Genomic DNA, 108,807 nt, shown 5'->3' on the forward strand with positions numbered 1-108,807 from the left:
ATATGTCTACTTGCTATGTTGGGGGGGGTGCAGTTATGACATGCGCCACTAGGTGGCGCTCCGGATAATACACCGCAGTCAGACACCTGCAGCCCGCCAAGCATCACATTCACCTGCCACGGAGCTGCCTGCAGGCGACATGCCACCCGTCCCCCCCACCACCCCGCTCGCTACAGCCTGGCCCGGGACTACACTTCCCACAAGCCACCGGGCTGGCGTAGGTGGTGCCGGCACCATGACTAGGCCAGATCAAAGGTCGCTGAGCAGGGACACCGAAAGTTAAAACAAAAAAAACAGGTTTACGTTCAATATCAACCAGGGTTACACATTCCAGCGACGCGCAGGCACTGCGGCCCCGGCACACGTGGCTCTACCCGCCCCCTTCACCCGATTCCCCAAATGAAAAGATTCGGAAAAAAATGAAATTCATTTCAGTAACTTTTAACAAAAACCCGAGAACCTGCCGGCAGATCGGCCCCATTCGGCCCCCGTCTAGTCGCCCGTTTCTCCTGCTGTAAAGACTCAAACCTTAATCAGTCGTCGGTCTCGTCTTAGATTCAGGAGCCGTATGTCTATCCCATGCATGCTTAATACCCTCACAGTATTACCCTCTACCACCTCTGCTGGGAGGCTGTTCCACTTATCTACCACCCTCTCAGTAAAGTAGAATGTATTGGTTTATTGTCTTGTATAAATTTATTAACGTAAAGATGTTGCACATAGATTACCTCTTGAATTGGTTTGAAGGTACGCTGCGGAAATTGTTGGCGCTCTAGAAATAAAAGATCTCGTTAGCTGATGAGGCATCCAGTCAGAATGTTACGTGCGTGTGTAAAGATATGCACATGCGTGTGCAAAGACACGCACGCGCACGCACAGAGTTCATTGCCTTGTCACCTTGAATCTACATTGGTTTCCTCCGTGAAAAAAAAGAGTGTGCGTGTGTAGATGGTTTATAAACAGTTTGGAATGTGTGCACATGGACAGTTTATACACCGCTTAGAGTGTGCCCAGGTTGACGCTAAACCGTTTATATACCATTTAGAACGTGTGAGTAGAAAGTGTATATACTGTTTAGAATGTGTGTGTAGCTTATATACTGTTCTCAATGTGTGCATGTAGACAGGTCATACACCGTTTAGAATATGCGTGTAGACAGGTCATACACCGTTTAGAATGTGCATGTAGACAGGTCATATACCGTTTAGAACGCACGTGTAGACAGGTCATACACCATTTAGAACGCGCATGTAGACAGGTCATACACTGTTTAGAATGTGAGTGTAGACAGGTCATATACCGTTTAGAATGTGCGTGTAGACAGGTCATACACCGTTTAGAATGTGCATGTAGACAGGTCATACACCGTTTAGAATGTGCATGTAGACAGGTCATACACCGTTTAGAATGTGCGTGTAGACAGGTCATACACCGTTTAGAACGCACGTGTAGACAGGTCATACACCGTTTAGAACGCACGTGTAGACAGGTCATACACCGTTTAGAATGTGCATGTAGACAGGTCATACACCGTTTAGAATGTGCGTGTAGACAGGTCATACACCGTTTAGAATGTGCGTGTAGACAGGTCATACACCGTTTAGAACGCACGTGTAGACAGGTCATACACCCTTTAGAATGTGCGTGTAGACAGTTTAAATACCTTTACAGGTGTAAAGTGAGTCAGAATAATATATATATGTTAATGTCACCGATACATATATACGGTATATATACATGCACACAATGACGCTTTTGTCACGGTCCCAGGGGACTGAACAGTGCAGCCTGCTGGCCATAGGCTGCAATTGCCTCCATGAACCATAAAATACTACAACTCCCAGCATGCACCGGGGCAGAGGCAGGGAGGTGTGTGTAGGGGGGGGGTGCTGTGTATCTGGTTTGCCTGGAACAGCTGACAGCTTGCTTAAGGTGAATGGACACCATTACTCCAGGGGTAAGGGGCTTGTCACCAAGGGGTTAAGGCTGTGGCTGGGCAGGTGATGCGTGGGGTTACCCCATGGGAGGGGAGGTGGCCAGAGGTAGTGATGGAGGGGCAGACTGAGCAGGCTGGGGGCAGGATGATGGAAGCCGGGGTGTTTTCTCAATGCTCAGGCTGCCTGGGTGCATGCGGACTGCATCTGCTGGGACGGGAGCTGTGATGCTGGAGGTGGGTGCTGCATCCGACCGCTGCCAGGGGAGGTAAGTGCCTCTTGTGGGGGTATAATGTGTCTGCGGGCAGAGGGGAGGCAGGCGATGGGAGGGGAAGGGACCAATGGTCTGCTGAGTGCACCTGTTCACATAGGAGCCATCTTTTAATCCTGAGCTGTATGTATACAATGTGTACGGCGGGAAAACCGTGGGGAATTCTGATACACAGAACCCACTCCGCCCCTCAACCTGTCCTGATAACGCGGTCACATCCCCTACATTACATACAGACCCGCCGCTGTCTGACCAGTCCTGATAACGCGGTCACATCCCCTACATTACATACAGACCCGCCGCTGTCTGACCAGTCCTGATAACACGGTCACATCCCCTACATTACATACAGACCCGCCGCTGTCTGACCAGTCCTGATAACGCGGTCACATCCCCTACATTACATACAGACCCGCCGCTGTCTGACCAGTCCTGATAACGCGGTCACATCCCCTACATTACATACAGACCCGCCGCTGTCTGACCAGTCCTGATAACGCGGTCATATCCCCTACATTACATACAGACCCGCCGCTGTCTGACCAGTCCTGATAACGCGGTCATATCCCCTACATTACATACAGACCCGCCGCTGTCTGACCAGTCCCGATAACGCGGTCACATCCCCTACATTACATACAGACCCGCCGCTGTCTGACCAGTCCCGATAACGCGGTCACATCCCCTACATTACATACAGACCCGCCGCTGTCTGACCAGTCCCGATAACGCGGTCGCATCCCCTACATTACATACAGGCCCGCCGCTGTCTGACCAGTCCCGATAACGCGGTCACATCCCCTACATTACATACAGGCCCGCCGCTGTCTGACCAGTCCTGATATCATTGGCAATCTCCAGGTTTCACAGAGCTTGTCACTAATCCCTTTGCACCGAAACCGTGTGACAGACAGACGGACACTAGTGTCACATGCAGGAGTCGGATTTCTCTGAAGGCACATTCTTAACCCTTTCTTATACGTAGTTTGCTCATCGAATGTTGTGATCTCTCCTTATGCGTTATTTCTGAGAACTGATCCGTGATTATTCATTTATATTTCTGCTTAAAATATTCTATCTGTCTGTCCATCGCTCTGTATGTGTAAGATGGACAGGTGGACAGATATTACACGCACGCAGATCGCTGGATGCTTTCTGATCGTTACCGATGTCATTTCAGGGTTTATTGGGTTGTTTATTTCAGGAGTCATTTTGAAACATTGTTGCAATAATAACAATAAACAAACAACAATTAAAACTCTCGGGAGACGTAAAAGGGACTTCCGGGTAAATGAGCCGGACCGGTTTGATGCATTTTTGGAATCTTTTATTGGGCCGACACAGCAGAAGATACAGGGTTACCAATGCTTTCCAGACCTCATAGGTCTCTTTACACGGAACCCACTTGAAGAAGAGGCCTCTGAGGTCTTATAAATCGACCCGCTGACGAGGTATCACCTTAGATACAATTCTAGCCGGATGCATTTTCTTTACGTTTTTATTTTTGTAACATTTACTCTTTTTTTTGTAGTTCTGATGGATTTGGATGTCTGGACAGTGAGAAGATGACACTTGAAGGCACCGCTCACCCATCAGGATCCCGGGGGAACATGCGCGTCTTACTATAACTTTAGCCATAGATGAATGTTCTCAGTATCCGCGAGGTTCTACTTGACCAAGTCCGAGTTGGCTTTGAGTAATGGGGTCGTTTCTTGGACGGATCGAGGCCAACTCAAGTCGTAGGAGGTCTCGGACGTACCCTAATGCTTTGCTCATGGCAGGATATTCCCTATGCCCCCCGGCCTTCCTGATTAATGCGTGGTGAAGCCCCCCGTTCCCCCTGCTGCGTGAAGCCTCGAGTTCCGGGAATGGAGGGTGTGCAGAAACCCAAAGCCTTCTGGCCGAAGTCAAAAGACATGAAGGAGAACGGGGTGCGGGGCAACGAGCAGGGCTACGGGGCATCTAACCCGCTGTGGACTGCGGTGTTTGATTACGAAGCTACCGCCGAAGAGGAGCTGACCCTGAGGAGAGGAGACCTGGTGGAGGTTCTCTCCAAGGACTCGACGGTCTCCGGGGACGAGGGTTGGTGGACGGGGAAAATCAGGGACAAAGTAGGGATTTTTCCAAGCAATTATGTGGTCAGCGACCTCAAGTACCCCATCTTAAAGGGCGCCCCCAAGGAATACCCGCTCCCGCTGGAGATTGCGTTCGAGGAGCTGACGTTGGAGGAGATTATTGGGGTTGGAGGGTTTGGGAAGGTCTACAGGGGGGGTTGGAGACGCGAGGAGGTGGCGGTGAAGGCGGTGCGCCACGACCCCGACGACGACATCAACGTGACGGCCGAGAACGTCCGACAGGAGGCCAAGCTCTTCTGCATGTTGAATCACCCCAATATCATCGCCCTAAAGGGGGTCTGCCTGAGGCCCCCTCATCTCTGCCTGGTGATGGAGTATGCCCGGGGGGGGCCGTTACACCGGGCACTGGCAGGAAAGAAGGTGCCGGCTCACGTGCTGGTGAACTGGGCAGTGCAAATCGCCAGCGGTATGAAGTATCTTCACAGCGATACCATCGTTCCCATCATCCACCGGGACCTGAAATCCAGTAACAGTGAGTGCTGTACCTGCGCGGTGTATACCTGTCCCGGTGTAGTAGTGTCCGGGGTGGGGGTTGTTGCTGTCAGCGCTGTACCTGCGCGGTGTATACCTGTCCCGGTGTAGTAGTGTACGGGGTGGGGGTTGCTGCTGTCAGCGCTGTACCTGCACGGTGTAGTAGTGTGCGGGGGGGTGGCTCTGGCTGTACCTGCGCGGTGTATACCTGTCACGGTGTAGTAGTACCGGGGGGGGGGGGGGCTCTGGCTGTACCTGTTTGTAGTATCCGTACATGCGCGACCTTTCGCACAGTCACAGTCTCCTCTCTCCCGAAACCAGTTTCCCTACAAACGGAAGTAAAATCCAGTCTCGGTTTGGATTAACCCCTTCCCTGCCGCGGCCCCGCTGACCTCCGGCCGCTGCTGTAAAAATGCAGATTAATTTGGCCCCAATTTGGTTAAAATACAGGAGGTACTTTTGGGGGGGGAGGGGCGTCTAAACTAACAAGCGGAATATAAATATAAATGGTGAGAAATGTATTTATTTATTTATTTTTTTTTTTTACAAACGCAATGGAAGGCGTAGAATAACCCTCTGGGGTATATAGCATATTAACCCTTTATTAACCATCCACACACATTTTAGTATCACTATCACTGATATTCGCAGCCAGCAACCGTCCTTAAGAAGAAAAGATATTCAAAATTATTATATTTTTCCATCAGAATAAGAGACGCACCAAAAATTTCAAGTTAAAAATTTGAGAAAAATCAAATAGTTTTTTAATATTTTATTTAAGTTTCGTAACACTTTCAAAGAATCTTTTACTTATTTAAAAAAATATATTTATAGTGATACTTAGACCTCCCCCAGGGATCGTGATGTCATAGTGATATAACTAAGAAATTAGATTTTTTTTAAATTATTATTATTATTGTATTTTGTATCTTTTTTTTTTTTCTTTCTCTCTGATTTACCTGCCTGGTGATCGTAGAGTGATCAGGAGCAGGTGTTTGTAGCCCTGCTTTTCTGATCACACTGTATGGAATCAACTTGCCGGGGGGGGGGGGGTTGGTGGTCATCGGAGACCCTGCTGGATCTCTGTGACCCGGTGGGGTCCCTCTAGTCCTGACGCAGCGACAGATAAATGCCCAAACAGCAGTTTAGGTGTTCTGACCTCTTCCAATGTAGCAGCGCTTGGTGCAAACTCTATTATTTTACCAGATCCAGAGATACAAGAGCTTACAATCCAAACTATCAGTCAAGGTAGAGGGGGGGGAGGAGTGCAGTTTGGGCACCAGGACCCCCCCCCCCTCGGAAGCTTGGCTTGTACTGTTTGCGCCCCCCGTATCCTGCCCTGGATATAGAAGGGAGAAAAACATCAGAGGAGTGGCCCCCCTGAGATTCTGCCCCTTCACCCTGAGACTGGGGTAATAAAACCCTCATTATTCTGACCCATTCACCCCATGATTGAGTATCCTGAGACTCGGAGGCAAACCCTCCGGCCGGCCGACAGAACGGATCCTGCGCGGCGCGGGCTGCAGGGAACGCGATCCCACGTCACTTATAAATAATAAATGAGGGGAGTTCTGCAGAGTATCAACTGCAGCCCATCGCCCCCTCCTGTCTGTCGCCCCGCAGTGGGAGGGGCCGTCTCCGCGTCCCATCGCTCCCTTCTGTCTGTGTCGCACCGCAGTGGGAGGGGCCGTCTCCGCGTCCCATCGCTCCCTTCTGTCTGTGTCGCCCCACAGTGGGAGGGGCCGTCTCCGCGTCCCATCGCCCCCTCCTGTCTGTCGCCCCGCAGTGGGAGGGGCCGTCTCCGCGTCCTGTCGCCCCGCAGTGGGAGGGGCCGTCTCCGCGTCCCATCGCTCCCTTCTGTCTGTGTCGCCCCGCAGTGGGAGGGGCCGTCTCCGCGTCCCATCACTCCCTTCTGTCTGTCGCCCCGCAGTGGGAGGGGCCGTCTCCGCGTCCCATCGCTCCCTTCTGTCTGTGTCGCCCCGCAGTGGGAGGGGCCGTCTCCGCGTCCCATCACTCCCTTCTGTCTGTCGCCCCGCAGTGGGAGGGGCCGTCTCCGCGTCCCAGCGCTCCCTTCTGTCTGTCGCCCCGCAGTGGGAGGGGCCGTCTCCGCGTCCCAGCGCTCCCTTCTGTCTGTCGCCCTGCAGTGGGAGGGGCCGTCTCCGCGGTTATGTATTAAGATGTCTGTTTTCTCTCCGTCTAGTTCTGATTCTGGAGAAGATCGAGAACGATGATTTATTTCACAAGACGCTGAAGATCACGGATTTCGGGTTGGCCAGGGAGTGGCAGAAGACGACCAAGATGAGCGCGGCGGGGACCTACGCCTGGATGGCCCCCGAAGTCATCAGACTGTCTCTCTTCTCAAAGAGCAGCGATGTGTGGAGGTAACCGGCGGCCGGCGGGGGCTTCCCTGCCCCCTCTTCCCCCCCCGGAGCTTATTCCTCCCCGTGACGTGTTGGGTTTACCGTGCCGTTCACACCCGGTATCGCTCTGTTTCGCAGTTTCGGGGTTCTCCTGTGGGAGCTGCTCACCGGCGAGGTTCCGTACCGGGAAATAGACGCTCTTGCCGTGGCGTATGGCGTTGCCATGAACAAGCTCACGCTCCCCATCCCGTCCACCTGCCCCGAGCCCTTTGTCCGGATCCTGGAAGGTAACCCGGGCTTTCGCCTCTCTGTGATCCAGAACATGAAACATCTAGAACGATGTATACTGACCCCAAAATATTTACCCTTCCTAAGGTGGGGGCTATTATTTGGGTAACCATCACCTGGGGGTTGGTGTTCCTGTGGTGGGGGGGGTCTGACAGCCCCCAAAGTTTTATATTTTCACATTAAGGTAATTTTCATTCAAAGGGGCTCCGCCACCTAAACGCTGCTTACAGTACAGTGAGTGTAGTATCCTCTTATATGTACTAAGCATGTTTAGGGCTGGTCCGTGTAACACGTGTGTTATGTTTGGGTTTAGCCTGCTGGAACCCCGATGCTCACAGTCGGCCGTCTTTTGACTGCATTCTGGAGCAGCTGGTCTCCATCGAGCAGTCCTCCATGTTCCAGATGCCCCTGGAGTCCTTCCATTCTCTGCAGGAGGACTGGAGAGTGGAGATCCAGCAGATGTTTGATGAGCTGAGGACCAAAGAGAAGGTACGATAAAAAAACCCACTGGTGTGCAGAGGGCGGTACGTCTCCGCTGGGAGGAGGATTTATCCAGTCCTGCGTTTTACTGTATGAAGTCCGGTCACTAAAAACTGTCACCACAAACTGCTTTTGCACTCTGGGCCGGTGCGGCTCTCCCGTGTCTGCCCAGGGACTGATCTAAAAGTCACCAGGAGGTTGGGGTGACTACTTAAACCTTATTCAGTCCTTTCTTTAATCTTAGAGTCAAGATAACCACGTGCCTATCCCAAATCCCTTACTGTATTACCCTCTACCACTTCTGCTGGGAGGCTGTTCCATTAATCTACCACCCTCTCAGTAAAGTAAAACTTCCTTCCATCTCAGCCTCTGACCCTCTAGCGTTAGCTTCTGGCCTCTTGTTTTAACATTTATTTCTGTAACGTCACCTGCTCATCTCTTCCTTCCCTGGACTTGCTGTCACAAATTGTAAGCTCCTGGGAGCAGGGGCCTCTTCTCCTTCTCTCTTTTTGTGTTACCGGGTGTTTATTTTATTGTCGGTTTTATTGTTGTTAATTCTCACTGTTCCTATTGTAGCGACGCTACTGACTCTGCCGGCGCCATATAAATAAATGGTATTTAACGTAGATTGCGGTTTCTGCTCTGCTGCCACCTTGTGGCCATTTTTGAGTTATTTTGATTTTTCAAATTCTGGCCTGTCATCATAAATAAATGTTAATAATAATAAGTTTGTATATTATTATTATCATTATTATTATTGTGAATTGTATTATAATTATATCACTAATAATATTCACAATATTATTATTTTTAATAGTAATAATAAAAACAAATATTTTTATTATAATATTATTTGTTTTTTATTACTATTAAAAATAATAATATTGTTAATATTATTAGTGATATAATTATAATTATTGATACAATTCACAATAACAATAATATTGCGAATATTATTAATTGTATAATTATTATTAATAGTAATTTTTGTTATAATGAATTTAGCCTTCAGTTACTTCCCTCTCTCCTTAATATTAAAAATAATTCATAATAATATTACTGTGAATGTTAATATCAGTGTTATTATTTTGATTGATGTGAATATTACTCCCAATTTTGTTGTTAATACCAATAATAATTTTGTTATTAATAATAAATTAATTTTAGTTACCTCCCTCCCTCTCTCTGGCAGGAACTGCGCAGCCGTGAAGAAGAGCTGGTCCGCGCCGCGGAGGAACAGAGGAACCTGGAGGAGATGCTGCGGAGGAGAGAGCAGGAGCTGGCCGAGAGGGAGATCGACATCGTGGAGCGAGAGCTCAATATCATCATGTATCAGATGTACCAGGAGAAGCCCAAAGTGAAGAAGCGGAAGGGCAACTTCAAGAAAAGCCGCCTGAAACACAAGGACGGGAACCGCATCAGCTTACCCTCAGGTACCAGGGGAACGGGGCGGAAAAACAAGATCCTGAGATTTACAGCCGGGAAGTTAGTCGTTTTTTTTTGGCAGGGGTCATATAATAAAAGGACCCTTTAAATTCCCTTTGGGGGCAGATGGTGTGTGAGGTCCGGGATAAATGTTTGGGAGTTCGTTGCTTTACTCGCTTTCTCAACCGCAGGTTTTGAACACAAGATCACGGTACAGGCGTCTCCCACGCTGGACAAGTGCAAGGGGCAAGGAGCGAGCAACTGTAGCCCCCCTGGGAGCCCTCTGATAATCCCACGACTTCGAGCCATCCGATGTGAGTTACCCCCCCCCCCTTACACCATTAGCGCTTCCCGCCGGTGGTACCCGTTCAGCCCGGATCGGGGGCAGACACTTTGAGGTCCATCAGGAGCTGCTGAACGACAGTTTCCATGAACCATAGAGACGGCCTTATGTCTGGCTGAGGATCATGGGAGCTGCAGATCCTCAACAGACCATCCTTGGGTTCAGTAGGGGTCTCGTGGAGGGCAAAAGCGCGGGGTGTTTAATTTAATTTTTTCCTTGCAGTGACGCCGGTGGACGGCAGTAAGACGTGGGGGCGCAGCTCTGTCCTAAAAAAAGAAGAGGTGACGTCTAACAAAAAGAAAGGCAGGACGTGGGGACCGAGCTCTACCCAGCCCAAGGAACGCGTCGGCGGGGAGGAGAAGTAAGAACGTCGCGGGGTCTTCACCTTCCCCTGATTATTTTCTGTGGCCGGTTCTGTCCGGCCCTGGGGGGGGTTAGGGGGCCGTCTACATTTCCTTTCTATTCTGGAGACCTTCAGAAAAATTTGTTCAACGACCCAAAAATCGAGAAGCGGTTTATAATTGTGGAAGGGTCCCTGCGTTCCGAGCCCCGTCGGGAGCGTTACTTTGTATCTTGTGTCGTTTCGCAGGTTGAAGTCCTTGGCGGAGGGAAGCAAGCAGTGGTCCAACAGCGCGCCCAACCTGGGAAAGTCGCCCAAACCGGCCCCCATCAGCGGGGGGTTCGCCAGCCTCACCGAGATGGGTAAGGTTCTAAAAAAAAGGCAAAAGCCCATGGGTCGGAAGGGGTAAATAAGCTGCGCTGCCGGATTCTCGCAATGGGAAGATCTCAAAGTAAGAACCGGACCTTTGGGAATCGGACCTGAGGGGACAACCTGGGGGGTGGGCTGTCCGCTTCCAGGAGGAAGAAGATCACGTTTTGGGGGCTTACCCAAGAGTGGAGCCGGCGAGGGGGGCCTCGGTAACGCCATCTTACTTTGGGGAGTAAGATCATTTGTAATAGGTTGGTGGTTTGTTGGGGTTGGTGGGATTGGTGGATTGGTGGGTTTGGTGGGATTGGTGGGTTGGTGGGTTTGGTGGGTTGGTGGGTTTGGTGGGATTGGTGGGTTGGTGGGTTGGTGGGTTTGGTGGGATTGGTGGGTTTGTCTCCACGGAGAGTCAGCGTTTGTCGGCTTTATTGCGTTTTTTTGCCTTTTTTCAGAGGAATACGTGGATTCGGATGACTCCGTTCCCCAATCCCCATATTCTACTCAATCCTACCTCACGCTGCCTCTCCAGTCGGACGCCCGGCGTCCCGCGGAGGACAGCCTGGCCTCTGCGGCCTCCTCCTCGGACAGCCCTAAGCGCGGCTCCCAGGCGCGCAGGAAGAGCGAGCTGGTTCTCCTGGGCTGCGCCTCCCTCCTGGCCGCCGTGGCGCTGGGGAGCGACTTGGTGGAAATGGTGCCTCAAGAGGAGAAGAGGAAAGGACTCTTCCAGTGGGGAGGAAAAGGTCAAAGAAAGGGGTCCGGTTCCCCCAGCCGCTCCCTGTCCCGGGGAGAAGACCCCGTCATTCCTCCCACCTCGGTGACGCTCATCTCGTTGTCTTCCATCTCTGACTGTAACTCCACGAGGTCTCTGATCCGCTCGGACAGCGACGACATGGGTTTGGGGAGCGAGACCACCTCCAGCTATTACGGGGACGAATCGGGCAAAGAGGATCAGGGGGTCTCCGGCCTCAATCCGCTGGTGGACTATAAATTAGAAAGCTTCAAGAAAGACCCCCGGCAATCTCTGACTCCCACCCACGTCACGGTAGCCAAGGCTGGAGCCACCGCATCCAGGGGCCACCGGAGGACCCCATCCGACGGGGCGATACGGCAGGTGACACAAGGTCACAGAAGGTCTCCTTCGGATGGTAACAGCCCTCAGACATGTGACACGGGTGAGTCTTTCATGTTTTATTTTTTTTTAGTATAGAGTGACATCATGATGTATTAGTGACATCACTGTCACACTTTAATTTTTTTACCTTTTAAAAGTGTCACAGTACGTATATTGGGTTTATTTCCCCGTTAAATTTATAAAGCCGTTTCCTGCGGTTTCTATACACATTATCGGGGCTTTTAGGGCAGTAGAATCCTGCGATCCCCTCATACCCAGCAAACATTCTGACCTCCTAGAGAAGAGGGGTATCGGGGGAGGAAAAAGGGACACCAGGGGAGAAACGTGGGGCACAGGGACTGGACAGACAGGGTCACTCTTTTTGTAAACTTGATTTTGCCCCATAAAGTAATCCACTATTGCCCTGGGTGCCACTGCCCGGGGCTCTGGATGAAATACACTCTTTAAGTAGCTGCCCGTTTAACGCTGTTTTCATTTTAACCCCTCAGGTTCCAGGGATCTCTCCGGCTTCCCGCGCCTCCCCGATCCTCATTTTGTTTTCCCGCCGCCAGCCCGGCGTAAACCTCCCGATAAAGACCCCGCCGTGGAGCGGCCGACCAGCCTCCAGTTCGCCCCCCGGCCTCGGCCCTCCGCCAGCCGCCCCCGCCTGGACCCCTGGAAATTCGTCTCTCTCTCCCGGAGCTCGTCCACCCCCAGCAGCGCGGGCGACGAGCCCACCAGCGGCTCTACGGAGGGGGTCCGCTCGGAGGGAGCGGGGGAGACCCTGCTGGACATGGAGGTGGAGGGGCAGAGGCTGGACAGCACGGTCCCCCTGTGCGAGGCGGGGGTCCGGCCGGAGACCGACCCTTCTTATAATATGGGGACGGACGTGTCCTAACAGAGGCTGCGTCACCGGGGCCCCCCGTTTCTCGAGGGGGAGGACGGTCTATTATGAATGTATTTTGTGGTTTCCATGACGACGGGTAAAAGATTCAAAAAGCTATATGGCCGAAAACAGCTGCAAACGCCCCTGTTGTTGGACAAGTCCTTGTTTAGCCCCCCGAATAGCTAAGGGGTCGTGCGTATTGGAATCCAGCAACAGGGGGAGACGGCTCGTACGCGGCCGAGGTCCTGGGGCCCGATGCCGCCATCTTTGCTTTGTGGTGGTCTTCTTAGTTTAACTTGGTGTCAGTGTTTTTATAGAGAGGGACTGGATCTCTCCCGTGGCTTCCAGCAGCCAAAGGGTTACAAGAGGGGCACGGAAGGGCCTGCGGTGGGCCGAACCGATGTGAAGGATCTTGCTGGGCAGTGTTACCCCTAAATCTGTGTATATTAAATAAAATCTATAATAATTACCTGCTGCGGATCTGGGCTTCAAACAACCGGAACCTCATGGTGGTCAAATCCCCAACATTACATACAGAGTCGGGGCTGGCTGAGCCTGCTGGGAGTTATTACTGTATACAGCTCCAGGGGGGGTTATATTACTGTATACAGTGCTGGGGGGTTATATTACTGTGTACAGGGTTGGTTATATTACTGTATACAGCGCTGGGGGGTTATTACTGTATACAGCGCTGGGGGGTTATTACTGTATACAGCTCCAGGGGGGGTTATATTACTGTATACAGTGCTGGGGGGTTATTACTGTATACAGCTCCAGGGGGGGTTATATTACTGTATACAGTGCTGGGGGGTTATATTACTGTGTACAGGGTTGGTTATATTACTGTATACAGCGCTGGGGGGTTATATTACTGTATACAGTGCTGGGGGTTATTACTGTATACAGAGCTGGGGTTATATCACTGTATACAGCACTGGGGGGTTATATTACTGTATACAGCGCTGTGGGGGTTATATTATTGTATACAGCACTGTGGGGTTATATTACTGTATACAGTGCTGGGGGGTTATATTGCTGTATACAGCGCTGGGGGTTATATTGCTGTATACAGCGCTGGGGGTTATATTGCTGTATACAGCGCTGGGGGGGGCTCTATTCCTGTATACAGCGCCGGGGGGGGGTATTGCAGACACTTTGTAGCTGAAGCCAGGACTGTGTTGGAAAAGCAGCAGGGCCGGCGACTGCTGTGACGCGCGGCAGAGGTGGTACGTATATATTAAAGGTGAAGAAAGTAGCATTTAAAATGAGGAAGATTAAATTCACAGAATGTTATTAAAAGCGCATCGGTCTCCGATCTGCTGAAACCACGAAGAGAATGATTTCATCCGTCGCTGATGGCAGGACTAGGTCCAGGAGACCGGTAGAGTTGGCAGCTGTGGCATAACTTGACAAAAAAGACAGCAGGGATCACTCGGGACCGGCGAGTCTTACATCAGGAGACGGGAATTACCCCTCAACATTTCAGGTGTGTGCGTGGGGCATATGTGTATATAACACGCGAAACACTAAACACGTATGTACCGATACACGGGATCAGAATCCCCGGCGCCGTAATAAAAACACCGATATCTCTCACCCCGTAAAAGGAATCACGCGGACGGCGCGTTATAAGACTTTATTTACAAAACCAATAGTAACCAAAGAAAATACATTTTATTCCGGGGAATCCCGCGGCGGCCAACGTCTGCTAAATGGCGCTTCTGCCAGAGCCGCGGCACCGACGGGGAAAACAACGGGAAATGGGGGGAGGGTTTTGGAAAACAAACAAACAAAAAAAAAGCATTGACTTAAAATACATTTTATTAACCAATCGAAACACAGCGGAAGTCGTGAGGCCGCAGGAATTAAAGGGGGGCGGCCACCATTTTTATTTCCCGTATGTTTATAGTGTCAGGAATGATGACACGTTACAGAATGTTTATTAATGTGACATCATCGAGGGCCGCGTTCCGACCTCCGGGGGGGTTCCCAGAAGGGTCACGGGGGGGTGACATATATGAAAGTGATAAAAAGTTACTATTTCTAGGATTATCAGTGAAAATATTACGTATCGCTTACACTTATTGCTCAATTAAAAACTAGATCAAAATACGGTGGGTTCCCCTCTAAGGAAGGAAATCCGAAACCCGGCTCAGTCCTGAGTCCTGCACCGGTGCGGCAGATATCGTGTTAGACGGCCCCTCGCCCTCCCTTCTAAGCTATTGGCTACAATGTATCCATTTCAAGTGATGAGGTCACTTTAAGAAATTCGATTATATTTCTGCTTTAAATCTATTTTTTTCCCACATAAATCCATCATATAATTTATCTTTAAATCACAAACTATTCACATTTAATAAAAATGATTTTTCGACCACATATATATATTTTTTTTTTTCTGAATAGCGGAATTTGTAGAAATAAATAATGGACTCGCTTATATTACCTCTGCGGGGGTTCTATATATATATATATATATACAGCAAAAAATAAACATCAATTAAAAAACCCACCCAGTCCACATTTTTAGTGACGGAGAAAAAATCTGGCTCTCTTTTTTTTTTTATGGCGTCTTCTCCGGTAATTCGGAAAACGGGAAGCAAATTGTGGATTTTTTCTTGCGCTTTTTTTTTTTATGTCAAGAACGGGGTAAAAAGCTGATTTGGGACAAAAAAGAAACTAGCTGTGCAGAGTAATACTGAGTACTGCTTTCCAGAAAGGTTTAGCGCAGGAAATTTCGCTTTACTTAATGTGACTCTTACGGAAAAAAAACACCAAAAATGACACCTGCTGGCTGTCGGCTGGGAGTCAGGGGGCAGAAGTCACAGGTTTTGCCCCCCACAATGAGCTGCTGTTGTAGCATTATTCTCCTAACTCTCCCCCCCCCCCCCCGCATAGATTTTTCAGCTGCAAATGGTTCTGCATCTGCCCCGATGTGTCACCAAATCTCGATGCTGGGGTTTTTGGAATCTTTAACCCCTTAATGACCAATGACATGCCAGGTACGTCATGGAAAAAACATGCAGTTAAGGACCATTGACGCGTCAGGCACTTCATGGGATTAAAAACGTGGACAAATAGAGATGTTTGCGGGGTGCAGGGGGTAGTACTCAGTATTATCATTTGCCGGGTACAGGTGGTAGTACTCAGTATTATCATGCACTGTAGGTGTTTAGCGGTGTGGAGGGTCAGCACCTTAATTCCTCCGCCTACGGACGCCAAATACCCCTCCGAAAAAATTCCCAGTTATCCGATGAGCCCTTTCCTCTCCCGCTGGGTACTCCTCTGCACCTTCATCTCTGTCAGCTGGATGTACCGGAGCACATTGGTGTCTAGAAGGAGGAAGGAGACCGTTATAAGGAGCGGGGTAACATAGGGGGGCCGGGCAGGTATCTGTGCCCCACCAGATTATCCACAGGGTCAGGTACTGTAATAAATGTAATCTTTAAAACCCTGTCTGGTCCTGCAGGGGTGGTAGATAGGCGGAGCAGCCTCCCAGGAGAAGTAGTAGAGGGTAATAGAGTGAGGGAATTTAAACATGCATGCATGGGATAGGCAGGTTTGGGAATCATGACAGTGAGAAGCTATTGCTGGATGACAATACCCATCACGCTCAGCCGGCCACAATGATATCAGCATACGTTGTATCAGAGCAGTGATGACCGCATACCCAGCAGATATTCGGAGCTCCTCGCAAGCAGGGGCATCGGGGGAGGAGACGGAGATTTGGGGCAAACTATTAAGGGTAAAATGGGATTCCAAAAATCGATTTGTTTGCTCGGAGAGAGACGGCCTCTGGGTGTCTGGGATGATTTGGGGAGTTTCATGTGTTTTGGGGTGTTCAGGATGTTTGAGATGTCTGGGATGTTTTGGGGTATTTGGGATGTTTTTGGGGTGTTTGTCATGAGTGTTTGATTCGGGGGGTGTATCAGAAATCCCCTCCTATCCGCACCCTCCTGCCCGTTAACCCGTTGCATGCCAGCGGGGCCGTACCTGTGGGCTCCCGGCTGCGGGCCTCTTTCAGGTACCGCAGGGCGCTGCCGTAGTCCCCCAGGTGGTAGAAGGCGATGCCGGCTCGGTACGTGGCCTTGAAGTTGCTTTTCTGCCTCTCGAGAACCTTCAGGCAATATTCCTTCACCCGCTCGTAATTCACCAGCTCCGACTGCAGCAAGCAGGCTGCGGCACACAGAGAGAGGGCGACAGGGTGACATGGGGTCTGCCCCTCCCACTGCGGGGCGACAAACACAGAGGGGCGCTACGGGTCACAGAGTCTGCCCCTCCCCCTGCAGGGCGACACACACACAGAAGGGCGCTATAGATCAATGGGACGGCCCCTGCATTTGGACGCCGTGAGCCGTCATAGGGTAATGGAGAGGGTCCAGCTCTTGCTGTCGGGGTCGCTGCCGGAGGGCAGAGTATGAAGGATTTGGGGGTCTCTCTATCCCACCGAGAGATAGGTAGCTGCGGCCCCCTCACTGCTGCCCCTGCAGTTGGGTGTTGCGCCTTTTCCACCCCTGGACCCTCCCACTGCAGGGTGACCCCGGGCGTGCTGTGTATGTTATGCGGGCAACCGACGGGCCAAATCCTCACCCTGATGATAAATGACCCCCATAGCCCCCCAATCACCAGGGCAGTTTGTAGGGTTAATGCATTTTACTTTCTGTGAATTCCAACCCCCAGCACCCTCAGCCATTCCCCCACCTACCGGTCAGGCTGTCGTAACACTCTATCTCGGTGGCCTCGACGCGCACCTTCTGCGCCTCGGTCAGCGCGGCCCCCTCGCTCTCCTCGTGGACCCCCTTGAGCACCAGCAGGGCCCGGTGGTACTTGCCGATGGCATCTCGGAATTTCTTGTCCTTGTAACAATGGTTCCCTTCCGTTTTAAACTCCACCGCTTTCTGGATCCGGCCCTCCATGTCCGGCTCGGGGCCCTGCGGGAGCCTCCCTCCCACCACGCCGGCCTTCTGCTCTCCGGGGGTCCTCGCGGACGGGCCGTGCGGGGAATACCCCCGAGCCTGCTGGATGAAGGCGCTGCTGTGCATCGGGGATAACGGCGGCGGATGCTGAGGATGGAGGGGGGGAGGGGAGATTCAGCATCAGTGCATTCTGGGTACCACAGCTGGGCTCTCCTCTCTCCGCTCTCTCCCCCTCCCTCCACCGCTTTCCCTCGCTCTCATTTAACCCATAACATCGTGACACTGACGATAATCTTATCATGGCCCCACTGTACAGCGCTGCGGAGTATGACGGCGATATATAAATAATAATAACACACATTGTACAGCGCTGCGGAGTATGACGGCGATATATAAATAATAATAACACATTGTACAGCGCTGCGGAGTATGACGGCGATATATAAATAATAATAACACATTGTACAGCGCTGCGGAGTATGACGGCGATATATAAATAATATAATAACACACATTGTACAGCGCTGCGGAGTATGACGGCGATATATAAATAATAATAACACACATTGTACAGCGCTGCGGAGTATGACGGCGATATGTAAATAATAATAACACATTGTACAGCGCGGCGGAGTATGACGGCGATATAAAAATAATAACACATTGTACAGCGCTGCGGCGTATGACGGCGATATATAAATAACAACACACATTGTACAGCGCTGCGGAGTATGACGGCGATATCTAAATAACACACATTGTACAGCGCTGCAGAGTATGACGGCGATATATAAATAACGGGTTCTCCAGAACTTTATACTCTAGGGTATGCGTTACCTTCACGTCCTCTGAAATAATTACCCCCGAGCCCCTCTCCTCCGCTGTCACTGACGGCACAGAGACCCCCAGAGACCCCGAGGCTCTATTCTTACATCCCAAGTACGTTATTTTACATTTATCAACATTAAATGGAAGCTGCCCCTCCACCATTCTTCTAATTTACATAAATCACTAATTTGCTCCCCCAGGATTGGCCGCCCTGCTGCCGCCCCTTTGTTATATGACCAATAAAAATATTACAAAGTCCGGGCCCCAGAACCGACCCCTGAGGGCCCTCGAATATACCCCAATAACCCCAACCTTCTGCCTCCTGTCACTCAACTATTTACCTTCCAAACCCAAAGACTCCGCGGGGGCCGGCGTCAGATGCCTCACTGCCCCCCAGAGACCCGCCCTCTATTGCCCCTCCCCGGGGTATTCTTTTATAGTCACCCGAGCCAGTGATCCCTGCTGCTTCACATCACAGCTGCCAACTCTACCGGGCTCCTGGAACCAGTCCTGCCAGCGACGGGTCGAATCATTCCCCTTCTACCAGCGCCTGGCAGCCTGTGGGTCCCGCTAACACCTTAAACACGAATATATTATACCCTGAATAAATGAGAGACAACCGAGGGGGTTTTGAAAGGCCGCAGCTTTATTTATTATCAAAGCACTGACACGTAAAAAAACTTTATTTAAAAACTTCAAACATACATTACGTTGTAACTCTGTAACCTCCATGACTTAGGGTCACCCCGACTAAAATGCTTCGCCCCACGGAGGTTACTACCCCCACCCCGTACGGCTAAACCGAAATCCCCTCCGTCCGGGGTCCGTCCGTCACCCAACGGAGGCCACGCCCCCTAACTTTCCTTATTAAGCCAGCCGGCCCCCTGATTGGTTTAATACGCTCCATAGGTGAAGCCCCACCCTCACAGTAATCAGGACCGGACCACGCGGCCCCTCCGGTTATTTTTTGTGTATCCTTCGGATTCTGAGGGACCTCCGGGGAGGAAAAAGGGACGCGGCTTCCAATCCCAAAGAAAGAAACGATATTTATATTTCTAAAATATATCACTTTATTAACAGGTCTGCTGCTTATTTTTTTATTATTATTTCATTTTTACAACTCGTACCATATTTTAGATATTTCTATATAGAGACACAGAGAGAGAGAGACACAGAGAGAGAGAGAGACAGAGAGAGAGAGACACAGAGAGAGAGAGAGACAGAGAGAGAGAGAGACAGAGAGAGAGAGACACAGAGAGAGAGAGAGACAGAGAGAGAGAGAGACAGAGAGAGAGAGAGACAGAGAGAGAGAGACACAGAGAGAGAGACACAGAGAGACAGCGAGGGACATTTAAAAAAAAAAACAAATGAGAACATTTAAAACATTTTTCTTTTAAAAATAAGTACATTTTTTAACCCAAAGCGGTATTGCTGCGTGACGAGCGACAGAGACAGCGGTGGGTCCCCCCCGGGGCACACAAACAGTTAATAGGACATGTTACATATGTGTAGGGCGTGCATGTGTGTGCATGGAAGCGTTTTAGTCAGCGGTTCGGATTAACCCTTTCAGCGTTCAGAGAAAGGGTTAAAAAGCAAAATCCCCGCGACTATAAAGAACATTTCTGTCAAATATTTTTTTTCGGGAAATATATATATTCTAAAGGGTTAATTAATTGTATCCGGATCCCTTTAAATGTCCGTAGAGAAAGGCGATTGCATCATAGATTTTAAAGCATGATGTCATAATTCAACTAAATTATAACTATGCCCGAAAACACATTGAGAATCTACACGCGACACGCATGCTACACGGAAGAGGTCCGGGGGGGGGGGGGCAGGTGTCGATACATAAAAAAAAAAAACCGTTAATACGGGCGGATTTAACCCTTTACACACACACGGACCGGAGCACCTGAATATATAGTGTATCGTGCTCCGGGGGTCCGTCTCCACCCCGGCGGGTCATGTGACCCCCGCCACGGATTCCAGTCTCTGTTGTTGTATTAGAATATTTGGCGCCGTTCTAAATGTTTCGGTCACCAGCGTTCTTCCGCGGGTCCGGTGGCGACGTCTCCCAAACGCGCTGGGTGGGCCTCCTGGGGTGAAGACCACCTCTGCAAAGTCCTGGATCTCAGGGGGGTTTTAGAGGCGGGTGGACAGAGCCCCGATGTGGCGGATGAGGTTCTTCGGGGTCAGCGACGGCCCGGCGCTCACTTCCAGCTTCTGCGGTCGGGAATACTTCTGCCACGACGATTTGAGATCGGCCCTGAGGGCCGACCGGGCCATGAGCTGCTGGCAGCCGGACCAGCTGAGCCTCGCTGAGAAGGAAGAGACAGACAGACAAAGACGTGTATCAGAATTCTGCTCTCAGCGCGATAACACAGAACCTGCCGGCACATCGGCCCCATCCGGCCCCCGTCTAGTTGCCCGTCTCTCCTGATCAGTCATTGGTCTCATCTTAGATTCAGGAGCCGTATGTCTATCCCATGCATGCTTAATACCCTCACTGTATTACCCTCTACCACTTCTGCTGGAGGCTGTTCCACTTATCTACCACCCTCTCTGTACTAGGATGTCATGCTTTAAAGAAACTTAGTTTAAAAGGGACATTATGGAAGCCGGGGATGTATGAAGAGAAAGGGGTGTGAAGTCCGACCTGTAGGAGTAGAGAGGGGAGACTCCGTCGGGCATCGGGGGCCCGGGTTCCGGGGATACCGTCAGCGCCAGGCGAAGGGCCCCGGAGGCCAGAAGGGCCGCTTCGATCGTCAGGCCTTCCGCCTCGAGGAGCGTCAGTTCCATGAAATACATGGCGAGGTACAGAACCTGCGGGGCCCGAGACACGAACATGCGCGGTCAGAGAGAGATGCGCACTAATGACATCTTTAAGGCTCCTCCCCCCCGGAGCAGGGAGACTTACCTTCTCAGGGCAGTTGGCAGCTATGGCGAGGAGGCGCAGGAAATGCAGCGGCTGCGAGTACTGCAGCTGAAACCTCAGCCGGTGCAGGAACCTTCTTCTCCATCGTCAGCAGCTCCTTCTTGGTGAAGGCGTCTTCCATCATGAAGCAGAGCTCGGCCGGCTGCGGGGCAGAAAGGGGGACAACGTCACAGCAACGGGGCAGAAACCCCCGCTACGGGAACCCAACCGAGAGCCTTCACTGGATTAGCCTCTACCACCTCTGCTGGGAGGCTGTTCCACTTATCTGTCCCCACGCCCCTCTTCCCCCCTGGGTAATAAAAATTAAAGTGTCTAATTCCTTATTTTTACTCTCCTTATTGTACAGCGCTGCGGAATATGATGGCGCTATATATATAAAAATAGTAATAATTAATAACAATAATAACGTTATTAATAGCAGTAATAACAATAAATTATAATTAATAATAATAATAATAATAATAATGTGATACAAACACAGGTGGCTGCTTTGTTTCCGAACAATCTAATTTAACCCCTTAAGGACCAGGGCTATTTCACACTACAGATCCGCAGCATGTTTTGTGCGTTTTGCTGTCTTTTTCCCCGTTCGCGTTTTAATGAATCAAATGATATAAAAAAAATTTAGGCTCATAAAAGACAAAAACGGCCACTCTTAGCCCCCTTCTGAGAATAATCACTCAAGATGTTCGGATTCATTTAAAGTTCTTAAACAATTTATTAATACTTCACGCAATTAAATAAAAAATAAATAAATAAGATATTTGAGACCTCGATTGAAGACCACCGACCGGCCGATCCACGCGCGAATTTAACTATTTTACGGCTACTTTATGATCTATAGATTTATTTTATCAGCGCTGGGTCAGAGAAATGCTCTTTTTTACTGTTTTATATTGGGGGGGGGTTATATGCACTTTTAAGAGCTTCTCCCCATAGCAGCTTATTAATTATTATTATTATTATTAATATTATCGGTTATCTCATATCTGTTATTTTAAGCACAGCCTTTTTTGACCTCTTTTTGATCTGAAAATCATTCTTTGCCCGTTAGATTGCTAGCTCTTCGGCCGAGCAGCCTCCTCTAGGGCTTTTATTTTACGGATCGTATCGCTGGCGCTCGAGCTGACCTCCGGAATCAGAGGCTCCTCCATCTTGCAGGCGATGTAGAGGCAGCTGGAGGCGAGAAGCTGCAGCTTGTTGGTCTGGATCTTGTGGACTTTCAGGTAGGAATTCATCAGATATACGGCGAGGTAGAGAGTCTCCTCCTCCAGCGCCAGGTACTCCTGCACGGGACACAAAGAGCAAAAAAAGACAGTAGAGGCATGGAAAGGACTGCAGGCAGAGGTGGCAGGATAATTAAGCCAAGTGAAAAAAATCAGTAAAATCTCAGGAGACACGCAGAAAGTAGCGCCATTAAGCGGACCAATGTTTAGAGCCCCTTTTCCCAACATCTGAAGGATGGACCGCCGAGGTCCCGGTAGTAGTACTTACATGCACCTGGACCAGCCAGTCCACCAGGACGGTCCGCATCTCCGGGGTCACCGATTTGGGGATGTCGAAGGATCTAAAGATGCTGCCAGACTGGCCCTTCTGGGAAGACACGGGAGCACATTAGACGGCGATTAACCCCTTAGATACCCACAAGGGGGTCCCGGCCCCCCTCACCATCATCCACGTGAAGATGTCCACGGCGTACTCCTGCTCGATTTCCATATCCATCCGGAGCATGCTGCGCGCCAGCTGCCCTTCCCACCGCTCCGAGAAACAGGGGCCGGCGGGGGCCGCGGCAGATTCAGGATCTGGGGGGGGGGAGGGGATTTATTGACTCCGAGACCCAACATTTTTCACGGATTTACAGAAAACACGAAAAACTTAACATTTTATTCGATTTCCCCTTTTCTCAGTGCTTTTTTTTAGGTGTCGCTTGTGAGACTGTTGCCATAGCAGCAGGAAAAAAACCAACCCGTCCATGTAGTTTTTCTGCCGAGGAAACCCCTTCATCTCCGGAACGTTCTTAACGAGAACCCCTGAGACGATTAAACTATTAACCCCTGAATAGCCCATCGTGAAGATTCTTGGCTCTAATACCCGTCGCCAAGGAAACCTTTGCTTGTCATTGTTTAAAGATACATTTAATGGAGTCACCTGCATTCAAGCAGGGAGATCACCCATAACCTACTGGGGCAAAAGCACCGACTGGGAGTCTTATATAATCCCAGCGGGGGGGTAGGACGGAGTCAGATCCAGACTGTGAGACCCCCAGAATCTGCCCCTTCACCCCGAGACCCCCGGGCAGAGACCCCCCCCCCCCCCGAGAGCTCTCAGACCCCATCCAATGACGAAGGGCGTAAGAAGAACGGCCTCTCACCTCTTTTCTCTGCCGGATTAACCCCCGCAGCAGCCTTGTCAGCGACGACTCCCCGAGAACTTAGAGCTGCGGATTTCTTCTGGAGACGAAAGAAAAAGACTCAGAAACGGGGGAACTTAACCCTTTAACCCCCGCGGATCATAGAGCGCCGAGCCTTTAACTTAACCCTTTAACCCCCGCGGATCATAGAGCGCCAAGCCTTTCCGTGCATTCTATAGATATATATATATATATATATATATATATATATATATACACACACAGTATATACACGATCAGCGATGAGGACTCGGCGGCCTCTGATCTCCTTCATTATGACTTCATTCTTCTTCGCTCACAGATAGTGCCCCCCTTTACGAGATACATACTAGCCAAGTGTCCCCATTCAGTTAAACCAATCCCTCTCTGGAACTGAGATTGTCCGTCTAACAGACCCCCCCACACACACACCCGACGGCTACCGGCTTTCTGTTTCAGTTTCTCAAATTTTAGACATTTTGTGTCCAATTTATGATAATCCACCCAAAATAGGGACTAGTAAATGTATTTTATTATTACGGCTTCTGCCCGGAGGTAGAAAATGTGAATAAACGACCTTTTAACCGATTCCTCGTCTTCTGATCCTCCGTTTATCTGACCGAACGAGCCCCTCGGAGCCGATCTCACCTTTTTCTCCCCGGTTTCTCGCACGATCTGGTTGCTGTCTTTGGTCTTAAAGGGTTCGCGCTTTATATCCATCGACGGTCAGCGAATTATCAGCCGATGACGCCGCTATAGCAGGAGAGATGTACATTATACAATAATCAATTTACCCCCCACCGGGTTATGCGCCGGGGTAACAGCGCCAGAAAATATTCAAGGACGTCCCATCCCCTTCTCCCAATAGACGTTTTAACCCCCCTATTACTCCAAGTACCCCCCCTGTTACCCCTATAACCCCAAGTACCCCCCCCCGTTACCCCTATTGCTCCCCCTAAGTACCCCCCGTGTTCCTGTAAGGTTTATATACATTCCCTTTAAGCGCTTGGTAAGCACAGCTGAGTTTAATACCCCGGGGGAGGGGGCGGCAAATTAAACGAATCACTGGGATTATGATGTGTAAAGGGGGGGCCACTTTATTATGTTTTACTTATATAGCGCCAGCAGTTCCCGCAGCTCATCTTACAGTCCCTACATTTAAAGGGTCTGAGAAAACTAGAAGGGTAAGAGGGCTCGACTTGTGAGCTTACAATCTATATAAATGCAGGTTTTTACTGATTTCCCCTTTATTTGCTGAAATGCTGGAAAATGCTTAGTTTGGGCCAAAGCCCAAGATAATCCTAAAAATACCAAAAAGATGCATTTTTTTCACCATTTTTTCCACCCCATTAATTCAGCTTCATACACAGAAATCAGACATTGGGGCGCGTGATTAACCCCCCTCTCACGGCGCGCCTCAGGTATCCTCGCTCCAATAAAACGCATGAATAACGGTTTCTAGAGATTTGCCCCAAACGCAGAGTCTCTCACCTGAGCCGGAGCCAAACGCTTTGTTCACCGGGTTCCACGCATCGGGGATTGTGGGTAATCACCGGCTCCGGGTAAAACGAGGAGCGGATCGCGGATCCTATCACGCCCTATAGCCCCTCCCATTACTCCCTATAGCCCCTCCTACTACTCCATATACCCCTCCCTATAACCCCTCCTATTACGGCCCAATAATGTGTATAGAAACTGCAGGAAATGGCTTATTTAATTAAATTGGGTTAAAAAAAAAACATTCTTCTTCTTCTAACACAAATACCCCTGCCCCAGCCACACCTCTAACAACACCCCCAAAAACAAGAGAATCCAATCAGAATTCAGCTTTTATTACATAGCGTATACATTAAACCTACAGATACCCCAAGTGTTGTCGATTTGATTTGTATATTTCTTGTTCACATGTAGGTGGCGCCAGCATACCGGCAAGTACCCCTCCCATAACATACCAGCCCTGTATAATGTATAGATAAATCAGTGACCGGCCCCCTGTATAATGTATAGATAAATCAGCGAGCCGGACCCCTGTATAATGTATAGATAAATCAGCGAGCTGGCCCCTGTATAATGTATAGATAAATCAGTGACCGGCCCCCTGTAGAATGTATAGATAAATCAGTGACCGGCCCCTGTATAATGTATAGATAAATCAGTGACCAGCCCCTGTATAATGTATAGATAAATCAGTGACCGGCCCCCTGTATAATGTATAGATAAATCAGTGACCGGCCCCCTGTATAATGTATAGATAAATCAGTGACCGGCCCCCTGTATAATGTATAGTTAATCAGTGAGCCGGCCCCCCTGTTGGTTTATGTCCTTGTTACCCCCGACCTCCCCCCGCTGCAGGTCACTCCAGGAAGAGGCCGTTTGATGTAAAGTCGCCTCGCTTGGTTTTTCTTTCCCAAATGCAGAATTTGACATTTTTCTATGTTGATCTCAGCGGCCGCCTCAGCTCCGGATATAAATCAATTACCATACGAAATATTTATTGCCGGACTTTTGGGGCCGGAGAAATCAGAGGAGCCGGGAATTTTACTCCTTTTTCTGCCTCCTGCAGTCTTTCTTCCTTCTGTTTTATTCTCTCACTTTTCATCTTCTCGCTTATCTTCTGCTGCCCACATATATTTATACACCCATACCCCACACCCCCAGCACTGTATACTATATAACCCCCAGCGCTGTATACAGTAATATAAACCCCCCCCCCCCGGGACTGTATACAGTAATATAACCCCCAGCGCTGTATACAGTAATATAACCCCCCCAGCGCTGTATACAGTAATACAACCCCCAGCGCTGTATACAGTAATATAACCCCCCAGCGCTGTATACAGTAATATAACCCCCCAGCGCTGTATACAGTAATATAAACCCCCCGGCGCTGTATACAGTAATATAAACCCCCCGGCGCTGTATACAGTAATATAACCCCAGCGCTGTATACAGTAATATAACCCCCCAGCGCTGTATACAGTAATATAACCACCCAGCGCTGTATACAGTAATATAACCACCCAGCGCTGTATACAGTAATATAACCCCCAGCGCTGTATACGGTAATATAACCCCAAGCGCTGTATACAGTAATATAACCCCCCAGCGCTGTATACGGTAATATAACCCCCAGCACTGTACACAGTAATATAACCCCCAGCGCTGTATACGGTAATATAACCACCCAGCGCTGTATACAGTAATATAACCCCCAGCGCTGTATACGGTAATATAACCCCAAGCGCTGTATACAGTAATATAACCCCCCAGCGCTGTATACGGTAATATAACCCCCAGCACTGTACACAGTAATATAACCCCCAGCGCTGTATACGGTAATATAACCCCCAGTGCTGTATACGGTAATATAACCCCCCAGCGCTGTATACAGTAATATAACCCCCCAGCGCTGTATACGGTAATATAACCCCCCAGCGCTGTATACTGTAATATAACCCCCCCCCGGGACTGTATACAGTAATATAACCCCCAGCGCTGTATACAGTAATATAACCCCAGCACTGTATACAGTAATATAACCACCCAGCGCTGTATACAGTAATATAACCCCCCAGCGCTGTATACAGTAATATAACCCCCCAGCGCTGTATACAGTAATATAACCCCCCAGCGCTGTATACAGTAATATAACCCCAGCACTGTATACAGTAATATAACCCCCCAGCGCTGTATACAGTAATATAACCCCCCAGCGCTGTATACAGTAATATAACCCCCCAGCGCTGTATACAGTAATATAACCCCCCCAGCGCTGTATACAGTAATATAACCCCCCAGCACTGTATACAGTAATATAACCCCCCAGCGCTGTATACAGTAATATAACCCCCCCAGCGCTGTATACAGTAATATAACCCCCCAGCACTGTATACAGTAATATAACCCCCGGGGCTGTATACAGTAATATAACCCCCAGCGCTGTATACGGTAATATAACCCCAAGCGCTGTATACGGTAATATAACCCCCCAGCGCTGTATACAGTAATATAACCCCCAGCACTGTATACAGTAATATAACCCCCAGCGCTGTATACAGTAATATAACCCCCAGCGCTGTATACAGTAATAACCCCCCAGCACTGTATAGAGTAATATAACCCCCAGCGCTGTACACAGTAATATAACCCCCCAGTGCTGTATACGGTAATATAACCCCCCAGCGCTGTACACAGTAATATAACCCCCAGCGCTGTATACAGTAATATAACCCCCCAGTGCTGTATACAGTAATATAACCCCCCCCCGGGACTGTATACAGTAATATAACCCCCCCTCAGGGCTGTATACAGTAATATAACCCCAGCACTGTATACAGTAATATAACCCCAGCACTGTATACAGTAATATAACCCCCAGCGCTGTATACAGTAATATAACCCCCAGCACTGTATACAGTAATATAACCCCCTGGAGCCGCCGTTGCTGTCAGTCATGTGATATTTTGGGTGACTTTCCCGGCTCAAACACCACACTGAGCTGATGCTTTATGGCGATGCTAATGAATTCCGTTCCTCCATAGACTTCCATTAGTCAGAGAGTCTGGCTGGGTGATTAAGACTGAGCCGTTCTATTGTTTCCCACAGGAAGTATGATATATGGGGGGGGGGGGTTTTGTCTAGTAATTCGGGATCAGATAACAGAGCGAGAATCATACAAATAGCTGATATGCAGCTGCCTCAAAATATATTATGGGGCAAAAAACAAAAAAACTGGGGTGTAAGCCGGTGGATTGGATGATAAAGGGCTCCGGTTAGTAGAGGGGTTATAGTTCTGGGGCGGAGTGCTGGGGATTTTAAATTTTTTTTTTTTTAATTAACAAATCTATTGCTTCGTCACTCACATCAATCACAGCACGAGGAACCTATATCATAGCAAACGTCAAAACAAGGCAATTCTTAAAATATTGTTTGTTTTTTTTATATCCACAAAGACAGAGTAGTGAGGAAAAGCCGTGTATTCATTCAAAACATTTACAAAAAAGAGAATTTCTGACAAAAGAGCGAAGTTCGCCCACTTAATAGCGCCGGGCATTGTTTAAAGGGCCAGTCCCGTTACAATAATAGCTGTTTTTTTATATATATTTTTTTCCCTGTACAATCAGAAGCAGTTTTTTCGTGTTTTTGGTTATAAGACTATGTCAGTCTATCCAGGCACAGGTTAAAGAGTGTTTTTTTTCTTCCCTTTCATATTTGAACGTTAACTACGAATCTGGAGTACATGATATGCTGAAATTAAGCAAAAAAAAAAAAGGGTTAAAGGAGAAATTTAAAAAAAATAATAATTAAATAACAAAAACAAGTTATTTTCAGGAGAGAACACACCTAAGCATATACTAAAAACATAGGTATATATTTCGACCCACTATAGTGGGACTGCCCCTTTAAACACGAACGTCTACATAAAAAGCTGAAACTCCTAGAAATCCCTTAAATTGAAAAATATATATATATTGCTTAAGAAGTAGTTGAGTTGCGCTACGGCCGCCCAGCATGTTTAAAACGATACCGAACCCCCCAGCGCTGTATACGGTAATATAACCCCCAGCGCTGTATACGGTAATATAACCCCAAGCGCTGTATACAGTAATATAACCCCCCAGCGCTGTATACGGTAATATAACCCCCAGCACTGTACACAGTAATATAACCCCCAGCGCTGTATACGGTAATATAACCACCCAGCGCTGTATACAGTAATATAACCCCCAGCGCTGTATACGGTAATATAACCCCAAGCGCTGTATACAGTAATATAACCCCCCAGCGCTGTATACGGTAATATAACCCCCAGCACTGTACACAGTAATATAACCCCCAGCGCTGTATACGGTAATATAACCCCCAGTGCTGTATACGGTAATATAACCCCCCAGCGCTGTATACGGTAATATAACCCCCCAGCGCTGTATACGGTAATATAACCCCCCAGCGCTGTATACTGTAATATAACCCCCCCCCGGGACTGTATACAGTAATATAACCCCCAGCGCTGTATACAGTAATATAACCCCAGCACTGTATACAGTAATATAACCACCCAGCGCTGTATACAGTAATATAACCCCCCAGCGCTGTATACAGTAATATAACCCCCCAGCGCTGTATACAGTAATATAACCCCCCAGCGCTGTATACAGTAATATAACCCCAGCACTGTATACAGTAATATAACCCCCCAGCGCTGTATACAGTAATATAACCCCCCAGCGCTGTATACAGTAATATAACCCCCCAGCGCTGTATACAGTAATATAACCCCCCCAGCGCTGTATACAGTAATATAACCCCCCAGCACTGTATACAGTAATATAACCCCCCAGCGCTGTATACAGTAATATAACCCCCCCAGCGCTGTATACAGTAATATAACCCCCCAGCACTGTATACAGTAATATAACCCCCGGGGCTGTATACAGTAATATAACCCCCAGCGCTGTATACGGTAATATAACCCCAAGCGCTGTATACGGTAATATAACCCCCCAGCGCTGTATACAGTAATATAACCCCCAGCACTGTATACAGTAATATAACCCCCAGCGCTGTATACGGTAATATAACCCCCAGCACTGTATAGAGTAATATAACCCCCAGCGCTGTACACAGTAATATAACCCCCCAGTGCTGTATACGGTAATATAACCCCCCAGCGCTGTACACAGTAATATAACCCCCAGCGCTGTATACAGTAATATAACCCCCCAGTGCTGTATACAGTAATATAACCCCCCCCCGGGACTGTATACAGTAATATAACCCCCCCTCAGGGCTGTATACAGTAATATAACCCCAGCACTGTATACAGTAATATAACCCCAGCACTGTATACAGTAATATAACCCCCAGCGCTGTATACAGTAATATAACCCCCAGCACTGTATACAGTAATATAACCCCCTGGAGCCGCCGTTGCTGTCAGTCATGTGATATTTTGGGTGACTTTCCCGGCTCAAACACCACACTGAGCTGATGCTTTATGGCGATGCTAATGAATTCCGTTCCTCCATAGACTTCCATTAGTCAGAGAGTCTGGCTGGGTGATTAAGACTGAGCCGTTCTATTGTTTCCCACAGGAAGTATGATATATGGGGGGGGGGGTTTTGTCTAGTAATTCGGGATCAGATAACAGAGCGAGAATCATACAAATAGCTGATATGCAGCTGCCTCAAAATATATTATGGGGCAAAAACAAAAAAACTGGGGTGTAAGCCGGTGGATTGGATGATAAAGGGCTCCGGTTAGTAGAGGGGTTATAGTTCTGGGGCGGAGTGCTGGGGATTTTAAATTTTTTTTTTTTTAATTAACAAATCTATTGCTTCGTCACTCACATCAATCACAGCACGAGGAACCTATATCATAGCAAACGTCAAAACAAGGCAATTCTTAAAATATTGTTTGTTTTTTTTATATCCACAAAGACAGAGTAGTGAGGAAAAGCCGTGTATTCATTCAAAACATTTACAAAAAAGAGAATTTCTGACAAAAGAGCGAAGTTCGCCCACTTAATAGCGCCGGGCATTGTTTAAAGGGCCAGTCCCGTTACAATAATAGCTGTTTTTTTATATATATTTTTTTCCCTGTACAATCAGAAGCAGTTTTTTCGTGTTTTTGGTTATAAGACTATGTCAGTCTATCCAGGCACAGGTTAAAGAGTGTTTTTTTTCTTCCCTTTCATATTTGAACGTTAACTACGAATCTGGAGTACATGATATGCTGAAATTAAGCAAAAAAAAAAAGGGTTAAAGGAGAAATTTAAAAAAAATAATAATTAAATAACAAAAACAAGTTATTTTCAGGAGAGAACACACCTAAGCATATACTAAAAACATAGGTATATATTTCGACCCACTATAGTGGGACTGCCCCTTTAAACACGAACGTCTACATAAAAAGCTGAAACTCCTAGAAATCCCTTAAATTGAAAAATATATATATATTGCTTAAGAAGTAGTTGAGTTGCGCTACGGCCGCCCAGCATGTTTAAAACGATACCGAACGCGAAGAATGAGCATTACCGGGTAATACACTAACACATCCCCCCCCCCCCAACCAGTCAATGGTATGATCCACAGACAACTACGACTGGTTGGCGGGGCGTTATATATCGAGCCACAGCCAATCAGAATACTTTATTTCTTAAAGTCACAGGCCGAGCTAACCCACCGAGCGACGAGTCGGAGTCCTCTAACCGCAGAATTCATTCTGATTGGTTTAACTAAAACACCCCAGGCTGGGGACTCAAAAAAGGGGGGGGGGGCAGGGGCAATAGATAATAGAATGAAAGAAAGGAAAAAAAAAATTGCCTTTTTAATTCCAAAAATCCGGCGTGGGGTCAAAGTTGAATAGATTCCATCATTTTCATACCCAAGATCCTGTGGGTGGGGGGCGGATTTTCCGGTTGCACCGCTGTAGTAAAGGAACCATAGAGCTTTATATTATAGCACGGCACTGCAAATAGTACGGGACGCTTTAATTCTCAAACGGGGGCAAAAAAAGGGGAGAAAAAAAGAATTCATTGTTGCCGTGATGTACCAACCGTGGCAGTATTTTTACTGTACTTCCTCCCCAGTCAGCGAGCGGAGAATCGTTACCCTCCCCGGGGTATCTCAGTACCGTTACAGTCTCTGGCGAGACGGCCCGGGGGAAAGAGAGGCAGACGTTGCAGAGGATTGTGGGATGGCTGGCGCTGCTCGCCCTCCACTGCTATGGCTTACGATCCCGATGACTGCACCAGCAGTAAGAAGGCAAAGAGAAAAGATGTTTATCCGGCCCGAGGGGACGCGCTGAGGGCCCGGGGCCCCACGGCAAACAGTCAGAGACCGGCGCAGGATTTCCCCCGCCGGAGAAAAAACGTTTCTATCCCACGGGGGGAGCGACTCTTTCAGCGGAAAGTCTGTGACGTCCCCTCCGGCTTCTCTTCAGATGGGAAGTTATTCCCGTATGCTGGCCGAGTACGAGAACTGCGGGAAGTGAGCGCGCTGCTCCGAGTCCAACGCGTCCATTTCATCATCTGCCGGGGAAAGGACCGGGGTGAGACGGAAACCGATACATGCACGGATTAACAGCGAGGCGTTTAATGGGTTAAAGAGACAGTCCGGTGTAATGTGACCTAATGACAGCCCCGTGTTTAATGGGTTAAAGAGACAGTCCCGTGTAATGTGACCTAATGACAGCGACGTGTTTAATGGGTTAAAGAGACAGTCCGTGTAAAGTGACCCAATGACAGCGCCGTGTTTAATGGGTTAAAGAGACAGTCCCGTGTAAAGTGATCTAATGACAGCGCCGTGTTTAATGGGTTAAAGAGACAGTCCGTGTAAAGTGACCCAATGACAGCGCCGTGTTTAATGGGTTAAAGAGACAGTCCCGTGTAAAGTGACCTAATGACAGCGACGTGTTTAATGGGTTAAAGAGACAGTCCCGTGCAAAGTGACCTAATGACAGCGACGTGTTTAATGGGTTAAAGAGACAGTCCCGTGTAAAGTGATCTAATGACAGCGCCGTGTTTAATGGGTTAAAGAGACAGTCCCGTGTTTAGCGGTTATTACTCACATCGGTCCGGCGGGGTAACGGTTATCGTTTGAGCCGTGAACTCATCGTCGAAGTATCTCGTGTCGATCTCCGAGGTGACTTGAGGTTTGAAGGGCGGCGTTAGCTGCGAGAAGTCGGAGAGAAGGGGATTTTAATGAGCGAAACAAACGGCCCACGGAGGGGCCGGAGCCCGGTGACAGACAGGGAAGGGTCCGGGGTCCGCCGGCTTGTGACTCGATTCAAGGACACGTTTAGAAAGTAAAGATTCTCTCTCATCCCGATTGGCCGGATCTTGTGTTTTTTTATATTTTGTTTATCGACGTTAGGGGTAGTTTTTATTTTATGATTTTTTTAGTAGTAGTGGTAGGGCTAAGGGGCACTTAAATATATATATATTTTTTAAATTTGCCTTTTTTTATTGTTTTTGCACGGTTGGCAGTGTGGCTCGAGACCCCCCGAGGATCTCTCAGATTTTTTGATGCCAGTGATCTCAGTGTGCAGATTCCTCATTCTGGTTATTCAGTGATGTCATGGTGACATCACTGGCCCCCTGATAAACTTCACTTTTTTTAAATATTTAATTTATCGGGATTTTTTTTCTCCCTCTCGCTGATCACAGTGATCTCTATAGCTCTGCGATCCGCGTGGTCAGCACCGTCGTCAGGAATTTAAACGCCGTCGATAAATCCGCGGCTCAAGGATCAACACGAATGGAAAAGGCGAGGAGGATACTCGAGCCAAAAGATACCCCCCAGACACGGAAATACATGACAGGTAAAGACGTCTGCATCCCCCCCCCCCCCCCCGAGGGCAAAACCCCAGACCACCGAACGTTCGTTACCTTTCTCTGAATGACGTCTTGCCAGTTGACAGAACTAAAAAACCGGTGGGCCATCACTTCCTCGGCATCGCTGGGACCCCCTCCTAGCCTGCAAAATCCACAAGAAAAGGTTTAGTTAAGAAGCGTCCTAACGATCCATATACCGTATAATGCTCTGAAAAATACCCCTCGTCTTATAATCGGGGTCGTCTTATAATCAGACCTCAAATAGGTCCGACTATGAGACGACTAAGATCCAGATCCTCCGCAGCTGCAGGGGACCTGGATCCACCGGTGCGGCACCGGCGCGGGGAACTCTGATCTGTGACAGTCGGGGAAGGTCTGCGCGATGGACGCAGACAACCCCCGCTGCTAGCCACGCCTCCTTCTGGCTGCAGCATAAGTGCGTGGGGTCTACACGCTGCCCCGGCTACATGACAGGGAAGTCAGAAGCACTGGTAAGTGGGGGGGGGGGGAGGGGGGGGGGGGAGTGTTAAATGGGGGGCATAAGGCATTTCTGGAGGCAGAGTGCTCTGTGAAATGCCTTTTAACCCCCTTAATGCCACTCTGCCTCCTGAATGCCTGAAACCTCCCTATATGCCACTCTTCCCCATAATATGCCTTTTAACCCTCTAAATGCCAGAGTGGCATATAGGGGTATTAGGCATTTCTGGAGGCAGAGTGGCACATAGGGGGTTAAAAGGCATATCATGGGGCACAGTGGCATATAGGGGGTATAAGGCATTTCTGGGGCAGATGTGCATAACTGGGGGGCAGGTTGGAAAATAGAAGGAAATAAAACCAAAATATTTTTCTCAATCATAGCTTTTATTTAAAAAAAAAAAAAATAGTTTAGAGGAATTAACATTTACTGGTAAAACTTTTTTCCTATAGGGTCGTCTTATATTCAAGGCTTTTTCTTTTTTTTTCCTAAATTAATATTCAGATTTGGGGGGTGGTCTTATAATCGAGCAAATACGGTATATAACGCAATACAAAGCCACAACCTGCAGGCAGATCGGCCCCCGTCCGGCCCGTCTGTCTGTCTGTTTCTCCTGCTGTAAAGACCCCAACCTTAATCAGTCGTTGGTCTCGTCTTAGATTCAGGAGCCGTATGTCTATCCCATGCATGTTTAATACCCTCGCTGTATTACCCTCTACCACCTCTGATGGGAGGCTGTTCCGCTTATCTACCACGCCACAATCCATCGAGGAGAGCGGCTGTCACAATGTAACCAGAAGCGATCCACCGGGGAGAGCGGCTGCCCACCGACCACCTACCTCTGCTTGGGATCCTTTTTCAAGAGGCCGGCGAGGAGAGACTTGGCTTCGGGAGACAGAGTCCGCGGGAAGCGGATCTCTTCCATCAGGATGAGTTCAAACAGCCTCTCGTGATCCTGATTGTAGAAGGGGAGCCTCCCGCACATCATCTCATACATGACGACCCCGAGCCCCCACCAGTCCACCGCCCGGCCGTAGTCATTGTCTTCCAACACCTGGAAGGGACAGGAAGGATCTTTACCTATCGCTCAATAGAAACCGGTCGGTTCCAATGAGATCCCGACACACAGAGGCGCTCGCCGGTTACCTCCGGGGCCAGGTACTCCGGGGTGCCGCAGAAAGTATTCATGGTGGCGCCAGCCGTGACGCCCTCCTTGCACAGACCGAAATCGGTAATCTTCACGTGACCGTCTTTATCCAGCATGAGATTTTCCAGCTGAGAAGGGAATGAAAAACCTGGATTACCCCAGAGCCTGCCGGGCGATCCCCCCCCCCCCCCGTATAACCAGTAAGAACAGCGAGTGCGGACATAGCGGGGAGACCCCTGCAACGGACATAGCGGGAAGACCCCCGCAACGTTACAACCTCCGATTCCATCAATAATATCTAAATTATAAAAGATCCCCCGAACATTGGATCTCATTAAAAGGAAAAAAAAAAGAGCCTGAATATAAGATGTCCCTATGGGGATAAATGTTTATGTAGAGTAGGGGGGGAAGGGGTAGGACTGGGGGGTCCCCCATGGCTCGGGGAGACGAGCAGCACATCTTTAGGAACCCGGCCCATGATGGTCAGTCTACCTTAACGCAGCCCGAGGATCATGGGAAATGTAGCCCAGCTCCTGTATACAAGTGCTATATCTGAGAATCGGGGGTCTGCATAAAAGATGACCTCGATTATAAGGCTAAGTGCTTTTTTTTTTTAGAAAATATCCTAGTCTTATATTGAGGCAAATACTAGATTATTATTTATATATTTGCAGCCAGCAGATGTAAGGAAGCTTCCGGTGCGACTAGGATCACGGAGCCGGATTCATCCGGGAACCGAAGGAAATGGAAGTTATTTTGTTTTTTTAATAATTTTTGGTGAATCTGAAAATTGTTACGTTGGAAAGATAAAGCGCAATACTTTATATATATATTATATACATTATACACATTATATACACATTATATACACCCGCGTACCTTAATATCCCGGTATACCACGTTTCGAGAATGGAGGTACTCCAGAGCGGACACAATCTCGGCGCCGTAAAAGCGCGCCCTGTCCTCGGTGAAGACGCGCTCCCGGGACAGGTGGAAGAAGAGCTGGAAGGTAAAGGGGGGGGGGTTAATCGAACGGAGGAGCTGGCAGCGGCCCCCCGAATAATACGGAGACGAGCGCAGAGGAGAAAAGGTGGTTTTCTGAAGCTCACCTCTCCGCCATTGGCGTATTCCATGACAAAGCACAGCCGGTCGCTGGTCTGAAACGCGTATTTCAGCGCCTGAATGGGGAGGAATAAGTCAATATTAAAGAAAGAAAAGCGATTAAAATGATTCTTAAATCTCATTAAAGATAAGCTCAGAGAAACAGTCAGAGGTGTAAAAATAACTACTTTAAATTATTATTGGTGGCAGCCTGTGGCACACTCAGCATTTTCTGATCAATTTCCTGCTATGAAGTTCTCCCCCTTTCTGCTCCCTCAGGTGGATATAAGGGGGTTCCTTACACATCCATGTAATGTACGGGGAATCTGCCCGCTTTACGTAGTGCGTTCTGTTTTAATATAAGCGTTATACAGGTTCTGGGATGAGTGACAGATCCTGTATAGCAGGGGAGGAATAAGAGCGCGGGTACCGTCAGGAAAGGGTGTCGGGTGTTCTGCAGGACTCTGCTTTCTGTAACCGTGTGAGCCACTTCATCCTGAAATCAAACAGAAAGTCAATGAGGTGGGATTCACAGACCGGACCCCAAGCAGCTGCTCGCGGGAAAGGGATGGAGAACGCAGTCGTATGTATGAGAGAGAGAGAGAGCGCGAGCGAGCGTGTATGTATGAGAGAGCGTGTATGTATGAGAGAGAGAGAGAGAGAGAGCGAGAGAGAGAGCGTGTATGTGTGTGAGAGAGAGAGAGCGTGTATGTGTGTGAGAGAGCGAGAGAGAGAGCGTGTATGTGTGTGAGAGAGAGAGAGAGAGCGAGAGAGAGAGCGTGTATGTGTGTGAGAGAGAGAGAGCGTGTATGTATGAGAGAGAGAGAGAGAGCGAGTATGTGTGTGAGAGAGAGAGAGCGTGTATGTGTGTGTGAGAGAGAGAGAGCGTGTATGTGTGTGTGAGAGAGAGAGAGCGTGTATGTGTGTGAGAGAGAGAGAGAGCGTGTATGAGAGAGAGAGAGCGTGTATGAGAGAGAGAGAGAGAGAGAGAGAGAGAGAGAGAGCGTGTATGTGTGAGAGAGAGAGAGAGAGAGAGCGTGTATGTGTGAGAGAGAGAGAGAGAGAGAGTGTATGAGAGAGAGAGAGAGAGAGAGAGAGAGAGAGAGTGTATGAGAGAGAGAGAGAGAGAGAGCGCGAGCATGTATGTATGAGAGAGCGAGCGAGAGAGAGAGCGTGTATGTGTGTGTGAGAGAGAGAGAGCGTGTATGTGTGTGAGAGAGAGAGAGAGCGTGTATGTGTGTGAGAGAGAGAGAGCGTGTATGTGTGAGAGAGAGAGAGAGCGTGTATGTGAGAGAGAGAGAGAGAGCGTGTATGTGAGAGAGAGAGAGAGAGAGCGTGTATGTGTGAGAGAGAGAGAGAGAGCGTGTATGTGTGAGAGAGAGAGAGAGAGTGTATGAGAGAGAGAGAGAGAGCGTGTATGTGAGAGAGCGGAGAGCGAGAGCGAGAGCATGAAGTGCATCCTCTTGCCTTATCGATGATGACTTTCTTGCGCAGGATCTTCATGGCGTAGTAGCGACCGGACGCTTTCTCCCGGACCAGGATCACCTTCCCGAACGTCCCCTTCCCCAGCAGCTTCAGATAGTCGAAATCATTCATTGTCTGCAGAGAGAGAGAGAGAGACTCAGACCCGAAGTGACAGCCTGCGCAGGATAGAGAGCAAGACCCTTTGGGCCACACGCCAGGCCGGTAAAATACCCACCACTTTGGGGCGTCCTTTGGACACGGCCACATCCATGTCCGCGGTACTGGGGGCGTCACTGGGAGAGACGCAGTTAAAGTCCATCGTCTCCTCTTCCTCGGCCTCCTGATTCTTCAGGCTGTTGGCCACGGTTTGGATGGCTATCATCCACTCCTCCCTACAACAAAGATGGAGGAACGGGAGGACCGTTACACGGAAACGCCACCTTGTGATCTTGGAGTATTTCCGCCACGACCAACATGGCCACCCGGCGACGTGCAGAGATACGGAGAATGATAACGTCGCAGCCACGTCTCCTGGGACCCGGACGAACCCATCCATCCATCCCATAATATCTGAGCGACCAGCAGAAAGCGGCACGGCTCGGGAACGCACAAAATGCTGCAGCGGCCATGTTTAAAATGGGCGCAATACCTTTCCTCCGGGGTATCCACGTGAAACGTCCGCTCGATAACCGTCGTCCATTGCAGGCATCGGATCACAAACGTGTTCGGCCGAGGGCGCTCCGTCTTCATGAGCTGGCATTCTGGGGGCGAGAGAACCAAATGACACAAGATGACCCCAAAATATCCGCACCCCTGGCAGAGGAAAGACCCCCCCCCCCCCGAGGACCAGCTCCTCCGACGGCCGCTGGCCATAACCACGCGAGCCAAGCTTGCCACTCACCTCCTACGGAGAAGTTATTGAGGGGGGGCAGGGTAGGGCTGTGCTCGGAGGTCTCCGGCTTCTCTTTGTACCCGATGAACGAGCCGTCGCTCTTCAGAAGAAAGTATCGAGGCCTCCATGTTTTTATGTATTCCCCTACAAGAAGAAAGAGAGACTCAACCCCAAAGTAAAGGAGACCCCAATGTCGCTGTCATTAGTAGCCGGGGGCCCTAGGAGGGGCCGGCCCTTGAACATGTCCCTGTCATTAGTACCCGGTGGCCCTATTTGGACGCGGTTTCAGGAGCCAGCAGCTCGCTAGCTGTCCGGGGGGCCCGGGGACCGGCCGGTGTAACGAGCGACCCGATTAGTTGCTATCTTGGGAAAGCCGTGTCCGGTTACAGGAGTTGGTCGGCCGCGTGGAAGGTACCAGCAACGGTGGCATTAACCCTTTCTGTGCTTACGATCGGGGCGACATGTCTTATTTAAATTAGGCAGCCATTCCGAGCCTCTACGGGGAAAGTGGACTTAACCCCCGCACCGCCGGCTTCAACAGTTGAATCGGGGAACCCTCCGACCCAGGAAGGAGAATAATATTATTATTATTATCGCGACGGACGCGTTCTCTGTCACACGGGAGAAGCTCGTGCCGTGAAATCGGAGCCTCCGCGACGAGGTGCGCTTGGAATCCGGCTCTGGTATTTCAGGAATCCGAGATCGAGATACAAAATATCAGGGGGCCCTGAAGCACAAAAACATCCGAGCCCTCTGATTGGAGCAAATGGGGACGATTCTTATTGGTTAGGGCGACATCCGACCGACTTACTCAGCCAATAGAGGCTTTGCTCGCACCCGTGGTCCTTCCGACCCCTCCCACCGATGCCCTAATATCACAGCGCCCCCTTTAGTCTCCCGTATGGAAGGTTTTCTGCCGTCCGACAGCCTGAAGCCGAGAGCTAAAATTCCCTCACTGGACTTGCCTCTACCGCCTCTAATGGAAGGCTGTTCCGCATATCTACAACCTTCCCAGTAATTGTTGAGAGGGAGGAAAAATTGTACATTTAGTGCCAAACCCTCTCGGTCGGAGAGACGCTACCTCTTTTGCGCCCCCCGCACTGCCATGCTTTTTGCCCCCCCCCCCCCACCTACTTCACACTCACCTCTTTTGTGAAGCCATCCTTCCTTAACCACCATCACCTCGTTCATGGTGACGCCGAGAGGAAAGCAATCAATGCGGAAACCGGGGCTTGGAAACGCGGCGACGGCTCTGGGGAGGAAAAAGGAAAAAAAAGTCAGGAGAGAACATTTATGAAACAGAGATCAGCAGCGCGCAGTTTAGATTCCCCTTTAAACTCCCCCCTGCTGCGGCAGAACAAACATTTACCCCCCCCCCCCCCCCCGACGCTTAAACCCTTCTGGCCCAGGGGATTTTGGGACCATCAGTAGATAATGAGCTGAGAATTTAGGATGAGAAATTTAGTAAAAAGTAGCCAAAATTAGAAAAAACACCAATTTTTTATATATTCCCCGTCTGAACGCTCACTCCTGCGCCGCTTAGATTTTTTTGCACAGGGATTTATTCCGCCCGCTGTCTCAATCCGCAAATCCTTATCTGCCTGGACTCTGCCTCCGAAAAGCATCGACAGTCCGCGCAGGGATCGGGCGCCAGGCGGAGGAGGGATGCCCCGCGGCCCACGCAAAATAAATACTGAGACAAACATTACACTTGGGGTCACCTGACGGTGTTTTTCTCTGTCCAGCCGCTCGGAACAAGCAGACGGGATCATTGGGCACGGAGGGCCGGCGCGGGGGGGGGGGGGGGAGACAGATGGGCGAGCGGAGATAATCCTAATTATTGTTTGGAGAGCGGATGAGCAAACAAGCCGATCCGCGCTCTCCTTTCTCAGTGGATAGGTGGAAGTGCGGACCCTCTCCTTCGCCGGAGGGGGGTCTATAAACCGTGCAGACGCGAGCCGTAGGGGGCCGCCGCGCATGAACCCCATGGCACCGCAGCATGCTTCCCGGGGGCTGGGGGGTCATTCACAAGTTCCATAACACACACGGCGCATGCGCGGCGCAAACCCTGACATCTTTACGCAACCCGTAGAAAGTATAAATATAAAAAGAAACTTCTGCGGGGGCATCCAAAGCCAGCAACAGAGACCCCCTAACAACAAAAAAACCAAGCACTACGGTATACGATGGCGCTACACAAATAATATCCCTATTTTACCTGTAAGGAAGAAATATAAAGCCACTTATCCCCCCCTACCCTTGAACTAGATGGTGGTGGTAGTAGATACGCGTACATGCGCCCTACCATAACACGTGGACTGTACCAGAGAGGAGCCCGAATTAGAAAGGGCCCCGGGAAGACAAGGGCCCCTATGACAGGGGTAACTAGGCTCACCCTGCCCCCGCACGACCAGGGCCGAGGAGGGCCTCAGCGACCGATCCTGTAACTTTCCAAATTCCTGAAATGCCACAGCAGAGTTTGCCACGGCAACAGCACCTACTCCTGGGGGGCCCCCCCTTCTTGGGACCGGCACCAGGAAGTAAAGGGGTTAATAACGCTAATTATCACAGATTGCTACATGTGTGGATCTAGGGTGAATCAGGAAGAACACGCGTGTGCGCGGCTAACTAAATGGCGTGATCACCCCGCTGCAGAACTGACCCCTGAGACCGCCTCGGCCGAGGTCCGCGCGGCACATAATGGGGTCCCCCAGCGTCTACGTTACAAAAGCAAATAGAATCATAAGTCGGGGGGGGGGGATAAGTAAGGGAATAATAATAAACTCTAGATTGTAAGCTCACGAGCCGAGCCCTCTAAGCCTTTGAATGTAGGGACTGTAAGAAGCGCTGCGGGAATTGTTGGTGCTATATAAAAAATAATTTAGATTTTCCTATGGACCCTGGGTCCGGCCGAAACATCCATATAATAAAGTATTGGAAATATATGTCCGGTATAGGGTTTCCATAGTAACGCTTTGTCTTTAAGTCCTCGAGGTAACCCTTGGAGCTCCGCAGACTCTCAAACCGCTCCGTTTTGTTCCCGAGGAGCTCCTGACGGCTTCCCCCGGGGGGTGAAAACATCGAATATGATATAAGAATCGGGCATTAGTTATTTATCAATGTATATGAATATTGAAGAGGTTTCATTCTAAATTATTTTCGGCAATTTATTGAGGGAGACAAAACAAACGGTTAGAAATAAATCACCAGATGATTGCTTGTCTGGTTTAGACGTTCGGTGACACCGTAAATAACACGCCGGCAGCAAAAGGGAGAAAAGTAAGTCCGGCGGGCAGTCAGGGGGCCGGCTACCAAACCACCCAAGCGTGTTAACGTCCAGCAGCGGGGGGTAAAATATGATTTAGACACCTAAAATGGGGTAAGAAATTGGATTTTAGAGAAATTTGTAAGCAAAGCTGTGAGACCAGCAACTAAACGGCTCATCACGCGATTAAATACTTATATGCAACCCCCATCACATTCAGCCACCTGCAGTCCACATCAGGTACAGATCTGGATCGCCAGCCGCAGAAGTCTGGATACATTGTATACGGGGGCCGGGAAGGGCCATTATATCCTCAGTGCATATAGTGGTCACTGGCTGAGAGTGACGAGGGCTGCAGCCCTAATCCGCTTTACGGCGCTTGGGCCTTAATGTAGCTGGCCGGGGGGAAGGGTACCCTGTATAGGGCTCGAAGTACAGCTAATACCCCTCCCGCCCCCACACACAGGCCTCAGGCGGCGTAAACACCCACAGGCCCCTCACAATCGGCCACCGTACCCCACCAGTGGCCCCTCGGACGCAGACAGGATCCCCGAGGTGAAGCCCCTCTCACCTGCCGGGCTCAGGCTCCTCTCCGCCAGGCGATTCCCACTCTCATGGCTCAGTCCTCACCAGAGGCGCTACAGGGAATGGAGGCTGCAGGACCCACCTACTTCCGCCGCCAGTAAGCAGATCACCGGAAGCAGAGCGGCCGCCATCTTTACTGAGGGCGAACCAACTTAGGGCTAAAGAGGGACTAAAGGCTGCGGGTATCTCCGCTTCCGTCACAGAAGGGAGCAGGAAGAACCGTTGCCGCCATCTTTACTGATGGCAGAGTGTTATTGATACATTTAATTGATAAAAGAGGAGAGCTGGTATCGTGTTAGTCGTATCGTAAAAACACAGGAGAGGAGGAAAATCACGTTGATACCAAATCCTCTCAGGAAAAAAGCACCAACTGGGAGCCTTTTATATATTTAATGTAGAGTCTGAATATGTCACCCGGATAATCTGCCCCTTCACCCTTAGATGGGGCAAAAACCCTGAGAGTTCCAAGGCAAATATGCAGTGACCTCCTCCAAACATACGGTTTGCCCCAAGTGTTCCCCCTAGAGCAGTTACTTGCCCCTCTGCTGGAAAACCAACCCGCACATGCACACAGGAACCCAAGCAGTGCAGGGTCTTGTGTCGGTTCGCGGGGGGTCCCGTTACAAGAAAACGCAGGACGTGGGGGCAAAGTCTCTAAGCTAGGGACTGTCCTGAGAAAATCAAGACACGTGGCAACCCTAGATGTTTTATGGTAAACCTCCATTCATTGCCCCCCCTGTTCTGGCACTGGAGAGGTTAATAACGGCGTGCGCTCTCGTTTGCCTGGATTGCCCGCGGACTCTCTCATGTGGCGTCCGCGGACCCCCAGGCGAGGGAAGAGCGCTGTTTGTTGTGTGCTGCTCCCCGCGCAGTGTTTACATCCTGCACACCTGCTCAGGTGTTTGTGTCGCTCTCAGCATGCGCGAGTACTACGCCGGGACACCGCGCCGGCCGCGCCTCCCATTCACACTCATCACTCCTGGCTTTGTTTTCATTACTCTGCCGGAAGATATTTACCCTGTAGTGATTCCTACATCCGGAGCGAGCGGGAACGAGCGTGTTTACTGTGTGTGATAAGGAGCAAGGTGATCCGGGGAGACCAACACAAGCACAGAGATGTGTTTAATGGGTTAAAGAGACAGTCCCGTGTAAAGCGGCCTGACAGCGCCGTGTTTAATGGGTTAAAGAGACAGTCCCGTGTAAAGCGGCCTGACAGCGCCGTGTTTAATGGGTTAAAGAGACAGTCCCGTGTAAAGTGACCTAATGACAGCGACGAGTTTAAAGAGTTAAAGAGACAGTCCCGTGTAAAGTGACCTAATGACAGCGACGTGTTTAATGGGTTAAAGAGACAGTCCCGTGTAAAGTGACCTAATGACAGCGACGTGTTTAATGGGTTAAAGAGACAGTCCCGTGTAAAGTGACCTAATGACAGCGACGAGTTTAATGGGTTAAAGAGACAGTCCCGTGTAAAGTGACCTAATGACAGCGACGTGTTTAATGGGTTAAAGAGACAGTCCCGTGTAAAGTGACCTAATGACAGTGACGAGTTTAAAGAAAGTCCCTGTAGCTTTTTAGTGACTGTAATAAATAAAGAATGCGCGTGGTTGGCATGGTTGGCACGCAGACAGACAGACCCCACTAAAGAAGTAGTCGAGGTCATTACCTTTTTGCTCTACACCCAGCAGCATTTGCCCTGTCCGTGGCCGGTTGCCCCGCTCTGCCCGCTTCTCCCGGGGTCACGTCAGTCCTGCTGTCGGGGTCGCTGACGGTTGGCAGGTGCGGCCGTGTTTCAGGTGATAAACGCGTCGGCCGGGCAGAGGGAGGGGCGAGGGTTGTTTGTTGGCAGATTAATGGCTCCCAGATTACCTGAAACGCACCGTGTGCCCGGTGTTACCCTCCTCCTGCCCCGCGCCTCTGTTATTACCCCATATGTGGCCCTTTTATTGTTTCTTGCAGTCCATGCCTTCTCACGACCGTATATTTATTTTCCATCCCATTTGGAGCCACAAGGAGCATCTGAGACGTCCTCTTCTCAAGAAAGGGACCTCTGAGGCTTCTCCACTTCTATCATCAATGAAGAATGCGAGGAACTCTTCTGATTGGATACGAGAGATCAGATGCCTGCGCCCAGGAGCCCCCTGTTACAGAAGCACCCGCTGGGGTCACCACAGCAGTCTCAGCAGCTCTCACGTGGAGTGAAAGGCTTTGCAGCGAGATGGGCAGATTCTCAGGGTTTTTACCCCAGTCTCGGGGTGTATGGAAAGATTCTAAGCGTCATGCAGTCTGATTTAACGCATTTTGAGCGCTTTGTCATTAAGGGGTTAATAAAATCTGAGCTTCCCGGTGTTTTTCTCCCTGCTTTATTACAGCTGGGATCCCTGCTTGAACGCAGGTGACTTCATTCAGAAGTCCCCCCCCCCCGGTCGCCATATTTTGAAAGGCCGGCAGATGTAAAGTGCTGCCCCCTGCGGTATGTTGGATGTAAAGCAGGGTAATTCCCTTCCGCCGTTTATACGCCCCGCAGCCTGCAGGGGGCAGCGCGTTACCCGTCAGCAACATCTGGAAACCATGTGTGTGTCCTGGGAAACATAACAATGTAATCAGCAACTAAATGGTTAATCCTTTTAATGGAAAGGTCCTCCCCGGCAGGTGCCTTGAAATAACATCTAAACGGCTTTTCCCGAGGAGGCGTTCATAACCCCCCCACCCCCCCACCAGGTAATTCGAGTAAACACCACGCCGCGTCCTAATGGGCCGGAAACCTCCCCGGCCGCTGCGTCCGCTGTTTACCTGGATCTGTCAGACGATAAATCAGCGGAACGACGCGCCGGCCAGGTTTACTTCGCTGCCTCGAGGGTTAAACGTGGGCCGGGGGACCACAAAAACCAGGAGGAGCAGACGGCCCTTCACCCGCGTATGGAGAACATCTACTAAACAGCTGCGTTTAACGACTTTGTGCCCTGAACAAGTTGCCCCCACCATGCCAGCCTATTGCCCCCCCCCCGACAGTCCCGCAGTGCTTGGGCTCATGGGCCGGTTGGGGAGACCCCCTGACCTTCCCCCGACCTTTAAAATCAACAGGGGGTCTGTGCTGTTGTGGCACCTCGCTTCCAATCGTGACCCCCTATGGATATCCAGGTATGGAGGACCCTGCCCTGCCCACTTCGAGGATGGGTCCACCCACTTCCAGCCAGCAAGCAGCCATAGATTGTAAGCTCTTCTCCTGCTGCCCGTCTTACTGAACGTTCCCCTGTTGTAACAGCGCTACGGAATCTGCAGGCGCTATATAAAGAAATGGTGGCCGAGCGCACGTCCTGCACGGTATATAAGGACGTCTCTTACAGCTCACCTGTCCGTTTTCTATATACCTCTATAGGTTGGGGGCGGAGCCAGCTAATTAATATGCAAGCTTTGCCAGCTAGAGGCCCATCGGTAGTGTAAGTAAGTGAATGTCGTTACGGTGAAAGCCGTGAAGGTGATAATGCCCTCTGAATCAGACAGAACGTTGCCAGGTTACCCCGGCGTTCACAGGAATCGCCACAATCGTTTTTTATAGATATTTTATTTCATTTTATTAACATGGCCTATAAAAAAAGTGTATAAAAAAAGGCACAATTTGCGTGTAGAACAAAAAAAAATCCCCCCCGAAAATAAAAATGCTTCTTTTGGAGGAAATAAGTCGACGCGTGTGAAGGCGGAAAAGAGACACGCGAGCGGGAATCCGGTCACGCGTGTGATAGCAGCTGCCGTACGGCGTGATGGCCCCGGCGCGGCAGACATGCGCAGCTGCAGGAAGCTTCACGGGGTTGAATCCCAAGGTTAATTACAATATACCCCGGGGGGAGGCATTTATATATATATGCAAATACTTTAACCTGTTGCTCTCCAGGCAGGTGGATTTACTAAAAGTCCCACTATCTTCTTCAGCAATTAACTACAACTCCCAAAATGCCCAGCCACCGCACGTTTAATGAGCTGCTACAGATAAAGTATTCATTTATTCCCAAACTACAAGGTTTTGGGGGAAAATACTGAATACCGCATTAAAGAAAGAGCGTTAAATGCTCCGATAGGTGATATGTCAGGTATCGCCCCCCCCCCCGATGGTCCACGGAGCCGACGACGTGTCGGTGGGGGGAGGGGGACGACACTTTTTAACCTGAATTTGGGGGTTATGAGCTCCGTTATCTCAGCTCCCCTGTCTAAATCGAGACGATACTTTGTAATTTTGGGGTACAACGACTGATTTTTAGTAGCGGGGGGGTCTATGGAAATCTTTAGAAGCCGTTACATATAAAACGCGACTGATGGTTAAAAATAAAGCACCCCAGAGAAAACTTTTTGCCCCGTCTCCGTCAACTCTATTCCTGTAGCCGCCCCGATGGGGTAACTGCAGCTCCCAAAATGCCCATGGAGATGGATATTGGCGGAGTGGGGTCCCATATCCCCCCAGTTATAAAATATATATACCGTATTAGATAAAAGGGTTTAACGTATGGGACCCCCCCCAGGGGCGGGCAGCTTCTGCTCCGACTGCCCATATATCCAGAGAAATAAATACACTGCCCCCCCCCCCCCCGTTACGCTCCCGTGGGAAGCCCCTCTCGGCGCAGGACGACGCGCAGGGGGGCCGCGGGGAGTCTCTGGGTCTCAGTGCTGAGAGGGGACGCAGTAGTTGTGCTGACGGGACAAGACGAAGCCGCGGGGGCACACGCACTCGTAGGACCCCTCCGTGTTACGGCACTGACCGTTCACACACAGCAGGGACAGATCCTCGGCTTCGTCGCACTCGTTAATATCTGAAAAAAGCAAGAAATGGGAAATTTACATTTTCAGACCCCCTATTTTGGCCATCGCTGGACTCGCTGACGTCCCTTGCCAGGCTGCCCGTAGAAGACTCCGGAACGCCCGACCGGGCAGAGAATCCACCCCGGCGCTGCAGAGACCTCATGATATCCCACGGCCCTCTGTACACGCAACACGCACTCACCTATACACGCCATGCGTGTCATGTCCAGCCTGTAGCCGTCATAGCAGTCACACGTGTAGCCCTCGGGGACTCGGATACAGCGGCCGTTCTCGCAGCCGTTGAGGATCCCGCACTCCTCGGCCTGCAGCCCCTCGAACTGCTCGTAGCGGTCTGCGTGAGAAGCACAGAGGCGCACGTTATCTAAACGGCACAAAAATAAAAACGTGACACCCAGAACTCCTGCCTGCTTTCTTATCGGAAATCTTAGCAGAAAAACCTTTACAGGCTCCCTGAATGTGCAGAACCGGGACTTTCTGCCACATTCCACTTATTTAGAGTATTTGAGTTATTTTTTTATGCTTTTTTTTATGATTTGGGTTAAAAGATTTTAATAGTGAATGAAAATAAATTCATTTACTGATACTTTGTATTATTTTGTAACATTAAACAATTTGCTCATACAGTGAGGGGATTTAAACATGCATGAAACAGCCTCCCAGCAGAAGTGGTAGAAGGTAATACAGTGAGGGTATTAAACATGCATGGGACAGCCTCCCAGCAGAGGTGGTAGAGGGTACTACAGTGAGGGGATTAAACATGCATGGGATAGACATACGGCTCCTGAATCTAAGACGAGACCAACGACTGATTAAGGTTTGTGTCTTTACAGCGACAGGCGACTAGACGGGGGCCGGATGGGGGCCGATCTGCCGGGACGTTCAGAATTGAGGCTTCTAACCAAAATAGTTCATTCCTAAACTTTGTAGAAGGGATACATTTGTGAATTTTAGAATTCTAGGGATTATGATGGATGGGGGGGGGTAGGACAGTCCTTAAAATAAAACTAGTTAATTTCACCTAAAGACATGAAACGAAGGCTTATTTTTCTTGATGTGAGTTTAACCCCTTAATGACAAAGCCCTTACATGTACGGGCTCAAAATGTATTGTTTTCAATGGGTTTAGGGACCGCCCATTGTTTTAATAAGATTTCCCGATGGGGAGGAATAATACTCGTTGTGACGTCGGGGATCTCTTTACCGTCGTACGCTTCCCGCAGTCCTGCTCGCCAGTTGGGCTGCGGAGAGAGATATTCGGGATCCCGACCTCCGGGTCTCCAAGGCTGACTCCTGCGCCCGTCTTCTGACCCCAGCCCGGGGCCGCTCGCCGGGCTCCTGGGCCTCGACCGGGGTCCCGATGGTTGCACGCGGGGGTCGTAAGCGGGTTCTGACCTCCTGTAGGGGGGCCTCAAATCTTCGTCCGCAGAAGGGTCCGGGTAGGAAATGTCCGAGTCGAAGTCCGGAGACTCAAACGGGGGGAGACCATACGAGGAGTCCCGCGGGTCATAGGGCAATGACCTGGAGCTAAAGGGCAGCCCGCCGCCGGGGGCCGCTGGATAGGCGTCGTATCCGGGTCTGGGTATTCTGGGAGGTGGGTTGGCGTAAGCATCAGGACCATATGGAATACCATAGGGGGGGCCGTACTCTGGACCATACTCGCCGTAGGGGTCGGATGGAAGGGAACCAGGACCCCCGTATCCCGGCGCCCTGAAGACGTTGCACAAGGACTCAAAGTCATCTGAGAAGAGACGGGGGGGATAAAAAACCCTCAACCAATCAGACTAAAACAGCGCTTTATACACAATAGCGCCCCCGTTCCCTGTCTTCATTCTGCCCTGGACACCCCCCCCCGGCTCGCTGTATCCAGCGCCTACTCACCCGAGTCTCTCGCTGGGCACAAAGCGCAGCTCATGCCCCAGGCCTCCCCGTACAAACAGCAGCACTCGGTGTACGTCGTCTGCCGGTCCAGCAGGGGGCGACTGCACAGAAGATTTGCCCCGATCTCCTGCCAGCACAAGGCCAGGTTACTGTCTGGGGGGCCAAACAGAGGAACACGTTAAAAAAAAGCTGTACACAAAACATATCCACACATTATATATATCTATATATCACGCACGCTCCACGCACCCCCACCTATGGCCTGGCTGGTGTTGGTGACGCATCTCCTCTGGGACGCGTCCAGGACGAGCGGGGGGCTGCACGTGCAGTAATAAGACCCCACGGTATTCACGCAGTGGCCCCCTTCGCACGCCTCCTCTTCTTGACATTCGTCGTTATCTGTAGATTGGGAAATCGGGGTTTAACGAGAAGCACGACGAGAGCCGCGGTACCCGGGAGACCCCCGGCCCGTAACGGACGAGCCGCTTACCGATGCACTCCATGCGCTGCGCGTCGTAGTAGTAGCCGTTGGTGCAGTAACAGGCGAACAGGGGGGCTTTGTTGATACAGACGCCTCCTTTGCACGCCTGGGTCCCGAAGACTTGGCATTCATCGATATCTGATCGGAGAAACTGGTGTTACTGGCCGGAGCGGCTCGGGGGGGCCGGCTGGCCGGCGGGGGGGATTCTAGGTCTCCGTGTCCACTTACCTTTGTACCCTTGCCCCGACGCGATGTACCCCACGCCTTCCGGACACAGAGCCTGGAACTCGGCTGGGAAAACAATACAGACGTGTTAGTCCCCCCCCCGCGATAAAGGGTGCGTTTTGGGGGAAGCGAGACCCCCGTCTTACCCGTGTCGGCTTCGGGGCACCTCTGGATCTGGCAGTTCCTCCCCCACCCTTTGCCGACGCTGCAGCAGCACCCTGCGCGGCTGATGTTCCGCGCCAGGACGTTCTCGCAGACGCGTGGGTCTTCCAGGTTGTAGTAACATTCGTGGAGTCCGGATCCGCCGGCACGGGGGGGGGTGGGGCGGCCGGGGAACGCGGGATCCGCTGCAAGGAAGACAAGCGGACGGCGTTGGTTCGCTGGCGCTGCGGTGGGCTTCGTCGCGGGGGTCCCATCTCGCAGACCTCTGGAGCGCGCCGCCGGTTCCTCACCTGAGACGGTCGACGGCAAGCACTTCCCAGACATGGGGTCAAACTCCTCGTTGGCGTTCGGACAGATGCAGACGAAGGAGCCGTCCGTGTTCTGGCACCGAGCGACCCCACACACGCCTTGGAGCGTCACGCACTCGTTCACATCTGTAAGAAGAACAAGGAGAGAGAGAGAGAGAGAGGATGGGAGAGAGAGAGATGGAGGGGATGGGAGAGAGGAGAGAAGGGGTGGGAGAGACGGAGGAGAGAAGAGAGAGAGAGAGGGGATGGGAGAGAGACATTGAAATACATAAAGGGGTTTAATATGTTTTACTTTACTGAGAGGGTGGTAGATAAGTGGAACAGCCTCCCAGCAGAAGTGGTTCCCGTCTCACCTCTGCAGTCTCCGGCCGGTGACAGCTGATAGCCGGGGAGACAATCATTAATACACTTGTAGTGCCCTGGGGTGTTCTGGCAGCGCAGAGTTCCGCAGATGGAATTTCCGTATTCCAAACACTCGTCGATATCTGGGAACGGAATGGGGAGGAGGACGAACTTTTATGCAAAACAGCAAGCCCAGGTATGCAAATGAGCATTTTTGGATGATAAAATCCACCAAAATCCACAGGGAACCCCCCCAAACGGGTTCGGATCTAGAACAGCACAATATTTCAAGACCTCGGAGGTCCATTTTCCAGATCTCTTAATAACTATTGAGCTGGAGACTTGCGTGACGTACCCACGCAGTTTTTCCCATCGCTGGACATCTCGTGGCCGAGGTTACAGGTGCAGCGGTAGGTGCCGATGAGGTTTTCGCACTCCGCGTTCTCCCCGCAGACGGTCGAGTTGGAGCACTCGTCGATATCTGCAACCGGAATAAACATCGGGAACGTCACTCTCCGGTATTCGGGGCAAAATGAGAGACTTTCCCCCGGCCTTTGGACTCAGCCTCATATAACTTTAATGCAAAGGCTCCCATCAGCGGCCTCTGCCAGGGAGGGCAAGAAGGGCAACAAACCGGGGGTACTGCCTGCAAACGAGGAATCAATGTTGCCCCCAGTGGCTACACGAAGAATTACAACATTTACCCCCTTCCTGCTCGCTGATACCAAGTCTCCGTTAAATGGTTAATTAAAATGATAAAAGACATCGAGTCCAACCATTCCGCGAAGCCGTACTAGTTGGTCCTCCTGTCCTCCAGTCTTAAGGGAAAGGTGGGCAGACGTACCTGCGCAGTCTCCCGACGCGGTGATCCGGTACCCGCTGTCGCACTGGGCGATGCACTTGTAGGATCCCAGGGTATTTTCGCAGCCCTGCGTCCCGCAGATGGTTCCTCCTCTCTCCCGACACTCGTCGATATCTGAGGACGAGAGCAGCGGGGTGAGGCGTTGGTTAATACCCCGCTCCCCGGGGTATCGCATGCCGGTCGTGCTCCTGGTCTACCCCACCGCCCCCCGGTCGGTCCTCTCACCTGCGCAGGTGGCTTTGTTTGCCGTGGCTCGGAATCCGGTGGGACAGGCGCACTGGAAGGACCCCGGCGAGTTGGCGCATCGCCCTCCCTGACACAGGGTCCCCGACTGACACTCATCCTTATCTAACCGGCAACAGGACGGGAAGCAATTATTTGGGAGCGGAGAATCGCCCAACCAATCAGCATGAGCGATCACCACGCTGCAGCCAATGGGAGGGGGAATCTCTGCCTCCCATTGGCTGCCCGATGCGTATAAATACTTCACGTTACGTCGACGTACCGATGCAGGACGTTCCCCCGGGAGACACGGCGTAGCCCTCGGCGCACACACACGTGTAGGAGCCTTCCGTGTTCTGGCACTCGCCGTGTGGGAAGCAGAACTCCCCCTCCAGGCATTCGTTGACATCTGAAAGAAAAACTTTTCATTCATATTTCCCCAAAACTAAGAAAAAACCCCCAAAACTTCCGGAGCGGATCCTCGCCTCCCTCCAGATTTTGTTGAACTTCAAGTCCCATCATCCCTTACATAACGCATGTTTCTCAACAACCCCTAAAATATCAGGAATTCTCCACCAAAACTCCAGAACGTTCTACCCCAAAATCCTACAACTCCCCCAAAGCCTCCGACCACCACTTAAAGAGCTGAGGTTCCGCTGATGATGTCATAGCATTCGTGGTCCAGGAGACGGATGCTGGAAAGATGCCGCCGGCAGGTTCTAGAAGGTTCTAGACTTCTCTCACCCGAGCACCGCGTCCTGTCTCCGCTGAGCCGGAAGCCCGGAAGGCACTCGCACTGAAAGGAGCCTTCGGTGTTGACGCATTTGGCGTGGGGGCCGCAGGTGGGCTCCGTCTGGCACTCGTTGATATCTGGTGAAGGAAGATGGGGAACCGGTCATGGAGAGGTCTGGGGGCGGTGGAGAAACGTGACCGTGGATCGGGGTTCTGGCGTCTCCCCATCGCAGCCCCGTTTCTGGAGACCCGGAACCCATAGGCAGGGACCATAAGGCGGTACCCACCGACGCAGCGGCGGTTCTGGAGCCGGTACCCCGCTCTGCATTGACGGCAATGGAAGGATCCCGGGGTGTTGAAGCATTCCTGCCCCGCGCATGCCCCCGGGTTCTCACACTCATTGATATCTGTCAAGAGAGAGGACTGGCCGTTATTAGAGACACCCCCGTTACCGTGGAGACGGAGACGCGGCTGTTGGGCGGGCCGGTACTTACCGACGCAGTCATCGCCCTGTGAGGTCATCCTGTATCCAACTGCGCAGGAGCAGCGATAACTGCCGGGCGTGTTCTGGCATCTCCCGGATCCGCAGGGGCGCGGGGTCTGCCGGCACTCGTCCACGTCTGCGTTGGGGGGGAGAGACATATTTGCCACGGGGGCCACATGTTGACTCGTTACTTATGTTGGGCATCGCGCGTCTCTGCCGTCACTCACCCTGACAGTCCGTGCCCTGGGGGTTCGCGATATACCCCGCCGGGCACACGCACAGGAAGCTGCCGGGGGTATTCTCACAGCGCCCGTTCTGACAGAGTCTCCTCGTGGTCAGGCGGCATTCGTCGATGTCTGAAACGGAGAATAACTTGTATGGAATGGTGGGCCGGGAAGCCAGACTGTGGAAGGGACTGTACTGACCCCTCCGGGATACTTGGTATGTATGAAACGTCATAGAGGTCGACTATACGCTACCGATGCAGCTGGTTCCCTGTGGACTGAGGCTGAAGCCGGGGGGACATGCGCAGCGGTAGCTCCCCGGGGTGTTATGGCAGACGCCACCGCCGCAGGGCTGCTGATCGCCGCTGCATTCATCGATGTCTGCAAAAGGAGCCAAAAAGGAGTCAAAAAGCAGCCTCTACCCCCCCCCCCGCAATCCACACGCAACCCGTCGGCCGACATGTGTTCCCTCCCAATGTCAGAAATGGCCTGAGGGGCAGTTTTGTTTTAGGGGCTTAGAGTGGCTAGAGGCATGGCTGGACTTGGTGCCCCATCACAGGGTATTTGTGTAACAGAGTGGGGCATTTAGAAGAGGAATAATGGGGTTTATTTCCCCCGTTTAATTTATAAAGCCGTTTCCTGCGGTTTCTATACACATTATCGGGGCTTTTAGGGCTGTAGAACCCTGCGATCCCCTCATACCCAGCAAACATTCTGACCTCCTAGAAAAGAGGAGCATCAGGGGAGGAGAGAGGGGCATCGGGGGAGGTGATAGGGGCACACAAGAAGGGACTTGACAGACTAAACCGGGACACTTGGCAAGTATGATTTCGGCTGACACGGAATATAGGTAAAAGCCCCCCAGGTTTATTCAGTTTGTGGCCGGTGGGATAGGGGGCAGTTACGGGTCTGACCTGTACATTCAGTGCCCTGCGGGTTGGTGCTGAATCCGGCCGCGCAGGCGCAGCGGTAACTGCCGACGGTGTTCTCACAGCGTCCGTTGGCACAAGGGCTTGGCCTCTGTCTGCATTCATCCATGTCTGGGGAGGAAAAAGCAACCATTTGTAACAAAAGACCTTTTTCAAAACTCTGAATAAGAATTACTCTTTATATACAGCCCCCCCCCGTACCTGAAACGCGGCTTCCAAATGCCAAATCGCTTAAAAACATATATATTAAAAAAACGCAATGCTGTGAATGCCAAGACACAACCACTCCCATCACACCCAGCATCTTAAACATGCCATTTATGAGCGATATTTTGTTATTTTCCTTAGAAACGAGCTTGATTTTTTTCCCCCAAAATATTTATTTGAAATGTTTGCTTTATTACGAAAAAAAACTGTTTACAAAATTTCAGATTCTTGCGTAATTAACCCCTTAAGGACGATGGGCGGTCCCTAAACCCATTGAAAACAATGCATTTTGAGCCCGTACATGTACGGGCTTTGTCGTTAAGGGGTTAAATCAGACGTCTGCGTGCCGAGCGATCGCTACATGGATAATTAATTTAATGTGTGAGTTTGGAGGGGGGGAGCGGAGAGGAGGGCCGCGGAAGGAGAGCGGAGAGGAGGGCCGCGGAAGGAGAGCGGAGAGGAGCCCCGCGGAAGGAGAGCGGAGAGGAGCGCCGCGGAAGGAGAGCGGAGAGGAGATATTTCTGGGAGCTGTAAATGTTACGTTGGACCCGTAAGGGTTAATTCCAATAAGTCGTTAATCGTATGCTCAGCAATTAAGTAAACGAGCGAACGCCGCGTCTTTTTCCCATAACACGGAATGTTGGCGACGCGGGGATTCCGACGCGGAATCGGAGAACTCGCTCCTCCACCTCTCAAGGAAACATTGTGTTCCCTCTCCTAATCCGATAAAGATAATGGATCATACCACTGTATCGAGTGACGGGGGGAGTTGCGATGGGGGGACCATTGTATAGAGTAACCAATGGGGGGGGACATTTCCATTTAAACACATTATTGGATTCGCTATGGAGGGGGGAGGGGGGGTGTCAGCGATAACTTTCATTGTAATAAAGTCCGCCATAAGACTTTATATTGAGAACGTTACACTTCTGTCCACAAGGGCCACAGACACCATAATCCGGGGCTTATTTGTTGTTAAAGGGGACAAAAAAACTCATGATTCTCAGCCGGCCTTGGGTTCCCTTTATGATAGACTGCAAGCTCCTAAGCTCCTATTATTCCCCGTCCCGTTTGCACGTTCTGTCTGATCGTTGTGCTGCGCCGTGGAGTATGTTGGTGCCGCGTTAATACCCGCGAATCCCTGCTGAATTTTTGTTTCTGTCTCGTGTTCTGCGCGGACGTCCCGTTCAGGGTTTGTATCGTGATAGCGATATCTTCGCAGATATCTAAGGAATGCTTTATGAGCTGGTGCTGAAAGACGATTTACAGTCAGATTGGCAGTTGGCGCGGTTACCGGAGCCGAAATTTTGCCCCAATTAGCCCCAGAAACTGCCCTGCGTTTTATTACGCCAGACTCTTAAAGGGGAAGCGTCCCCATTCCGGTGGTCTACATATAATCACTTCACTTATTACAAGTGTTTGGGGATAAACAAAATCATTTTGTTTTACATATTTTTAATAATTAAGAGCATTTGGAACCCTAAGAATGTAAAAATGTAAATAAAAATTAAATAAAAATAATGCTAATTGTCAATAAAGTATCCCAAAATGTATTTTTTCAGTGTGCTCCGAGATTAAGACGACGACCCCAAAATCTAAATACTAATTATTATGAATAATATAATAGTTAATATAATTATTATTAATCACAATTCCATAACATATTATTTGGTGTGTGTTATTTATTAATTATTATTATATTTATCTTTTCATGATTTAACAATTTTGGGTCTATTATTTTTAGAGGTCTGGTGTCGTAATAGCTTTTGGAATAGCTTATTATAATAATAATAATTATTATTATTAGTTAATAGTTAAAAATGTATTATTAAACTATTTTTTGATGTAGTAACAGAAGTCATGATGTTGCAAATATCCTCGTAAATTCTGTTTTATGACATCATTATACAAAATATAGATTATGTACTAAAATAAAGTTTTAAAGTCCTGATTGTTACAATTAAACACTATTTTTAGGGTAGAAGAATTAAAGGGACGTTCCGCCCATCACATGTTCTTTAACGTGTATGATAGCTGCGCTGTCCCTTTAAATTTTTTGTAGCGTCCCCTTGCAAACGAGGGGGGGGGTTCTGCAGAATCAGCGGCATGCTTTTATACAGGGACTGCCCCTTTAAGAGCAACGCACCTTGCGAACAGGTGCAAGAGATTTCACCGAATAGGTTCGGTTTGGGGCGTTTTAATGATTTCTCTTTGGTTTGATTCCCACGCGGAAGGAATGCGTCTGACTGCCGGCACGTCCTGCGCACCGATAAATACTTCCCATGCTTTCTGTCACAGCGCAGCTTGGATAATAAAGCCCTTGTGTCACGCAGGACCTCGAGAACGTGACTTTCTACGCCTTTCTGTTCAGAAGTCGGTACCAAACTTTTATGTTTTTAACTTAACAGTATTAGTTTGGAGGAGAGAAGAGACAGAGAGACGGAGGAGAGAAGAGACAGAGAGACGGGGGAGAGAAGAGAGAGATGGAGGAGAGAAGAGAGAGACAGGGGAGAGAAGAGAGAAGAGAGAGATGGAGGAGAGAAGAGAGAGATGGAGGAGAGAAGAGAGATGGAGGAGAGAAGAGAGAGAGACGAAGGAGAGAAGAGACGGGGGAGAGAAGAGAGAGAGGGGGATGTGAGAGAGACTGGAGAGAGAAGACAGAAGGGGGATGGGAGAGAACAGAGAGAAGGGATGGGAGAGAGAGACAGTGGAGAGAGATGAGAGTAACGACTCAAACCTTAATCAGTCGTTGGTTTCGTCTTAGATTCAGGAGCCATATGTCTATCCCGCGCATGTTTAATCCCCTCACTGTATTACCCTCTACCATCTCCGCTGGGAGGCTGTTCCATTTATCTACCACCCTGTCAGTCTAGGTTGCTGCTTGACATCAGATCTCACCGATGCAGTGGGTGCCTTGCGTGCTCAGCCAGTAGCCGTTGTTGCAGACGCAGGTGTAGCTGCCGGATCGGGGGACGCAGCGTCCAGGGCCACAGATCTGAGGGTTCAGCTCACATATATTTGATTCTAAATAAAAAAAAAAGACAAAAACCAGCGGATTAAACCCCTTTTATAATATATCCCATCCACAGAATGGTTTATCCCAACACGCCGTTCATGCGCCAATATATACCTCCGCAGGCAAAGCCCACGGGCCCCCGGAGCCCCTCATACAAACTCAGCCCCTCTTCTCGTACCCCCACTGTATGCAATACACACGGGGCCCATGAGAGCCCTTCTGGGGCCAATTATTATTCCTCCCCGTGTGAAGTGGCCATATTGAGACCTACCTTGGGCCGGTGCCTCCACTCCTGTGTCCGTCACCCTTGGCACCTGCGCAGGAGGCTGGCCGTCCCCTCGCCCCTGCGTGGATTCCGTCCTGTCCGGGAGCGGCACTCGGCCCTGGCTCGTGTCCGGGAGCGGCACTCGGCCCTGGCTCGTGTCCGGTCTCCTCTCTTCCACGTCCACACGGGATCTGACTAATGATAAACACGCGTGACGACAGATCAGAACCCTGCGATGACCTCATACCCAGCAAACATTCTGAGCTCGTAGGGGCATTGGGGAGGAAAAAGGGGCATCGGGGGGTATGGGGCTACAGGACGAAGCCTGTCTCTTACCTGTGACCACCTGGCGGGGTGGAGCAAGAGTGGTGAGGGGCAGAAGTCTCCCTCCAGGCTGGCGTTGGACGGGCACCCTGGCATGGTCTTGCCCCACATAACGGGCATTGATGCGCAAATCAGAGGCAGAGTAGTGATACCCCGGCCCTGCGGGGCAGGTCTCCTTAAATCCCTCTGCAAAACGGGGCAAAGAATTAGAGGACTGTGCTGCTGCAGCTTCTACCAAATATTACAAATCTGTCGTCCGGCATCGGGAGGTAACATCGCTGCTCAGCGTTTTTTCCTTCATTCATTGGGTGAGAGGAACCTGAGGTCAGGTAAGTACTGCCGGGGGGGCGTCCTAAGATCTCACCTGTGCCGAAGGGGGGGCATCTCTCGCAGCCTCTGCCCCAGGCCTTTCCCACCCGGCTGCAGCAGCAGATCTGCTTCGTGATGTTCCTGAGGATCGGGAGAGAACAACCGCCATCCCGCAATATCCGGAAACACGGGCCCTTGGCCTCCGAGATCACGTGATCGGCTGAGTGACATAGGTGTGGAGATGAGAGTTAAACAACACAGACACCGGGACCCTCACCCCTCCTAATACACAGACACCGGGACACACGCCCCCCCCTAATACACAGACACCGGGACCCTCACCCCTCCTAATACACAGACACTGGGACCCTCACCCCTCCTAATACACAGACACCGGGACCCTCACCCCTCCTAACACACAGACACCGGGACCCTCACCCCTCCTAATACACAGACACAGGGACCCTCACCCCTCCTAATACACAGACACCGGGACACAGACCCCTCCTAATACACAGACACCGGGACCCTCACCCCTCCTAATACACAGACACCGGGACCCTCACCCCTCCTAATACACAGACACAGGGACCCTCACCCCTCCTAATACACAGACACCGGGACGCTCACCCCTCCTAATACACAGACACAGAGAATGAGATTACAGAGCGATGGATCAGGGCTTACAGATGCAGCTGCTCCGGGACGAGTCCAGCAGGTACCCCTCTCTGCAGACGCACGCGAAGCTCCCTCTAGTGTTGGTGCAATCGCCGTTCTGACACAGAGAGGAATCCTTACATTCATCAATATCTGGAGAACATGAAGAGGGAACATTAAAGAGGAGACCCAGGGGCGAAAATAAACCGGGTTTAAAAGGAGAGAGAGCGAGGAAAGGGGTAACAACGGGAGCGGGGGGGGGCAAGAGTAAGAAACCCGCTCCAGCTTCGATACACCACAACTCCCATAAGGCTCAGCTCTAAGTGACGCAATTAATCATCAACTTAACAAAAGCCTCCAAAATACCAGAACAATGTAACGATGTAATGATGTATCAATGTAATGTAACAATGTAATGTAACGATGTAATGTAACGATGTAATGTAACGATGTAATGTAACGATGTAATAATGTAATGTAACGATGTAATGTAACGATGTAATGTAACGATGTAATGTAACGATGTAATGTAACGATGTAATGTAACGATGTAATAGTTTTGACAGTAAATATTAATCTTATATATCTGGCTTTTAACACGTCCGGCATGTACCACGGCGTCTAGACATGAGAGCCGATAGGAGGTGAAGACAAACAAGGAAGTTATGAGGCCAGACGAAAAGATAAGATTAGGGGGAAACCGGTACCAAAAATGTATATAATAATATTTGTTCTTTTGTTAATTTAAATTTTTTAGGCCGGTCTGCTTGCAGTAAAAACATCGATAAGTCTTCATATCATTAAATATACAGAACTGTTTATAAATCCCCCGTACGGTCGGCTGAGCCGGCCATGCATCCGACCCCGAGGTGTGATGAACGAGGGGGCGGGGCCTATCCAGACAAAATGGCTCCGCGCGCGCAGGCCTTAAAATATAAAACTTTGTGTATGGGGGATAGAAAGCGGATGGAGGGGAGTTTGGGGACTCACCGATACAGGTGTCATTGAGCTTCTCGAATCCTTTGGTGCACGAGGAGTCGGGTAACAGCGCATCTCCTGCGGAGACACAGCGTCGGCGTGAAACCAAACGAGCAGCAATGCATGCCCCCGACCCCTCTATAACCAGCGCCGAGGGCCGGATCACGGATAACGCAGCCATGACACACGCCGACAATTGAAACCAGAAAGACGTGACTCTGGGACGTGTCTTTCACATTTTATTGGTGACCCTGAGCACCAAGCACATCGTCATCATCATCACTGCTCGCCCACGAACGCAGGCAGCAGCACGAAAGCTTTCTTTGGCAGAGAAAGCTCGTGGAGTCCTTCTCATCCGACCCGGATTACAGAGCGGACTGAGCGCCAAGGACCTCCCGCAAACCCATTAAACCTTTTTTTTTTTTAATGTTCCTCTGGGGGGGTAAGAACCCAAATTCCCTTGTTTTGTAATCATGTTTTATTTATCGCAGATGGACGCGAGATTTCATTGTTGTTTAGGACAGACATGGCAGATGTGCGCTTGGCGCCCCTCGCTCGGCACGGGGACGTGGGTGGATTCTGGAAGACACGAGTCTTTACCCCGCTTGGGGGTCTTGGCTTTACCCCCCGATCTGATCTCCTGTCACCGTCCCGAGGGGGTGGACATCGATCTGGATTTGATACTTTTGCTTGTTTGGAACAAAGAACTTATTGAAGTTCTTGGTAAGTTTGATATTATGGGGGTCAGTATGGGGATTTTTTTTTCCGCCCCCGGAGACAAAACTCCTAAATAGCGAACGACCAATGGAATCGGTTCTGGTGGAAAGCGTTAAATCTACCTCCCAAAGGACAGGGGCAATTACCCTCCCTAGGGCACTTACACATATCACTCTTGCGTCACGGTTTTTGTATTGATTGCAAGCTCCCCGTAACTGCCCCCCCCGACACTATTAATCCCAGGATTAGACGGTGGCCGCTTACCATGGTATGAGGTGCAGGGGGTGCAGTCATGGACGCCCCATGCCACCCCAGACCCCCTGCAGCATATCTCCTGGGTCCTCAGGCCGGGGAATGGCGACGCGCACTGAAATCCAAGCAAAAGAGTTAAATCAGACCGCTGGGTGGCGTGCAACTGATTAAACTACTTCTCGAGAGGCCGCAATCAGACTGGTGTCGTTTCCGTTGGCTCGTGAGTGTATTCCAAGCCGCTGATTGTAATTATAGGAAAGATCGGAGATCCCGCGGGGCAACGCCGTCATCTCATAGACAGTGAGGCATCCCGCTGTCTCTTAACGCTCACTTACGGGGAAAAACAGCAGTCTCTCCCTCAGAGCAACCAGCAGCCAGCTACAGCGATACAGAGTACCACCAACCGGGGTGCGGGGGGCAGGAGTAGTGAAAAACGTGATTTCATAAAACCCAAATTCCTGAACTAAAACCCCCGGATTCACTTCTGTTCTCTCCCTCCTGTCGGCCCGAGCAGGAAGTTGGAAGCCGCTTCCTGTTCTCTCCCTCCTGTCAGCCAGAGCAGGAAGTTGTAAGCTGCTTCCTGTTCTCCCACCGCGTTGGTTTAGCGGACGGCGTGCGAGTCTCTGGCGCTAGAGGTTGTTTCCGGCCGCGCAGGTCCCTCCGTAACGCTATTATCACAGATATCTCAGGGCGACGGGCGATTTAACCCCGCGATGGGGCAGCAAGATGGCGGCTCCCGCATACAGCGCAATAGAGATAACCTGTTTATATTAAAACTTCATTAAAGAGGGAGACACACGGTTAGTGGGAGCTCTATAAATGTGGCGTTAGGGCTGTTCTCTTATAGACAGAGATCGTGGAGGAATAGTCGGCTCATCCCAGGGACGGCGTGAGAAGCGGAGGGGATCAGAGCTCCGGGACAAAAGATGGAGAACGAGGTGAACTCCGGGGAGAGGGAGAAAGACTTTAATCCTTCCGACAGACCAGCGCTCCGGATCGCTGCCGAGACCGCGGGGGTACAGAGAGAGAGACCGCGGGGGTACAGAGAGAGAGAGAGACCGCGGGGGTACAGAGAGAGAGACCGCAGGGGTACAGAGAGAGAGAGACTGCGGGGGTACAGAGAGAGATTTCCGTACCTGGCCGCCCTCCAGGCGCCGGAAGCAGTAGCCGAAGCCCGAGTTCTCGGTGTAACCGTTGATCCGGGGGCTGCTCTGGGCTTGCACTCTGTACAGAGGGACTCGGTCCGGGACGGGGCTCCGAGACGCCTCCCGACGCGTTCCTCCTGCCTCCTCGCCTCTGCCCTCCACGCGCTCCACCTGGTGGATGTTCACCGAAGCCTCCGGGGGGTGCTGCACATGAACCTTCACCACGGAGATGCCTCCTGGAAATAACGGGACGGACATGAGCCGGGAACCCCCAGCGCTGTATACAGTAATATAACCCCCAGCGCTGTATACAGTAATATAACCCCCAGCGCTGTATACAGTAATATAACCCCCAGCGCTGTATACAGTAATATAACCCCCAGCGCTGTATACAGTAATATAACCCCCAGCGCTGTATACAGTAATATAACCCCCCGCACTGTATACAGTAATATAACCCCCAGCGCTGTATACAGTAATATAACCCCCAGCGCTGTATACAGTAATATAACCCCCAGCGCTGTATACAGTAATATAACCCCCAGCGCTGTATACAGTAATATAACCCCCCGCACTGTATACAGTAATATAACCCCCAGCGCTGTATACAGTAATATAACCCCCAGCGCTGTATACAGTAATATAACCCCCAGCGCTGTATACAGTAATATAACCCCCCCGGGACTGTATACAGTAATATAACCCCCAGCACTGTATACAGTAATATAACCCCCAGCGCTGTATACAGTAATATAACCCCCCAGCGCTGTATACAGTAATATAACCCCCAGCGCTGTATACAGTAATATACCCCCCCAGCACTGTATACAGTAATATAACCCTCCAGCGCTGTATACAGTAATATAACCCCCCAGCACTTTATACAGTAATAACCCCCCCAGCGCTGTATACAGTAATATAACCCCCAGCGCTGTATACAGTAATATAACCCCCAGCGCTGTATACAGTAATATAACCCCCCAGCGCTGTATACAGTAATATAACCCCCCAGCGCTGTATACAGTAATATAACCCCCAGCGCTGTATACAGTAATATAACCCCCAGTGCTGTATACAGTAATATAACCCCCCCAGCGCTGTATACAGTAATATAACCCCCAGCACTGTATACAGTAATATAACCCCCCAGCGCTGTATACGGTAATATAACCCCCAGCGCTGTATACAGTAATATAACCCCCCAGCGCTGTATACAGTAATATAACCCCCAGCACTGTATACAGTAATATAACCCCCCAGCGCTGTATACAGTAATATAACCCCCCAGCGCTGTATACAGTAATATAAACCCCCAGCGCTGTATACAGTAATATAACCCCCCAGCGCTGTATACAGTATACGGTGTTTAGTAGATCGGGGGTTGGATAACAGAGCGAGAATCATACAAACGGCTGAAAACTTTATTATTATGGGGCAAAAACTACAACTGGGGTGAAAAAGGAATATTTTGTACATCATTGAAATCTGATGGGGGTTTCTGGAGAGTTGCTTGCTCTGGGGGTCCGTAACGTACCGTCTTTCTCCGGCCTGTGATTGGACAGCGGCAGCGTGTAGACCGATTTGGTCATCGTGTTCTGCTCCTCGCTGCCGTTTCTCTGGATCGGAGACGCCGCCTGTCGGCCGCCAGACACCGGGATCTGACAGAATCTCCCCGTGAAGTTCGGGGGGCAGAGGCATTTGTCTTTTTTGAGGCAGACGCCCCCATTCTGGCACAAGAGGGGGCAAAGAACTGTAAAGAGAAGAGAGAGGGGCAGTTAGAAAGCAACCCAGGGGCCCAAGTCCACCAGATGCCCCCAAACATAAGATGACGAAACGTCTCCGTTTTTAGTGTTTTCAGTGTTTTCTGCGCATGTTCATTATTTTTTTCTCCTAAAACCCACAATTGAAAAAATTATATCCCAGGTTCTTTCCAAAGCAAATAAATGGTTAAAGATTTCTATATCTATATATCGCCGTCATATTCTGCAGCGCTGTACAATGGGTAAACAAGACATAAGTGCTTTGCTCAAAGGAGCTTACAATCTAAAGAAACACTTCGCTACATTCACAACATGTATGTGCTGATCGTTGGTGAGGAGGAAGAAAAGAGTAAAGGGTTAAATAAGGAGGGGGTAATAATAATGGGGAGGGAGAGCGGTGGCACCAAAATGTCATGTAACAGAGTTGGAATGTGGAGGGCGGTCCACAGCGCCGCATAAACTAAACCCAACTGCCTCGTAGCTCGGGACTTCGGCAATCGGTGTAATTGCTTCGGGGATACTTGGTTTTATTTTACTTCAAGGAGACAGACCGGTGGCAGCCCGTGGCAGAGGCAGCATTATCTGATCAATCTCCTGTCCTTACAAAGGCTGCGTGAACCAATCAGAAACAATCAGCAAATTAAATTAATGGGGAGGAATAATCCTGCAGCATAAATTGTTTAATGAAATGGGCTCTGTATGTCAGAAGGAGACCTTAGACGCGGGGGTTCTGAATCCCATTACTCAGCGGCATGGGTGATGATGCAATCTGTGATGTCATAGCCTGCCGGATACCAGCTGGAAACAAAAGTATCTTTCAGCCGTCAACGATCCGTCAATGTGAAGTTTTACAGCGCAGTAAAGTGTCGAGGTGACCGGCCCACCCGGGCCGCCCGCGCCAGGGGCCACAGGACCCAAAGCAACCTCTCTTCCTCCAACGCCGGCCGCGGTGATTGCGAACGCGCCGGTCCCTCGCTGTGACAGTGAGGAGAAGCAGACGGAACCGGTCTCTGACATTCCCGGACCCCTGGACCGCGGCCCGGACGCCCCCTGAAAGCCCCCGCTGCACTGCAACATCTGACACAAAGCAGACTCGGCCCTGGGGGGGGTCGGACGACCCCTTCACTGCCTGACAAAACTACAACGGATCGTCCGGGGTCTAAAACAAGATTAGTGTATGCGGAAATCTCCCCACAGAGTGATCCCACTTTATAGATCCCCGGGGAGATCTCACCTAGAGTATTGTGTTCTGTTATATGGAGCAGATCTCCAGCAGGACACAGAGATCTAGTGATCCCACTTTATAGATCCCTGGAGAGATCTCCCGTAGATTATTGTGTTCAGTTCCATAGAGAAGATCCACAGGAGGACACAGAGATCTACTGATCCCACTTTATAGATCTCTGGGTAGATCTCCCATACATTATTGTGTTCCGTTCTATAGAAATGATCCACAGGAGGACACAGAGATCTAGTGATCTCATGTCATAGATCCCTGGTGAGATCTCCCCTCGAGTATTCAGTTGTCCAGTTCTATGGAGAATATCTCCAGAATGCAGAGATCTAGTGATCCCACTTTATAGATCCCTGAGGAGATCTCCCGTAGATTATTGTGCCCAGTTCTATAGAGAAGATCCACAGGAGGACACAGAGATCTAGTGATCCCACTTTATAGATCTCTGGTAAAACAGGCCAGATTTCTTAGGGCAGCAGCAGTTTTGGGCGCAGATTCGTCTCTCTGCTCCAGATAACGGCCGAGATTTTGGAAAGGGTTCTGTGTACCGGCCCGTAGAGAAGAGCCTCGCGTGGCTCCTGCGCTCATCACTCGCGGCCAGAGAACCTCGGACAGCGTGGGGGCCACAAACGATGGGCTTTTAGAATCGGCCCCCGAACCGGCCGAGAAAAATAAACAACGTATCCGGCGCAATCCCAGATACAGGAACACGGACGCGTTGCCGGCACACAAAGGGTTAATGACTTTGGGCCGTTATGGGGTGGGCGGAAGGAGAGGAATGTTCTAGTGGGGGGGGGGGCAGATTCACCCCCAATCATGCCAGGTGCCCGAGGCAGAGAGCGTGGCTGACGTAGCGACGGCTGACCGAGTGCAGACCCCCAGCGAGAGCAGCCTGACAGCGAGGAGGAGGGGGGGAGAGGAAGGCAGCGAGAGGGGCAGATCAGGAGAATGAGATAGACAGAGAGAGGTGAGAGAAAGAGAGATGACAAAAGGGCAAATGGGGATAGAGGAGGAAGAAGAAAGATGGGAGGGAGAGAGAGAGGAGGAGAGAAGCCATGAAATAGAACAGAAAGAGACAGGAGGGGAATATAGAGAGGAGTGGGAAGGGGGGACAGAAAGAGGAGAAAGGAGAGCAGGAGAAGAGTCCAAGACACATGGAAGACGGGCAGCGTCAGGGGCAGATACAGCGAGACGGCGACAGGAAGGTAACCGGGAGAGTGCGAGGGAGAGTGCAAGGGGAGAGCGAGAGAGGAGAGCACGAGAGTGCAAGTGCGGGAGCGCGAAGGGAGAAGGCGAGGGCGAGGGGAGAGTGCGGGAGTGCGAGGGGAGAGTGTGCGATGGGAGAGTGCGAAGGGAGAGTGTGCGATGGGAGAGTGCGAAGGGAGAGTGTGCGATGGGAGAGTGCGAAGGGAGAGTGTGCGATGGGAGAGTGCGAAGGGAGAGTGTGCGATGGGAGAGTGCGAAGGGAGAGTGTGCGAAGGGAGAGTGTGCGATGGGAGAGTGCGAAGGGAGAGTGTGCGATGGGAGAGTGCGAAGGGAGAGTGTGCGATGGGAGAGTGCGAAGGGAGAGTGCGAAGGGAGAGTGTGGGAGTGCAAGGGGAAGAGAAAAGGAATGCAAAAAACAGGAAAGTGAGCGATAAGCGATGAAAGATTTATCGACGAGATTCCGCAGCCAAATAGTAAAAGAAAGTGCGCAAAAATGTCAATAATCTCTCCTCGTTTGGCGGGAAATCACATTCTGAACAGGGCGGGGGGGGTCAGCGGGTCACGCAAAATATCTACAACCCCCACCTGCGCAGTCTGTGGCTACCCCATTCTACACTACAGACCGGTCCGTGGCTTTTTATGTCACAGTATAGACCGGCCGGACGTGGCACAGGCCCGTGGCCCCTGCTGTCATTCACTCACACGGTCGTGGCCCCTGTTGCCCTCACGATGCTTCCGGTCCACGCAGCTTCGCAGAGAGAGTCATAGCGGGGACCGCAGCCAGGACGCTCCCTGCTGAATGTTTATCCTGCACATGGACGCCATTAGTGGGGCCCCTTCACCCCCCCCCAAACAGCAGTGGAGGCATTTACTGCAGCCCCTTCCTCCGGCCTCCCTTAACCCCTCGCATGACAGTGCAAATGATTACAATTTCAAAACGGAAAAAACCCCCAAATCATCCAATTTACGCAGCAGGAGATCTGCCGACAGCGACGTCACTCTGCTTCCCGGCGGCTAATACGGAACAGACCGCGAGCGTGGAGCCTGTCCTGAAGAGCTTACACTCTAATCGCGCAGATAAAGGAGCAGCTACCCCCAGCGCGTGATGTAACGTTCCATCGGAACCTTCAGGTTATGAAATTATCTTAAAACAGGATGTTTACGTCCCAGAAATGAAGAGGTTTATTCGCTGTTTGTTATTTTAGCATCTTGGAGGAAAACAATGATTCCAATTCTCACGGCTTCTGCGCAAATTCGCAACAACGTAACGATGCAACAACGCAACGATGCAACAACGTAACAACGCAACAACGCAACGCCGCAACAACGTAACAACGCAACAACGCAACGATGCAACAACGTAACAACGCAACGATGCAACAACGTAACAACGCAACAACGCAACGATGCAACAACGCAACGATGCAACAACGTAACAACGCAACAACGCAACGATGCAACAACGTAACAACGCAACGATGCAACAACGTAACAACGCAACAACGCAACGATGCAACAACGCAACGATGCAACAACGTAACAACGCAACAACGCAACGATGCAACAACGTAACAACGCAACGATGCAACAACGTAACAACGCAACAACGCAACGATGCAACAACGCAACGATGCAACAACGTAACAACGCAACGACGCAACAACGTAACAACGCAACGATGCAACAACGTAACGATGCAACAACGCAACGATGCAACAACGTAACAACGCAACGATGCAACAACGTAACAACGCAACAACGCAACGACGCAACAACGCAACAACGTAACGATGCAACAACGCAACAACGTAACGATGCAACAACGTAACAACGCAACGATGCAACAACGTAACGATGCAACAACGTAACAACGCAACAACGCAACGATGCAACAACGTAACAACGCAACAACGCAACGATGCAACAACGTAACAACGCAACAACGCAACGATGCAACAACGTAACAACGCAACGATGCAACAACGTAACGATGCAACAACGCAACGATGCAACAACGTAACAACGCAACGATGCAACAACGTAACAACGCAACAACGCAACGACGCAACAACGTAACGATGCAACAACGCAACAACGTAACGATGCAACAACGTAACAACGCAACGATGCAACAACGTAACGATGCAACAACGCAACGATGCAACAACGTAACAACGCAACAACGCAACGACGCAACAACGCAACAACGTAACGATGCAACAACGCAACAACGTAACGATGCAACAACGTAACAACGCAACGATGCAACAACGTAACGATGCAACAACGTAACAACGCAACAACGCAACGATGCAACAACGTAACAACGCAACAACGCAACGATGCAACAACGTAACAACGCAACAACGCAACGATGCAACAACGTAACAACGCAACGATGCAACAACGTAACGATGCAACAACGCAACGATGCAACAACGTAACAACGCGACGATGCAACAACGTAACAACGCAACAACGCAACGACGCAACAACGTAACGATGCAACAACGCAACAACGTAACGATGCAACAACGTAACAACGCAACGATGCAACAACGTAACGATGCAACAACGCAACGATGCAACAACGTAACAACGCAACAACGCAACGATGCAACAACGCAACAACGTAACAACGCAACGATGCAACAACGCAACGATGCAACAACGTAACAACGCAACAACGCAACGATGCAACAACGCAACAACGTAACGATGCAACAACGTAACAACGCAACGATGCAACAACGTAACGATGCAACAACGCAACGATGCAACAACGTAACGATGCAACAACGCAACGATGCAACAACGTAACAACGCAACAACGCAACGATGCAACAACGCAACAACGTAACGATGCAACAACGTAACAACGCAACGATGCAACAACGTAACGATGCAACAACGCAACGATGCAACAACGTAACGATGCAACAACGCAACGATGCAACAACGTAACGATGCAACAACGCAACAACGCAACGATGCAACAACGCAACAATCCAACAACGTAACGATGCAACAACGTAACGATGCAACAACGCAACGATGCAACAACGTAACGATGTAACAATGCAACAACGTAACGATGCAACAATGCAACGATGTAACGATGCAACAACGTAATGATGTAATGATGTAACACTGCGACAATGCAACAACGCAACAATGCAACAACGTAACGATGCAACAATGTAACGATGTAACAATGCAACGATGTAACGATGCAGCAACGTAACGATGTAACGATGCACCAACGTAACGATGTAACGATGCAACAACGCAACGATGTAACGATGCAACAATGCAAAGATGTAACGATGCAACGATGTAACAATGCAACAACGCAACAATGCAACGATGTAACAACGCAACAATGTAACGATGCAACAATGTAACGATGCAACAACGTAACGATGCAACAACGTAACGATGCAACAATGCAACGATGTAACACTGCGACAATGTAACGATGCAACAACATAATGATGTAACAATGCAACAATGCAACGATTTAATGTAAAGGATATTTTCTGGAATTTTATGATTATAACATTAAATAATCATTTTCCGGCTATTGCGGCTTTTAACCCTTTTATAACTAAACGCACCCATTCCCCGTCCTGCTCGATTCCCAGACCCTTCCCAGAAAGAGTTCTTTCATCAAGTCGAACGCTGCCTCGTTCATCATTTTATCACTAAACACTTTGGGGGGATTATGAGACCCCTGCATGCCAATGCCTTTGGCGTTCCCATTGATTTAAGTAGACTGCCCCTTTAATTGTTACATGCAGGCACTGATAGGCTGTTGCCATAGCAGCTGAAACAGCTTCTTTAAAGTTTCAGCGCTGCTTTAATATTCGCTTAGCAGGCTGGAGGCTGCAATGAAGGGCGAGAGAGGATAATCTGCAGATGCCCCCAAAAGCATTGAGTTAAATGCCCCTGTGCGTGTATCGCAGGAACTGCCCCGCAGACCATACAGTGGGAATGCCTCTTTAATGTACGGTGCTGCGCTCTGCGCGGCCGCATTAATATCATTCCTAAGCGGAGAACATCGAGGCTGCGCCCAGCCAAAAATCCCAGGTCGGGTCTGGAATGGATGTGAATGGACGGGGTCCGGGGTTCACATGGCTGCGGGGATTCATTCCAGGAGTCTGACGGCTCCTAATCTCCATGACTAATGGCCGTCCTGATAGGGTCGAGGCATTTGATTGGCTGGGGAATGCTAGACACCTGCTAAGTTAACCAGTTACTCTGCACATTCACATACCTGTCAAGTGTCCCTGTTTCGTCTGGCCAATCCCTCTTTGGCCCCCAAACCCCTCTTTCCCTCTGTGCCCAAACATCAGGACTGTGCCACGAAATCCAGGACTGTTGGCATCTATTCCTTAGGCAAACCCCCCCACTCAGAGGGCACCATTGCTGCTGCCACTACCCTGTGGCACCCTGGAACATGGTTAATATATATGGCTTTGCCGTGAAGGGCAGAAACATGAAAGGGGCATTTCTATAAACCTGCCCCGTGTAGAGACTGCGTGTCGGCGTCGGGGCCCTTGGCAGGACGTGTTCTCATACAGTTTATTATTGTTCCTGAAATAGTCTGTTTAGATATGATGTAATGTCTGCCAGCCGCACTATGCGGCTGCGGGGTCACTGGGGGGCAATCTGAACGTGGTAGCCCCCCATCTCCCCAATCAGATCCGACAGCCCCCCTTTACTAGAAAGGATTTGCCCCCCGTGTGCTGTAGGATAACCCCCATTAGTTGCACTTCTCACTGAATGAATACTTTGGTTGCCATGAATGCCAGGCTGCGGTTTCTGTGGACTACAACTCTCAGGATTCTCAGGCAGCCAAAGGATTACCGCCCAGGATATCGCTGCTTCCAAAACACGAAGACGGGACTGGAAACATAATAACAGATCATTAAAATCGATGATCTTTAAAATAAAATGGCCACATATGCAAAGCTGCTCATTTGCATACAGATCCTCGTGCTGATGTCATACTGAGAAAGGATTATATTAACCCTTTCAGCGCTGCTGGGAATGCAGGGGGTTATGAAGAGTAACTTTGATGCAAAAGTGGAGCCATATGCCTACCCCACGCATGTTTAAACCCCCTCGCTGGATTAGCCACTACCACTTCTGCTGGGAGACCGTTCCACTTCTCTACCACCCTCTCAGTAAAGTAAAACGATCCTTGTATGACACCTAAGCCTCCGACTCCTATTGTTACTTTTACTTTTCACTCTCCCCTATCCGAACAGCGCCACGGTATCTGCGGGCGCTATACAGATAAGGGTAATGTAGCAGAGCGGCTGGCATCTTGTTCTGCTTCCGATTAGTTCCGCCACCAGCTGGGGGCCCCCCGATTTCAATGTCCCCCCTGCCGAGAGCCACATGTCTCAGGCGGGTCTGGGACTCGTTAACACGGGGGCATTCCACCCATACCAGCGATTTACTGCCCGCCGGGTGAGTGAGCGAGCGAGTGAACTCACGGAAAATCCTCCAGCGCGGACTTTCCATGTGAAAGCCTCCGCCCTCCCCAAATATATTGGGTGGAACCCCCAAAGGAACGACGGGTTACAGGGACATAAACCGCTGGCACTTACCCAGCCGTCCAGGCACCGGCCCCAGCAGACGCTGCTTCCCCTGCGTCATTTCTAACGTGTGGGGTTACATAATAAAGTGTGTGCAGACGCGCATGTACACGCACACACACACACACACATATATAAGGTATATATATATATATATATATATAGACACGGAGGGGCAGGAATGCTAATATTATAATTATTATACACGTAATATCTTCTATGGAATTTCTCTTATATGGAGCCCAGTCAATATTAAGCCTCAGAGATCACGTGATAAGATTGTAAGCTCACGAGCCGAGCCCTCTGTACCTAATGTATCGGGTGGTCTTAGTCTGTCGCTTCTAGTTTTGTCAGACCCTTTGAATGTAGGGACTGTAAGAAGAGCTGCAGGAATTGTTGAGGCTATAATAATAATAATAATAATTATATGATTCTGCAAGTCTATTGAATGGATTGGACACAAATGGCTTTGTTCTTCCAAATTGTGATTATATCGCTATTGTTGAGTTATTGTTATGTTTGTGCGATTCAGGGGGGCATTTATTAGAAGAATAATGGGGTTTATTTACCCCGTTTAGTTTATAAAGCCGTTCCCTGCGGTTTCTATACACATTATCGGGGCTTTTAGGGCCGTAGAACCCTGCGATCCCCTCATACCCAGCAAACATTCTGACCTCCTAGAAAAGAGGGGCATCAGGCGAGGTAAGAGGGGCATCAAGGGGAGGAGAGAGGGGGCATCGGGGGGGGGGGACTGGCCAGACTAAACAGGGACATTCCAACTTTTATAAATCCAGCAGACTTGCAATAAGGCGATGCTGCTTCATCCTCTGGTTGGGTAAATAAATACAGAAAAGGTTTTTTTTATTATTATTATTATTTTACAGTCAGGGCCGTTAAGTTGTGGAATCCACCGTTTCTGGAAAAAAAAATTCCAGATCATAGAAGGGTAACTCTGTTACTATACATGACATCATCATCTCGAGAGCGCCAGCGGCGTTGTTACAAAGTGAATAAAAAATGAGGAATATTATTATTATTATTATCTGATAATATACAGAATCTCCAATAACGCGAACGCATACAGAGCGCAGACATACAGAGCACACGCGTGTAGCCGGCACGCAGAACGGATGCCCCCCCCCCCGTTAACCTGCACGTGGCCCGCTAATAAACTCTTTAAAACATTTAAGGTTTGACCTTCCCCTGCTCTAAATGAGACTGCAGAACAGCGAGACAGCATATTGAATGAGACTGCTTGACAATACAGTGACACTGCGTGCAGAATGAGACAGCCCAGCAGCACGGTGAGCTGAATGAGACAGCCCAGCAGCACGGTGAGCTGAATGAGACAGCCCAGCAGCACGGTGAGCTGAATGAGACAGCCCAGCAGCACGGTGAGCTGAATGAGACAGCCCAGCAGCACGGTGAGCGGAATGAGACTGCCCAGCAGTACGGTGAGCTGAATGAGACAGCCCAGCAGCACGGTGAGCTGAATGAGACAGCCCAGCAGCACGGTGAGCTGAATGAGACAGCCCAGCAGTACGGTAAATTGAATGAGACTGCCCAGCAGCACGGTGAGCCAAATGAGACAGCCCAGCAGTACAGTGAATTGAATGAGACAGCCCAGCAGTACGGTGAGCTGAATGAGACTGCCCAGCAGCACGGTGAGCCAAATTAGACAACCCAGCAGTACGGTGAATTGAATGAGACAGCCCAGCAGCATGGTGAGCCAAATGAGACAGCCCAGCAGTACGGTGAGCGGAATGAGACTGCCCAGCAGTACGGTGAGCCAAATGAGACAGCCCAGCAGTACGGTGAGCGGAATGAGACAGCCCAGCAGTACGGTGAGCGGAATGAGACAGCCCAGCAGTACGGTGAGCGGAATGAGACAGCCCAGCAGCACGGTGAGCGGAATGAGACAACCCAGCAGCACGGTGAGCGGAATGAGACAACCCAGCAGCACGGTGAGACCGCATGCTCAGTGAGACTGTCCGGCCTTACAATGAGGCAGTGCGTTGAATGAAACCATACAGAGCAGCGGAGTGCCGATTGAGACCTCCCAGCTGTACAGCGAGACAGCCAGCAAAGAGACCGTCGTGACCCCAGAGTTTGTTACACAGAATTATCCGGATATCTCTGCTGTTTATTAGATTTTTTTTTGGTGATAATTGTTCTCAATCATGTCGATCCTTTCCCTCATTCATAATTTTTGCCAGGAACTTAGAATTGTCACGTGACACAAAGGTGTTGCCATAGAAACCGAAAAAGCCCCTCAAAATGTGTCGGTTTTATGCGATTAAAACTATGATTTATTTGATTAAACTACGATACAATTTACATGCTTAAGTGGAACTGCAGCTTTACGGACCCCGGATGGGACCGGCTGTAACATCACCGGTGCAGGACTCCGGGGGTCATCATTAGGATTTCATTACAACAGTGTACAATGAATGGTGCATCGGGAGGGTCTGGCCCCCAGGGGCCACAGCCTGGGTGTACTTACATGCTCGGAAGCCATGCTGTTCGCTGTGTCTGGACGGCTCGTCGCTGTACACGGTCGTCATGTTCCCTTTGTCACACTGGTTCACGCAGCGGCCCCCCGCACACCGCACGCGGCAGATCATGGGTGTGAACATGACCCTGACCTTCTCCACCTGCCCCGAGACCGGGGTCCGTCCGAGACAGCACAGGGACAGAGCGAGAAGCAGCAGCCTCGCCTGCATCCTCTGCGCTCGCTGCCGTCAGATTGCAAGCTCTTGGGGGTAAGTCGGGGCCGGATCGCCGCTGCCTTCGGCTCTCCTGGGAAAGGCTCTTCTGCTTTCCTTCTCGCCTCGCAGGAGAAGGGAGAGCGGAAACAAAAATTTGGGGGGGATCGGAAGGATTTGGGATCCTCTGGGGGGTCCGCGTTTCACGTGGGACAGGATCGGAGCCGACCGAGGGACCCTCAGAACAAGGGGGGAAAAATATGTTTTATGAAGAATAGTGTGAGGGAGAGAGAGGGAGGACGGACGGGGGTGTGACTCACAGCGGAGGGCTTACACAGCCAGTTGGCTACGATCTGAAACGCGAATCGGCTAATTAAAAACACTCGCTGGGCAACTTTCCAACAACAATGTTTACAAGGGTATCCCATCAGCCATTAGAAGGGGCCGCTTAACCCTTCCCCTCCCTGCCTGACCGCTAACCATAACAGATCATGAAGTCGTTTGGGGGCATCGATCAGAGCCCCCGGGGCATCCAGTGGCCACGTCTGGTGGTCTGTAAATCCCCGGCGGGGGTGTTTTATGGCATGTTTTGCACAGCGCTGTACCCAGCACTGATCGCAAAGCCTTCTGGAGGATTTTCGGTTGCGGCTGGGAAGCCGTTCACTGTAGCTACTACTTCTGTGTAAGCGAGCGGAGATATGTATCTGGGCTGTTACTAATTACTGCAATCATTCATCTTCTGCCAAAATGGTTACATTGTAACTGCGCAGCGGGGCGGAACGTGCCCAAAATAAACGCCAGTGATTCGGGGAAGCTTGGAAACTGTTCTTATCACCATAGCAACCGATGGAATACCCCGGCTGATTGGGCCATTCCATAGGTTGCTATGGTAATAACACCACCATTCCGACTTGTTACCATAATCACTGTTTTAATGTTTATTGTTACAGCCTATCCCGGGGCCGACATCATCGCATCCTCACCCAATCAGACGCTAGAGCCGTCGGCCACTCTGACATCACACACTGACACCCTTCAATTGCCAGGGCCTGGTGCCCCCCCTTTACAATTGCCGCTTAATCTGCCCCCCGGCAGCTATTTTCTGTTGGCCGGACCCATCTTCGTGCCCGTGATCCGGTTACAGCCATCCAGCTGCAGCGCTGCCGTGACGAACGCCGTGGATGGGGGGTCTATTGAGACCTCGGTGTGCGTAAAACTCCCCCACAGATTTTAATTGAAGTGCTTTCCTGGCCACTGATTGGCTGCTTCAAGTGCACAATCAAAGGCGAGAATTGTTGGACCAGGGAGGTAGAAGGGCATCTGCAGCTCTAGGGCTGCAGCTTCTACGTAAAATAAATTCTTCACTTTATTTTTTTGTTTCTTAACTACGAATTCTTCTACAGCGAGAAGTAAAGAGACCGTATGACAGCGCCGTGTTTAATGGGTTAAAGAGACAGTCCCGTGTGAAGTGACCGTATGACAGCGCCGTGTTTAATGGGTTAAAGAGACAGTCCCGTGTAAAGTGACCTAATGACAGCGACGTGTTTAATGGGTTAAAGAGACAGTCCCGTGTAAAGTGACCTAATGACAGCGCCGTGTTTAATGGGTTAAAGAGACAGTCTCGTGTAAAGTGACCGTATGACAGCGCCGTGTTTAATGGGTTAAAGAGACAGTCCCGTGTAAAGTGACCTAATGACAGCGCCGTGTTTAATGGGTTAAAGAGACAGTCTCGTGTAAAGTGACCTAATGACAGCGACGTGTTTAATGGGTTAAAGAGACAGTCCCGTGTAAAGTGACCGTATGACAGCGCCGTGTTTAATGGGTTAAAGAGACAGTCCCGTGTAAAGTGACCTAATGACAGCGCCGTGTTTAATGGGTTAAAGAGACAGTCCCGTGTAAAGTGACCTAATGACAGCGACGTGTTTAATGGGTTAAAGAGACAGTCCCGTGTAAAGTGACCTAATGACAGCGCCGTGTTTAATGGGTTAAAGAGACAGTCTCGTGTAAAGTGACCGTATGACAGCGCCGTGTTTAATGGGTTAAAGAGACAGTCCCGTGTAAAGAGACCTAATGACAGCGCCGTGTTTAATGGGTTAAAGAGACAGTCCCGTGTGAAGTGACCGTATGACAGCGCCGTGTTTAATGGGTTAAAGAGACAGTCCCGTGTAAAGTGACCTAATGACAGCGACGTGCTTAATGGGTTAAAGAGACAGTCCGTGTAAAGTGACCTAATGACAGCGACGTGTTTAATGGGTTAAAGAGACAGTCCCGTGTAAAGTGACCTAATGACAGCGCCGTGTTTAATGGGTTAAAGAGACAGTGCCATTATGATGTAAATCACATTAGCAGATTTAGTTTTTCCTCCCCTTCAATTACAAACTGTTCCCAAACCCTTGGACCCTTGGGATGCCCCCGGTGTCGGCTGGGATTCCAAACATTACCGGACCCTCAAACCGCGGGGAAAACACGAAACCTCAAACGACTCGCGGACCGCCTGGGACCGATTATCACATCCGGCGGGAGGGGCGGCTGGGGTGTGATGTCATAGACGGCTGCAGAGTATTGCGTCACTACGGCGTCCGGTGGGCACTCGCCTCGCGTTCTCAGCCCCTCGCGTGGTTAACCCTTTCCTTGCCTGAAAATATTTCAGCGCAAAAAGCCAGAAAAACGATCCCAGGTGCAAAAAAAAGCTTTTTGCCCCAGAACCCCCCCATGTTACATCATCTGCCTGTAGAAGATGGTTTATAGGGGTAGATGACGTCACTGGTGGTCCTCATTCTCTCAGCAGCTGGATTTTGCCCCAAGGGGCAGAAAAATGTCTGTTCTCTCATTTGCATGTTACTCTGGACATTTGCCCCCCGACACTGATTACGTACCACTCTACTGTGAGAATTTGCCCCTCGGCTCCTAAAATGTCCCCCTGTGCCCTGAGAATCTGCCCCTGGGCGGAATAACACACAGATTCTCTCTAACCCTGCAGGAAGTTCGAATCAATATGAATAATATTTTTACCGGGGCGTTTACAGACTCCATATTTATCAGCAGCCAAGAAGAACAATAACCGGACGGGACGGGCAGATAACCCCATGCTGCCCCCCCCCACATACAGTAATACCCCCCCCCGGCGCTGTATACAGTAATATAACCCCCCACCCGAGCTGTATACAGTAATATAACCCCCAGCGCTGTATACAGTAATATACCCCCCAGCGCTGTATACAGTAATATAACCCCCCCAGCGATGTATACAGTAATATAACCCCCCAGTGCTGTATACAGTAATATAACCCCCCAGTGCTGTATACAGTAATATAACCCCCAGCGCTGTATACAGTAATATAACCCCCAGCGCTGTATACAGTAATATACCCCCCCAGCGCTGTATACAGTAATATAACCCCCCCAGCGATGTATACAGTAATATAACCCCCAGCGCTGTATACAGTAATATAACCCCCAGCGCTGTATACAGTAATATAACCCCCAGCGCTGTATACAGTAATATAACCCCCAGTGCTGTATACAGTAATATAACCCCCAGCGCTGTATACAGTAATATAACCCCCAGCGCTGTATACAGTAATAACCCCCAGTAATGTCTGGTTTTATCTCATTTTACCCCTTTATCTGCAGAGCTGGAGCCGCGTTGCTGTCAGTCATGTGATATTTCGGTCACACGGATCCAGCGGTTGGCTTCACTTATGTCATCACGCGGCTGCTGGCCTTAAAGTGCCGGGCTGTCTCATCATCCCCGGTCCGGCACTATATATTATGCAACAATTTACTCACCCGATTGGTTGGGGGTATTTGGGGTATTTCCAATCAGGTTTATCTTCTGACCCTCTCTGGCCATCTGCTTCATTTGCGCTTCCAGATGTCTGGTCAGTATGGACGCCATCTTGCCGTTGGACGCCAGTCCCTTCCTCTGCAGGATAGACTGAAGTTCCTTCAAACTGCATGAAAAAATTAAAATTTATATTAAATTAATTAAAATTAATAATGCTTTATACTTCACAGAAGTACAGCACTTGCGGAATATGATGGCGCTATATAAAACAATAAATTATTATATTAATAATAGTAATATTAATTATAAAAAAAATAATGTATTGGATAGATTATATTTATTATTATAATAATAAAAAGAATAATATTAATAATAAATATAATTTATTTATATTATATTATTATTTATATTATTGTTGTTAATATTATTATTTCATGATCTCCTCCTGTAATCCGGAAAAAGATCCTTCTTTACCCCAAATCTCAGACACCATCGCCCCCTTCTGGGCAATGACAGTTATTGTTCTTTCCCAAATCCCAAAAAAACAAATATAGTATTATTTATTGTGTTATATAGCGCCAACATATTCCGCAGCGCTGTACAGTTTAAATATGTGCTGTTTTGCAAAGACGTTATCGATGGGATGATGGGTTTGAGTCGTTTCAGGAGAATCTGATTGTAGATTTTATTCTATTCAGTCAAAGCTGGTGCTTGATTTTTATAAATAATGAAATATGAAGAGTGATGTAATAATAATTATTTATTATTATTATTTATACAGTCCTTCTTTTGGCCCCAAAGGGTATCGCAGGGTTCTACAGCCCTAAAAGCCCCGATAATGTGTATAGAAACAGCAGGGAACGGCTTTATAAATTAAACGGGGGAAATAAACCCCATTATTCTTCTAATAAATGCCCCACTCTGTTACACAAATAACACACACTCACTCACACTAACACCATACTCTAACATCCAGCCACACATCCCTGCAAATACCATACACTCACACTCTAACACTATACAGTAATACACACTCACTTTAACACCATACACACTCACTCTAACACCATACACACTCACTCTAACACCATACACACTCACTCTAACACCATACACACTCACTCTAACACCATACACACTCACTCTAACACCATACACACAATCACGCTCTCCCTCTCCCATCATCAGTGCACTTCTAACAGTTCTCTCTCCCTCTCACCTCACGCAGCCCACAATCTCCATGCGCGCTACTACCGCCGGGTCATGTAACGTATTATATGTGACCCGTTGGTCACCTCGGTTACCAAGGAGCTTGGGTGCTGCGAACACGCTAAAGCACGCCCTCGGTCCGTGTCCCATCGCTCCCTTCTGTCTGTGTCGCCCTCCAGTGGGAGGGGCAGGCATTTAAGATGGAACTTACGTCAGTGAGTGCCAGCTGAGTGAGGTTGTGCTGTTGGGCGAGTGGATCTGCGTTTTGGGGTTCCTTTGCCGCAGTTTGGCGGGAGGAGCCCTGGTATTGGTTATGGGCTCCTTGGGGCTCGCAGCGGGCATGGTGACCGAGACAGCTGGAGACTCCAAAGAATGGAGAGCGTTAGACTTCAGGTGGTCAGCTTCACATCCAGCGCAGGGTCCAGGAGGTGGAGACGTTGCATGCGCAGGGGCTGAGGCATTTCGTATTTCACACCGAGGCCCCTCAAAGCCCCCTTTACACAAACAAGTCTGGGGTCTTCTGCACACGCCGCCATTTTTACAACGAGGGGAGCACACGGCTGTCAAGATAAAAAAAAACAAGAGTACATCGTCATCATGCGCCACCATGGGGCTAGAACAGGAGCAATGGCAATGAAGGGGCATTTAAACCCTCACCTCTGGTGCACGCCCCGGACTTCGGGGCAACCGTCCACCCTGCGCAGCACTGCTCCCCGCAAAGGTTGGGGCTGGAGAGAGAGAACAGAAAATGATGAGGATGATGAAAATCCCTATCACAGAAAGAATATTCCGCCAAAGGGGAGGAGCCACTTAACTCGGAGGAAGTAAAGATGGCGGCCCCCATGTTATACACGTAAGGTGGGTAAGCACTATTTCCCCCTCTCTTTTCATTATTCTTTTTTTATTATTATTATTTCTCTCCCGTCTTTTTCTCTCTCCTTTCCACCGCTATCCATCACTTATCTTCATTGCATCTCTACTCTCCCATCCCTCCACTCAGCCACACCTTTTATCTGTCACTTGTAAGCCCCACCCACGACCACGCCCTGGACCACACCCCTGACCTGAATGGCTCTGGAAGAGGCGGTAACCCTACACAGAGATAAGTGGCTGGTGCCGGGGGTCATGTTGGGACAGCGACGGCTGGAAATCCTCCAAGTCCCTCCATATGAGGCCCACATGCGGTGCGTACAGGGGCAGAATTTAATAAAGGGGACAAACTATTCTCCAGGCGAGGGGTCATATCGGGCTCTCCTGGGACAAACCATTTCTTACACAGAGATTATTTCACCCTACAGAGGCAAACCATTTCTAACAGAGGGGGTGATATCAGAGTGTCCCGGGGCAAAACATTATCTTTGAGTCAGATCACATGATCGTCTACTTATTTACACAACTGATGCAGTCAAGGTATATTGGGGCAAACCATTCCATACACAGGGCATTGAGTCCAGGTGTTCTGGAGCAGGTGTATCACAACAAGATATACTGGACCAAACCATTCCTTACCCAGGGGATCACAACAATATGTACTTGGCCAAACAATTCCTTGCCCAGGGTATCACAACAATGTGCTGGGCCAAACCATTCCTTACATAGGGGTATGACAATAAAGTTAATTGGGGAAAACCATTCCTTAGAAAGGGGATTACAACAAGGAGAACTGGGACAACCCATTCCTTACACAGAGGGATCACAGCAAGAGGTCATGAGCCAAACCATTCCTTACACAGGAGGGTGACAACAAAATGTACTGGTGAAAACCATATCTAACCTTTGCAATCTATTCATTACAGAGGGGGTAGCATCGGTACGTATATTATATATATATATATATATATATATATATATATATATAGAGGTCTCTCGCCTCAGTATATCGCTTCCAATGTCTATTAGAATCGGTTCAAATGAGTACTTAAAGCTCGAATAATTTGCAGTTGTAGTATAGCAGATAAATCCCTCTCAGCTTGATGGAAATTTGTAATTTTATGAATCCTTTATATTTCTCAGGAATAAGCAATAACCACGACGAGGCCTCCAGCTCTCCCTCCCTGGCGCAGGAAGCAGAAGCACAGAAAAGGTTTTATCTCCTAGAGAAGAAAAGTTTATAAAAAGGTGCGATTTTCGTTAAGACTTAAGGTTAAAAATAGACTCTTTGTTTCAGACAATAAGCGAGCCGTGGAGATAAGGGGAGAACGCGGTCTCCTGCCCCGAAGGGTGCCGCGAACATCCCCTCCGCTTATCCGCAGCCATTCACGCTTTCTCTCAGCGCCCGGCTCCTTGAGCAGAGATTAGGAGACGCTCCTGACCCGAGATCGGGCGTCCGGACTCCGGACTATAACACAAAACAGGTTCTGTCCCCTGGGCTTTCCGGCTGTTATTATCAGTGCCTCCATTTTGTTGTGGAGTGGCCCCCTTCTCCCCCCCCCCCCCAGTGGGGGTCTGCCAGCCGAAATACTTCCCATTAAAAGATTATTATCCATCTGCACAATCCATTCATCCCCCCGCACCTCGCGGGAAGCCGCCATAAAAGCTTCTCCATAATGGACTTCCACCCCCTGCCAGACCGTTCCCTCTCCTCCAATCCCCCCCTCTCCACTGCTGTGACATTTATTCTCCCCCAAATACCGAAAAAGCACCCAGCCATGTAACACCTGTCCCTTTAACCTTTCCAGTGCTGGAATATCATCGCCGTGGAGGATTCCTGCTTTTTTTTTTTTCAGATTTCCTGCCTTTTAGCCAAATATTAACATTATATTAACATTTACAGAAATTGATAAATATTTAATTGCCGGTGATGCCAATACTTGGCAAAACCCCCCCAAAAAAACTTGAATTGGTATCTCCTAAGTGTCCAAAAATCATCAGGACAGTCTTTACCAAAGCATTGGGGAAAACAATGAAGTTCTCCTTTACTGAGAGGGTAGTAATAAGAAGTAGATAACAGCCTCCCAGCAGAGGTGGTAGAGGGTAATACAGTGAGGGGATTAAACATGCATGGGATAGACATACGGCTCCTGAATCTAAGACGAGACCAACGAGCGGGAGAAACGGGCGACTAGACGGGGGCCGGTGGGGGCCGATCTGCCAGCGGGTTCTGAGTTTTTTCTTTTAAAGATATCAAAAACAAACCATAAATATCCATTACTGTCCCTGAAAGTCATTCCCTTGAATCATCTGCCTCCCGACATCTGTCCGGCAGCGTCGTGGATGGAGAGGAAATTAGTGTGACTTCCCACGTAATCTCTCTGAAAATATATAGAGAGAGATGTAACTGCATTAACCCACTGCCTCTGTCCCACATGTGACGTGTTTAATGGGTTAAAGAGACAGTCCCGTGTGAAGTGACCTAATGACAGCGCCGTGTTTAATGGGTTAAAGAGACAGTCCGTGTAAAGTGACCTAATGACAGTGCCGTGTTTAATGGGTTAAAGACACAGTCCCGTGTAAAGTGACCTAATGACAGTGCCGTGTTTAATGGGTTAAAGACACAGTCCCGTGTAAAGTGACCTAATGACAGCGCCGTGTTTAATGGGTTAAAGAGACAGTCCCGTGTCTTCTGGCAGTGATGTGATTGGAGGTTGGAATGGAAGACACCTCGTTGAGAGCCGCATGGTAAATCGATAAGACGGACAGTAACTCCGTGGTTTGGCGAGTGACGGCTCGTCCCTCCGCTTCCAGAACTCACTAATGAGCAAAAAAACCCCATTGTGCGCGATCTGCCCCCCTCCACCCCACGGCGGCTCAGGTGCTTCCGCTTATACCCTCCCCGGGGGCCAGAGATGAGAAAAGCATACGGAGAATAAGGGGGGGGCATGGATCGCGCCTGCTGCCAAAAGCCGTAATGGGTTTAGAGAGGGTTTAGTGCGGGAAGCGATGATCAAATTCTATTAACGGGGAAATCCTTTTAAGTCCCAGATTTTCCCAAAAAAGAGGCAATAAAACAGTTTTTTTGCACCAGAGCCGAGAAGTTTTTGAGATTATTGGGTTGTCTCCACCGCCAACGTTTGGGGAAAACTCTGGGCTAAAAATGTTACGTATTAAAAATATCTATTTAGGTGGAAATAGCAGCTTTACATTTAAATCTCAGATTATTCATTAAAAATGATTGCGCTTTTTGGGGGGTTTTTGTAATAAAGGCGGCCCTGAATATTTCCCCTGCCGCCTCTGTCCGAGGGTCCTGCGGATTGACACAAAGTAACAACATCATCGTGAAACAAGAGGATAACACAAAACCTTCACAATCGTCTACAACGTGAAAACAATTTGTGTTGCTTTTGTTGATTGTGGGGTTTGTGGCCCCAAAATCTGGGGGAATCCACGAAAGGTTCTCAGATCTATATACCAAAGGCCAAGCAGGCGGCTTCATATAAAATAACCCGAACGGGAAGCTGCAGCTTTTCTGCACGCTGTCTGGTAACGCGATTATCCTTCCCTTACCGACAATCGTAAAATGGCGAGGATTCCCGTGGGATTTATTACAACATCAGAGAAAATCCGGAATATAGCGGTATATTTAGGAAAAATACTTCAATGAATGCAAAGACGCAAAAACGCTCTAAACCCCTCCTATTACTCCATACACCCCTCCCTACAACCCCTCCTATTACTCCATACACCCCTCCCTACAACCCCTCCTATTACTCCATACACCCCTCCCTACAACCCCTCCTATTACTCCATACACCCCTCCCTACAACCCCTCCTATTACTCCATACACCCCTCCCTACAACCCCTCCTATTACTCCATACACCCCTCCCTACAACCCCTCCTATTACTCCATACACCCCTCCCTACAACCCCTCCTATTACTCCATACACCCCTCCCTACAACCCCTCCTATTACTCCATACACCCCTCCCTACAACCCCTCATTACTCCATACACCCCTCTCTACAACCCCTCCTATTACTCATATACTGCTCCCTATAACCCCTCCCATTACTCCATATAACCCCTCCCATTACTCAATTTACCCCTCTCTATAACCCCTCCTATTACTCCATACACCCCTCCCTACAACCCCTCCTATTACTCATATACTGCTCCATATAACCCCTCCCATTACTCCATATAACCCCTCCCATTACTCCATATACCCCTTCCTATAATCCCTCGCATTACTTAATATACCTCTATCTAGAAACCCTATTACCCCATATACCCGTGCCTACAACCCCTCCTATTACTTCATATACCGCTCCCTATAACCCCTCTTATTACTCCATATAACCCCTCCCGTTACTCCTATAACCCCTCCCATTACTCCATATACCACTCTCTATAACCCCTCCCATTACTCCATATACCACTCTCTATAACCCCTCCCATTACTCCATATTCCCCTCCCTATAACCCCTCCCATTACTCCATATACCCCTCCTATCAGCTGCGTTATATGTGATTATTAAGACAATCTCCCGTGATGCTTCTTGCCCAGACATCACTTGGGCTCTCCGAGGATTACTGCCCCGTGTGACGGCAGGGTATCACTGGCTGGGGGCCGCCCTGGGGCCGGGGTATTAAGCCGTGTTAATTAAACTGCGCGTCAATTTAACAAATCACTCTAAAGACACATCAGTTCCTTCTGGCGGCCTTCGTGCGGACGTTACTAGTCCTCACGCTTAACTGTTTGAGTGCTGGAGTGTTTCTACATAGGACATTGCAGGGGTCACCCCCGGTGGGGTTGGGGGCAGAAGCTCTTCAGACATTTGGGGTCTCCCCCTTCTACCTGACCCTAGGGACAGGTAGATGAAGTTGGCAGAGCATCTTGTTACCTTGTATCAGCTCTATGATAGAATCAGAATTAAATGCTGGATTTTTTTAAGCTGCTGTTCCTCCTCCTCTGCTGAATCTGACATAAGAAACATCATTTTCAGTCTTTTCCCTGAAATCCTTTTTTTTTTGCGTAATTTTTGTGATCATTTTTGCCGAGAGCAGGTAATTGTCATGTGACGGACGCCGGCAGCTCCTCAGATATCTGCGTTGTTTGTAACGTGAAGAATAAGATGACGGATGTGACAGAGAGTTTATTTTATTAACAGTCTGGAGAGCGCGGTGTATAAGTGGAACGGCAGCTTTAAACCCAGCAGGGCCCACCTACTGAACATGAAGTGTATGCTGCTAGAGTGAGTGTGTGCTAGAGTGAGTGTTACAGTGAGTGAGTGTTACAGTGAGTGTGTGTTAGAGTGAGTGTTACAGTGAGTGAGTGTTACAGTGAGTGTTACAGTGAGTGTTAGAGTTAATAGGTGTTAGAGTGAGTTGGTGTGTGTCTGAGTGTGTCTTAGAGTGAGTTGGTGTAACTGGATGGCTTTATAGTACATTATAGCGTGCATGTTTTAGTGTGTGGTGTTAGCATGTGTGTTCATGTTACTGTAGCATGTTAGTGTGTGTATGTGTATAGTGTGAGCAGGGCCAGCCCGACAATGGAGCCGAGTGGGGCAACCGCTCCAGGCGGCACTTTTGAAGGGGGGCACTTCGCCGCCCCAAGCCCTTTTTTTTTAAAAAAAGCGAAAGAGAGAGAAAGGGGCGCCGAGTGGTTTTCGCTTACCAAGCTGTCAGTACCCGCTCGGCGCCCCTCTCTCTCTCCTCTGCGGCGAGTCTCCCTGTTCGGTCTCGGTGCCGGCTTGTAATGCTGAGTGCCGGAAGATTTCCTCAAACAGGGAGACTCGCCGCAGGACTGCTGAAAGGTAAGTACAAGAAGGGGGGGGGCGGAGGGAGAGGAAGGGTAGATAAGGGGGGGGCGGCATTTTGCCTTGGGCCGGCCCTGAGTGTGAGTGCGTGTATGTATGTGTATAATGGTAGAGTGAGTGTGTGTATGGTGTTAGAGTGTCCAAGAGTTGGCATGTAGCATTAGCATGTGTGTGAGTATACAGTGTTAGAATACGTGTGAGATGTATAGTGTTAGCACGACACTTGTCCACCCTGTGTCAGGGCAAAACCTGCCGGCAGATCGGCCCCATCCGGCCCCCGTCTAGTCGCCGTTTCTCCCGCTGTAAAGAATCAAACCTTAATCAGTCGTTGGTCTCGTCTTAGATTCAGGAGCCGTATGTCTATCCCATGCATGCTTAATCCCCTCACTGTATTACCCTCTACCACTTCTGCTGGGAGGCTGTTCCACTTATCTACTACCTTCACAGTAAAGTAAAACTTCCTTACATTAAAGCAGCCCAATCCTGTAACTATCAGGTCACTTTATGCTCCTCTTCACCTCAGCCGAGACATCTGGATTTCCAGTTTCTAAATTGGTGCCCAGAATAGATCCCTCGTCCTGAGCGTTTATATAAACTGTTACCGCGATGGAGCGTCGCTGCCACTATAAACAGACACTCCGGAGCTGTATACAGAGTGCCTCTCACCCCTCCTAATACACAGACCCCGGGACCCTCACCCCTCCTAATAAACAGACACCGGGACCCTCACCCCTCCTAATACACAGACACCGGGACCCTCACCCCCTCCTAATACACAGACACCGGGACACAGACCCCTCCTAATACACAGACCCCGGGACCCTCACCCCTCCTAATACACAGACCCCGGGACCCTCACCCCTCCTAATACACAGACACCGGGACCCTCATCCCCTCCTAATACACAGGCACCGGGACCCTCACCCCTCCTAATACACAGACACCGGGACCCTCACCCCTCCTAATACACAGACACTGGAACCCTCACCCCATCCTAATACACAGACACCGGGACCCTCACCCCTCCTAATACACAGACACCGGGACCTCACCCCTCCTAATACACAGACACCGGGACCCTCACCCCTCCTAATACACAGACACCGGGACCCTCACCCCTCCTAATACACAGACACCAGGACCCTCACCCCTCCTAATACACAGACACCGGGACCCTCACCCCTCCTAATACACAGACACCGGGACCCTCACCCCTCCTAATACACAGACACCAGGACCCTCACCCCTCCTAATACACAGACACCGGGACCCTCACCCCTCCTAATACACAGACCCCGGGACCCTCACCCCTCCTAATACACAGACACCGGGACACAGACCCCTCCTAATACACAGACACCGGGACCCTCACCCCTCCTAATACACAGACACCGGGACCCTCACCCCTCCTAATACACAGACACCGGGACACAGACCCCTCCTAATACACAGACACCGGGACCCTCACCCCTCCTAATACACAGACACCGGGACCCTCACCCCCTCCTAATACACAGGCACCGGGACCCTCACCCCTCCTAATACACAGACACCGGGACCCTCACCCCTCCTAATACACAGACACCGGGACCCTCACCCCTCCTAATACACAGACCCCGGGACCCTCACCCCTCCTAATACACCGGACATGGACCTCTCCCCCCTAATTCACCTTAACTTACCTCATTTTATGTACTTTCCTTCCCTTCTCCAATTTTTTGGGTGGGATCTTCCGTTCCGGTGCTCGGGGGCTGTCCGCGGGGGCCTGTCTGATAACAGGGCTGCCAGTTTGCCAGTTTCTGGTTCTCTGCTGTACACCGGGGGCTGTGACCGGATTTTTTGCCCCCAGTTTGCCAGCTTTGCCGGGGGCCACGGGCTGAGACCCCCCCATATTCACAGCCCCAACGACACACAGCAGCAGACTGACGGGGACCAACATCACCGGGAGTCCTTCCGACCCTGACCACGTTAGAGTCCACACTCCCCGTACACCCAACAAGCAGCAGGGAGAGGCTGTGAAACTCAAGGGAGTGCGAGTGGGGTCAAAAACCGAGTCCAGTGGGGCAGATGTGAGGGTGAGTGTCCCCCAGCACTGGAATGAGAGAGAAGTGAGAGATTGTATCTGGTCTGCGAGAGTTTCTGCCTTCCTCTGCCCCGTCCACTCAGCCCTTCACTCGCCCACCAATAGTGGGACAGCCCCCCTCTCAGCTCCCTTCCCCTCCACCCCTGTCTGCCGGGTGGGGGAGCAGAATTACAGGTGCTTGAGGTGGGGAGTGGGGGGCAGCAGGGGTATTTATGTTGAATAGAGTGGGGTCTGAGTGGATGTTTATCAGGACCATGCCCCACGGCGGGGGATTTCATTAAAAAGTCAACCCTCTGGCCGTGGTTCATACTTAACGCCGTGTGGGCCAGAACTGGGCCGTTACAAATTTTGCCCACTGAAAGGGTTAAAGCACATGTTACACCCAGCGGGGGCTAGTGGTGGGTTTTTGGATACGAGCCCCCCGTACGGCTTCGTTCCACACTTTGGGGGTCTTGTGTATTCTGGACTGCGTGGCATCCCCGACGGCTCATAATACCATTTAGTAGCTGGGGGCCTCTGGGAAATTCTTGTACCATCGCCATGCCAACGGTGCCGCTTTTACCCTTGGTACCCTGCCAGGCGGTGCCATGCCCGGGTTCCGGGGGGGGGGCAATTATTTCAATGCTATTTAGAAGGCGGACATGAAGGCAGACGATGGTTTTACCGGCAGAAGCCCACAAAGGGGTCGCTGGAATGAGAGCCCCCCCGAGTCTTTCAGCCGCGCCGCATTCAAACAAAAGGCTGAGAGAGGGGGCGAGCTGGGAAGGGGGGAGCGGGCAGGAGGGGGCAGAGGGGGGTAAAAGCCGGAATTTACCCCAAAACCTTAAAGCACTTCTTACCGAGAAGAAGCGAGGCGCCCCCCTGAGTCTCGGGCAGATTCTCAGGGTTTTCACCCCAATTTCAGGGTCTCGGGGGGGGGTTAATGGGCAGATTCTCAGGGTTTTTACCCCAGTCTCGGGGTAAATGGACAGATTCTGGGGCCACGCTGTCATGTTCTCCTCTGATTTAATTGGTTCTTTTCTCCTTGCTATATCAGAGCTGGAATCCCTGCTTGAATTCAGGTGACTGCATTTAGACAAGTCCCAGTTTCAATAACAACCGTTATTAGAACCATTTGGCTGAGGCCATCAGCGAGTGGCTCCTATGGGGTCTAGGTGACAGGCTATCGAAGGGTTAATATTTAAAGAGTCCTGTGGCCGGTAATTTTTGATGATCGATACTGATGTTTTAATGATATAAGTAATTAATTACTAATAATTGATGCCGTTCCCCTTCCATATCCTCGGAGGGGACCTGCGGGGGGCCCCAACCGCTAAATCCGCTTACATGATAGGGCCACATCCGGCCCCAGCTGCCAGCAGGACTCTGCGATCATCCGGTTATTCCACGCGCTGCCACCCAGCAGAGGCCATGCGCTGCTCCGCGGTATATGGCGCTCTCACTCGGACAGGATTATTGAGTTAATGAGATTAATCACGCAGGAGGCTAATTGGATCCCGGCTGGGTTTAATGAATTAATGCCCAGATTTTTGGCAGCTCAGGATCTCCACCTACGGCCCTCGTGGGTCGAAGGCGAGGGATTAATAAACGTTCTCCGCTTTAAATGTGACAAAGCCTTCGTTTCTTATAACTTATTTCATTATATATCGCCATCATATACCACAGCGCTGTGCAATGGGATAGCCTTGGGACAGATAACCCGGACAACGGGTGTTCGCTGAGACAGCCGACAGCTAGGCTTACGGGACTGTCACAGAAAAGTCGAGACTCTTGGCAGACCCCCCGGCATTAAAGCTGACAGACGAGGGGGTTAATATCTATAATACAGAGACCCCTAAGGGTGCAAAGAGCTTTACACACAAAAGAGAAATACTGTATTATTATTATTATTAATATTATTACCATCATTATTGTTGATATAGCGCCGCCATATTCCACAGCGCTGTACTCACGTGAAGTAGAATGCATCTGCTGTCACTGTCAATATATTCCATTAATGTGATACATTATTTTTTAATCCATTTTATTTATTTTTCCACTTATTTTTCGGGGAGGACTAATCAATACTGACTACTGACATTAAAAAAAGATATCAGAACAAAATGTTTGGAAATTCTCTATCCCCCCCAATAGAATTATTATTATTATTATTGTTGTATATATATATATATATATATAGTTTTATTTGTACTGTATATACATATTTTCGGTGAAATTCTCCAGACAGCGTGCAGAATGCCCAGCAGGGGAGGAAAAAAATGTAAAACAGAGAATGATCCCAACATCAGACTGTATATTTAATACATTCCATAGGTGAAAAGCTGCATTGTACCTGCTCAGCCACCAGGGGGCAGAATTCTCCAGGTTTAGAGGGAAACCCAAACCAAACTCCTTTATTCTTACAATCAGATTAAAAATATGTTTTCTGGAATATTTTACTGTTTTCTTTTTTTACCCCGGTTGTAGTTTTTGGCCCCATAATGTGTTTTCAGCCATTTGTATGATTCTCGCTCTGTTATCTGACCCCCGATCTACTAAACCCCCCCGACTCCTTATCATACGGCCTGTGGGAGGGAATAGAATGGCTCGGTCTTAATCACCCAGCTGGACTCTGTGACTCATGAAATGAAAGTCTATGGAGGGACGGACTTCATTAGCATCACTGCGGTGTTTGAGCCGGGAAAGTCACCCGCTGGGGGTTATATTACTGTATACAGCGCTGGGGGTTATATTACTGTATACAGTGCTGGGGGGTTATATTACTGTATACAGCGCTGGGGGTTATATTACTGTATACAGTGCTGGGGGGTTATATTACTGTATACAGTGCTGGGGGGTTATATTACTGTATACAGCGCTGGGGGTTATATTACTGTATGCAGTGCTGGGGGGTTATATTACTGTATACACTGCTGGGGTTATATTACTGTATACAGTACTGGGGGGTTATATTACTGTATACAGCCCCGGGGGGTTATATTACTGTATACAGTGCTGGGGTATATTACTGTATACAGCGCTGGGGGGTTATATTACTGTATACAGTGCTGGGGGGTTATATTACTGTATACAGCACTGGGGGTTATATTACTGTATACAGCGCTGGGGGTTATATTACTGTATACAGTGCTGGGGGGTTATATTACTGTATACAGCGCTGGGGGTTATATTACTGTATACAGCGCTGGGGGTTATATTACTGTATACAGCGCTGGGGGTTATATTACTGTATGCAGTGCTGGGGGTTATATTACTGTATACACTGCTGGGGTTATATTACTGTATACAGTACTGGGGGGTTATATTACTGTATACAGCGCTGGGGGTTATTTACTGTATACAGCACTGGGGGTTATATTACTGTATACAGTGCTGGGGGGTTATATTACTGTATACAGCGCTGGGGGTTATATTACTGTATACAGCGCTGGGGGGTTATATTACTGTATACAGCGCTGGGGGGTTATATTACTGTATACAGCGCGGGGGGTTATATTACTGTATACAGCGCTGGGGGTTATATTACTGTATACAGCGCTGGGGGTTATATTACAGTATACAGCGCTGGGGGGTTATATTACTGTATACAGCGCTGGGGGTTATATTACTGTATACAGCGCTGGGGGTTATATTACTGTATACAGCGCTGGGGGTTATATTACTGTATACAGCGCTGGGGGGCTATATTACTGTATACAGCGCTGGGGGTTATATTACTGTATACAGCGCTGGGGGTTATTACTGTATACAGCGCTGGGGGTTATTACTGTATACAGCGCTGGGGGTTATATTACTGTATACAGCGCTGGGGGTTATATTACTGTATACAGCGCTGGGGGTTATATTACTGTATACAGCGCTGGGGGTTATTACTGTATACAAACCTAAAGACAAGGCTCACGGTCTCACCCCATGCTCACATGCCCATGCCCCTAGGCCCCCATGTCTTTAAAGGGACCACCAGGGTGCATCTGGGCCCCAAAGTCAAAGAGAAGTGGGCAGCAGGGGTCATTGAGGGGGCTCATCACTGATGAGGGGGGCCCCTATAAACGGATACTGGTTGAGCTCCCCCTGTGCCATCGCTGGGTAGTAAGACCCCCTCCTCCTCTCGGCTTTCCCAGTAAAAATCAATGTTTTCCGCTTTCTCCAAAGTAAAAAGCCCCCCCCCCGCTGGGATCTGACGGATCTGCGTGTCGGCTGTGAGTGATGGAGGGGATCGCAGCTCCGGCTCCATTTGCCTGATTTAAAGGGGTCGTAGCGCGTAACGCGGCGATGGATGACTGAGCTGCATCGATCACTGAAGAAGAGGGCGCTGCACCCGTCGCATTTATTATATTAACCCTTCCCACCCCTCCTTTATCCAACCGCATTACAAAACATCTCAATACAGCATAGAACCTGCCGGCAGGTCGGCCCCATCCGGCCCCCGTCTCAAACCTTAATCAGTCGTTGGTCTCGTCTTAGATTCAGGAGCCGTATGTCTATCCCATGCATGTTTAATCCCCTCACTACCACCTCTGCTGGGAGACTGCTCCACTTATCTACCACACTCTCAGGAAAGCAAAACTTCCTTCCGTTCCATCTCAGCCTTAGACTCTTGGAATACGATCAGATTTCATACATACCTGCCAAGTGTCCCTGTTTAGCGTTGACAGTACCCCTCTTTCCTCTTCTGATACCCTTTTTTATATAGGAGCTCAGAATGTTTCTATATATATAATGGGGGGCTATTCATAAATCTGGGAAAAAAAGGGAAAACCAGAAAAAACAGTATCCAATTAGAGAACCTTAAACGTCATATTTTCCTTCTTTTCCTTCTTTATTTTATCAAAAAATACATAAAAACACATTTTGCCCGGAGATCAGTCATTAAAGAGTTTAGTGAATCGTTTTTCAGATTCGTCCGGAATCCTTCCGGGAAACCTGCGTCCCATTACTGAAACTTTCAACAAATCCACATTTTTATGCATAAAATTCGTGGAAAATCCCATATGTTCCACGTGTCACGGATAAGCGTGTTCAGCGGCGTCCACGGTGTCCACGACTGCAGCGTTTAAAGGGAATCCATCAAATTCTGTGAGCACATTACAGCTGATGTATTCAGCACGATGTGTATATATATTTCTATATTGTGTATATATATATATATATTATATATACATATATATATATTATATATATATATATATATATATAGCATTCAGCGTTATTATATATATTATCATTTATCGTTTTATATAGCGCCATCAAATTCTGTAGCGCTGTACAGACAATAGCATAATGTCTGTGTGCATATATACTGTGTATATATATATATATATATATATATGTGTGTGTGTGTGTATATATAATAGATATATAATCTATGTATATAATCTATATATATATATATATATAACACTCAGCATGATGTGTGTATATATGCTGTATATACTATATATATATAATATATATATATATTAAATATGTCGCATATACTATTTTTCCCATCGCACTGTTAATTTGGCGTTTTAGGATCCACATTTCAGCAAAGACTAAAACTTTTCATAAATAGTTTACATTTTTAAACATTGAACCCCATACATTTTAGGTATAAACCATGAAATTTCCAGTAGAGTTATATCGGAGCCTTTTGTGACTCGTGGTGGAGCAGCGTGTGGGGATTCTGCGGCGGAGCAGCTGGGAGGCGGAGCCTTCTGGAGGCAAAATGTCTGCCTGCGTGCATGGATAAAAGGTCAGAAATAATTAAGTTGACATTTATATTAAAAAACTGCCATAAAAGTGAGGTTTTAGCAAATTTACGAAGATCTACGGCATTTTAACATCTTGTTGGTTCCCTAATAATTGTATAAGTAACACGTGAATCATAGCGCCTGCTGCATGGCACATTCATCCCAATGTTATCATTATTTATGTCCCTTAAAATCTGTAGGAGCGCGCGTCACATCGGTCTCTAATTTACATGAAATAAAATCCTCTTTTCCTTTTAATACAGACTTTAAGAGAACTTCTCCCCGCCTTCTCATTCTAATCAAATACTCTTTTTATGGCTTTTTTAAAAAATTATTTGTAAAACATTTGCCTGAAATTCATGATTGTGATTTATTCTTCCGGGTCCTGATAATTCTATCTGTCCTGACGTCATGTCACATGGTTCTCATGCTGGCAGCTGATTGGACCGTAGCTCGTACTCAGAACTCAGCACTCCCATTTTATGATATTAAGATTTATGTTGTATTTGAAACTGCGTGGAATCCAGCACTATTAAGCTAATATAACGGTAATTCTGGTGCTTGCAGTGCAATCGCCATAGCAACCAAGAGGACATACCTGTAATAGGTAAAACCGGTACTGGTTATCAGGACTGCTCGGGCAGCGCTGGGTTCAGGGGAGTGCTGGCACCTTCTTGCCTGGTGGGCAGGTAAAGGCAAGCCTCTTGCACCCCCCAGTAACAAGCACTGGGACACATATTTACACACGTTCACACACTTATACACCTACACGCTCACTCTAACACAACCGCACTCGCACTAACACACACTCACGCATACACACTCGTGCTAACACACATACGACACACACATAACTACTCCCATCATCTCACTTTCTTACCCCCTCCACGTAAACGTTCATCACATCTGTATCAATGTCTTGGGGCGTCTTCACCAACAATAGATAAAAGTTTGTCGGAGGCCGGCGACGAGCTGATCTAGAACGCAACTTGGTGAACACGTCACATTTTTTTTTTATTTGGGGGTAAATTTATAACAATATTTTATTATTAAAAGAAAAAAAAAAGAGCCGTTACCGGGCGCGGGATTTATTCCACAAAATCGTCCTTAAAAAATCCTGATTTGTAGATTCCGAGTAACCAGAAAATAAATTCCCAACAAAGCGCTTTCTTTTCTCGTTTTTAGTACTAAACGCATGGAGCAGCCAATTCTCTGAATCGTGTCCTTTCACACAGTCTGACCGGAGCGCTTTCACCCCCTCTGCACAGGTTACCGATATAATATACTGTATGCTGCATCATGATAACTCTGAAGGTGCCAGGGTATGACCTCATAGCCCACAATGTCATCTCTCCTTTTCTTTTAGGTCCTGAATATAATACATTGTATTCTTCATGGAATGTTTTAAGACCAAGGAACACTAACCTCCTTTCTTTAACAAGGACACCCTGAAAAGCAACCCCTTCCTACCACATGCCATCTGAGAACGCGCAGGTACGGCAGTGCCCGTTGAGTTTCGCGGGGTTAATGTCGCAAGATAGAAAAACCGAGCTTAAGAAATAAGACGAGTATCGTCGGGCGGTTACGAGGGGTTAAAAACACACAAAGGATGTTAATGTCCTCCCCTTAGCGCTGGCAGTAATTTCCGCTGATGAAAGAACACAAAACCCCCCCAAAATGACACCAGGGTTCCTCTTACCCCTCCCTGGCCATGCAGCATCTCAAGCACTTTCTTGCTTTTGAGAATATACAGAGGGTAGAGTTCGGGGAGGAAAACCACAGACCGTCCGGGAAGAGCCGGTACTCGGTCGGTTGGCCGGTTCCTTCAGCCGTATAACGGAATGTATGGAATGGGAACATTCTACAGCCGAGTGTCGGCGGTTTATGGCAGGAGAACGTGTTGGCCGGCGGTGACGGTCGGACTCCGAGGTGGTCCCCCAGAGCCATCATCATTCCCTGCCCTGCTTGTGCTTCATTGCCTCATCGATAACTTGTAGACATCATAAGTCTCGCTCCAGCTTAAGAAACCTTTAGAAGTTCTCAGAGATATGATTAGCCGACGGGCATCCTCACCAGCCGCACAGTTTCCGCAAGCCACGCGTTGGGACTTAAAAGTCCTAGCCATCCCAGTATGCCGGCAGGTTCGGCCATTTGTAGCCAATATCCGGAACCTTCCGCTTGTTTTAAGTTTTAAGGAATAACCGGTATGGAAGCTCCAGGTCCTCATATAGTTGTGTAAATGTAGACAAAGATGATGACCAGAAGGTTCAAGACGGTCCCGATGATCCCTAGCATGGCCAGAATCCGTTCTTCTCGGTCTTCCTTGGACTCCACAGGGGGTCCGGCATCCATTCCTTCTCTCCGGCCTCCCGGAATCATTTTTATGCCAATTCGCTATTCATGTAGCATCACGCGTACCTGCTGGGGGGGCAATAAAAAAAAAAAAGGAGACAATAAAAATCCAACTCATTACCTCCCGACACGTAAATATTTCACGTGCTCCCTAAACACTAAACTGCGGTCGTAAATACAATCGTGTGAATGAGGTTAATTCTTCTTCTATGCGAACAATCAATAGGTCACAAAGTCACATGAAAAGATCAATCACCGTGGCATAGGGCCCCTGACTCTGCCCCAAGGTGCCAGCGGGTAGACTTCACGTCCCAAGCAGGACCGGACCGGCCCTTTAAGGCCAGCAGCCGCCTGATGATGTAATGGCAGCCGACAGCTGGATATGCAAAGCCTTGCACTGTGTTTTAATGCATTTCCTGGTGTGCCAGTCCGGGCCTGTCCCGGTTTATATAGGCTAGTCCTTCTTTGGGCCCCAAACACCTGATGCCTCTCTCTCCTCCCCTGATGCCCCTCTTTTCTAGGATGTTTGCTGGGTATGAGGGCATCGCAAGGTTCTACAGCCCTAAAACCCCCCATCCGTTACCTTCCGCCCCGCAAGCATCCACCACCGGCAACTTCTATTCCTTTGGTTACCGACAACTTCCAATTCCATAACGCTCAGCCAGTCATATTAAGTGAATGATTGTAAATTTTCCTTCCTAGCTTAGAAAGGGTTAATATAATGGTGCCATTGCCATGGACAAGATTTGTTTAAAAAAAACCACTGAACTTTGGGAACATATATAATTAGATGAAATGTAAGGAAGTTTTACTTTACTGAGAGGGTGGTAGATACGTGGAACGGCTTCCCAGCAGAAGTGGTAGAGGGTAATACAGTGAGAGGATTAAGCATGCATGGGATAGACATACGGCTCCTGAATCTAATATGTGACCAATGACTGGTTTTACCATGGGAACAATGGGTAGAGCAGATGGGCCGAATGGGGCCGATCTACCGGCAGGGTCTAGGTTTCTATATGCGCTGATTAATAGCCGTACGTTGCTCATGCGTAGCCATGGAGTCTTGGAGAACTGACAATGCCACCTACCGAATTCTGGGAAGAGATTCCATGGGAGCAGCTGGTCCCGTCTCCTGCATATCCCTCCCCACCTCTACTACTTCTTAAATAAGATCTGCTCAGTGACACAGAATCCCTTAACTTCCCAAATCCTCTTTCTTTTGTTTCAAAACATAATCCCCTGATACTAGGAAACATCTGGAGCGGACTGGGCGCATTCAGGATCTGAAAATGGGGTCTCTTGAAATTACCCCTCCCCACCACCCCGTCATCTACTGTCCAGGGATCTCTACATGAAAAGAAAATTCTATTGATGAGGAATTGATTCTGCGGACGCGCTCTTCCCCAGAGAAAAAGTTAGGCGATCCCCTCGATAGACCGGGCGTGAGACAGTTATGGTCACTGGAAAGCAGGTGTCGGTGGCCCTGGATGTGAAACTGTAGCAAGAATAGAATCCGATCGCCAAAAAAAAGTTTAAATGTATCGAGAAATCGGTGACAAAAAAGAACTCCTACCTTTTGGCTTTTGGAGAATAGACTTCTCTTCTTCGTAGAGCAGGAGGCTCCAGAAGCTTCAAGAGGAGCGCAGCCCTTGTGTGGACAAAGTGATGGAGAAGATTCGGGAAGAGGCGGAATCCTCAGAAACACTCAGATCCGGGCAGGAAAAGTCTCAGATTCCGAGAGACAAGTTATGGAATCCTAGAGCAGATCCCAGCAAGTGACCAGGGCCCCCCGGAACATGGAGATCAGGAGGACACGTCCATGTGCATACAGAAATCAGGAGGCGGAATCATAGTGATCACAGAAATCAGGAGGCGGAGTCATAGTGATCGCAGAAATCAGGAGGCGGAATCATAGTGATCACAGAAATCAGGAGGCGGAGTCATAGTGATTGCAGAAATCAGGAGGCGGAATCATAGTGATCGCAGAAATCAGGAGGCGGAATCATAGTGATCGCAGAAATCAGGAGGATTAATTATAATATCCGCAGAAATCAGGAGGCTGAATCATGGTGATCGCAGAAATCAGGAGGCGGAATCATAGTGATCGCAGAAATCAGGAGGCTAAATCATAGTGATCACAGAAATCAGGAGGATTAATTATAATATCCGCAGAAATCAGAAGGCGGAATCATAGTGATCGCAGAAATCAGGAGGATGAATTAGAGTATCCACAAAAATCAGGAGGCTGGAATATAGTGTTCCTAGAAATCAGGAGGCTAAATTACAGCTTTTGCAGAAATCAGGAGGCTAAATCATAGTTTAAAGTGAAATCTGGAGGCTGAACAGTCGTGCACACGAAGCGTACGTTTGGAGAAAGTGACTAAATCTCTCTGCGCACAATGAATCACAAGAAGAACGTGCAGAGACGGGGTTAAGTCCCCGAAGGCTTGTGCGCTCACCAGGACGGTGATTGATTATGGTGCACGGGCAGGGTTTGGGAATTTGGGATACCCATAAAGTCCTTCCAGCGTGCGCTTATTCCAGGGGCTCTTCTCCCTGCTCTGCGCCCCTCTGCGCCTCGCACGGAGGGCTTGCACATAGGCGTAAGCTCGTCTGTCTGCACTCCCCTTGCAGGACGCGCGGGGGAGATCGGAAGGGCTGCTGGGCTTTGGTACAGGTGGTTGGAGGAATGGCAGAGACGTCGAGCTGTCGGTGAGTGCTGTCTCCTGCTGCATGGACGGAGCAGAGAAGCGGGGAGTCCTACTGGGGGTCTTCTCTCAATCAGCGACCCCGGTCTCTGCCTTCTCTCGTTTTCCTATCATTTCTCTTTTTATCCATTTTTCTCTCTCTGCCCTCCACTCTCCTTCCTCGGTTCCCTCTCTCCCTTTCTATCCAGTTTTTTTTTTGCTTTCTAACCCCCCCCCAATACGTCTTCCTCCGCACTCTCACCCACTCTCTCTCCAGCTCTTTCCTTAAATGTCTCGTTTTCTCACATTCCACTCACCCCTCTCTCCCTTTCCCCAGATCTCTTCTTCCTCCTCCTCATCCTCTCCTTTTTTTCATCTATCTCTCTATCTCTCGCTTTCGTTCCTTGCAACCTGTTCTTACCCCTCCTTTCCCAGTATCATCTCCCCTCTCCCCTCCTCCTCTTCTCTCCTATCCTCTCGTCTCGCTGCTCTCCTACCTTCTAATACTACAAATGATTTTTTTGCCTTTAGAGATTTTTTTCACCGATTTCTCCTATTAGATCCCCGACCTCCGTGCTCCTTTCTCTCTCCATTAACCTTTCCACTGCCAAACTGCCGTGCGGCCCCAGGGTGCCCAGATTTTAATAAGAAAAAAATATATATTTTATTTTCCCGTTTTTGACCAATCCTTACCTATTTTGTGGCTATTTTGCGTCACCATCATCACCCGGCAAATCTAACGTCGTCGATCCGACTCCGGATACATTGAAATGTTTGATCGGATCCTGCAGTTCGTTCGTCCGGTGTAATTGCCGTAAAAATAGCCAAATGTGTCGGTATTTGTCACCATACCCTGGCATCCGGTACGGCGCGCCCGGTACTGGTCCTTAGTGTCGGAAGTCCCGCTGGAAAGGCGACATCAACTGCAGAAATTAGTGTAATGTACGAAAGTTTTACTTTACTGAGAGGGTGGTTGATAAGTGGAACCAACTCCCAGCAGAGGTGGTAGAGGGTAATACAGTGAGGGTATTAAACATGCATGGGATAGACATACGGCTCCTGAATCTAAGACGAGACCAATGACTCTCCCCGATCCCCGTCTCTCCAGTCTCGGGTTTTCCTCACCCCCTGTCATACATTTATAGCGGGTCAGAGGTTCGGCAACGCTTTCCTCTCACCCCCACTCACATCACTCACAACAGGGACAGCTGCCCACCATAAAGCAACGGCAAGACCACAATAAATAAACCATAAAGAAGGGGTCTGGCTGAGGATGATGGGAGTAGCCATACAATATCAGCTAGAAGTTTCCTGAGGCCGTGTCAGAGAGCCAAAAACACGAAAACGGCCTTAAAAAGGTGGCCAAAGGAGAGGAAATTATTCGTTAGAATTCTGGAAGAAATAGGGGAAGCTTCCCAAAAATGTAACCCTGCAGAGGCGGCCATTTTGTAAAAGTGGTGGTTTCGCACCCCGGCCGTGTACGGGTGCGGAGCCGGCGCCAGTCCCTTCTTTCTAGGAATGGGGAAGGGGGAGAGCGGTTTTTGGGCAGACAAATTATGAAGCTGCCGTAGTGTGGAGAATCCTGGGATTCCCTCCTGCTGCAGGATACCCCCCCCAACTCGCGCCCCCCCCTCCCCACATCCATGTCAGTTTATGTGATGAGGGGACCTTGTTGCTTAGCAACCTCCTCCTGGGAACTATGGTCTGAATCTCAACTAGGCCTCAGCAAATGCATCCATCCACCAGCACACGCAAGAAGCTATATGCCGATTCCACACGCGTGTGGAGACGAGTTACATGTGCAGTCGCTTACAGACACGAGACAAGAGTTTAAAGGGACAGCACGGATACTAGAGATGAGACCCATAAATGCCACATGTCCCTGTTAAGTTTGGGCAGTCCCTCTCCCAAACCACGGATGCCTCTTTCTGCCCCTGATGCCCCTTTTTCCTCTCTTACTGTAATTCTTTCCTCCTCTTTTCTTTTTTTTACTGTGCCTGATGCTCCTCTTTCCTCTCTGCTGCCCCTCTGATTTTATTACCCCCCCCGATGCCCCTCTTTTCTAGGAGGTCAGAATGTTTGCTGGGTATGAGGGGATCGCAGGGTTCTACAGCCCTAAAAGCCCCGATAATGTGTATAGAAACCGCAGGAAACGGCTGTATAAATTAAACGGGGTAAATAAACCCCATTATTCTTCTTCTAAATGCCCCCCTTAGTTACACAAATACCCCTGCCCTAGCCACGCCTCTAACCCCAGACCCTAAAACAAAAGCGCCCCTTAAAAGCAGCTGTGCCCTGTTCCCCATTTATAGGCGATCGATAAATCTGCAGGACTTTCCTGTCCTGTCGGAGAATGAACGCCGCCGAGCGGACATATAATTAACCCCTTCTTTTCTGTCCCGGCGGACACAAAGACATTGAAAAGCTTCACGGCAACAGACACGTCTTCGGCTGCAAGGGGTTAACAGCGAATGCAGAAATTCTCACCGCTAATCCATCACACAATGTATTGATGAACGTTTCGGGCTGATAATCAATAACCTCTTGTTTTCTAACGAGACTGAGGAGAAATCAAGTGAAATATTCCATCTTTATGACCGGGAAATTTATGGATAAATAAAAATCATCGCTAGAATTTACAGCCGTCGGGAAAGCGATGTACGGATCTCCAATCCGACGATAAAACAGAAATTGGTCTGAATGATGGGAGATGTAGTCAAAGCGTGCCTATGCCGTGCCTATATTAACCCTTTAATAGCCCATCACACAGAACCTATCGCAGCGACTCGCTAATAAGGGTCCATGACTTCTCAGGATATACATACCTGTATGCAAGCAGGGATTCCAGGAGAAAAGCGCCAATCAGGACGTTCAGATATCATCAAATCAGAGGAGAAAATGAAGGTAGGCTCCGGGGACCAAAATTTGCCCCTTTAAATTTGGCGAAGACCCCTGAAATATTCCAGAGTTTCCTGCACACCCCCCCCCCCCAGCCTTGGCACTCGAAGGGTTAAAAAGTCAGCACTTTACTCAATCTCCAGGGGAAAAAAAAAAAACTATCAATAATTTTCCCATTTCAGTGATAGGTTTGGAACACGTCGAGTTTAATAAATGATCCGTTTCCCAGAGACTTATTAGTGGCCGCGGCGTCTCGGGGGTCGCACGCGTAGCCGGCAGCCATCTTTATCCTTTTAGCTGAAAGTGGGGTCAGGGCAGGGGTCCCAGGAGACTGCGAAGGAACAAGTGAGCGAAAGGGCCTTAAAATGCAAAATATGCAAACCCAAATATATATATATATCTCTCTGATTCGTGAGAATTTAAATTTTACCAAAATGTGCCAATTTATTTCAATTCATATGAATGTCCTACAAACAAGGAGGGGCCCCCGCCCTGTTAATGGCGATACTGGCATAGTGATAAAGGTTTCTAAAAAAAAAACAAAAAAAAAGTTTTTAGAATTATCATTAAACGTTATACATTTATTAAACCACTAAGATTTTTATAAACGGATTAAGTGAAGGGCGGAGGAACGTAAATCGTTCTTAAAATCGTCCGCTATTCTGTGTGCAGTTTGAGGAGTCTGGGGTGTAAAGATTGTGAAGCGCTACACAATATGATGGTGCTATATAAATGAGTAATCATAATATGGCTTTACACTTCCACAACCATACAAGCAATTCTGTGACAGATGGGGGAGGCGTGATGGGAGTGGGCAATTCTTTGATTCTTCGGTCACCATCCTGTATAGGATAACATGCAGAAAGTAGGCGCTCGTCCTATTGGTCACCCTCCCCCTGGAGAGAGGAAGCAAATCTCCCAGATTTATCCTCACCCCAAGGGTGTGCCATAATCTTATTGGTTGTTTTTTGTGTTAGTCTGTTTATTGGTTAATGCGTTCGGAAGCCTAATTTAAATCGTTATCCGTTGTTTAATCGGCTCCCTGTTGTTCTGTTGTGTATAAAGTTCCCTTTTTGCCCCTAATAAAGGTGCGTCTGTTCCTGTGAATTTGTTTTATTACGTGGGTTGTTTAAAGAATCCCCTTTGATTCATATCCAATGCCGGACTGCTGATTTGGACAGGAGCGGCTGCCCCCCTGGCTGGGTCCCACAACAAATACACTTATCCTGTTACAAAATTCTGGGGCAAAATACCTAGCTCATTTCATAAAATGCCCGTACTGCAGCTCCATCCATTGCTCAGGTTCAACCCAAAACATTCTTCTTATCATAAACGGTAACAGCTAATTTTAGTCAATAGAATCAAAAACAGAGACAAAGAGAAATTTAATAAGAGTGCATTTTATTTTATATTAATTTTAATATAAAGGCTGGATAGTCCAACTAATTGTGCCTCAGAGCTGGTCATGGTGATGGCTACCTCTGAACTCACGAAGAGTCACCCTTCAGCACTCAGGAGAGGAAAAACCCCCTTTGGGGGGAAACCTCTGGGGATCCATGGCTTGAAGGATTGTCCTTCCCTCTGGACACTAAGAGGTTAACTCTGTATTTCTACCTGTAGAGAAGAAAAAGCAAGAACATTTTGACAAACAAAAGCTGAACATGGTAACACAAAGCTTTGGTGCATGATTGCCCCCCACCCAAGCTGATTTCCTTGCCTTCTCTACCCTATCTTAATTTCTTCCTAATTTTGCCATAAAATCTCTTGCTTAATAATAATAATATGAAGCTAGTTTCTCCCCCTTCAGCCTCTAACTCTAAAGGCTAAATAGACACGTGCAGTTTGGGTTAGGGTTAGGGGTTAGGGTTAGGGTTAGACACGTGCAGTTTGGGCGCCGCCATCTGCCGAAGTTTTTCCTGCAAATAAAAGTAGATATCGTAAACGTTGATTTACTACAACGATCACTGACGCTCTCATGACAAAATCAATGTTTTAAAACACTGACTTTCTCTCTGTGTCGCCCTCTGTACTTCACACGCTGATCGTGAGGTACAGAGAGTGAAACAGTGTTACAGAGCAATCCATTTACTAAAAATTAACCTTTCCCATTCCTTGCTGATCAAAGTATTAAATTGCGATCAGCGTTCTTTTACTTTGTGGTGCGCATTTTTAGTTGGGAGTTTTATTTCCCCGTTGGTATTTTTTACATTTAAAAACTTTTTTTGGCCTTAAAAACTGTTTTTAAAGGTAATTTCATTTAACCCTTGCAGTCTTATGCTATTGCCCGGATTGCTCTGATCAGTACGTTGTACTGCTCAGATTTTTTTATCTTCTTTTGTGGGATTTTTTTAAAATTGTATTAGGTGGGTAACTGGGTGGGATCAATGGGCTCGTCCGACTCTCCTCAAGTCTTCTTAGTTCGCTTCTCCTCGTGTCTTCTTTTTTTGTCTGCTTCTCCCCATGTCTTGTTTCTTCAACCGCTTCTTCCCGTGTCTTCTTTCTTCGTCCGCTTCTACCCATGTCTTCTTTCTCTGTGTGCTTCTCACTGTGTCTTCTCTGTTCTCTTCTCCCTGTGTTTTATTTCTTCGTCCGCTTCTCCCCGTATCTTTTACTTCCTCTTCTTCTCATGTATTTCTTCATCTGCTTCTCCTAGTGTCTTCTTTCCTGGTAAGCTTTTCCCTGTCTCTTCTTCTACTTCCTCTTCTTCTCATGTCTTTCTTCCTCCACTTCTCCCCGTGCCTTCTTTCTTCGTCCGCTTTTCCCTGTGACTTTTTTCTTCACCCCTTCTTAGTTCATTTCCACAAGAGTAGATATAGTAGATGTTAATTTAAAACCCCCGGCAAGTTAAGGAGTTTAGTTATACACAAAGCGGGGATGTATTAACCCCTTTGTGTCTTTATGAAGAGTGAAATCGTCATGTAGTTAAGTGGACTGTGCTCCATGCGCACAGCGATCACCGACGCTCTCATGACAAAGTCAATGTTTTAAAACACTGACTTTCTCTCTGTGTCGCCCTCTGTACTTCACACGCTGATCGTGAGGTACAGAGAGTGAAACAGTGTTACAGAGCATTCCAGAGTGCAAATCATAGTTTTATAGTTTGTCATGCTTATTTTTAGTTAAAATTAGTCTTTTTGCATTTTTTAAAGCCCTATGCTATTCCTTTGATTTCTCTGATCAGTACGTTATACTGCTCGGATTAGTTTTTTCTACTTTTGTGGATTTTTTTAAATTGTATTAGGTGGGTAATTGGTTGGGATTTGTGGGTTAGTGTTAGGTCAGAAGTTATTTAAAAAACAATTACTTTATAGTTCCGTGTTACAAATGCTGCATACGTGTAGTATGGAGGGGGCTTACGCAATTCTGGTGTCCAGTTCAGACATTGAACCGATTATTGATTCCTCAGAGACAGTTCAGGGGCTCTGCTGCCAGCCTGTAATGTGGTGTTGGTACACAAAAAATATTAAATCCAGAAAATAAATACCCCCAGATTTGGCATAAATTTGTTGCAAAATCGCTGCATGAAATGCTTGAAATGGCACCAAATAAAATACCCTGGTTCCTACTTCTCAAAAATGCATGGTTTCAATTTACCCCAAATTGAATTGGTATTTCACAGATGTCCCAAATGGGGACTTGAGTGCATGATGACCGGATGTGTGCGTATGGTGTTTGTGATTGTATAATGTAAGTGTGTGGTGTTAGCATTTCCACAAGAGTAGATATAGTAGATGTTGATTTAAAACCCGCGGCAAGTTAAGGAGTTTAGTTATACACAAAGCGGGGATGTATTAACCCCTTTGTGTCTTTATGAAGAGTGAAATCGTCATGTATTTAAGTGGACTGTGCTCCATGCGCACAGCGATCACCAACGCTCTCATGACAAAGTCAATGTTTTAAAACACTGACTTTCTCTCTGTGTCGCCTTCTGTACTTCACACGCTGATCGTGAGGTACAGAGAGTGAAACAGTGTTAGAGAGCATTTCAGTGTCCTAAAAATTCAATTTATTGAAAATTAACCCTTCCCATTCCTTGCTGATCACAGTAATAATATGTGATCAGTGCTCTTTTACTGTGTGGTGTGGATTTTTCATTTAAAATGTTATTTCCCAGTTATTTTTTTTCATTTAAATACTTTTTAGGCCATAAAAACTTTTTTTTAAGGCCAATTTAATTTAACCCTTGCAGCCCTATGCTATTGCCCGGATTGCTCTGATCAGTGCATTGTACTGCTCAGATTTTTTTATCTTCTTTTGTGGTTTTTAAAAAAAAATTGTATTAGTTAGGTGGGTAACTGGGTGGGATCAATGGGTTCGTCCGACTCTTCCCGTGTCTTCTTAATCCGCTTCTCCTCGTGTCTTCTTTTTTTGTCCGCTTCTTCCCATGTTGTCTTTCTTCAACCGCTACTCCATGTGTCTTCTTTCCTAATCCCCTTCTGTCTGTGTCTTCTTTCTCTGTCTGCTTCTTCCTGTGTCATCTCTGCCTTCTTCTCCTCGTGTCTTCTTTCTTCGTCCGCTTCCTCCCATGTCTTCTTTCTCTGTGTGCTTCTCACTCTGTCTTCTCTGTCCTCTTCTCCCTGTGTCTTCTTTCTTCGTAAGCTTTTCCCCCTATCTTCTTCTACTTCCTCTTCTTCTCATGTCTTTCTTCATCCGCTTCTCCCCGTGCCTTCTTTCTTCGTCCGCTTTTCCCTGTGACTTTTTTCTTCGCCCCTTCTTGGTTCATTTCCACAAGAGTAGATATAGTAGATGTTGATTTAAAACCCGCGGCAAGTTAAGGAGGTTAGTTATACACAAAGCGGGGATGTATTTAACGAAGCGTTAAATCGTCATGTAGTTAAGTGGACTGCGCTCCATGCGCACAGCGATCACCGACGCTCTCTTGACAAAGTCAATGTTTTAAAACACTGACTTTCTCTCTGTGTCGCCCTCTGTACTTCACACGCTGATCGTGAGGTACAGAGAGTGAAACAGTGTTACAGAGCATTTCAGAGAGCGAATCATAGTTTTATACTTTGTCATGCTTATTTTTAGTTAAAATTTGGGTTTTTTTGCATTTTTTTGAAGCCCTATGCTATTGCTTTGATTTCTCTGATCAGTACATTATACTGCTCGGATTTTTTTTTATTGTATTAGTTATTGGGTAATTGGTTGGGATCAGTGGGTTAGTGTTAGGTCAGAAGTTATAAAATTATATAGTGTGTTAAAAATGCTGCATTCATGTAGTCTGGAGGGGGCTTACGCAATTCTGGTGTCCAGTTCAGACATCGAACTGATTATCGATTCCTCAGAGACAGTTTAGGGAGCTGTCCCAAATTTCGCCTTTTAACCCCCCAAACCTACTAATGGGTGGGATCCATGTCTGAGAACTTTCCGCTTCTCTGGAGACACTGCGGGGAAACTCCGGGTCACAGGAGCAAAGTTGCAGCACGCCACACACCCCACCCTTAATACTATAATAAATTGCACATTATTTATATATATATATATATTATATATATATATATAATGCAAAGAAAGCTCTAACTGTTATTTGAAAAACAAGTGAAAAATTACATTTAAACAAACTGTCAATAAACGAAGTAATGGATAAAAAAAAAATTGCATTTAAACAAACACATGGTTGTTGAACCAGATAAATACCTGGTCATGCGCTAATGTCTTATCACATACAGGGAAAAATACATGTTTAAAGGCAACATTTTTAGATTTTTATATTTAAAGAAGGTTTTTTTTTTTTTTTTTTTTTACCAAACGCTCCTCTAACCGAGAAAAAGAAAAGATTTTACCCATTTGTTGCCCAAATCTGGGTGTATGTAGCCCATAGACGTTGTGGGTGAGGGTTCTCCAGACACGTGAAGCTCTTCCTTTGTATGTCTGCGTGTTCGAGGTGGCGTGTGCAATATTATAAGTGTGGAGAGCTACATGTATGTTGGACTCCATGTATGTCATCCGTGTAGAGGGTTGTGTAGAGAGAGTCTGCCGTCTGTGTGTTATAGAGAGCTGTGTGTGCACTGAAGGCCTGGACAAGATTATTGCTGAGACACTCTGTCAGCACTATGACATCATAAGACATGAGTGTTCGCTCTCAGAATGGGGGCGGGGTTAATGCTGCTGTGGTTTTTTTTAACCCTTTAGAATGCATTTGTTTTATACACCCAAGCTCAGGAAATGGTGAATTGTTAATATGGTCGGCAGTTCCCGTGCTTCACATCAACAAAAACCAAAGGAACATGCGACCACCCTCCGCCTCTTCAATCACCAATTCCACCTGAAAAAGAGACCTCGGAGGTCTTGAAAGCTTATGTAACATGATATGTTTTTCTGTGTTGTCTCAATAAAAGCTATTGACTAAAGACTCTGCTTTCTCTATACGGTTATATCCATCATCCATCTGCCCCTTCTCATTTCTTTGCCCGAGTGCCGTTTTTATGTCAGGGCAGCAGAGTGCAGCTATATGTCTGGGGATCGAGGTGCTGGCACAGGGGGGAGCCGTGATTTGGGGTGTACGACTGGTATTACCGACTCTGGGAGAAGCTGCCCTCCATCTCCGGTTATCTCAAGGGGGGCCGGGAAGATGAATT

General features: G+C 49.0%; 4 protein-coding genes and 1 pseudogene across 5 annotated transcripts; 1 reads left to right on the forward strand and 4 right to left on the reverse strand.

Moving 5' to 3' along the window:
- The first annotated feature begins 4,073 nt into the window (after window positions 1–4,073).
- LOC149275451 (mitogen-activated protein kinase kinase kinase 10-like) lies at window positions 4,074–12,422 on the forward strand. The gene is made up of 10 exons (XM_089504753.1): window positions 4,074–4,812; window positions 7,012–7,192; window positions 7,310–7,458; window positions 7,773–7,948; window positions 9,132–9,372; window positions 9,556–9,678; window positions 9,930–10,068; window positions 10,297–10,409; window positions 10,866–11,576; window positions 12,034–12,422. Exons 1-10 carry the CDS (start codon window positions 4,074–4,076, stop codon window positions 12,420–12,422), a joined length of 2,961 nt encoding a protein of 986 aa, XP_089360879.1.
- Window positions 12,423–15,656: 3,234 nt separating this feature from the next.
- Window positions 15,657–17,452, reverse strand: LOC149275452 (tetratricopeptide repeat protein 9B-like). Its single transcript, XM_089504754.1, has 3 exons — window positions 17,116–17,452; window positions 16,404–16,586; window positions 15,657–15,742 (listed from the first exon to the last, which is right to left on the reverse strand). The coding sequence occupies exons 1-3, from the start codon at window positions 17,450–17,452 to the stop codon at window positions 15,657–15,659; spliced, it is 606 nt and encodes a 201-aa protein (XP_089360880.1).
- Window positions 17,453–20,296: 2,844 nt separating this feature from the next.
- Window positions 20,297–24,198, reverse strand: LOC149275453 (cyclin-P-like; annotated as a pseudogene).
- An 8,231-nt stretch (window positions 24,199–32,429) lies between these two features.
- Window positions 32,430–40,084, reverse strand: LOC149275454 (RAC-beta serine/threonine-protein kinase A). Of its 2 annotated transcripts, XM_089504757.1 has the most exons (13): window positions 40,039–40,084; window positions 38,903–39,037; window positions 38,651–38,762; window positions 38,237–38,393; window positions 38,005–38,136; window positions 36,968–37,033; window positions 36,546–36,614; window positions 36,316–36,438; window positions 35,436–35,564; window positions 35,129–35,343; window positions 33,869–33,956; window positions 33,049–33,151; window positions 32,430–32,509 (listed from the first exon to the last, which is right to left on the reverse strand). In XM_089504757.1, exons 1-13 carry the CDS (start codon window positions 40,082–40,084, stop codon window positions 32,430–32,432), a joined length of 1,455 nt encoding a protein of 484 aa, XP_089360883.1. The 2 variants fall into 2 exon arrangements, with proteins under 2 accessions (XP_089360883.1, XP_089360885.1); XM_089504759.1 differs by lacking the exon at window positions 35,436–35,564.
- Window positions 40,085–47,393: 7,309 nt separating this feature from the next.
- LOC149275455 (latent-transforming growth factor beta-binding protein 4-like) lies at window positions 47,394–74,799 on the reverse strand. The gene is made up of 29 exons (XM_089504755.1): window positions 74,580–74,799; window positions 63,805–64,020; window positions 62,262–62,506; window positions 61,090–61,240; window positions 60,169–60,231; window positions 59,209–59,331; window positions 58,577–58,741; window positions 58,225–58,398; window positions 57,895–58,083; window positions 57,738–57,806; window positions 57,506–57,631; window positions 54,386–54,511; window positions 53,727–53,852; window positions 53,475–53,603; window positions 53,051–53,383; window positions 52,776–52,901; window positions 52,315–52,440; window positions 52,035–52,157; window positions 51,792–51,923; window positions 51,303–51,428; window positions 50,588–50,731; window positions 50,282–50,482; window positions 50,139–50,201; window positions 49,920–50,048; window positions 49,685–49,828; window positions 49,430–49,582; window positions 48,726–49,289; window positions 47,734–47,913; window positions 47,394–47,542 (listed from the first exon to the last, which is right to left on the reverse strand). Exons 1-29 carry the CDS (start codon window positions 74,797–74,799, stop codon window positions 47,394–47,396), a joined length of 4,815 nt encoding a protein of 1,604 aa, XP_089360881.1.
- Window positions 74,800–108,807: the final 34,008 nt, after the last annotated feature.

Source organism: Sceloporus occidentalis, unplaced genomic scaffold, assembly GCF_023333645.1.
Source record: "Sceloporus occidentalis isolate IW3139 unplaced genomic scaffold, rSceOcc1.0.p SCAF_288, whole genome shotgun sequence".
In the NCBI taxonomy this organism is placed as follows: domain Eukaryota; kingdom Metazoa; phylum Chordata; class Lepidosauria; order Squamata; family Phrynosomatidae; genus Sceloporus; species Sceloporus occidentalis.

Coding starts and splice junctions, on each gene's coding strand:
- LOC149275451 (XM_089504753.1), top strand. CDS start 4,074: ATGGAGGGTGTGCAGAAACCCAAAGCCTTCTGGCCGAAGTCAAAAGAC. Junction 4,813..7,011: donor GGACCTGAAATCCAGTAACA/GTGAGTGCTGTA, acceptor CTCTCCGTCTAG/TTCTGATTCTGGAGAAGATC. Junction 10,410..10,865: donor CGCCAGCCTCACCGAGATGG/GTAAGGTTCTAA, acceptor GCCTTTTTTCAG/AGGAATACGTGGATTCGGAT.
- LOC149275452 (XM_089504754.1), bottom strand. CDS start 17,452: ATGCACAGCAGCGCCTTCATCCAGCAGGCTCGGGGGTATTCCCCGCAC. Junction 16,587..17,115: donor GTGTTACGACAGCCTGACCG/GTAGGTGGGGGA, acceptor TGTGTGCCGCAG/CCTGCTTGCTGCAGTCGGAG. Junction 15,743..16,403: donor CCGCAGCCGGGAGCCCACAG/GTACGGCCCCGC, acceptor TCCTCCTTCTAG/ACACCAATGTGCTCCGGTAC.
- LOC149275454 (XM_089504757.1), bottom strand. CDS start 40,084: ATGAACGAGGTGATGGTGGTTAAGGAAGGATGGCTTCACAAAAGAG. Junction 36,615..36,967: donor CCCGACACCCTTTCCTGACG/GTACCCGCGCTC, acceptor CTCCCCATTCAG/GCGCTGAAATACGCGTTTCA. Junction 33,152..33,868: donor AAGACGTCATTCAGAGAAAG/GTAACGAACGTT, acceptor GACTTCTCGCAG/CTAACGCCGCCCTTCAAACC.
- LOC149275455 (XM_089504755.1), bottom strand. CDS start 74,799: ATGCAGGCGAGGCTGCTGCTTCTCGCTCTGTCCCTGTGCTGTCTCGGA. Junction 61,241..62,261: donor GGCGCCTGGAGGGCGGCCAG/GTACGGAAATCT, acceptor CTTGGATTTCAG/TGCGCGTCGCCATTCCCCGG. Junction 50,732..51,302: donor CGATGGGAAAAACTGCGTGG/GTACGTCACGCA, acceptor TTCTTCTTACAG/ATGTGAACGAGTGCGTGACG.